The sequence below is a fragment of the Argopecten irradians genome, chromosome 6, assembly GCF_041381155.1.
Source record: "Argopecten irradians isolate NY chromosome 6, Ai_NY, whole genome shotgun sequence".
Taxonomy (NCBI): Eukaryota; Metazoa; Mollusca; class Bivalvia; order Pectinida; family Pectinidae; genus Argopecten; species Argopecten irradians.
The window spans coordinates 34,582,985-34,704,880 of NC_091139.1; the positions used below are offsets into that span (position 1 = coordinate 34,582,985).

At 35.7% G+C, this 121,896-nt stretch overlaps 4 protein-coding genes across 6 annotated transcripts; all 4 read left to right on the forward strand.

Annotated features, from left to right (window-relative positions):
- The first annotated feature begins 62,910 nt into the window (after positions 1-62,910).
- Positions 62,911-66,503, forward strand: LOC138326346 (acid-sensing ion channel 3-like). Its single transcript, XM_069272465.1, has 6 exons — positions 62,911-63,049; positions 63,905-64,101; positions 64,393-64,450; positions 65,087-65,175; positions 65,843-65,918; positions 66,064-66,503. The coding sequence occupies exons 2-6, from the start codon at positions 63,938-63,940 to the stop codon at positions 66,358-66,360; spliced, it is 684 nt and encodes a 227-aa protein (XP_069128566.1). The 5' UTR covers positions 62,911-63,049; positions 63,905-63,937; the 3' UTR covers positions 66,361-66,503.
- A 6,317-nt stretch (positions 66,504-72,820) lies between these two features.
- On the forward strand, positions 72,821-93,503 carry LOC138326347 (amiloride-sensitive sodium channel subunit alpha-like). Its single transcript, XM_069272466.1, has 13 exons — positions 72,821-72,957; positions 79,027-79,383; positions 80,246-80,448; positions 81,209-81,289; positions 81,977-82,068; positions 82,330-82,493; positions 83,378-83,467; positions 83,965-84,085; positions 84,300-84,375; positions 89,253-89,310; positions 90,827-90,912; positions 91,688-91,763; positions 92,862-93,503. The coding sequence occupies exons 1-12, from the start codon at positions 72,898-72,900 to the stop codon at positions 91,707-91,709; spliced, it is 1,410 nt and encodes a 469-aa protein (XP_069128567.1). The 5' UTR covers positions 72,821-72,897; the 3' UTR covers positions 91,710-91,763; positions 92,862-93,503.
- Positions 93,504-97,290: 3,787 nt separating this feature from the next.
- LOC138325712 (uncharacterized) lies at positions 97,291-105,130 on the forward strand. 3 transcript variants are annotated; one of them, XM_069271548.1, is made up of 3 exons: positions 97,297-97,430; positions 98,401-98,598; positions 99,264-105,130. In XM_069271548.1, exon 3 carries the CDS (start codon positions 99,283-99,285, stop codon positions 101,566-101,568), a length of 2,286 nt encoding a protein of 761 aa, XP_069127649.1. In that variant the 5' UTR covers positions 97,297-97,430; positions 98,401-98,598; positions 99,264-99,282; the 3' UTR covers positions 101,569-105,130. The 3 variants fall into 3 exon arrangements, with proteins under 3 accessions (XP_069127651.1, XP_069127649.1, XP_069127648.1); XM_069271550.1 differs by lacking the exon at positions 98,401-98,598 and having other exon boundaries at positions 97,291-97,430; XM_069271547.1 differs by having other exon boundaries at positions 98,401-105,130.
- A 693-nt stretch (positions 105,131-105,823) lies between these two features.
- LOC138325713 (amiloride-sensitive sodium channel subunit beta-like) lies at positions 105,824-121,567 on the forward strand. Its single transcript, XM_069271551.1, is given in 13 exon segments — positions 105,824-106,664; positions 108,820-109,192; positions 110,536-110,723; positions 111,256-111,336; positions 112,385-112,476; positions 112,935-113,098; positions 113,320-113,350; positions 113,353-113,409; positions 117,948-118,023; positions 118,400-118,457; positions 118,722-118,801; positions 120,727-120,802; positions 121,096-121,567. Coding segments are annotated over 12 exon segments (1,653 nt in total). The 5' UTR covers positions 105,824-106,664; positions 108,820-108,826; the 3' UTR covers positions 121,480-121,567.
- The last annotated feature ends 329 nt before the right edge of the window (positions 121,568-121,896 follow it).

Sequence of the window (121,896 nt, forward strand, 5' to 3'; positions counted from 1 at the left end):
ATATAATGCATTTAAACAGATAACTCATGGTAAAAGTGAATATCCATCTCTATACTACCATGTCGAATAAATCTAGAAATAATAATTTGAAATAAAGAGAGTATATCTTCCTTTATTTAAGTATACAATACTAAATCTTACACTTCAACCATATTCCATCATATTATCAATGAAATAAGTATTTCATACTAACTTTATACACACGAATGGTTGTTAATATTTTCTTATCTAAGAAATATGTTACTGTCAATATCGAGTCTAACGAACTCTGACAAGTATTCAGCCGTCATGCCCTTCAGAGCACGCGCATCGGTACTAAAACTAATCCAAACTTAGATGTTCCTAGAAATGTTTTGTGTAGGAAAGTCTACGTTGTATCAATCTCCCGAACAGAAAATCATACAGCTATGCGCTCCAGCGCTCTTGTTCTAAAATCCATTTATCATATAGAAGAAAAATCAAATAAATGAATTGAAAACGCTCTATGGCGGTCTTCTGGAAACTATCAAATGGCTATTAATCAAATGTACAATTAGTGCAATAGACTTGAGTTTGCGTCAGAGGAGTCTATGGAATAACCACGAATAAATGGTTTCTGGTCCAGACGAGGGAGCCAATTGGCTAGAGTGTTTGGTCAGCGCTCACAAGGTGTGGTTACTGTTGGCTGTAAATCGCCACTAACAGACACCGCTATAGAACATGACAGGGCAATTTTATCGTTGATCATCATCTTTTTGTCACACCCAGTTGCGTCTTTTATCTTAAAACGGAAGAATAATGGTTGCCTGCAAAGAAGATTATCAGTTTTGCAACATCTGTAGTTCCTCCAGCTCTCCTGATAATTTTACCATTCGTACAGCACACAAATGCATATTTTTGCGCGAGCTAACGTGTTATTTTCTTTTTCCATGCCATGTTATTAGCAATAGCCTCTTCGGAAATTCAAATGTCAAAAGAGATATTCTAGAGTTATGATTAGTTGCCTTTCAAGATAACAGTTCCTTTAAATTTGTTTAAAAATTCTTGTTAAAATGCAGCCACTTTCCATTATATCAGAAATATTCTCCTTCTTTTGGTACTTATGTAAGATATTATATTCGATATATAGACGTTGTTTATATATGTAATTTAGTGATATATTATCGTCAGCTCAGCTTGGCTGATCATCAGTCTCACAAGTAATTGGAAACTGTTGAAAGACCATGGGGATGGCTTAGTGTATACCCTATATTTCATTTTTTTATTAATGATACCATGACAGTAGCAATACACATATCTTATCTGGACATAATTGAACTGGGAAAGGCGGAGAATTTCATATCCCAGAGTAATATTGGAATGATATATTGGACAAGTGGCGATCTTTGTAAGTACATGCATAATGTCGTTGCAATTCCAAGTTTACGATAAGGAATTTTATGACTTGTTTCTAAAGCAATATCCTGCATCCTGTACATAAAACTTAGTATCGTATAGGTACAACTTGGTATCATGTAGGTAATACTTAGTATCTTATATAACTCTTTTATTGTACATTTGTATGTACAAGATGTACGTACAGGGTAATTATTATCTTGTACAAACTGATACGCTCTTGTAAATTTGTACGTACAAGGTAATATCTTTTGCATACAACTTCAAGAGTTGACTTTATTTCCGGCATAAAGTTTAGAAAATGAGAACATCATTGAATTATATGATTTTTGAGGGAAAAGTATATAACAATAAAATCGCCATTGAACGGTATGCTGTGAGCATGTCATGAACGACATCACCACAGGAAGTTACTATATTACGAGTACATATACAAAATGATTTCGATGGAGAAAGAAAGACTTGAAGACTCCAATGATGTTTTAACAGATATGCAATGACATGATACTTTAACTTCTTGATCAATGACAATGTCTTTATAGATTGATATGTTGATTACTCATAGAGACATATGAAAAGTACATACGACTGACAATGATTAAGCACGTTTTAATTAATGCCTTATAAGCCTGCTTGAAATCAAACATCTGTATTTGTGTTACAATCTGAAACTGGTATAAATCACTAAGAATACTGCAAATTCTCGGTCGTATGGAAATTGATTAATGTATTGCTATTTGACAAATACGATGCTTGATAGTGGTTATTATGGTGGGCTATTTCAATCTGAAATCGACAACACATTACAATCAAAGCGAGCGAAATGTTAAGCGAGCACGTTCTGTAAGATAATGATGTAATTACATCACACGTGGCCGGATCTCTAACAGATAAGAATACATGTTACATAACGAATCATTATGTCTAAAAAAGTAAGCTGTTTATCACATAATTTCGTTCCGTTCCAGGTCTGTAACAATTTTTCAGATTTGGATACTGTGGATTTTTGACGATAATAATAATTGTCTCTAGCTAGAATTCCAATACTTGATCGTCCACATATTATCTATAGCAAAGTAATATGCAAGTTATCTATCTATTTGCTCAGTATAGATTTGCTTAAGTTGATTATTGGCTTATCTATGAAAACAGCATTGTCGGAATATTGAATTCATCTTATGCGTGTATGGAATAAACATTGCCGAGTCATCTTTATAAACTGATTTGTTTATCACAATTTGATTCGAAATTGGACTATATTTGACTATATAACTACGTTTGTTTGAAAGTAGAAATAAGTAAATTTTAGAAACGCAATTATTGTTGGAATAAGAAGATATAAATTTCTCGATATCAATATAAAATTTCATCTTGCTATGCAAACGTATTGTGTACCCATTGATAGGAGGACGAGTCACACTAGAGGCCAATGTAATCAAAAAAGAAAGAAATACCAATGGTGGCAATTACGATTGCAAAGTTTGTGACTTCCATCGGATAGTTAGGCCTATTTAACGTTAAAAACGTGAGTAAATCATTTATAGTTGTAAGTAGTTTTTGGCTTTAAAGTAATGCTCACTAGCTGTATTTCACAAAATGTATTGCAAGGCCAGATGATTGTTTCCGACGTGGCCGATGGACCAAGCTGTAATACACTGACACATGTGAAAGTGATACCACCAAACTAAAATGGAAATACAGCCTAACCTGCTACAGGATATGTATGATTAAACCTTTTCAACATAATTGGATGTTTAAATCTTACATAACATATTAAAGCAATGTCCCGCGAAATCGCGAAAAGCATCGGCTATACGATACTGAATCACTGTTGGTATGTCTCTCAAATATTGGACAATTATCGTAATCGTATACACTTGGGTAACCAGGAAACAAAAATCATTTGCATAGTAGATATACAATCGAAATTAGAACAACACGTTTCGGAAAAGTAAGCTTTCTCTCTCTTATTGATGATCGTTTCCAAAATAACTTGTCGATAACTTTCGGGTTCATTCACTATACCAAATATAAAGAATTACTAAAAGGAAAAATTGAACGCAAACTAGGTACTGATTAAGTCTAAGTTTAGGTAGCAAAGGCCTAGATTCACAATGAAGTTACCATGTCGACCGTAAAACTCGGCTAAAGTATTCGCATATATGCGGCTCCGGTACCGCTGTGTCAGTCTATCTCAGTTAGTATCAGTGAATAAATAATCTCAGATGTTAAGCAGAATAAAATTTTAAATAAATTGTTTGTAGAATGTTACAAATGATGTTATGACAATGCAAAGTAGTTTTGGCAATATATGGATGATGCTAAGAGATTATTTGTTTTAGTAAACGTCAATATTTTCATTTCATTCCATTGATATTTTAACAGGAAAACATCAGATTCAATAAAACGACATTTTGCGTTTCTTGTCGTTTTTTACCTTCATTGTTTCAACTTCGTTTTTATTGCAGAACCCTTTAATGTTTGTTTTTGTTGTTTTGAAACCTGATCGACAAAGTCAAGACATGTGTACAATCAGCTGAGAAATATAAACATCACTTCGATTGATTCTGTATCTTGCCTTATAAAGATGGTTAGAAAGGAAATTGAATGGCAAATCCTTATCGACGCAAACAGACTGATAATTCAGTGTAAACAAGCCAGTTACTGGCTCTTTTACGATATTTAAGGGCTAGCGGCATGATAGCACTGTCTTCAATGTTCATTTAATTGGTAGACTGTATCGATACGGGAAATATAGCCGAGGGATTTAAATTAAAAATATTGATCAATGGTAACGAAGCTGTACTTAAGGCTAACTAACACATGTGTCAGTCTCAATATATCTCTAACAATCATTGTTTGATATACAATGCAACCCGACCCTCGGGCTCTCTGAACGGTGAAGAACATAGCACACGTCAACACAGGGGATCGAGTACAATTATAATGTACATCACAAAAACACTTTACAGTTGACATCACTACAATATTAGATAATGTTTAAAACCACAAAATAGTTTTGAATTCATAGAAACATTAAAGCACTATGTAAACTTTGCATTTTTAATTTATTTCTTTCATTCTACCAAATATCTCTATTTCTAGTCTATCCACCATTACATTTCGCATTACATATCTCATTAAGAAATTTTTGTTAGATAGCTTTAACCTCAGTGACTGCTACATATTTCCGTGTCATTTCATCGGGTTATCGTAAGACTTGGATACCAGATCCTATCACCATGAAACGGGTTTACTCTTAAGTTTTTCCTTAGCCAATCACACATTGTGAAAAACAGAGGATTATTGTTTATAGTCGAATATTTGTTAAAAGGCAATACTTTCCTAAAAGAGTAAAACATAGCGTTTTAACTCTGTGATACAAGTGTATGCATGAAATATCATACAATAATATAATACAAGCATTGATACATGTGAATACAAAGTATCAATTACATTTCATGTCACATACGACAATTAATGGAGACCGGGGAGCAGGTGTTTTAATTGTTTCTATTAAGTACGTATGTTTGATATATACGATATTAATTTTTATCATTTTTCAGTGTGTGAACAGTCATATGTTTCACATGGAATACAAATCTGAAATCATGACAGGGTAAACCACAACCTAACAAGGTAAGCAAGAAAGTCAATCGCATAAAACTACTGATTTCCAAACCAATCTAGTTAGACAATCGCGTGAAAAAAATACTAATTACAAACTCTAGATAGACGATCGCACGCAAAACTACCAATTACTACTTCTAATTAGACTATCGCGCGGAAGACTATATATATTTCCAAGTCTAGCTGCTAGGCAATCGCATTCAAAGCTACCAATTACCAACTACCAAGGTAATCGCATGATAAATTACCGATTTCTAAATTTAGCAAAGTGATTACTTAAAAAATAACCCGATGTTAAAGTTTTAGGATTATTCAAAATCTTTCAGCTTTCAGATCGAGGTAATTTATTTTGGAAAACAAAACTATTTTAGGTTTTTAAACTACATTGGTCGTGATCTTGGAAAACGTCTGCTGATATTGAAAAATGGGAATGGCACTACTATATCAATAAAAGTATTTACAATAAATCAAAATCCATTTCACCGTCAAATTGGTCTTCAGACGGTTAGGATGTTAATCCATTGCACATCTTTGGTGTCTATCTGCCTTAATTCTGTCCAAATATAGACCAGCTGATGATAGCCACGTTCCCGGCAAGAGCACGTGTTGCGCGGTGTGACATACATCTGCCCATGTCAACCCTATACAGGGTCAATCATTATATGTGATCGGTTCGAGGTCTTTATAAGGACCAGACCAACAACTTGACCCATACATAATTAAGTCTATGTATCAATCTTACGGAAACGTCAGATCAAACTCGTTACTATTCAGCCTAGCAGAATGTTCAATATATTTTCATTAAAAAGACTAGTCCAAAACGCCTCTCTATAACTAGATTCGATTTTCTGTCCACCGTTGTTGAGACAATAGTACAGGCGTACACAATATTATGTATGATCGCATGACTCAATCGAGAGGAAAATATATGAGGCCAAGTTAATTACAAAATGTTGCAACGAATTATACTTCTTTACTCGAGTAAAGTCTTAACCAACAGAACATATTTCGTTTAAAGCGTCGTATCAAAGGTGATAGATATTTGCAAAAGATGGCCGTAATTTGGTTATGTGGTCTGATTAGTTTTCCGATCCTTTTGTGGGACACTTTTTAAGTACGCCTTAGGACAAAAGGGAAAATAATTGTTATATTCGCATGAGAATTTCCCATGATTAGTTTATACAGAGCTCTACAGCAGATTAAAGAGTCATTTTTTGCCTACAAAGATTAACATCATATAGTTAAAAGGCGTTAAATAGCTGTTTTATCTTCCATTTAAAACGCATTTGTTTTAATGTACATTGTGTACCTTTTGATACAGAGGTTAAACGGTGACTGTAAGGTACATAGATTTATATTCATATCGATTTGTTGGTGCATTCGTTACAAGCTATAAAGAGTAATGTCACTTTTAATCCCCTACTAAATCATGGAAGGCAACCATTTGCCAGTGAAGTCAGATATATCTGCCGAATTGGTGATTCACGTGATACTGTTACGTTTGCCCATACCACGTAAAACAGCAAAATGTACATGTTCACGCCATATAACCAAGTGATGTTGACAATATTTTCTATTTTTGTTCCCCGCGTCTCATTATAGCACCAAATCTGTATCTCTTCCACACGTCCCTGAAACAATAACACAAACTATGGCAGTGCAACTCGCCAAACAGTTGTGTGGTTAATACGACAGACTTACAAACAGTTATTGCCATCAAGAGCTCTTTCTAGTTGAGTAAATCAAATATGTTCCTCGAGAACAATACATATGCCATTTTGAGATCGGAAGTAAAACCTCATTTTTGCATGCTATTGTAATCAATTCAACAAGCAATAGTGACATCATGAACACCGCTAGAGCAGATTCAATTTCCTCACTGAACATTTTAATCAAAAGTAACTATTCAGCAATGTAGCGGAATTATATGATTCCCCGATTCTATTCGATTTATACTCGGTGTCGGAAATGCCAATATTCTCTAAATGTCTAATTCCCTATCTAAACCTATTTCAATTCATTGCACAGTATTATGCAGCTTGACTTTAAGACGATGTAATGATGCTGATGGCGTGATGCGAACCTCTTCCATGACATTTACCGATCAGGCGATGAACAGTGCTTAGGCGCAATATTACGAGATGAATTGTTTTAGCGTTGTGTTGAAATAAGACTCATTTATAAAGGTCAATGCAAATTCTTTTTCTAACTGACGTTTTGAATTTCAGGGGAATTATCATTCTGTATATTTGACATGATTTAGAACACATATGATATGCTAGGGTTTTCATTTTTGCAAGAATAATTATGATATCAGTTATCTGTACACGAGGCCCAAACAGGCTATGGTATTACGTGCAACAGAGCAATGCGATAAGGCATAACAGGGCTGGGTTCTCCAACGTCAATAAAAAGACTTTAAACATGTCTAAGCATGATATCTGCACTAATCCACGTCCTTTAAACTTCAGCATGCGAGATCAGTTTCAAAGAAAATTAGTCAAATTAATGCGTTCATATATCATGTTTGTCCAAGAGTTTGGGTAAAGGAGATTCGAGATTAAGCTCATGCACGGTTGCATGAATGTTGATTTTTATGAATTACCAAGTGTAATGATGTAATCTATCCATAATGCTATAGTATCCAACAGGTTTTTTTATAAAGCTCGTTTTAGTTTTATTTCTTGAGTTCAGGTATTAGTGTTTCAATGCGAGGACCTGGTAATGACTGCTGTTTTATTATCACCTCAGAAAGTAAGACAAGATTAGTTGATCAACATCAATTTTAGTCTACAAGATTCTCATTATATAACAGGTGTTTAACTCATAAAGTCAGAGTGTTTTCATTGACATATACGTTATGTCGGATTTACGTAGTTATCCCAATACAAATTATAAATAAATAATAATGTCTGCCCGCAAATATCTATACCAGTGCATAAATAAGCATTTTAAGATATTTACGTCAGTCTTCGTTTCACGTTTCAATTATTATTAAACTTGATTTCAGTTGAATATCACACTCTGGTTCCTTGGCCATCCACTAATACCTAAACATACCATACCGATGGTTGGCACAGTCTCCACTAAAACGATCTGATGATATTTTGTTTCTAGACATATTGCAGCGACACTACCTTCATCGAGCAATACAAGCTAGAATCTGGATTAGACACAAACCAAATAAGTCATTCCACAGAACAAGATCATGCCGCATTTACCCGATGTCAAAGGTTACACAACGTTCTCACAGCATTATAGGTTTTTGACACTTTATATTACAACGTCGTGCTTGAGTCTACGCTCAGAACACTGTGACTAAATGATGGATTTGTTTTTGTAATAAGCATTAACACGATGCGAGGAAGTGTCGACATATATCCACCAGGGAAGTAAAATGTCAAGGCACCAAGAATATCATTAATAACAGAATACCGAAGATCAAGCCATCAACACAAGACCAAACTAGCACCCATCTTCTTCAATTATACTCAGCGTTCGGTCTTTTTGAACCTCAATATATTCAGAGTCCCTGAGCGTTAGACATAGTCTCGCGGTATTTGTTATCGTGACCGCATTCACCAAAGACCTGAGGTACATTAACGACCAAAGGTCAGTGCTACTTACACGGAAACATCTTAGTTTTTTTATAGTTTATTTTCAAATAGATAAGAAGAAAAGGCATTACATAGAAGGACACTGAGGTGCTGACCATCAGTATTTTAAAGGGGACAATGTTCGTCTGAATTGGTGTTGTATCAGACAAAACAAGTAAAATGAGAGTTGCGATGGTAACACCAAGAAATCACATGCACATTTTTCAAATTAATTAAAAAAAATAAGCAAAAAGTGTTGCGTTAAAATTTTTGGCTAAAGAATAAAGATGTTACAATTAATTGAGTAATGTTGAAATCATGATCAATTGCCATAAGTGACCAATGAATGCTAGGATTCTCTTAAATATAACATGTATTTGTATATGTATGTATGCTGTACCAGCATTTAAAACATAGTTGTGATGTCATCTATTGTTGTTTCTGTACTTTAACTCCAGGATTATGGGATCATTACATGTAACTGTCCTATATGTTACCTTTTACTGTCTTATATGTGACTCTAATATAAGACAGTCACTTATAAGTCAGTAAAAGGTAACTTTTGGGCTAGTTACACAATGACTGCGGGTGAGTATATTTCTCCGGGCATAATCCCATAATTATGTTAACACATAACACACAACCTGCCGGAATATTCCATAATCTTTAAACCCAAATTACGAATAAAATCACACACAACTAATATGAAGAGAATTTAATCCTCTATTGATGCAGAATTAAACACATGCACAGAATTTTTGTATATATCCCATATCGAATTTTCCTTCTTATTATGAATTCACAATTGAACACTTATCTACAGCATTAATTCCAATTTCCGCTATCTACACTCTAGTTTTGCACTTATTTTGAATTTGTTTCAACAATATTTCAGAATTTCACCTAAATCCCATTGGCTTGTTGAATGAAATTGCACATGGTATAAATAAATCCAAGATTGTCCCTAGAGAGGTCGAAATTTTAAATCCTCTGAATTCAATGTAATTTCTGGGGGCACCGACTGTTTTGAACTAGCCTAATCACTATTATATGCGATCATTATAGCAAGACGGTTTCAAATAAACGCATAAATTGCAAGTCTAGTTTCATATATGTCATTTCTTGACCACATCAGACATTGGACAGAAATGTCCTTTTAGCAATAAAAGTCACTGAAGTCACCTTATTATATCGCTTAAATTAATATAAGAAAGTAATATCCCTCCATCACTGTCGGTGGACATGGTTAAAGTGAATTTACAGATAGTTGTCCACCCAAAAGCATGCTTTATGCATTCCGTTCATGAATGCTATTCATCACATATAACACAGGCAAAGGTAATTCTATGTTGCCATTGTCTATATTGGATTTGTCATGGTTGAATGCACATTGGTAGAGTTACCTGAGCTCATAGACAAAGACAAAAAACTGGCTTATATTAGAAATAAAAGTGTACTTTATTAACACAAAGACTTGCTATGTTTTAAGTTAGAGATAAGCCTCAAACTGTACAATATGTTGGAGAGAACAGATCTCGGCTCTGACGGGCCTCGATACAGTTCTTTCTCCAACATATTGTACAGTTTCGGCTTATCTCCATATAATATAGTATTGAGGTATATTCCGACTGACCTAATGAGTACCCCTTTATTTCTAACTCTAGCAATATCAAATAATACGTTTATTTCTCATTTTGATATGCTTTCAAATCCTTTGAGGTTTCTTTCCTCAGATTTAAGATGAAGTGAAACATATATTTATTGAAGCTAGAAGTGGATTGATCTGGGTGCCTTGATGAATATGCTGCAAGATGAATTGTGACAATGACATATATAGATGGATTATTTCCACAACATTGATTTTTTTATCTCGAATTTTGCTAAGACCCTTATATGGATATGGTATTGTACAAGAGACAACTTGACAACATGTCAGGTACTGTATGCCGGCAGGATAGTACAGTATAAGGTTATAGGAAACGACAAGGGGTAATGTCACGTGACATGTCTGACCTTGAACTGTTAATTTATAAATGCACATGCGTACGAGAACAATTACCTGATCAACCCTGATCTTCCTGGCATACTTATATCGCACATTTCGTGATCAACTCATTGTAGGCTCACAATCTGGCCACATCATCTCATGTTCTATTTCTTTTCATACATTTACCTTGTCAATCCATATTTCCGTTTCCCATTGTCTGATACCGGATTGTCCTTATCGACTGGAATTCAATTTTGTTGCTAATCCTACTGTAACAGATATTTAATCAATTAAGATTTCTTATTATATCTAAAATCCTATAATTACATACCTAACGTGGGGTTTTTTCCTCTCTTTAATACAGCAAATACTTTATCAACCCGATCTCTGCGCTCAGTCGTATTATATAACAACACGATCAAACTATCTCTTTAACTCTCCCCTCTAATCGTGCATTTATCTTGCACACTTCGCTCTTCTCTTCTTCCAACTTTTCTTGCTAATATAACAACATTGGATTTATCTGATCCACCTCAATCATTGCTCCTCAATTTCACACCACAATGACTTGATCCTGTCCGTTTCCTTTCACCATCTCTACCTTCCTACCTTTACTTTGTCCGGTCACTGTGTCACCCTCTTGTCCTACAACAGTCTGATCCACTTTATCTATCACTGATCCTTTATTTACCTGATCATCAATTGAGAGGAGCTACAATAACAGTTTAACTAAGATCAAGCCCTGATAACATCGTTTCTTTTACAAAATTCACGGTCACTGCCTACCAGTCATGCTAATTTCATATCAATCCTGACGTGTAATAGGAACAACTTTAGAATTAGTTCTTTCTGACAGATGGTGACACCAAAAATACTAACAGACGTGTGGAAAAAATCCTTAAGCGATTACTTCTGCCTCGAATAGAATGTAAACCGTTTTCTAACCGATCCAACCCATAAACAACACAGAAATATGAAGCATCATTCCGTTATAAAAATCCTTTTAATAGATGTATGTACATTATTTAGGTCAGTAACATATAATTATGTCATATCGATTGCCGAGAAATATTATATGTACTTTGTTATTGAAGTTTCATGGGTGTCGGGTGCTAGGATATGCTTTTAAGTTTATTCATATCTTCTAATTAAAATCCTGATATTCAAGATAGTCCGTATACATATCATACCAGTATATCATTTAATCACGGTAAAGTCAGTGTAAAACATATCCCTTGTAGAAAGGGCGTTAGAATCTTAAAAGGCGACTAAATTAAGAATATTACCGTTTTGTCGTTTTCCAATTGACTTTCTCCTCTTTGTGAGAAATGCGCTTGGTTTTCTCCTCTAGTCGAAGCCCACCAGGGTTTAAATGGTGAATAGCTGACACTAGTGGTGTTCTCAACTAATTACTTAACCCTACCAACGTATGCTCAGACGTATAGTGTGAGCAACGTTGAATTATCTCAGTTTTATGTTCTTTTTATACTTTTGGTAAACTGTATTTATAACAAAGATTAACGAAAATTACTGTTGATTTCTTAACAGTTATCAAAACATTACCAGATTTCTGCTCTAGTGAAAGTGTCTCATGTGTGGACGTGTCCCTATACGTTTTAAAATTCACATACAGTTAAATTTGCCTTAGTGACCACTTGTATGCGAAACATTATGTTGAAATGACATTTGGAACACCAGGTCGTGACATTCGTTACCTCTAGTGATTTATATTATGTAGAACCGTGCTAGGATCACGCCCGCACATTTACTCTAAAACTCCATCTTACTTAATGCTTTGGGGATTTTTCAGATCTCACTTTCTTATTCTCGGCAGTTTAGTAGAAGAAATAAAAGGCGAGGCTTGTAAAGGGTACCAGCCACTGCCTCGAATTGGTGCCAATTTGATGGACCACTAGTTTGGCGTTGCTAAGTAACGCACTGTGACGTTGATAGTGATACACAGACATGACAACGTTTTGCAGTGTGGAGCTAATAACGGAAAAAATACAGGCAGTGCCATTTAACGCTAGCGTGTTACTTACATAATGTACCTAAGGGGTGTCTGACAACCATTTTGTTTTACTCTGTAGAACGAGAGATTTATTTATTCCGAGTACTCAGAAATGGAAAAGCAGCCTCAGAAAGTCAATATTTATGTTCAATTTAAATGAAAAGTTATAGCGATTGGTTGAATTTAATCAATTTTCTTAACAATCCGACTGAAACGTAAAAGAAAAATACTAAGCTTTCAATTTTCATTTGAATGCAGAACAGTGTTAGCGCTGACTGGAACTACAGTAGTCGTAATATTGTATTTAATGTTTTGAACACTAACCCAGTTTCCTTTCAGTATTTATCCATTTGTTTATTACACACGATTTTCTGTAATTTTTCAGATACTTTCAAATACAAACAGCTTCCACAACACAAATTAAAACATCAGGAGTCTATTTCAAAATATTGTGAAAGATATCTTTCTTTATATATGAATATAAAGTACACATCACTTTTATAATGAGGAAAGCATTCTATGAAACAGGTGAATATCGATTAACTTAGAATTGATAATGCATGAAAATATGCTGCTTGCCCAAGATTCGCAATTTCAAAGATACAGGTTGAATCAAAACTGATTGTATATGGTGCTATATACTACAAGAATATATGTGTGGCATTTCTACTAACAGCCGATTATACTTCAGGAGACTGGGAAACGCAGGAGTACTAGGAGAACAACACAAACCTACGTTCAGTACATGACAACTGGGACTCGAATTCAAAACCCAGAGATAAAGGTTGTTGATTTTGTGCCGGATCACCTAAACCAACAGCTCAGATTTATATTAAAACAAAAACATTGACATACTTTACAATGAACTTAATGCATGTAAATACAAATGTACTGTGGCAATCAAAACGGTTCAACTCATGAAACACATATTAAGAAGGTTGATAACCACTAAATGTATAAACAAAAAGGGGTTATCGCCTACCCTGGGACTGTTCTAAAGCGGTGATTTTTGGCGATGCCATGGCCGAAACCAACAATATGATGTTGTGCATTTTTTAAATCTTAATAATAGTACTTTAATTTTGTTTTATATATCCCGGTTAAATCTGTTAAAGGGTGTGTTTCTTAATATTATTAATTTTCACACTATTCAACTATTTTCACACCAGTGTTAATGCAGCTAATTTATTGTGTGCACTGTCACATCAGATTCAAGAAATTTGGAGTCAACATTTCAGTTCATCTAGATTGAATTTCGATGATCAAATATATTTGTTAGATAATCATTTACCTGCCGGTCGTCATTGACAGATGTACAAATTTTTGTTTGAGTACTTAATATAATTACGGAAAACAGAACAGAAGGAGATAAGTGTAATGCATATCCGTGTAGCTTACTTGTTCTACTTCAATAAGACAATGCACTTTTGAAACAACATATCTAACCTTTTTATGCTGGTAAATAATAAACTACATAGCGCTTTTGCATGTTTGTAGAATGTTATTGTCACAGTAATTTCTGCTTGAAGAAGTATATGGTTGAAAAATCAATTTTATGCGACAAATAAAACCAAAAGATAAAATACATTCACAATTTCAAATGATGAAAACAAAAAAAGTAAATCAACACTCTTGTGCCCGAAATGAATGATGAGTACCATATGTGGGAATGGTACTATTTATCTAGTTCAGCCGTCAGCACAGATAAACGACCCTGACCTACTTACGAAGTCGTTATCTTAAAATCATGCCAAAATAGAAGTTCCAGTGCCAAACGTGAAACGTGCACAATTCAAACGGTATCAAGACAGTGCAGAGTCAGAAATAGGGAATGTGTATTCGTAGCAGAGGCTACAAAACTATACATTTTTAAAGGTCAAACGGGGAAAAGGTTTATAACAAAAACAAACGTATGTAGAGGCAAACTTAAAAAAAAAAAAAAAAAAAAAAAAAAAAAAAAAAAACAAGAAGAAATGCTTGAGGTAAAAGAGGTAAAAGAGGTGGCAGGATTTGAAAAGAATATTAATCTATCATAATATGTATTCGATCCGATTTGAATAGAACAGTTTTCGCAAGAAACAGTAAGAGTCAATGTGCATCTACATTTTGTACTGTATAAGGAAACACCTATAGTACAAAAGGTTGTTGGCGAAAGAACATATATGCACATAGCGACATATATTTATGAGGAAGGTAAAGGGAAGTGCATATACATAAAAGTAAACAAGGGATTTTGGTACATGTATGGAAGAAGATAAGTGAAAGATCGATGATAGATAAGGAATGGAAGCGTGTTTAGGAAAATGGGGAAAGGGAGAGTGCAGAAGGATGAAATTCAAGAATCAAGAAATAGATGACTAAAATAAGAAATGAAAATGAAAAATCAATCAAAATGAATAAAATACTTGCGTTAGATGATCTTGATGATGTAGGCGTAATCTGTTTAATAAATAAAGGCCAAATATATTAAAGCAATGGTAACCCTGAAAAATAAAATTGCAAAATGAGAAAAACGATTATAAGCATTCCATTTAAAATACTCTAAATCATAAGATTATGTAGCCAACATTCGATTGACATATATTAAGTTACAACATCAATGAACTTAAATTATATAAAGCTAATAGAAAAAGTACAAAATGTACCTGAAATTAATTTTAAGATATATGCTTATAAATTACTTATAACCTGTAAAGGATTGTGTGAGGCTCAATGCTACTATTTAAACACAACGACTGCTTTATTGACTCAATGTGTAAATATTCAAAGATATGAAATATAAGATCGGATTTTTTCATTCATACACTAAAATTATTTATGATGTAACTAAACTTCCTTTGCAGGTAGGATATGCTATTTTCTTAAAATCAAGAACGCACTTAGCAAATACAGTATTTCAAACCATTTTTAGTGTCTATAGGGGTCTTTGGATTTGACACAAGTTAAAGTAGGTATCAGCATTCATTAAATCACCGAGATCATTTTTGACAATTTACACTTGAATGTGTACCTAGGGTATTTTCTTTCGTCTGTCATATCGTTATATGGTTTTAAGTGATTTCTTCATTATTTCTTTGATCATGCATAAGTAGAATTGATAGTTAAGTTAATCCGACGGTTTCTGCTGTACTATGTGAACCAGAATCACATAAAACAAATTGGTACCAATACGTTCCAATGATAGAGATACAAAATGTGTACTTCTTCAGTTTCCCATTAGGAATATAGATCGTAGTGTCCTTTTATGAAGTACACTTCCCATTCATCCAATTTCTTTATTACATCAGACACACTATATACACTGACCAATTACAACGAAGTCGTAACGATCAAAGTTGACGTCATGCGTGACAAACTATTCGACGACGTTCCTCTGTAAGGCGAGCCGATACAGTTTTACTTTATTGCGCTCAGTAAAATTGTATCACGTGATTTATATCTGCCAATCAAACTACATTGATTAACAATTTACTGTCAAGACGGAAATAGAATCGTTAGCAATTAAAGGATATTACATTTGTATACCCTTCTACGATACCAGAGTAATTAAAATCCTACTCATCACGTGATCGTAATATTATTTGTACTAGACGTACTTTTGTAAACTACCAATCCCCATCATGTTGGCAGCTTATACACAACGTTATACCTCATCCAGTCTGAAAACCAATACACCAGGACTGGCCAATCATTCCAACAAATAATTGACGTCAATTTACTATTTTATTGGGCTACAGAAATAATGCATTTTTTATTATATTTTGTAGACACCAAGGTACAATCATGACATCTGGATGGTCGTTCCAAAAGCAAATTTCATAGAAAGTTACGCATCGAATCCAGTATATTTTATAAGTGTGGTTCATAGTTAATGCGACAGTGACGGGTTGAAAAGAAGGGCAGTAACTCTGACTTATCCAAATGGGCTCAAGATATACGTGTGATTGAAGACTGATATTTAAGCAGACATATTTGTTTCATATACCTAAGGATATTTCCATTTCAACATTAATATCAATTACATCAATATCAGCAATAATTCCGGCTATGTCAGATGCTGTAAAATCCATTTTATTTTTACTATTTCTTACCTTTTATAAATCATTTTTGTTTGCAACGGGTAAGATACATCAGGTTTACATTAAACATTGAGAAAACAATCGTAAAAACCATAACAAGAGGTATCTAATTGATAATTTAGTATTATTGCTTTGTTTATTGGCCCATTTAAGTGTTAAATTATATCTCTAACGCTTGTTAACTCGCTTGTATCATATTCCGTCTATATTTGAATTGTATTCCTTAACATTCATAATGAACATGCTATATTAAGGGCCACGTGCAAGACTATATTTAACGGTCCATTGGGAGATATCGTTAACTCACCGACTCATCAAATCTTTTTACGTCATCAGCCATGCATTAAACATCAAAGGGAAGTAGCTTTACTCGGACGTGTATATAGCTCAGGGCATTACTCCATCAATTATTACTCAAAAGTAATTATACTCACCTTTATGAATACGAAAACAAACAACACATGCTTGACAATCTTCCTCGTTTATCAATAGTTTTTTTCTGTTTTTTAACAAGAATGATTCAATTAAGTGCAACCAATAGTGGTTTTGTTTGGTTTGTTCAGTGTTACGTCCTATTAACAACCAGGGTCAGGTAAGGACGTGCAAGATTTGATGATGGAGAAAAACCGGAGTACCAAGGATGAAACCACGGACCAGGACAGCTTAACCACTTGGTCACCGTGGCCCCGACTTATACTGGGATATCAAAATTAACTGATTACACGAAAACAGTCTGTGCCCAGTTTCATAAACATACTTCAAATTTAGAAGATTTGTAACTTTAAATTCCTTAGGTAGGCATAACAGAAGTTTTAATTAGTGTTAATTCAGTTAAGATGTTGCCTTAATTTTGGGAATGTTTAACTATGGGAAGTTCTGATATTGAGAGACAAAATATATAGTTTATAACCAAAAAACAAATTCAATTCTTTATTCTATAGCCATTAATTTTGTTTGAATTTGACTGACTAACTCGTACATCAAGACGTATTTTTTAGAATATCGATATTTCTGTTGTAAGGATGTTATGAAATATGTGTTATATGGAAGTCTTTATTGATAAATGGGTATGTTTTGTGTTGTTTTTCTTTATCATGGTAGTTCTATTTATACTAATAATACGGCCATTGACCCATCTTCCTAATATGATAATTGTTATTTATAAGAGATAGATGATGGCTTGAAATTAATAATTAATGAATTTATTTGAATGCTTTCTGATGATGTAGGTCTGTCGTTTGCTTTTATAGTATTATATTGCAGCTACTATCTCAGAATCTAATCGCTAATGGTCGATCCCAATACCTGTTTTATAGAGAACTTCAGTGAGCAGACTCATCTAATAATCTTATTCGTTGTGTGTGATTTATTTAGTTGACCACAAGATGGAAGGTATTTAGAGGCAATTTTCAGTTCATATGATAGACAGTTCATTCTCAATACCGGATAAAATGTCGATCGTTTGTTCTCCTATGATTAATGGTATATTGATATCAACTATTACACATTGATTTGAATAATTGTAAGATTGATAAATTACAGTAAAATGTTGTCTTTTATACAATGACTAATTTACACCATAGCAATGCTTGCAAAGAAAAATTAATATAAAGAAATAATGTATCATTTCAAAATAAATGAAAAAAGAAACCCCATTATATTTAAAAAAGGAGCTACATAAGCACTGGTAAAAGATTAACTTTTCAAGCAGTTGTTAATTTCATGACGGATGAGCCAGGTAGCACATTTGCATTGACAAGTTTTATTTTCGAATAAAGAAACAACAAACACCTGCATTTTTCCTTTCCAAACAATTTTTGAGACATAATTTTGTATGTCCTCAATGTAAACATATGCTGCAGAAAAAAAAAATCAAAAATTGTGACTGTTTCATCAAATGAAAACATAGAGGGTCAATAAAAATGGTTATCGAACTTGAACTGCCATATGGGGTTGTTAGTTTTCTAAACACGAGTGGTCTGATCCTGTCCATATTTGGCCTCCTCTGGCTTCACTGTCAATATCGAAACTGATGAACCTTTCTAAATCCATATTTCTATATTGGTATTAAGCACGTCGTGTATCGTCAGTGTTATCGCCTAGTTTGCAGCTGCGGCCGACAAACACCCGGAGACACACAGCTAGCGGATCACATCCGTGATATGGTCATCATACTGATGGAAGCAAGTGTTTACCGAGTCTTATAATAATACGTTTTAGTTTCTCTTTTATTTGCTCAGCAAAAAGCCCCAGAGCAGTATAGGTTAGGTCATGTTAAGTAGAATTTACAACAACCGGGAAATAAGTGAAATACTTTGAAAGGTGTTTCATATATTGAATTTGACATCAGAAATATAGATATTACATTACGTATATAAGTTACGTGTATGTGTCACTTGGTACCTAATTACATATGTAACGCAATATGATGTGCACGAGTACATTGAGTAAATTTTGTTTCCTTTATATATTATTTAATGCGAGCGTTATAATTTTCATGTGTACATTTTATTAAGTATACTAATTGAAAACTTACCAGGTACATCATAAAATCTAAGTGTAATATTATTATGTACGTGTGTAAGTATTGTCATCTGAATATTTACGATATTTAAGTGTTGTTATTTTCAGATGCACATTTCATAAATATTTATTATCTTCATATTAACAATATATACGTATTGTATTCTGCAGACTATATAAATGATGTGATAAGCATGTGCTGATTGTATTTACGTGTCCGTGTAATAATAAGGGACGATTAGGCTATTTGCGGACAACTACAGAGTGATTAAATGTCCCCACAAATATAAACGACGTGAGTGAAGTCCTATAGCTGTTGATTAGTTATAAGTCCCACTTTCAAGTACCATCACAACAATTACGTCAAGCTATGACGTCACAATAACCGGAAGGTGGGACTAAACGCAGTAATCATACTACACAAACGTCGCTTTGTGTATTTTGAATTAGAATAAAAGATCAACGGTGTTAAGGATTTTTGAGCAAATCTACACAGAATAGATCTAAATATTTTTGGTTTTTGATTTTTCGTCTAAATAACAATTAAATTTAATGTATTTGCAACTATAACATACACAATTAACTGACTGTGTTTAATTATAATGGTAGTTCCGAAAATTTATTATGATAGTTCAGATCAATGCCGGATCCGCCATGCTTTTACACAAATGGGTTTGCTTTTGTTAATGATATTATAAAGAATTTAATTTGCATCTGAAGTGCACTAATCACACACATCTCTGCTACTGACAAGTTACAGGATTCTTCTTCTCTCTTTGCACTGTCGTAATTGTACTTCGCACAGCTTCCTGCAGATGACAGACTGTGCCACAGTGCAAATCAGCGTCATCTACTGGTGATACAAACACGTATAACAATGCATAATAACACCTATCTTTTGTTATCGGGCCCTAAACTTTCCATCAATGTGTTTTGTGAAAACCAAATAAGGAAAACACACTGTTAAAATGCTCGGCCTACACAATCACTTGCGGTAATCAGTCGATCGCCGGAAGCAGTATTGAAGAGCTCTGCTTTGATAACGGTGCTGACATTTCAGGTCTAATAAATAGTCCTTTCTATGTTGTACGTAATCGGCATTTGTAGCAGCAAGAAAAGCAAAACACTTCAGTATAACAGGGTTTTAACAAATGGTCGATTTATTTATTGAATGATTAACGACTTTTATCGCTACACAAAAGTTACAGTTACATATGACTCGGAAATATTTAGAATAACTGTTTGCCTTTAGAGTTAATAGCAATGTCTTCGGTCTTTGTCATTTTAATAGTATCATATTAAACCAAATATTGGTATTGCTGTCTACACCCGTGATTTACAATTGTAGAACATGATGTGATTGAAAATATAAAAATCAATTTTCCGTATCTTTACGGTGATAATTGTTTTATGAACATATTTATGTACGGATACCGTTCCGTGATGTTTAACGACAAACAAATCGCGTGTCTGGCATTACACATATAACCTACGTGTATTGACATCGGACTCCGGGTCAGACACGCCACCTAATTACCACTCTCTACGGGACACAGATCTTTGGCTTGTTGTAATTAGTGCTTCTTTAGCGCCACCAGAAAAAATCCTAAAGCCTTTAATGCTTCATTCATTATTTAGTATTTTGTCAGGTTTTACTCGCAGTTGTTTCTAGGCGAAATCTGTGTTCACAGCATTAACACAGTACCGGGAACAATGCTCCATTAAAAATAAAATCACTATTAGAATGGCGAAGGGTTTGCATTCAATCTGTTGTCATTCCAAATAATGTTTTAATGGAACTTGATATATACATTTTGAGGACAAGGATCTGTTAGAATAAAAAAAATATTTAAAAAAAAATGCCTTGCATGCATTGTCTAATGCACCTTTTATTGATTGTCTGCTTTATTTATTCCGATTTGCTGTTAACACCATAGGACATGTTGTTTCCTTTTGGTGACAAACCTTTTTGCATAGTGCACAAATTATTACTATCATATTACAACAAATATAAGGGTCATTAATCAGCTTTCTTCATAACTGATATATAATGATATCCATGTTTTCCTTTGTCATCTGAAATAATTTGACCCCAAAAATATATTGATAAACTAGGACGACATACATGTTTATCTTATTGGTTTTGAAATCAATCTATTGAAAAAAAGTGTCCTGAATAAGAGCCATATCATTCTTCCTAATCGTCTTTATCCTTTCTATCTTCCTCACCTCCGGACTCGTGAAGTAAGTTCTGAGTTCTGTTCCCTGGCCGAGACACAACATATTCTTATCAAATGTACTACCTGCTTCTGCGTGGCGTGCAGCATACATGGAATGGAGCGACTGATTTGCGTGTTTTCAGTATGATGTGATCGGGTTGTGCTGCTCGGCATCTATGACAGTATACATGAGTGAGAAAACAGTATCAAATACTTGAAACCATCATTTTTCGGCCTGCGAACACCGTAATGTATATCAACCTCGCTCACGAACAATAACTTTCAAGATACTATGTTCAGATAGAACTCTCGAAATGTAGTTTTCAGTGATACAAAATAAAGTTGATTTGCAGTAGGCAAAAGGCCCATTATTACATTTCACAATCTGAATATACCACAGTCTCCAAAAATACACACGCGTTCACCTCTCATCGCATACAAAGATGGCAATTCTTAAATACCATTAGCTATATAATAATGTTTTGTTTTGAATTATAAATAAACAAAATACAAAGAAACTTTGAAAATGCATAAATTTATAACAAGAAAACCTAAAACGGTTTTCCGATTAATTGAACTTCCATTACCAAGTAATATACGTACAGTACAAACGAAACATGATAGGTCTACTTAGCAATAAGGTAGAGTATATGGTAGTCTTCCCTGAAAAGGATAAGACAATTGACAGAAATTCGTGTTAATGATTAGTTTGCTCTATGTTGATGTTCAACCTATGAAACAAAATAAATTTCACAACACTTCTTTCTTAATTGTCTAAACTATCCAATAGCTAAGACAAGACCTTACAAGTTATATTTACTGTTTGCAATTTAAAAAAAAGCTTGATCTCGTCCTAGAACTGGCGATCAATATAACAATTTGTTTATGTATCTAATTGTGTTATTAATTCCTAGATATTGCAACATCTGGTAGAATACGTGCTGGGAAGGGAAGACACACGCCACAGTCACCTTGTTTTAACCTTAGACCTGTCGTGTAACAGTTGGTACTACCAATACGTATAAAATGGATAAAACAAAACCACATAGCAATAACGTGTTTATACTTCCACTGCTGGTGCAGTCTTTGAGACACATTTGAGCATGGTTCATGTGCTTTAGATGCTGGGATGTGTTCTATTATTTAAACAGGCGGTCTGCGACAGACTTAGCGTGAACAGGCTATTCACGCTTTGATAGAACTTGCCGTAACACCTTCTATGGATATAAACATAATGTGGACTAACAGGCATTTATCTCAATATGTGTTAGTTTTGCATTGTAAATTATTCATGATGTAGAACTTACACTTTGAATTATTCATTGACACTTGTCATTGGAGCATAACATGAAACCATGACAATAGGTAAATCGTCAGGGCTGTACAGATAAAAAGGTAATAAAACGTACATAGATTTATAAAACAAAACTATGAGCCTTCACATTACACTGACATATACAACATACGCTCATACTTTTACGGATATTTCTAACTGTATTCTTAATATCATATTTTACGCGATCTACGTGAGTTGCACACACACGCGTACGCACGCGTGAGCACATACACAAAATATATTAACAAATATGAGAATATTAAGACAACATAAAATTCCGAGTTTACAACTTTACAAATTTACTTTATGAATTGATACAAAATGTAAAATATTATATTTTCTTAACGCTTAAGCATGAACATATTATGAATTCATCACTGATGTTTAATCTGTGATGGTAGGTTTCTACTGTAATGGTATGCGTGAGCAGGTAGAGGGGGCGTACCATCCCTCCACTACTCATCCTGCATAACATTGACCTTATGACATTCAATTCAGGCGAATACCTTACACACGTAATACATTATATAGCATTGTTTAATAAGAGGAGGAAATGCAATGCATTAATATACTGCAAATAACAAGCGTTTAAAATTCACACTGTAACACATCAAACATCTACAAATCCCAATGGACTTTACTAACTTACTTATAAACGTTTTCAAATGCATTTTATATTTTCTAATTTTCCGCTCGATTTAGCTGCATTTTTTAGTGAATTCAATAACGAGAGAGAACAGCATAAAGAAAAATAGTTTTGGATTCAATGTTAACCACGCTCTACGGCGTTATTAAAAAATTAAAATAATTAATTCCTTACCTTAGAATCGGTATGAATATCGTTTTTTATGTACCCCAGAACTGGGATCCCTAGGGGTTCCGTCAGAAGCGTCAATGCGTTGACAGTCTCCTTAGATCCCACCACAATAAAAGCTATAGTATTATTAGTTTCTAAAACCGAACATGTGCCCTTCAAACTATCGTACAGGTTGTTCATGGAGGGGATGGATACACCTTGTAAGGTCCCTCCGTCCGTTAGTTCCTGGTGGTCCTTCAACGCGTTGTAAAATATTTCACTAAAATGTTTGAAGTCTGGTTCCTCGAATACTGCTCCAATACTCACATTGTGGTGCATTATGGACGCGCCAGGAAATGTAACAAATAGGCTCAGAAGTCCATGTAGAATTAAGTAAATCTTCATTTTAACTTATCCATTGGTCGAAATACGGCACATTCTGCGAAAAAAAAATCAAAAAATCTCATTTCTCTGATAGGAACTCAATTTTTCATCAGAACGAAACTCATACAAACATCTGTGATGCATAACAAAGTTTGTACATACCTTATCATATTAATCCGGTATCTAGCCCATCTTTATGTAAAACTTTCCTTCTTGTTTCAATTATTTCCTTTTTAACGCATTGGTTTAAAATTACTTGAGTATACATTCGGCCGCTCCTTGTCGAGGACACCATCCTTTGAATAACAATGTATCAACCGTATCACTTTGCTGCTAAAACTGATTAATGGAAGTGAGCACATTTTTCGGTCCTCTCTCAGACACCTTTATGTTTAGAGATAAGAACTCACTACACATCTGCTGTAGGCGACGCTGCGGTGACAAACGCGCACTTCTCGTTCAGTCACAGTATATTCCATCATGGTCAGAGACGACAAGTCCGTTTTCGTATGTCATCATTTGGCGGTAATGCCATTTTCTTTCAGTTTCACATTGTTCCTATGGGAGTAGGTAATATTTGTGATCCTTTGATAAAGTTACATCCAAGAATTGAACTAGCATTGTGTGATGGATTGGCTCTCCCTACTATGCCTGAGCCTTTCGTGAGAGTGGAGCGATGGAAAATCAATTGTATGATAGCTAGGCTAGGATCCGTATTCGTCAAATCAAAGTCTTCATGCATCTAATGAAGTGTCTTCAATATAACACCTAAAACAGGGTCACAAAACTAAAATCATAATTGATAATCTCCTTACTGGACGCATTTTGCTGTTTCTTTAATAACGCCGTGTAAGTATTAAAAATGTTTGCATAGAATGTATCTGCAGCACGGTGTGTAAACAGCTGACAAATTAAAGACATTTTCAATGGGTATAGTTGTTTGATCGACATACGCATTAGCGCGTTAGTGAGGTAACATCTACCCGTCAGTTCGTCTATAGATCCCGTCAATGTGACGGCGGGATAGTGGGGCCAATACATTCCAACGTTGCAATAGACATGTTGGCCTTTTAATTTGCAGAATAGGAAGAGTGATTCAAAAGAGGCTAAGAGGTTGATTTCCGTCATAAGGAAACATTAGCGCATCAGCAATCGAGCTATAGATTTAAAACATCAGTACTGCAGTTACAACAAAGACCATAGGACAGGAGATCGAGTCGGGTTATACCAACAAAACAAGGCACGTTGTGGATAACTGATATATAAGATGATAATCAATGCAGTAACCTTACATAGTAATCCTACATCAAGGAATTATTATCGCAGTGTGTTGGTTTTTTTTATTAAAGGTTCGAACCGATAAGCAAACTGGATATTATTGAATATTCAATACCTTTTATAACAAAATATTTCAATATAGAGTATCCTCAAAAGATAAGAAGACTCCGTGAAAATATTAGCAGGTAGGAAAGTTGATTATGGGATCCTCTAATATGTCAAAAGGAATACACAATATATGTGCATGCACATGTAAGTACCAAACGTCAATTGGAAAGTATATAAACAAATGAACATTTTTGTGTAATACCCAATGTTTACACCTCTATCGTCTGTACAATAACAACATAAATTGTCTGTAATGTCAAATCTTAATCATTCCTAAAATAGCATCACAGGCAGTCCCATTACTTTTAAAATACCTATAACTACAATGTAATGTTCAGAGTAGAAATAGATAGATTCTAGTATGGAAATAATTACCAATGTTGCATCACAGGCAGTCCCATTACATTTAAAATACCTATAACTACAATGTAATGTTCAGAGTAGAAATAGATAGATTCTAGTATGGAAATAATTACCAATGTTGCAGAAGGGGAAGAATATATATAGTCTATCTAAAATTTGTTTTAAAGATTCTCCAAAATGCCCTGCTTTGAAGACAATGATAAAATAAGGAGGCATTTCCTTTTGTTCTCTATCGGAGAACATGCGTGTCCCCGACACGTACATCTCAATATGTCGTTCTTGTCAAAAACGTATTGATGCATTAACGTATTTACATTTTCATTAATACGCCAAAATTTGCAGTCATTTCTACAAATGTCCTTTGTTTTGTGATCGATGAAGTGACGACAGACAAATCAGAGTGTTTATAAAAGTTACTTGGTTTTATAATGTAATTGTTTGATACTGTCATTTTTCATTTTCCTTAAGCAGATAAGTGATATTTCTACAGTTTTCGTCTTTTAAATTCAGTGTCAGCGAAAAAACTTTATTATTCTTTTCAAAATAAAAAAAAAATCTATTATTCTATTCAAAATATCATTATCTTATACTATTTAAAATATATTATAACTTTACCTTCATCCTTTCTGAAAAGTATTTGATACTGAGATATATATTTGTCATACAAATAAATAATGTGGTATTTAACCTTACGTTCCGTCCACTTCTACGCGGCTAATGACATAACTTAATTATCTTTTTACAGATCTGAGTATGTGTATCTGAACTAGAAATGACAATAGGGGCCTGGCCCTCATCCCACATACAGCGTGAGAGATGCTTCCCTATGAAAAACAGTAGGTGCGATATATATATATATATATATCTAAACAAGAACATTGTAGAATGTACATCGGCAGTAATCGCGAAAATCAGACTAAAATTAGCGTTAACGTGTTAACCATAAACAATACAGTGTATGATAAACATGCATGTGATAATAATGCTACATGTTATCATTCATGCGTATCTATCGTAAAGCATGTCGGTGGAGTGAAACCAGTGCTGTTGCATATTGTTTGACGTTTCCAATAGCAAGTAAAGCGAAACAGTAAAAATCCACTTAATTTGTAAACATTATGTCGCCTGATAAATATAATTGATGTCTGAGAACATATCTTGTTGACAATAATGTGTGTAAAAGCAATAACCAGCGCGTGCCATGCGTCATGTCTGTATTATAACGTGAAAATGGAAGAGAAAATTTGTCATTATAGTCGGTATATCTTTTTTTTTGAAGCGTTGAAGGCGAACGTACGACTTAGTAGTGTGTTAGCCTGCGTTAACTACGTGGCAGTGGTGGTTGTTGGAATCTGTGTATTACTATCACCTTGGTCGTGAGTGTGACTGCTACAACACATATTGTGTCACCAAATTCCATTAAACACAAACTGAATATATGTGTGTAATTACAGTTTTCCTTTACATTTGATCCAATATTGCTACTATATCAAGCATGATAATGGTTTTGATTGACATGCATTTTTTAAATCCTTTGATTTTTATGTTTACAGCGAATCGTAATTAGCAAGGAGCAATCCTGACATGGTAGTGCTGTGATTTCCATAACGCAATCTCGATCCATTCCCTCCTGAACATATCTAAAACCTAAAGTGGCCGGTACACACGTACTTTGTGGTTTAATCCTCAACACATGCACCACAAGGTAAAGAATGCAGAGAGGTATTATTGTATCCACATTGCATAATATTATTGTTGTATTCTGTACTTCATAATAATATGAGGCATTTCTAATTTCGATTCATCTTTTTCACTTACAAACTACTGTTCTAATAAATAATGTTCTGTTCGAACTTTTAATGCCACCACGGTTTTGTATCACGATCTTGTATAAGAATTAGTATCAGAGTTTACATTTATTTTGTTTCGATATATCTAATTGCAGAAACGTACAATACTACTTTTCTCACAGGACATAAAAGTATATAATGTATAATCATTGACACCAAAATTACAATACGCAGTGATAAAGCACTTATACATTTGTTAGGAAAACATCAACAATTCAGCTGACCTAATGACTGATTGATGCAACATATTCAGAGTGTTACTAAGAGATGACATAATAGCCAGAATCCCACTCAACTTAAAACATTCTTTGCTTCTGACTATTATATTCAACATCTGGACGAATTATTTAAGCCGTCAAAATAGTGAGGTTTTTTTTACATTTTCACTCACGATTGCTAGTTAACGCCATGTTACATCGAAAATAAATTCCCTTCAGTTAATAAATTTGCAGTAATTAATTGAAAGCTGAAATCGAAAAACTGAAATTGCACAGTAGTGTGTTTTCCTACAGGTAAATAATGTAAACGAAGTAAGTGCCACCTGATGTAACATGTAACAACCACTCATTGTCATAAGAATGAATTAAACCTCTATCGATATTTTTTTATGAAAATCGTTCATCCGTGACCTTTATACGTGTAATGAGTGTCGTGCACATGTCAGCGTTACTTTCCGCAGGCCTTCAGTGTTGGAATCAATAACCGTCATAAGTTTTACTTACAGTTTTATCTCGGCCTACTGTCACACCAAGCGCATAGCCTCCAAGACATCCACTATATTATCGCTTATCAATAATGCACAGGGAATGACGCCTGTCAGCTTAGTGTACCTCATGTTCTTACTGTGGAAAGTAGTGAGTTTAGATGGTTCTGGTGTATTGTTATGATGTATACGGTAATGTTGTGATCATGTGTATGTGGAAACATATTTAAATGTGCCTAATTTTGATCTAGATATGGTTGTAGTAGTGAGTGGTTTATATATGGTTGCGTTTTGATTTACATTGTGATATTGTTCGTTATAATACAGTAGATGTTTATAATGTATAAGGTAAAGTACAATGTAACGTACATTGTGAAAGTGCTTGTCTTATGCAGGAAATTCTCATCATGAGTTTAATGATGGAAAATATCATTTTATGCATCTATTTGTGATGAACATTTTAATGCATATGGTGATATTTTTTGTATTTATTTGAAGCAAAGTATGTAGTTATAACGGAAATCATGATACATGTGGTGGAATTGTATATGGTAGTAATGGTGGTGGTTGTCGCAGTTCAAATTTGCCATGGTATTCTGTATTTGCATATTACAGAGTTATCTGCCCTTGCGGATAGGTATCGATTGTTACGTCATGTGTTTACGAGTGTAACGTCATCCTTTTTGGAAAAAACGACGTGAATTGCGCTCACAAAATAATGACGTAACAATCGATACCTACTCGCAAGGAAGCTAACTTTGTAAAATGCAAAGACGGATTTATTTACGAAGATTTTGATGTACAACGACTATATTTTAGGATAGCGGGTGTGTCTGATATCACATAGTGTTCATGTCAGCGCTGGGTTGCTTCTATTACACTGTCTTACATTCTTGTATGTTCTCATACCGACTTGGATTCCGCCACGTCCCTACTTCAATTTCCAAAACAACTATATTTCAACCCATGCATTCAGATATAGAGACTAAAATGTAAATAAATTTTCTTTTGTAGAAAAGTTGTCATTATTATATCCGTAGTAATTAGATAAATCAGATTTGAAACTGCAAATACCTATGTCGATAAAGTGATGTTTGATGTTAATAAACTGCGTTCACTAAATCAGTTAGAACTTCGCACAAATTAGAAAGCATGCTACCAAAGGGGATATTGTACAGGAACAAGGTTTGCTGGAAATACATTTCGATTTTATTCATTTTGATGCAGTATGCGAACGATGTGATATGACATAATGTCGGTTCTCATCAAAGAAGCTGTAAAATGAAAACAGCGTGTATTTGTTTTGAGCTATGTGTGGTCTTGAGTTTTGATTTGTTAGTGCAAAAATACTAAATTATACAACTCCATTGAATAGAGTTAGTAACTTCCGTTCTCATTTTTTTATACGATGGCTATGTTTGATTATGTTTTATTGTGTTATTTAATGGTTTCCTTAGATTTTCTCATTGATTTCATCAAATGCAAATCAAAAGGATTACCGCTCAAATTGTGTAGCGCATGACGCAGATTACTACATTTGTATCTGGTATGCTGTCTCTTTTTCATTACACATTGTTTGCCTCAGAACCTCGTTCATGTATTTCGGTTTACTCCATTCAACATTGCATTATATTATTCTCCTTAATCATTAGCCATGACGCATACAGATGAACAACAATTGTAGGTGAACTTATAAGTGTTGAACCCATTTATATCATCTTTGCAAAATTCCTAATTAAGATATACTGTCAAACTATATCACAGGAACTTAGTCAATGCGATAACGAACATGATATACAACTTAATTTTTTTTTTTTTTTTTTTTTTTGAGGGGGGGGAGACTTTATAGCTCTTTTTAAAGCATCAGTTGCTGTACATTCATATGATAAACAGCTCATAGTATGTCCTCGGTCATAACGAAAGGGCAATTATTATAAAAAAAATACATGCATTTCCCTTGTTATCTAATGGTCGACGTAGTGAATCGCAATGATTGTGTAAAGTCCAATTTCGTTTGCTTAGTAATGGACTTTTTATACAAACGGTACATTGGTCCGAGACTAATTAAGGACATTCCAAACCATAAGATACTTATGTAACGTCAACTGACCACGGCATTGTCCCACTCGGACAAGATAATCCAGACACGTTCTTCATAAAATAACTATATAGATAGGCTAAGTATTGTGGACATTTACATAGGGATTGGATTTCGTTTTTATGTTAACCATGCTTGTATGGAGCAATTCCTCTAAGAATATATTCTATGGGGCGCGTTAGCGCCCCATATTGAATATATTCTTAGAGAAATTGCTCCATACAAGCATGGTTAACATAAAAACGAAATCCAATCCCTATATTTACACTCACACGACTTTTTTATTTATATTTTATGCAATAAAATCGTCATTTGAAAGTGACGTAATTATTCAATAAAAGTCGGTCAAAAGTGGGAGGAGCTTACTCAATTGAACAGCGAATGATGACGCTTCACGTAAGGTAGAATTATTCATCCGCGACGACAAAAAAGTTCAATATTTTAGTGTAAAATAAACATGACAAACAAAGTAAATTTCAGAGATAATTTTATTTAATCAGATCAGAACGTTAAATATATATTCAATTTTGCTAAAAGTTAATATATAGCGTAATAACATAAAGAATTTGTACACGGCAACATGTGTGAACTCGGTGACCGTTATTGTGCAGCGAGGCGAAGCTGACGCACGCTTACACACTTTAGTTTGTCGAAGTTGTGAAAACACCGATTTTCAAGTAGCTCAATGTGTTTGAGATGTCGTCTGACTTGACGATATTACATCCTTGGGAGCCATGTGATTATATGATCTACGCTTAGATCCATATCGCCATCGATAGATGAAACGAATTCACTTGTGTTCGATGGATACAATGTATTTGTGGTGACGCGGAACTGTCAAAACGTGGATTATTAGCGGTGCATGTTTTATAATACACATGATTAAATACTCAAAGAACAAAGACAAGAGGATATGTTTATAACTGACCTCTATCAGAGGGTCTCACATCCGTCCACCCCAAAGGCTCGATCGTAGGACGAACATAGGCACAGAGGTAATGTTTACATTTGACACCCATCATTTTAAACAAAAATGAAAGCACGTCGCCCCGGTCGGGATATTTTTCCGTTTCTTTATACAATTGTTAATTTAAAAATTGTTTGAATCATATATAAATATAAAACATGTATATATTGTTTACATTTTTCCAAAATTCTATGAAAAACAACAATATACACGTAATGTTTCGTCAAAATGTAAACAAAGCCATGTGTTTCTTTTAAAAAAAGTAGTCCTTTTACGTTGCACAGAACATTTCCTTACGCAAGTTCAAAGTTCAATGTTACCATGCAGTTATGGTAAACAAAATCGGCTAGTATTAGCGTATAGTGACAAAGCCTAGCAAGTGTAAATATATCTTAATGGATAGTCAAAGAGTCTTGATTGTCCTCTATGTCTTGTTTTCTGTTTTACACATTGGGCCGTCGGGATGCAGAACTAAGATGTTTGTTTCGTAGGTCAATGATTATTCTCTAAAAATACTGACACAACATCACCTTAAAACACTGTGTGCCCTATACATGGAATATCGTATGAGGTAAGACACGTTTGAAGAATTAAACCTTGTAAGCAAACGATGGGTTTATTTGATCTTGCCCTTAAAGATTTATACTGCTAAATGGTCATTTTGATCACATGCTTCTCAGATCAGTTACATTAGTTATATTTGTCAACATTCAGCTATTTTATAAGCAGGATATTTCCATGGGATTGACTGTGTTATTATGTTGGCAATTTCCACACTCACCAATAAAAAATACATTTAAATAAGAAAAATTGGGCGGCATCACGTCGTTAAAGAACGTTTACGAAAATGTTCATAATTATTCATTCTGTTTATTGGTTGGTTGACTTGGCTTAAAGTTTGATAGCCAGCTGATGCCAGTAAATGGCGGCCTACAATATATGTGATATGTTGAGTATAATGTATGCTGCGGGAACTGTGGTAGATTCATGTCTCATTGTAATAGTTGAACTCTTTTCACGCTTCCCACTTATAGTATTCGATAATGCACAATGAAGAGGACATTTGATGTAACATTTATAGAGATGAAAAATGCCTTTCAGAATCTTTTCACCTTAGAAACGTTTCTGTGTGATATCGACATCATTTAGATGTGTAACGTACGTTGTTGGGTATATAACTTTGAAAGTAGGTTGGAGTAATGCTTACATCAGCTCATTTTTACGCAGTTGTTAAGCAGAACCATGAGACATGCTGATGTTGTATAATCAAACAATTAAGAAACATCCAATAACCTTTCAAACTTAAATTCATGCTTAGAAATAATGATATTTTCTCACTTTTTCATAGTGGCAGTCTGATAGGATAATTCCCAAGAGAGAAGTATACAAGGAATTGTTTTAGTGCACAAAGTTAAAATTCAGTTTTCAGGTTATAAAGGCAATTTGATTAAAATTTGCATGCAGTTCATATTAAGTCACAAAGTTAAAATTCAGTTATCTGGTCGTAAAAGCCAGTGCAAAATAAATTAAGTTACCAGTGGTATTAATCATTCTGAAGAAACTACTACTATCAATTATTACATATCACTTCCGAATCTGTTATATTCTTATTTAACGATTTTTTTTCAGAATAATTCTTTATTTTATGAGTCAGTAGTTCTAAACACAAAATAGGTTCTGATCTTACAGAACCGATTGTTATTTTCACGAAGATGTTCCATCTTTTTTGCTATTCACAACCGCAGTCGCGGGAAAAAAAGTAACACCCGTATAGATAGAAGAGCATATAAACATACTATATCATCGTTTAAAGAATATTGCAAAAATGTTCATAATTACTCGGTGGGTTGTTGGTTGGTTGGGCGAAATGTCAAATTGACAGTTTATGGCTTTAAAGAACGGTCTCATCTGTATGCAATGTATGTTCTGGGAGGCTGCAGTATATACGTGTTGTGTCTCCTTGTGACAGTGGAACTCTTGTCATTGTTATAGTGTCTCACAGCAGCATGTCTCGCCGAAACCATCATACATGAATGATAAATTGTATAACTATACTTCCGCTCCCTTCTCACTTTTAGTGTTCCGCGATAGTGTCAGACTAAATTTATATTATGAATTATACATGTGATGTAAGTTATAAAAAATGCCCTTCAGATTTTTTTTCACATAAGGAAAGGTAATATGGAATTACGTCATTTATTTAAAGGTATAACGTGCGTTATCTCGGAGAATGATACAGATATATAGCACATATGAATGCTGTATATATACGTAATGAAGAAGAATTGAACGAGCACACCCACCAGGTCACACACTTACTACCAAGTCACCCTACTCCTTTTAGATGAGAGATTAACAGGAAGTACAACTCTCATAGACTAACATGTGTGTCTAGTATAGTTTACAGAACCCATGTGCCTTCTTCACAAGTACCAAGGGAGGCATTAGGAAGACGGGAACTCATTCAGGAGGAATAGAAAAGATATATCAAAATCCAGGTGCTTGTTGAGATCATGGAATCGTAGGTGTATAGATAGTTCACATGATTACATTTTACCCACAGAACTTACCAAGATAATCATAAAACAAAAGCTTTAATTGATTTTACAATTGATTCAGCAATGACACGCTTCATTGGAATGGATAATCAGTTTGTTTATTAAAAAGCGTTTATTGAGACGTATGCAACTGTTACCAACTGCAAACTCAATCTTTTAGCGATATAATTTTACATATACTTTCTATTTTCTATTTTTTAAGAAAACTATTTGAAAAAAGAAAAAAATGCAATGCGATCGAGGAACTGATTAGGCACATGAATGCAAATTTTGTAAAACTTTCATTAACAAAGATAAAATTAAATTTTGATCATGTGATAATTGTTTGAGAATTATTTTATGGACACTGTATGAAATTTTGGACGTCATTGTAGAGCTTTTGTTCGTGAAATTCCGGAACTTAACACAGTTTCTTGCAAAATGTAGACCAGCTTGTACACAACCAGAATTTATGGTCATTAATTTTTCAACAACGCATGCAGTTTTGAAGACCGAAAAAGATCACGAATGATATTCATCTCAATAATACTTCTAGCAAACAAATTCGGACGACAATTAATATCTTCATTATACAAAAGGGCTTATCGTCTGACTAAGATGCCATTACAAAATACATTAATGCAAGATATTTACCATCCCTGATCCTTCTTTCATATCCCTACGAGCGATTTACTTCATGGTAATATGAAAACATTTAAAGTCAATATATACGGTACCAATGGGACAAAATCATTGCTATGCTCAGTCAACCATGACACGAAACAGGTCGATTCTCATGTCAGACAGAGAGAAAAAGATTACCAGGAGAAAATTATGATTACTGTATTGCAAAACACTCCTTTGCGAAGGATCAACGTTGATCATATCATTGTATGTTTCCAATGACATGCTCTATGGCTGACAGTGATTTCGGTACATTCATTAAGCAATGGTTTGCCTGATGAGTGCTTTGAGGGTATTCAGTTAGTATTGCGACGTTATTAAGCAATGAGAAGTATGATGTTTTGTAGGATGTTATTGAAACAAATGCCTCAGTCAACAGCAATTTCATTATGGTTTTGAGTTTTTAAGTTTTGTTAATGTATTGATGCCAAATATCGAATTTAAGACATACTTCAATACATTAAACCTTATCCTTTTTCATGGGTAGGAATCGATTGTGACGTCATTGTGTTGTGATAGGAACTCAAGTCATTTTTTTCCTGTATAGCAGTATGACGATACAATCACAAACGCATGACGTCACAATCATTATACATACCTTCCTATTTGAACGGTAATATACAAATGCATAATATAAAACAACTGTACGTATTTTAATATTCAAATCGAGTTAAAAATAAAACAAAATCCTCGAATCAATTTTTTATCATAAAAACAAAATCAACAACAGATAACTTAATATCCTGATTAGCGCATCTATTGGCTAGGACTGTGAACCCATGTGGTCAAGATGCTACCTAATGAAGGTAGAAAAAATATTATTTACCAGGAAGTAAAGATTCCCTCCAAGTGCAAAGTCTGAAGCGTCCTAAGTGACCATGACTTTGCATAGAATAATTGATATACACAAACCAAAAATAAATCACAGAAACCACCTTGCTAGCAAGAATCACTCCTTTGTGTTATATTTCTTCAGCATAACAATCAGTTTTATGTATAATGCTACAAATTCTAGAATTAGATGGAGTCACAACAACAATGTTAAAAAGAATTAGCAGGTTACATCTACGAAATTCAAATAAGTCATACTAGAAATTACATAAATTGAATGAAGTTAACAAACATATTCATGAAAAACAATAATCTAACATTAATGTTAATCACAGTGATATAAGGTAATCCGTACGAAAGTCAAGAAAACAAAATAATTAGCAATAATTTTTCACTTGGCTAAAACCACTTGCACCAAGAACAAATTGTTTTCACTTCAACGACGTGTCAAATCGATTAAGACACCTAAACCTCATATATCGACCGCGGTGGCCAAGTGTGGCTGCTCAAAGCATGTCCTGTCCTGTTGTTCAGCTGCGACGAAGGTGAAATATGTGTCGCTATTCTTACCGAGCTCTCTCCTTCACCGACCAAGAATAGAGAAATACGGATAACCATAAGTCATGGCCAAAGCACATCCTAACAGTCTATTTTAGAATTGTAATGGAATGCCCTCTTTCTAAACACTGGTAGTTGCCTGTAGGCTGCAAGGGCCATCTTCACCAGTTTCGTATGTTGAGTGACTTATTTTACATTTCACTCGGACCGCCAGCTTGTTTGACATTTAATGACAAACTCAATTACGTGTTGTTACCCAGCAACAAGAAAGAACGGTTACACTAGAAGGACGCAAAATTACAAAGGCCAACACTAGCTCTAATTAATCGTTAGTCTGTAACCCTGAGCGTGCCATTAATTACAGACGAAAAACTCGTGCATATGGATTTCTGTTGAATTTTAGGAGAATCCGGAAACAAAAGTGACTGTAGCTGCCAACAAAAGGAAATGTTTAATTACTAGTTACCGAAGTAAAAATACCATTCTATATCAAATTAATGTAATTCTTTTTAACTACGTTACGTCATCACATTTCAAATAATCATACCAGTCGGAGAATATCATATTTGGTCAGTCATTCTTTCTATAAACCTAGTTAACGACTATTCTTAGGAAATCTCGAAAACGCGTATACCTATGACTTACAATCAATTATATAATTATAACGAACCTCGTCTTGCTTTAGGCTAGTTACGTTTCGTTCTTTATCCCCTCCCCCTGTCATTGCTTTACACAGTACAAAAACACAGACAAAATGTCATAAGACCAATTTGACCAGAATAACAGCTTGACATTAACATCACCTGAAATCATCTGATGTTGACCTACAAAAATCTTCATGTGAAATTCAGGTCCAATTGCAGGTTACATTTGTATAATTTAACAGATATCGATGTTTATGTTCATATTCTGTATTTGGTGTATTGAACTATATATAATAGAGTGCTAACGAATTCACGAGCTGATCGGAAACCTTATGATTATATCTTCGTACAGTCTGACATCCAGGGTCCTATCATCTGACGATGATGTCAGTTTCTGACGAACAAGATTACTCTATCAAATACATATTTAATGTTAACTATTATTACAGAATCGCCATTGGCGTTGGTCAGTTTGTCCTTCATTTGACATTCCGTAGAACCACTGCATAATTTGTCTCTTTACCAGATCAATACAGCCATACGTGTATTATCCACTGTGCCACATCCTGATTGGCATATAGAGTTTGATAAGTTCGTTAAGAAATATTATCATTACATATCGTGATTGTCGATTGAGGAGATAATACTGGTAATTATGACATTTATCTGATGGAGGTGTGGTATTAGATCACCAAGCTAATTACTCTGGGTAGTTATACCGCCTACACCGGGTCTACAGGCTAATAAACTCCACGACCTGTGTCTGTATTATAGTGTAGGAAGACATAGACAGATTGTGAATGTGGACATACTGTTTGTGGCATGATTCCTTTTCAATTATTGGTCTATAGCTTGATTATTCGTATGCCAATATTTGCAATCGTTGATATGATCGAGTGTTTTAACGAATTTAGTTGTTACGAAATGACTTGAATTTTATCATGCGATACATTCCGATTTTACAGTACTTATTCACTTGCTCAGAAAATCTGCAAATGTTATACAAAACATATATATGCGTATTTGTGTTTTTTCTAATACTAGTACTCGAAACTGGTCACAAGTTCTATCGATAAAACAATGACATGAACATTTCTTATCACGGAAAGAGATTGTGCTTTCCGGTTATGTCATTCCATCTCAAATGGATTTATTGCCTATGTTTCCATATATGATTGTAATTCCTTTCAGTAGTCAGGACACATATATCTTGTCATATATAGTTTACATATCACCTACCTGTCTGTGTGTAATACACTTAAACAATACAATACTACTATTATCTTGCTATAAATAGAAAAATGTTTTTTTACCACATCATTGTTTTATCACATTGTATAAACGTGCTGGGTGATGAATAAATAGTTTGACACACCACAGGCACTGTAAACCAACTAGTTTTGGTTGCGAATTAATATCGTGTTTTCATCCTTAACCACTTTCTTCTGGCGATTTAATTTTGCGATTCAGACTGGTATGGTTTTTCATTACTTGACATTGAAACATTTTAGAGGTGAATTATATTCCTGTGAAAGTTTATCGCACGCAAAAAATGATGATTTGCTGTGTTTTAGCTGCAATATAATCGGGATACAGCCTACCAGATAAGATATAATTACAGATTGTAACAAAAGAAAGGGCAAACTGTAATGTAAACTAATTATATCTGGTTGGTCACTTAGAACGATTTCCCATTACTACTTGTATGATGTGACCATTTGTAAGCACCATCAATACTCAAATGACATCATACTATTTCCACTTGCAGTTTTTTACGGTGTCGGAATTCCTGACATATTTCACTCTGCAAAATTCGATGAAACTAAATGAATTAGTTATATAATTTATCATACTAGGACATTAAGAATATGATGTGTAGATTTAATGCAGCGGGTCGATCTTAACTTTCAAGCTCGGTTTCTCGGTCGTGTAGTGCTACCCCATTGCACCATACTAAACAGACCGAATTAGATACTGTAGACCTCTTTTATCTCGCGGGATACCATTTCTGGCGTAATTTCGGGAGAGCTCAAACACTCCAATTTAAATGTGTCGTGAACTATTGCTAGAACGTTACTGCAAAATATGAATATACGTAACTCACTTTGATCCCGAGTTTAAGAACATACGAATACGTTAATATCAACGAAGACGTGGAATAAAGTAAACGCGAAATAACATCGGTGTGCAGTATCTTCCTTCATCACTTGATAACTACAAAGGGTTAACCAATAGTCCTACAAGCATTGAAGCAAACCATCACATAAAATGACAGTTATTTCGTGGCCAGGGGCAGAACACCAAATAGTTCTTTCCTATTCATTAATGATTGAAAATCATGACGATGAATCAGAGAAATACTATTTACACACACCAACCACACGCAGAGTTCATTGACATCTTCCATGATACACCGACATCAGGACATTATATTTTATGTTTTAAATGCATTGTTGATATATTTTTCGCCCATTAACTGTGTATCTGCTGGACGTTACAGTAATATCGATAAAGCATTAAACTCTTTTAGAAGAGCTGTGTGCTTTGAGCGCCTAGATTATGTTACTGATATGTTATTCATGGCTACAAGGAAAGGTATGTGTATTTGTGGAACAATGCGATAGATATCACATCAAACACGAGTACACTCGCATTAAATATTTAAATTCTCTGGTGAAAACACGTTCTGTACGGTATCCTGAATCCGCCACAGTGAATCCATTGCAAACCAAAGACTGAAGGTTAGACTTAAAACCACAGGGATACGCGCTCTGTCGGAATGAATAGGTAAACAAAATATCAATATCCGTTGATTACCGAAATTCAATATTGACGATCAGGGTAACATTATAGTTTGATATCAAAGACGTGATCGATCACTATATCTGTTTGTATCGTAATTAGTAGGTAGTTGGTCCATCAGTGTTGTGTGTGATCGTGATTAGCACTTGAACTACAAATGTGCATTGTAACCTTAACATGATACGACTACATTTTAGCCCTCTACGCTCGTAGACTTTAGAAATGTGTCTAGCACAGCTAGCATCACCGCCAAGGCCGTGAGCTCATCACTTCGTATCTTCACTTCAGAGGTTTCAGTCCCGACAACAATTCGTTTCAACCTGGAGCAAAGCGATGTTTTGAAATTTTCCAAAATGTGAACACATTGCAAGCATGTTGTTAAAACTGATACATTTTGACCCATTTGATAGTCATTTTCAAAATGATTGCTGCTTACACTTTGTTTGGTTTTAAAAAAAATTCACTGGAATTAGGTTTTCCATTCGCTACAGAAGGGGAAGCGTTACATACATGGGTTTTAAACATGTAATATTTTGTGATCTCGAGGGTATGATATCCCTAGCCTTCATATCCACGTATGAAAGATTATTTCTACTCTAATACCTCAACATATTATTGCAGTTTTACTGCTATTGTTTTCCGCCATTTTGAAATAAATTCGAAAAAACGCGACTGCAAGTCAAATCCCCATACATGAAATTGCATGATATTTTCAACGCAAATCCCGTGGTTTGAATCTTTTAAAGTAAATCCAGCTTAATTTCTAAAAGAAATTGTTAAAATTGTACCTAGAAATAGTAATGTTGTTGACGCTGTGACGTCACGAGGCTTTATTGCTTGGGTAGCCGTGCAATACAACTTCAGGCGACACGGGTGTATGACCTAGACCACACAGTATTACACGTGTAGGTATAAGAGAAATACTAATCTAGGCCTGATCTGGGGTCGAGGCAGCATCTCGTGATCTAATGCTTTTTGGAGACAATGCTGAAATGACTTGCTAGGTTTCGTCGTCGCTGTGAATCTTCACTGGTCCATACAAATGTTATCAAACAATAACAACGGTTTTTGTCATTAGGCTGTGTGTGACCATCAGGAATCTAATAATATATTGTGTATGGATTCAATTGGAAAAACATCTTTATCTATGCATTATGTTATTGTAAAATAGGTCTACTCCCGGTTTTGTAAAACATAATAGAACATTAAAGAATAACTATAACTTACATTGTATTATCGTTTTGCTACACACTGCAGAAACTACATGGGTAACAAGGTTCTAGTTGGTAAATACAATAACATGCCTGTTTAGAATTGTTCTTCGGTGACGAAGAGGCCAAGTGGTTCAGATATCCTGACATATTACCACAATCCCTCAACATCTGGGTGGCGAGTTCGGAGCAGTTGAGCAGTTGCCAGTTACTGACTGCTTGTCTGTGGTTTTTTCTCCGGGTTTTCCGGTTTTCCTCCACCAACAAACCTGACATGTCCTCAATGACCCTTGCTATTAATGGGACATAAAACTAAACAAACAAAAGTTTCATTACAATTGAATACAATTGACCATGCTCATGATATCTAGAACTTGATTGGAAAATATCAGATTTATGTGACCCTACTAGGGCTACGTTGGTACATGATACGCCGTTCGACTTTGTTATAATACCCTATAGGTGACCCTAGCATTTACTCTCTCTAGTGAGACAAAAGACTGTATATAAGTACAGATATATGCGGATTGCAGACATATAGATCTATCTCACAGATAAGTAGGCCGGATCAACCCCCTCCTCAGAGGATTCGTTGGAAATGAGACAATCCATTTCGGTAGAGAATCCATTTAGATTGTTTCGTCTTTATACTAGGATCGTTCTGTTTGTTTTGATGACTGTGTCGTGTTTTTATACTGTGCAGTATATATATGTTTCCTCGATGTATACATCTTTTTGTGCATGCAATGTTAAAATGTACCTATGGCTATGATATTTGTGTTCGATGATATTCGTGAAAAATAGTGTGTTTCAATATAAACATATGGAACATTCTTTAATTAGAAAACTCTTATTATGGAGTTGCTTGCAGGTAATGACATGTAATCAATATATATCGTATTTAGCATATTGTAGATTATACTGCAAGACATATCATCCAGGATGCAGAATGCTACATTTCACCACATCACGTCATTGCCATATTTGTTCAGTTTTAATTATTGAATATTAGATAACTGGCGCCTCTTATCCCATTTGATTTACACAACGATTCTTAGAGACATGGTAAAAAGGGTTACCATTTACAAACATGCGGTATTTTGTGAAACTTAATATACAATGATTCAGTTGTTTTATGTTATTTCTTTATAGATTTATATTGAATCCATATACATTACATGTATCTTCGTCTACATTTTGAAAATCATCTACTTATTCCCATGATACTACATTTTTGATAGAAAAATAAAGATTAAAAATAATAATAATAAAAATATAGACACATGAAATAGAATATTTGTATTCCCCTGCTTTCACGGCTATAAAGATCATTAAAATTAACCATTTCTATGAAATATGAGTTTAGGTTTATAAGTTTCTTTAATGACTTGTTGTTGTTTCTATGAAGGTGTGAAAAAACAAATGATCATAGAATAAAATGTTAAATGTCATTTTAAACTAAAAACATTTTGACGATACATCGTAGTTGCAATATTGCAGGCAAGGTCACTATGAAGTGGATGGTATTAATATAGAAAATACTTTATAATAGACGAAAAGCAGTAAGAATGTAATTAAAAATTCTGTCATACCTACGGGTGTAATACTGACCGGTCTAGGGTAATACACTCATGCCGCCTGAGACTGTTTTGCATGGCTACCCATGTAATAAATCCTCATGACGTCACGACGTCAGCAAAATTTCTATTTCCTCGGTAAAATTTTAACATTTTTATCACAAACCCGACTTTACTATAAAAGATGCAAACAACGGAATTTTTGTTGAAAATATCACGTAATTTTTCATGTATGAAAAATTGACGTTCAGCCTTGGATTTCTTCGAATTTATTTCAAAATGGCGGGATATTTTAGTTGTAAAATTGTAATAAAACGTCGAGGTATGAAAATAAATACTCTTTCATAAGTGGATATAAAGGATAGGGATATTCTACCCTCGGGATCACAAAATATTGCAAAACCCTCAGCAAGCCTCGGGTTTTACTGCATTTTATGACCCTCGGGTAGAATATCCCTATCCTTCTTATCCACATATGAAAGAGTTCTATAATATTACACACATCGCAATGCAATAACGACCTGGCGCTGCAAGAGACCGAGCCTGAATTATAGCCAGTATGCAGGTCAAATGTTTATCAGGTCAAACGTATTGATGTAATTTCTGCCAGAGGAAAACGTAAATGGAAAAAGGGGAAAAAAGATAAAAACCTGTTTAAAGTTAAAGCAAGCAAGGTGATAATGTCATCATTGGACGAATATGGACACAATTTTAGATTTACATTTGGAATGACTAGTTATGTTTTATTCATAATATGGTGCTAGTAGTTAGGCCCAATTGTGTAAAATACTTCATTGTTACGCTTGATCATAAGTAATTTATTTCCATATATTCGTATTCATGTTGATTTCGACGAATTGAAGTAACCATGGTGAAAAATGGAACGAATTGCAAGAAAGAAAAGCTGTAAGGCTTAAACTGTTGTGAATTGACAACGAACTATCACTCATACCAATTAGTAACAAGCGAAAAATCGCGAATCGTTCTCCCCATGAGAGTAAACAACCGTGCAATAGGACAACGACTTATGAAATATTCTAACAAAGTTAAATGATCAGATTGTAAGGAACAACACAGCATTATACCATAACAACCGTTTCCGTTTGCTTTGTTTGACATCATCCACACACAAATAAGGCATTTAATCGTAAGACATCATATATGGGCTCTGAGCTGACATCGTTCATCAACACCCGCCTGACAAAAACCCGGATGCAAAATCCGCTATCTTATTGTCCGCGATGACCGTGTTCCTAGTTCTGATGTTCTACATAGACAAAACACAAGTTAATGTCGACAAGGTAAGAACGAAACCCCTCCAGGTTATGTGCTAGGGCCCATTTGGACCAATTAAACTGTCACCGTAGTGTGGAATAATTGGATTTCGACACACTGCCTAGCTCTGGAACACAGCCGTAAATCTCAGAGTTTGTACCGCCTCCCTAGGTGAGGTCTATCCTCTTCCTGACTCGGTGACAAACGCGTCGCTAAAAATCGATTATTTTCGGTCTATATTTAAAAACAAATTAGGCAAAATTAACTTTATCCGTATTCAAAATGCATGAATGCTGGTGAAATGAGACTTTATTGAAACCATATACAAAATTTCAAATAGTGCTATATATGTAACTAACATATTTCATCAAATTGACACACAATCTTATAAGCAGATATCATAGCGTTCTATTATGGGTGCATGTTGGTCTAAATTGTAAAATAACAATAGTATCTACTCTGGCATAGAGCTTCAATATGTGATTGGCCTTGGTGTGCTGATCGGATATCATCGCAGTATATTTCATTGAGTTAGCACTATAACTTAAGTATTTGCCCTGCTATCGCAATAAGACACTGAATAAATGCACCAGTCTCTGAGAACACACATGCATACACAGAAGGCAGATCCTGAATTGTAATTGCATAACTCATCGTATGCCGCTAACTTCTTTGAACAAAATAAAATCAGGCAAACCTAAGCCAATGCAAATTAATAAAAAATACTTCATGTGTATAAAACGCATGGAAATGAGTTCCTCTTCGCAGTGATAGTAAATGCTAATATTTGAAAGCGAATTGTGCTATTGAGGAACAGAGACATCAGATGTACGTCTATTTTGTACAATGCCGTTTGAGGATACTGGTTCAGAGAACACCTGCAGGGATAGGGATAGTCTCGAACGTCTTCTGCAAAAACGAAAGCCCGTGTTAGTCTTAAGAGAATACTAAAAATTGGCTGTCTGCAGAGGCATGGAATTACTTCTACGGCGTGTTTGTAAATGAAGATACAGAGCAAAGAACGATTAATATGATACAAAATCATATGGTTTTAGGTTTAAGCTTCCCTTTCTCTTATTTTGTGTTTAGTCTATTATTAGTGTCTGGCGAGCAAAATAAACAGTAGCAAATACACATTGAATATTTCATCTTGTGTTCTGGCCAAGATATTTTAGAATGAATTTCAAGATGATTCCGTTGCAAAATGAACGCAATTTTATTCGTTAAGTAAATCCTTAAATAATTATTACAACATCTCGCCATCTTATTTACATATTCTTTTTTTTTTTAATTTATTATTGGTATTCGTTTTTTTTCTGTTTCTTTTCATCCGTGTATATACAACTAAAATATGATTGAGTGTAAAATCTATCTCCGTATTCAAACCCCGAGTCCTATAATGATAAACTGTATTTCCTAGGTAACCTAATATCCTTGGCATTAGACATAACACTCCCTCGAGACTACATTGCTGAAAACAGTGACGTCATACAGTAACAGTTTTCAGGCGTCAGCGAAATCATGCAACAAGAAAAATTCAATTAAAAGAACTCAGAATGCTGCATTTATTTCATCCTTAATAAGAATGTGATGAGTGAAATAAAGCACTAAGTCTGTAGAATGCTTTGCTTTCCAATATGATCTGTTTGCTCTTTGTAAATGCGACATGTGTAACAAAACGTGTACATTGTCTCACTTTGGCTAGAGGCAGTGGAAGAACGGGAGCAAGCAGGCGTGGAAACACAGCACTGATTCGATAAAAAGGAGACATTAGCTGAATTATCGGCAGGCTTCGGAACAGAAATAGGTACCATGATGACGTCAGCGCTTGTATACTTTAACCCTCAGCCAATCAATAGGTTTTCTCAGATTGTCACGTCATCATGTTGTCGTGGTACAACCATATCACCTCGCATGCCCCACAGCTTACCTTGTTCAGTAGCTTATAATTTCGAATCGCTCGAGTGTTTTGTAGTGTAGATTGTTTACAATCAGAGGCAATGCAAAAGGTCTGAGCACTGATGCTAGGACACCTGCTATCACACAGACCACTGGTCAGTGTCTGGAGTGACCATACTATTGATTAGCCTTGCATTATTTACCACCCAATACCCGTGCCTTACATATAGGCGTACAGTTATAGTAAATGTTTAAGATCCATCCCAGTATCACAGATTTATGTTTAATTTTCAATCAAGTTTCCGGAGAAAACTAGTATGTGTTGGCACAAAATGATGTTGTTTCTTGCAAATACAATTCTAAAGGTTTTTTTTTTCAAAAAAAAAAAAATGTCTAAAGTAAAGAGTGGTGCACTTTATCAGCTAGAATGTCCATGTTGTGTAATATGTTTTTATTAAAATTAAATTAACACAAATACAATAAGTTAATTCCCAAAGTGTTACTATAGTTAAAAGTGTATCCTTATCAATGTTGACATACATACAATTGTTGCATAGCGATATTGCATAATGCATTATGCAATATGCTCCTTGGATAAAGAATTGAAGTTTTCACGGCATTTCTGAAACGGAATCTAGAATCCATATATATTGAGCAAAACCTGGTTAAACGTCCAATAAACAGCCAGAGTCATTTAACGGCGTACCAGTTTTGTTGGTAGAGGAAAGCTGGAGTTCACAGAAAAACCACCAGCGGTCAGTACCTGGCAACTGTCCTAGCCAGCCCTACATTGGACTCCATGTTAGAGGGCTTGTGGTATTATGTCGGGACATCTTAATTACTCGGCCACCGCGACCCCAAAACAGAAACATGAACCTAAAAGTATAAAATATTTTTATCATACGCAAGCCATCCATCACAAAGTTTTGCATAGCATTTATGTTTAAATCGAATCCCTGGTCCTACTTTACAAATATAAATGCAATACATCGATTTTATTCAACGCATAATGTGTTTACCTTTACTTCGTACGGGATACTTTTTTATTTCATCATTTTCTTTATCAATTATCTACTATGCTAAACAAGACATACTCACAGTTGCATTACCTTTGATATTCTACACCAGGACGAATCTGTAGGATAATGCGCTAGACAGAGAATTGGCTGTAATTTTAAGCAAATAATAAATTGACTAGACAGTAATTTACAATGATAGATCAAACACGAACAAGACGAAATGAAAGCTTGTATCTTGGGACTTTGAAATACCACCATTTCCTATTTCAATACAGCGAGTCACGTAATGCGTCCTGTCCATGTTGGATATTGTCAATGTATCTGCTGAACGACAATGAGACAAAAACAAACCCATTTTGTCATATGACATGACCGTAATGACCTCTAGATTTTATATAAGGCTGCAGAAACATAAAGAGTCATAATTAGCGAAGTATCTTTGCCTGATTTAAAAGTAATCAAATACTGACAAATTATCAAATACATATTCAGAACCGAAACACATTATAAGGCAAAGTCATATAAACACTAATCATAACAACAATAACAACAACATCAAAAAAATAAAAAAAATAAAAAAAAAATAAAAACCTCATGGATTTCGGAAGAGAAAGTGTAAAATAAACACCAAAGTTTTCAAACCGCAATCCTGAAATACGAGTCATGTGATTGCAGTAATTGCATGGGATGTACATGGCCATAGCCTTTATTCAAAATATTCACAACATTGACCCTGGATTTTTCAAACATTTTTGTAATATCATATAAACAAGGGCGGTTCGGTATTTCGAAAAATTGTACCAGCTTGTCTTAGTATGCTTAATGTAAATTATATCATTCGTGATTAAAATAAGTTTCAGTTTCAAAAACTTAGTGATTCAGAAAACAGGATATGGCATTGCCTGTATCACATTAACGCTAGCCTAAATGAAAATGTTTGCAGTTACACTCGGAGGAAAAGCTGCTGAAAATAATGTTTCTGCAAATTCTTAGACTGATGCATATCTCTATCGTAGGTTTTCTCCATATCACCATATGGGACATATCTGCATTTCTATAGCGGTTTGCTTCAATGAAATATCAAGCTATCGAGAGTTCATCTTCACAGGAAAACAACCATAATATACTATAGCCTTCCACAACATTCGCCACATACAACGACAGGAAAATCATCCATGATTTCGTAGGTATAATTTTATCTAATGTCCTACCAACAGCTCAATCATGTTAAGGGCATACTCCTCTGTGTATTGTGAGTAAGTATGTGTGTGACAATTCATTGGTGCTTTGAGTAAACATTAATTTGGACCCATCCCCCCATTGTGTCTTCTTGTACGACGCTTGTCATGTTAACTCGCTCTAACCTACTACCTATGGTCATTTGTGCGCCTTATTTGGTTACATCATACTGGAATTAGGCAAACTAGTCATGTGCTGCAGCCTTCCAAATTTTACTGCCATTCACACAGACACAGTCTATACAGGAGGGGCTGTCCTTAAATTACATTAATTAGCTGTTAATAGGACGTAACCAACTCAACGAACCAATCAAAACGGGCACAGCTCCCTATGTGGCGGGCACTGACTAGGATAATAAAATGCTACATTTTATAGAATGAGGTGGATCTCACACAGACTGCAAGGCCCAAATATTCCTTACATGAGTGATAAGTCAACTACGAGGTCCAACCTGAGTCGATGGCCGGGCCTCGATTTCTCAAAACGAAAAAACAGTTATAGTTATATAAGGCGAAAAAAAAAGTTTTGACTTCAGTCTGCAATTTTCTTTAGAGAAATTGGAGCCTGAAGTTTGTTATGGAGAAGAAAAATTTTCAAGGAGAAAGTAAATGATTATATCCAAAACATAGTCGTCTTTTGCATTCATAATTCATGTGACCAAGGACGTCTTAAAATTATCATAACTGTTGATAGGGCATTAAACGAGGTTCTGTGAAGTCAAAGAATATGATTATCTGTTTTCTAACCAAGAAAAACTGTAAAATTACATGCATAGTAATATAAATAGAAATTAGTAGTCAGAAGGCAGTTGGAATTATGCAGCTGACAATCCAGTCACTATATCTCTTCACTATACTATAGGTGTATCAGCAAACGTCAGATACAAGTCCACATTGCTTTAAAATGTAACCTTTTGTTTTCATAAAAGCTTTAATCTATTTTTGTTTCTGTTCCAAAATTTCTCTGTACATTTCATCGATTTTACAAATATTTTGTGCAATCCTCCCTCTGAATAAAATGCATGACAGTCTAGAATAGGGTCATTTTGAGTAATCAAAATCATCTATGAAAATGTATCCGAAGAAAAATAATCTTGGAGCACTATATATCCTAATCGTGCTTTCGAAACCGAGGCTGATATTATGGTTACTTAAGATTCTCATATGGACTCGAGCGAAATCAACAAAGTCGATGTACCGTTATCCAATTCATCGGAAGACATATAGATGCCTGGCCATCAGGCTATAGTTTATGGAGCCTATTGACAGGTCATTTTCACAGTGACAAGGCGAGTGTACGTGTCCAGAATACATGTGGTCATTGATGACGTTAAATGTACTATGATAATGGGGTAAGCGACATCTTCACCAATACACTAACTCGGTAAATGTGATCAAGAATGACAGCCAGGGCTTTCCGTAGTAGTCATAGGGAGATGTCTTGTGATTAGGCCTGGGTCTCGGAGTAGGGGGAGATGTGTAGTGATTAGGACTGGGTCCCGGGGTAGGGGGAGATGTGTAGTGATTAGGACTGGGTCTCGGGGTAGGGGGAGATGTCTAGTGATTAGGACTGGGTCTCGGGGTAGGGGGAGATGTCTAGTGATTAGGACTGGGTCTCGGGGTAGGGGGAGATGTCTAGTGATTAGGACTGGGTCTCGGGGTAGGGGGAGATTGCCTAGTGATTAGCTGGGTCGGGGTGTAGGGGGAGTGTCTTGTGATTAGGCTGGGTCTCGGGGTAGGGGAGATGTGTAGTGATAAGGACTGGGTCTCGGGGTAGGGGGAGATGTGTAGTGATTAGGACTAGGTCTCGGGGTAGGGGAGAGATGTCTAGTGATTAGGACTAGGTCTCGGGGTAGGGGGAGATGTCTAGTGTTTAGGACTAGGTCTCAGGGTAGGGGGAGATGTCTAGTGTTTAGGACTGGGTCTCGGTGTAGGGGAGATGTCTAGTGATTAGGACTGGGTGTCGGGGTAGTAGTCTCGGAGTAGGGGGAGATGTCTAGTGATTAGGACTGGGTGTCGGGGTAGGGGGAGATGTCTAGTGATTAGGACTGGGTCTCGGGGTAGGGGGAGATGTCTAGTGATTAGGACTGGGTCTCGGGGTAGGGGGAGATGTCTAGTGATTAGGACTGGGTGTCGGGGTAGGGGGAGATGTCTAGTGATTAGGACTGGGTGTCGGGGTAGGGGAAGATGTTTAGTGTTTAGGACTGGGTATCGGTGTAGGGGGAGATGTCTAGTGTTTAGGACTAGGTCTCAGGGTAGGGGGAGATGTCTAGTGTTTAGGACTGGGTCTCGGTGTAGGGGAGATGTCTAGTGTTTAGGACTGGGTGTCGGGGTTGTGGTGGGGGGGTAGTAGTCTGGAGTAGGGAGAGATGTGTAGTGATTAGGACTGGGTCTCGGGGTAGGGGGAGATGTGTAGTGATTAGGACTGGGTCTCGGGTAGGGGGAGATGTCTAGTGATTAGGACTGGGTTCGGGGTAGGGGGATGTCTAGTGATTAGGACTGGGTCTCGGGGTAGGGGGAGTAGATGTCTCGGTAGTGTGTTAGTGTTAGGGACTGGGTCTCGTGTAGGTATGGGTGGTAGGGGGAGATGTCTAGTGATTAGGACTGGGTCTCGGGGTAGGGGGAGATGTCTAGTGATTAGGACTGGGTCTCAGGGTAGGGGGAGATGTGTAGTGATTAGGACTGGGTGTCGGGGAAGGGGGAGGTGTCTTGTGATTAGGAACTGGGTGTCGGGGTAGGGGGAGTGTCTTGTGATTAGTTAACTGGGTCTCGGGGTAGGGGGAGATGTCTAGTGATTAGGACTGGGTATCTGGGGTTCGGGGTAGGGGGAGATGTCTAGTGTTTAGGACTAGGTCTCAGGGTAGGGGGAGATGTCTAGTGATTAGGACTGGGTCTCGGGGTAGGGGGAGATGTCTAGTGATTAGGACTGGGTCTCGGTATAGGGGGAGATGTTTAGTGTTTAGGACTGGGTGTCGGGGGGTAGTAGTCTCGGAGTAGGGGGAGATGTGTAGTGATTAGGACTGGGTCTCGGGGTAGGGGGATGTCTAGTGATTAGGACTGGGTCTCGGGGTAGGGGTAGATGTCTAGTGATTAGGACTGGGTCTCGGGGTAGGGGGAGATGTCTAGTGTTTAGGACTAGGTCTCAGGGTAGGGGGAGATGTCTAGTGTTTAGGACTGGGTCTCGGTGTAGGGGGAGATGTTTAGTGTTTAGGACTGGGTGTCGGGGTAGTAGTCTCGGAGAAGGGGGAGATGTGTAGTGATTAGGACTGGGGTGTCGTGGGTTGGGGGGGGAGATGTCTAGTGATTAGGGACAGGGTCTCGAGATAGGGGGAGATGTCTAGTGATTAGGACTGGGTCTCGGGTTAGGGGGAGATGTCTAGTGATTAGGACTGGGTCTCGGGGGTAGGGGGAGATGTCTTGTGATTAGGACTGGGTGTCGGGGTAGGGGAAGATGTTTAGTGTTTAGGACTGGGTAACGGTGTAGGGGGAGATGTCTAGTGTTTAGGACTAGGTCTCAGGGTAGGGGGAGATGTCTAGTGATTAGGACTGGGTCTCAGGGTAGGGGGAGATGTGTAGTGATTAGGACTGGGTGTCGGGGTAGGGGGAGATGTCTTGTGATTAGGACTGGGTGTCAAGGTTGGGGAAGATGTTTAGTGTTTAGGACTCGGGGTAGGGGAGATGTCTAGTGGTAACGGTGGGAGGGGAGATGTCTAGGGTAGGGGGAGATGTCTAGTGATTAGGACTGGGTCTCAGGGTAGGGGGAGATGTCTAGTGATTAGGACGGGTCTCGGGTAGGGGGGAGATGTGTAGTGATTAGGACTGGGTGTCGGGGTAGGGGGAGATGTCTTGTGATTAGGACTGGGTGTCGGGGTAGGGGGAGATGTTTAGTGTTTAGGACTGGGTATCGGGGTAGGGGGAGATGTCTAGTGTTTAGGACTGGGTCTCGGGTAGGGGGAGATGTCTAGTGTTTAGGACTGGGTCTCGGTGTAGGGGAGATGTCTAGTGTTTAGGACTGGGTGTCGGGGTGGGTGGTAGTAGTCTTGGAGTAGGGGGAGATGTGTAGTGATTAGGACTGGGCGTCGGGGTAGGGGAGATGTGTAGTGATTAGGACTGGGTCTCGGGGTAGGGGGAGATGTCTAGTGATTAGGACTGAGTCTCGGGGTAGGGGGAGATGTCTAGTGATAAGGACTGGGTCTCGGGGTAGGGGGAGATGTCTAGTGATTAGGACTGGGTCTCGGGGTAGGGGGAGATGTCTAGTGATTAGGACTGGGTCTCGGGGTAGGGGGAGATGTGTAGTGATTAGGACTGGGTGTCGGGGAAGGGGGAGGTGTCTTGTGATTAGAACTGGGTGTCGGGTAGGGGGAGTTGTCTTGTGATTAGAACTGGGTCTCGGGGTAGTGGGAGATGTCTAGTGATTAGGACTGGGTATCGGGGTAGGGGGAGATGTCTAGTGTTTAGGACTAGGTCTCAGGGTAGGGGGAGATGTCTAGTGATTAGGTCTGGGTCTCGGGGTAGGGGGAGATGTCTAGTGATTAGGACTGGGTCTCGGTATAGGGGAGATGTGTTTAGTGTTTAGGACTGGGTGTCGGTGATTAGTGGGTCTCGGGGTAGGGGAGATGTCTAGTGATTAGGACTGGGTGTCCGGTAGTAGGGGGAGATGTGTAGTGATTAGGACTGGGTCTCGGGGTAGGGGGATGTCTAGTGATTAGGACTGGGTCTCGGGGTAGGGGGAGATGTCTAGTGATTAGGACTAGGTCTCGGGGTAGGGGGAGATGTCTAGTGATTAGGACTGGGTCTCGGGGTAGGGGGAGATGTCTAGTGTTTAGGACTGGGTCTCAGGGTAGGGGAGATGTCTAGTGATTAGGACTGGGTCTCGGGGTAGGGGGAGATGTCTTAGTGATTGACTGGTCTGGGTGTGGGGACTGGGTGTCTGTGTTAGACTAGTCTCGGGGTAGGGGGAGATGTGTAGTGATTAGGACTGGGTCTCGGGGTAGGGGGAGATGTCTACTGATTAGGACTGGGTTCGGGTAGGGGTCTAGTGTTAGGATGGTCGGGGGGGAGATGTCTAGTGATTAGGACTGGGTCTCGGGTTAGGGGGAGATGTCTAGTGATTAGGACTGGGTCTCGGGTAGGGGAGTTTTAGTGTTGACTGGGGTGGGGTTCTCGGGTAGGGGAGATGTTAGTGATTAGGACTGGTCTCGGGGTAGGGGATGTCTGTGATAGGATAGGTTCGGTAGGGGGAGATGTCTAGTGTTAGGATCTGGTAGAGATGTCTAGTGTTAGGACTGGGTCTCGGGGTAGGGGGAGATGTCTAGTGTTTAGGACTGGGTCTCGGGGTAGGGGGAGTGTTAGTATTAGGACTGGGTATCGGGGTGGGGGAGGATGTCTAGTGATTAGGACTGGGTCTCAGGGTAGGGGGAGATGTCTAGTGATTAGGACTGGGTCTAGGGTAGGGGGAGATGTTAGTGATTAGGACTGGGTGTCGGGGTAGGGGGAGATGTCTTGTGATTAGGACTGGGTGTCGGGTAGGGGGAGATGTTGTGATTGGGGAAGATGTTTAGTGTTTAGGACTGGGTATCGGTGTAGGGGGAGATGTCTAGTGTTTAGGACTAGGTCTCAGGGTAGGGGGAGATGTCTAGTGTTTAGGACTGGGTCTCGGTGTAAGGGAGATGTCTAGTGTTTAGGACTGGGTGTCGGGGTAGTAGTCTTGGAGTAGGGGGAGATGTGTAGTGATTAGGACTGGGTGTCGGGGTAGGGGGAGATGTGTAGTGATTAGGACTGGGTCTCGGGGTAGGGGGAGATGTCTAGTGATTAGGACTGAGTCTCGAGGTAGGGGGAGATGTCTAGTGATAAGGACTGGGTCTCGGGGTAGGGGGAGATGTCTAGTGATTAGGACTCGGTCTCTGGGTAAGGGAAGATGTCTAGTGATTAGGACTGGGTCTCAGGGTAGGGGGAGATGTGTAGTGATTAGGACTGGGTGTCGGGGAAGGGGGAGGTGTCTTGGGATTAGAACAGGGTGTCGGGATAGGGGGAGGTGTCTTGTGATTAGGACTGGGTCTCGGGGTAGGGGGAGATGTCTAGTGATTAGGACTGGGTATCGGGGGGTAGGGGGAGATGTCTAGTGATTAGGACTGGGTCTCGGGGTAGGGGGAGATGTCTAGTGATTAGGACTGGGTCTCGGGGTAGGGGGAGATGTCTTGTGATTAGGACTGGGTCTCGGTATAGGGGAGATGTTTAGTGTTTAGGACTGGGTGTCGGGGGTAGTAGTCTCGGAGTAGGGGGAGATGTGTAGTGATTAGGACTGGGTCTCGGGGTAGGGGGAGATGTCTAGTGATTAGGACTGGGTCTCGGGATAGGGGGAGATGTCTTGTGATTAGGTCTGGTCACGGGGTAGGGGGGAGATATCTAGTGTTTAGGACTGGGTCTCGGGGTATAGGGAGATATCTTGTGATAAGGACTGGGTATCGGGGTAGGGGAGATGTCTAGTGATTAGGACTGGGTGTCGGGGTAGTAGTCTCGGAGTAGAGGGAGATGTCTAGTGATTAGGACTGGGTGTCGGGGTAGTAGTCTCGGGGTAGGGGGAGATGTCTAGTGATTAGGACTGGGTGTCGGGGTAGTAGTCTCGGAGTAGGGGGAGATGTCTAGTGATTAGGACTGGGTGTCGTCGGGGTAGTAGTGTCGGGGTAGGGGGAGATGTCTAGTGTTTAGGACTGGGTGTCGGGGGTGGGGAGATGTCTAGTGTTTAGGACTGGGTACCGGGGTAGGTAGGTGGCCAGTTTCAGTTGAGTTTGAATATATTGATTAATGACAAAAAGTAAACAAGTTATTTATGTGGTGCGTCCTGTTGAGCGGGATTTTATTCGTATTGATAACAAGATTATCTATTTATGTTTATTCGGACTGCACATAAATGAAACAAAAAGCTTGTATTAATTACCTAAGTTAATGAACGGTTGACTGTTTTCTTTATATGGTAATGAAAAGGTTTTACTTTATACAGTCTAAATAGAAGTTTTGACTTTTCGTCTTGTTAAGAACTAATGCTATTTATGGACCTCTCCTGTAGGCAATGAGATTCATGTTTACTAAAATGAGAAATTCTTTTTACAAAAAATGGCAAATACTCATATTCCTGTAATTGCTTATCGTCTGTTGCTTGTAGCCCAACTTTCATTCGTAGGTACCAAACGTGATTTCCATTTCAAACTTTTCATGGAGACTAACGTTCAGGGGATTTATAAATTGGAACAAAAATCTTCTTATTAAATTGAGGCAGATTTAAATTTCGGGGATATTCACGAATATACTTTGATTGTAAAAATCATGAAAGTAAATCGAGCACGAAAGTAAGTAAGGTGACAATAAGTAGTTTATGAACATAACATGGGGCGTTTTTAAAGCCGACATTCGTTGGAAGTTCACGATGATCACTCACTACCAAAACCAGCAATTGGTATTTCTGGTGACCCTAAGGAACGCTCAAGAGAGAGGTTGACTAAGGTGAAACTAAGGTGAGACTGAGGTGAAACTAAGGTGAGACTAAGGTGAGACTAAGGTGAGACTAAGGTGAGACTGAGGTGAGACTAAGGTGAGACTAAGGTGAGACTAAGAACAGTTGGAAGTTTAATTGCCGAACAACGTGTGCTTGCTTGTCCAATCACCAGCCTAACTAGATCGCGTAGTTATATTGTACCAAACAGCAAAGACATTAGTTCAAGGAGAGGATATAACACTTTGTACTCGAATCACCTTAATTATGGTCAAGTGCCCTATATTCGTCAGGGACCTGTTTTCCTCATGTTTACAATTTTGCATATATCTCATGAACTATCACGTGATTTCATAAAGAGTGTCGTCTGCCAAAGCAGATTTGATCAAGGAAGATTTGTCATGCTTAAAAAAGATTGTGTGCTGTAACCAAGTGATTTTATAAAAACGATGTAGCAATATACCCTAAAATGAAGGTATTTTCTAAAGTCCATTTTAAATGAAACTTTAAAACCCTACCGTCAGCGTTTGACTGTCCATGTGCACTGATCAGCAGTATGTCAACAAAGTACTGGAAATCACGTGTCTGATCATGTGATTCATAGCCCAGATTTTGGGTTATTACAAATTATTTTTGCGATTCAACTTACCTGAAATTTTTGGTGCGGTACTGTTGAAAACATAACGTTATTCTATGTAAACAGAGGTGTTCGCCACTTTCCATGACCAAGAGGTTTAAAGACTTAAAATCGATGTAACAACAAGAAATTATCAGCTTAAACACGATCTCACAATCTCACAAGCGCCTGCTGCTCAACATCTATTTGGAATTACCTCAATCGTAATAAGCCAAACAGCTCCCCTCCCCTGACGAAAATAGGTCCCTATTGTGTCGGCCATCACCCAGCGACTGGCGGGTAGAAATTTTTCGTATCGCGATAGATAAATAACGAATTGATAGACAACTTGTTGTACAAGTAAGACAAAATATTATATATTGTGTTGATAAAATTGGTGCATTCTATTTCTTGCTGGTTTGTTGATATACGAAAGATTTGATTATCCTGACGAATATTGGTCCTTCAAGTGTCTAAACATTCGCCTAACTTACTCACAATTGCGTTTGGACGACTTACTTATTGCTTGATTTACTTTAATTGTGACACATTTAAGAGTAGGATAAGAGTATTTTTTAAATTTTCTCCAATCGCTTGTCCTGAATTCTTATCCGAAGACCTGAAATGGCCAGCGGTATTTGGTGACATTTTCTTATCAAGACCGAAAACAAATGGCTAGAAATTGCTGAATGTGTACATAAATGCGCATGATGATATTAGTCTAGCCGTTTCTCATTTATTCAAAGTATGGATTAACACAAAGACCAACAGACACATCCCTATAAATAATCATGCATGTTTCTATAAATAATCCTATGTGATCGCTACGTCCTGACATACCGAGAGTTCTGTTGGTAGATTTTATTTAATACGTAAGACAGCTTTTGTTGGATATGTTGCGCAGGAATGACGAATTGGACTATCTGTAGACGATTGTTCCGTCTGTCATAGCGAATTACAGACAAATGATATACGAATCTAACTACATGGACATATCGACTATTGGAAATTATAAATATGTTTGGTATCCCATTTATTGTCTTGTTATTTGATTATTGTAAAAAAAAACAACAAAAAAACCCCAAGACATTCTCGCTTTTCTGTATATTTTGTATAGATTGCTTAAGACTGGTTGCTGTTTTCAATTGTCGCTGCGCTCGACTAGAGGACCATTTGTCAAATACTGAAATATTTTTACGTGTTACTAGTACATGTTTTAATTTACGTCATATTTTAAAGCAGCCAGGATCAAGGAGGTGGGGTAACCACTTAAATATGATTTACCATTTACCTTTTTACGGATGACACAAAAATCTTTAGAATAAATAAAAATGAAGACGACAAAAGTATGAATTCATAAAGATGATTTAGAAACCATCGGAATTGGGAGCGCTAAAGGATTACTGAAAATGCACCCAGAAAATGTAAATATATTATAGTCGGTCAAAACAAAAAGAAAGAGAATGAACAGAAGCAGCTTAACATCTACTTTAGAAGGAGTTACAAATTACAGAAAAACGAAAAATATACTGGAGTAATTATTGACCTAGAATTTGAAAACCATATCAGCGAAAAAAGTAAACAAAGCAAACAGAATTTTGGACTTTTAAGGAGATCATTTAACTTCACTGTACGACAAGGAATCTTGCAAGTTTTTGAAACTTTGGAAAGTTGTTGGGTGTAGACAGGGCGGTCGAGGTCATATCAGAATGCTTTTCCTACAACATTACAAGACCAACAGAAGAGGAAATAACTTTGCAATAAGAACGGTCAAATGGTGAATAGCCTAAAAGAGGACATTATATATGGGCCAAATATATATACCTTTAAAAATAGACTGGATAAATTCTTGTGTAAGCATGATATCATATATAACTATAGGGCAACTATATCATAGCCAGAAAATTTGAATCTGGTGAAACGGAACATAATGTGTTCCTTTATCGGAACTAACTTCGCTATGCTATGCTATTAGTACCTGGCAACAGCTCCCCTTGATATTTAAGCTCAATCCAGGTGTGGACGCCTAGGGCCTAAATAGTATACACTGATCTTTAATTGTTCGATACATTCTTTAAAAACATGTCAGTCGGCAAATTTTGTTTCGTGCATGAAGGGAGACAACTCGCACCTACATCAAAAGAAATCGTATAGTATACGTTTGAGTTAGTGCTTTTTATTCAAGTTCACTTTAAAATTCAGTAAAAGTCTCAATGTTTCAGGGTTCACTCTGGAGTGAGATTGATTAACTTACTCTATGTACGTTTAAAGTGTTGTAATTTTCTGTGTTACACTGATTAATCCGGTTTTTTGTGGTGCTACATTATTTCATTGATTGGATTAAAATAATGCGATTTAAAGCGTTGGCGAAATTAATTTTCGCTCATTACGAGTACCACAGTGGTTTGTGCGTGCTGAATGATCAGTTCTTTTGGCTTGATCTTTGACCTATGCTAATCCTATGGGATTGATAGAGAATTATACATGCATGGTGGGTTTTACGTCTCCTAAACCAACTACGATTTATTTACTACAACACTAGTACAAGTATAAAAGTGAAAAGTCAGTGAACAGTTGTCCAAGATTAATATCTGCGTATTGCTAAATTTATATATTTGATATCAAAACCTACCGAAGATGCCTTCGCAAAATTCATCATCCGTAGCCGAAGAAAGGAAACAGAACGGATTCATCCGAGTTATAGCTCGTTTTGCAGAAAGGACTTCTATGAATGGACCTTCCTATATATTATCGGCAAAGCTAGTATTCGCTAAAATGATGTGGACGATCCTATTTATGCTAGCGTTAGGGGCAATATCCTTTCATTTTTACCATCTCTGCGCTCACTATCTAACCTGGCCTAAACGGACGGCGGTGGAACTTGGTTTTAATAATTTCCAAATGCCTGCTATTACGTTTTGCAATGTAAATCCGGCGAGGAAATCAGCTATTATCGGCCTTAATGATAACCATCCACTTAAATCATTTGTCGCTGCTATTGACCCTGCAGGACTTGATCCAACATCTTATAACGGGATCGTAAACACGAATGCTCAGGTAAGCAATGTTTAATAGCTATCGTTGGAAACCCAAGTACGCAAATGTGCAATCGAAATACACAATTAAGGAAAATTTGTTTAAAACAAGAAATAATGCAATAAAAAGGATAGAAAACAGAATTCACAAGAAAGCCGAAAATGTGCACAGCACATCAAATAACTGAAACAGATCATATATGTCCCACTCTTTGGATAGAAAAGTGTTATAAAAACATTGTTTTTATACTTGGGGAATATATTATGCAATGAAATGGTGGTGTTAAAGGGAATAAAACGGTTGCAAACGGAATGAAGTACCGGTAGTCCTTACTGCAACCTTTCGATTTGACCATTTTTTTTTCAACTTTCCTTTGCCAATACTATCAGACTATACTCTACTTTTACTATTGATATACGTTTGCAAGCGTTTATCTCCGATAACAAGTATTTAGGAAGGCATTTCAAGTCAGTCTTAATTCCGCTTGCAAAAGTTGATCTCAGCGATTTTGTTTTTTGAAACTTAATTCACAAAATATATTAGTTTGGTTTAGATCGATTAATTACTCACGTCCTACTAACAGCCAGACCAGAGTCAGTTGATGAAAGCTTTAGATGGTGGATGACAGTTGAAGAACTCCGAAATAAATTTGCCTCGGAAGAATGTTGGTACACAGTGTATACAGACGTACATTACGCAGTAAATAATGGAGTTTTTTCAAAATAAACGTATCGTCGTTATATTACCATCCAATTCGTCGTTTATTCCAGATAGTTTTTGCCCATATTTTTTGTACAGGCTGTTAACCGTTGGGTGTGATGTAGCAATCAGTGATAAATATACAGTGTAACGACATATACATCACAGTACGATTTCATAGAGTTTATACTACCAAACTAAAGCTCATCTAGCCATACACCTTTCTATCATTCACATTGGTGCATTGACAATGCGTACAATGTAGTTCTTACGTAGTCTGTGTATTGCTATGGTGAGGGCTGATGGATCGGAGATATTCTACTCTATCATCGATCCATTATTACTTCGTGAAGTAAAACAAGAATAACATCAATTATGAGAGTCTATATTTTTCTTTTTTTTCAAAATTAATAAAGTACTTCATCAGTAACTTGCTTTGACTCCATCACAGTGATATATATATGCTACTGTAATGTGTTAAAGAAGGTACTCAGCCTACATGAAGGCGTTTTTGAAATAAAATTATAAAACGTAATGTTATCGAACGCTACAACAGTTCTCTCGCTTTGAACAATGAGTATTTGATATATATGAGTATTTTATATTTAATGACAACTTCTGGTTGTGATTTGTATTTCAGACACAAGGAAAACGAAAGAAGCGTTACGCCGACTCCTTTCAGCTTAATCTTACAACTGACGGAATTAAACCCAAGGACTTCGTGACTGCGTTAGAGAGGGAGTTTCAACGACTTTATATGCTAGAGAGTCGGTGAGATTTGTTTTCAAAATGCTATATCGATTCAAATTACATACTGTATTGGTTTTATCATTGAACTTTACCTTCCTCAATTTACCCAGAATAATGAGGGTTTTAACAGATTTTGTGACAAACTCACGTTATTTGAAGTTACCAATGTCATATAAGTAACTTAGTTTTCAAAGATGATTACTGCTTTTATCGAAAGGTAGCCTTACTCAGGTATTATTCCATTCATTTTCAGTCATTTCTTTCTGTAACAAATTAATATTTCCAAAATTGTGGGATATTGTATGTGTGGTATGCTATAGGTCGACCAGGTATGGAAAAATCATATGTGGCAGATATGGATATTATACCCTCAGTATGAAACAATAACATGTTAATGTGATTGTTCAGTTATTTTATTTTCATTGTGTTTACAGAGATACCCGCATTGCTTTAGGACACACTGTTAACGACATGCTGATATCGTGTTCATTTAATGGAGACTCGTGCTTTCATACGTAAGTATCGACATATAGCATGGTGGATTTGTCGGTAGTGGTTCACAGCTCACAACTGGAAATCCCAGTTACACATTGTACACAACTTCATTATAAAATTTGAAAAAAAAATCACCAGGTACGAGTTACATAATGAAGTTTCTTTTCAATGATAGAGTAGTAGTCGAACTACAATTGTACCTGAAATTTAATTTAAGCGAGTGTTACACTTATTCATTGTATTTACAAATTGCTAGACGAATATCATATTTAATAAGTTGTTGTTTTCGTTCTTAACCATACATATACTAGACTCAGACTCATAATAGAGTCATAAGTAACATCCTTAAGTGATACATATGCAGTATAGGAAATTATTTTTTTTTCGTACATTATAAATTTTCTTTTATAATTGAAAAAAAAATAATCAGGATTTTTTCCATGACTATCCACATAATTCATCCACGAGTTGACAATAATTGCCGATATTACATGCTCATTTTACTGTTGCGACTAAAAACAAATCTTTCTCGGCTAGATTGTTGATAATTTAAAAAATGTTATTTATATATTTCATGTTTTCTTCCACAATGGCAAATATAATATGTACCTCAAACGTAATGTGGTTCATGTATTAAATCATTTGCTATCGTAAATCTGACTCTAAATCATCCAAGATTTTGTAGAGAGCGACGCCAAATTTCAAAGCAACACGATCAAACACATTCGATTATTTTGATGCACATCAAAGAAACAATCTATTTGTCTCACATTTTGCCTTCAGTTTTACTATGAGATAATCCAGGGGTGGATAGAGAAACAGCGACAGTAACCCCTGATTAATAGTTAAAACTGGCCCGGAAAAAAAATGCAATAAGTTCATACATTCATTGGACATCATAAACGTACTGCTCAGACAGTATGAAATGCTAATCATTTATTTTTGTTTTGTAGAAATTTTACCTTATTTGCTACGCCTGAATACGGCAACTGTTACACTTTGGAATCTAATGAATTTGTCATTAAGGATTCGGGACCTGTCCATAGTGAGTTATCTGTCCTCTATTCAATATAACTAGTTAATTGTACATGTTATGTAATATATGTCAGACTCTTTACCTCACTGTCCCGTATATGCAATGTCATGCCAAGGGCGATACGAGAATTTCATGTATTTTGAATTCCGTGCAATCCATAACTGTTAGTAATAAATCGAACATGGAATACCGTACAACACACAAGATGTTTTTGTTCATGTCATTGCTCTATTGGTATTGGAAACTTTGATTCGATTCAAGCATATCTAATTATCTTCTTCAGCAGTTTGGGCATCATAGACGTAGGCTGATTCTATAGCCACAATTCATTTAATGATTATAGCCTACCAAATAATTGTTAGGCGAATTTTAAATTAAGCCTATTACCTCTTGCTCAATTTTTAATTGTATATGCAATGACAATATGATAAGTAATTTCCAAAGGTTTACAGTTAGTCCTTGATGTACAAACTCAGGAATATATATCGGGACTTACTCAGGGACACGGACTCAGACTAGATATACATCCCCCGGGAACTTTCCCGGACCCAGCTGACAGAGGATTTTACGTCGCCACAGCGTTTGAAACAGACATCGGTTTAAAATTGGTAAGCAAACATTAAAGCAAGCTCGCTGTTTCAAAAAATGTTTTGCCATTAGTAACCGACATGTATCGTCTCGACTGTTAACGGGGTTACAAATCCATATCTTAGTCCATCCATTGTCACTATGTTTTATTTGGCTTCAAATAATTGCAATAATATCTTTAATCTATATTTGAAACAATGAATAATTTAAAATGTGTTTCATCACATAACCCATCAATATATTATTATTAATAATAGTGTAACTTAAAGATGGTACACCGTTGAAGAATAGTATTTTCCTTATCATAAACAGGAGCAGACGAACTAGTATTCTTCAGTCGCGAAAATTATTTACTTTATACCATTAGCCATTTTCCTACTCAAGGTTACAACAATTCAAAGTACAATTGTGTAATTCATTGCATCCCAAAAAGTCTATGGTACTCTGCTCTATATAGAATTAAGTACTGATTTGATGTAAACATATTTTATAGTAATATTTTATACACATTTGGATTCGTTTTCCTTACAAGTACTTAGTACGCATCCACCTAAAGCAAAATAAATTACATTGTATGTATTTTTGTGTTGAGCACATATATACACGAGTTGCTATGATGGTAAGTATCGTTTATGCTCTGTTAATCTGCGGTAAGCATCTTTATCCATTTCAGACTGAAATCAATCGCATAGGGAATCCATACGGCAAATGCAACCCAGGTACTTCGTTTGAACAAAAATATAAACGAAAATATACAAGAAAGGTAGGTTTCCAACAAATTTATCTGATTTTCGATGTTTTTAATGTCTTGCTATTCATTGTTAGGTAAATTACATTATTTATTATCTTGTTTATATAAGCCTTTGTAGAACTAATCTCATGTTTGGAATGCGGTATTAACTTTTTTCGTTATTCATTTTTCTCATACAAAAATTGTTTCAACAAAGTTTTATTTCCACTTGACTTTGTAAAGATTATGCACATTTCTGGGTAAGTTGTCAGGATAATGAAATTTTATTTGAATGTGTTCTTAACATTCTTCCCATTACTGCAGAAATTTGATAAATACTTGATCATGATCCTATAAATTCTAGAAATACACCACTATTATAACGTGCAAGGGTTTATGAATAAGTCTACAAAAATAAGCAATATACATGTATATGAGCATTGGTTTTAGTATCATTTCATATTCTACGACAAGTGCCAACTTTAAGACAGTAATAATACTGAACACATGGGGTGTCGTGACACCAACACGACATGGCCCAGTTTCATGAACATTCCTTAACTTTAAGGAATTCCTTAACTTAAATTTTCCTAAACAGAAGCATTACAAAAGTTGAGGGAGAATTCTTGTTAAGATAAGGAGCCTTCCTTTAATTCTGTAAATGTTTTCTTATGGAGAATTTCAAGTTAAGGGATTCCTTAAATAAGGAATGTTCGTGAAACTGGGCCATGGTTAAATTACGATTTACCGTGGATTGGTCCTATCTTCCGACGGTCGTGACGTCACAAAATCACGTCAACATATGATGTCACAATCATCGAAAGGTGAATCGCACTTCACCCACGTCGTTTTGGTGTCTTGAAATCGATGTATTGTGTCTTTTTGCAGACGTGTAAGCATATATGCGAACAAGAAAGGATAATGACAGACTGTGGATGTTATGATGTGTTTGGTGCGGAGTTGTTTCATATAGCTGGTACAAATAGTAGGGTCTGTTCCACTAGCACAGAGATAGCATGTATGAACTCTGTCATCAGGAGACTCCACGATAAATCTATTCAATGTGGATGTGATAATCCCTGCTCGTATGTATTCATGCCAAAACTAATGGTTATGGTGAAAACAAAAGAAAGAACATATCTGTTCTATATTATTTAAACTAGTTTAAGAAAAAATATGTTAGTTTCAGCAATCAATAAAGGAAAATGTTTTTTTTCTGTGTTATTTATTACATTTTAATAAAGGGAATGATAGGTATTCGCAAAAAAACCAAAAAAAAAAACCATCGTATTTTCTGACAGATGTATGAAAGATAACACCGGACAAAATAGCATGGAACTTGTTGTAGCATATAATATCTTAATACTATATTATAGGGAGACCAGTTATAGTCGGGAAATCAGTATCCGTCAGTGGCCTACACGGCAATATGTGGTAAGTAATAAAAAACTCTTTCATATGTGGATATGAATGATAGGGATATTCTACCCGAGGGTCACAAAATGTAGTAAAATTCGAAGAAATCTACATCTTTTATAGTAAAACCAGTCAAGTTAATTTGTGAAATGTTTAAAATTTTACCGAGAAAATGGAAATTTTGTTGACGCCGTGACTTCACGAGGCTTTATTGCATGGGTAGCCATTTGGGTAGGCATGAGTGTATTGCCCTAGACCAGCCAGTATTACATCCGTAGGTATGAAAGAAAGTAATATATTGTAATACAGTGATAACGTCGATAATAGATCATGTAATTGCAACTATCCATTTGAAGTGATAAACAATGACGTTTCATTTCAATTTCAATTTCCATATGAAATGTCAACACATCATGGGGTTATGAAGGTAAGGGGAGGTAACTCTTTGATGAGAAAATATGTTATCATTTTTCTTATTTACTGTTACTCTTTAAATCATTTTAATGTGCTTACCAAATTAAAAGTGACATGATTCTAAATATACCTGATATTTGGTTATAGGAATGTCTCGAAAAAATAATTAGCTACGTATATGATAATTTGTTTTACCAATATCATAACAAAATATTTGAACTTCGATTTCTCATTTGTTAGACGGTGTTAGTGCAGGATATTTGCGAGGATCCAGATAAAATAGCGGTATGTCAACATTTAGTGAACATTATGGATAAAGCTGAACTCAGGTAAGACAATATCTAAGTTTTATTATGATTGTATTTTTTATTGTCATGATTGATGTGCGGTTTTAGTTCTCTACAATAAATAATGCTTCAAAAATGTTTAATAAACCCGGTAGGACACCCCTGAATAAAGTGTCTCATCATGACAGCTATTTTTTTCTTGATGACAACGATTCTCTTTCCGAATCGCAGTCTGTTTTCGGCGAATGATACTGAGAATAAGTGGTATCAAAACGCAAACAACGCTTGAATTAAACTATTATGAATTTTGTAGGAGTATAAGGTGTGTAGTCTGAGCTCACATTCAATAAAAGTTCAAGACGACAAAATAATACATTTAATTAAGACCGAATCGCCAAATGAGGTATTGGAACTATTATAGTAACAATACATGTCCATTAATGACTCACTTGTATAGCATACAAAAGTCAGTAAATGAAACCATGCAAATATTCACTACGAAATCACGGAAGTTACGCAATAATAAAAAAAGTTACTAATTAATAATTATGAGTTGCGTAAAAATGGTATTTGAACTTAAAACAAGACATTGGAAGCCGAATGGCTATAAACTCCGATATCTTATAAAGGTTCATTGAAATCGGGGAAATATGATCCAAAAAAATAACTTGTTGTAATTAAACTTAACATTTTGTTTTATATTTGACAGGGAAAATTTTCTAAAACTTGTAATCTATTTTGAGGAACTTAATTACGAAGTAGTTACAGAAGCTCCCAAAATAACGGTAGGTATTCATGAAATTAAATCATGTATGTACATTGTACCAAATAACATCGTATAATATTTGATTCCCAGCATTATATATTCTGTTATTTATAAACATTAAGGTAACAAGATACGCTATGATTTCATTTTCACTCTGTTTGTAGGTTGTAGAATTTGCGTCTGACATTGGAGGAGCCATGGGGTTATGGATAGGACTATCACTTTTGAGTATTTTTGAAATTGTCCAGCTTTTTATAGAGATCTTTAAGTGGGGTTTTAATAGGTGTTGTCGACAAACTGAGGAGTATTTCGAAGAAAATCCTGCACATGAACAGTATCTAAACAGGCATCCTTATGTAACTAGTGATGGTATTGACAGGAGACTGTACGTCCCTAGGAGTATGTACTTACCGGGAGGAAACCGCCATGTGTACTACCCTTCAAACAAATATGCATATTAAGATGTAACAAAGATGGAGCGCTGGTGCTACAAAACGAATGGAAATTAATTATAAACAGGTGAATAAACAAATGGAGGAATTTTATATAGCCTCATATTATTTTTTCAATAAAATTGTCAGCTTTACACAATGTATATAACATAGAGCTCATGTCTTTGTTTATTTTTGTTTTATTTATAGTACAATATAACGTTTTGCTACTGATAGACTAAATCTCCTAATCACGACATTGGTTGTCTTAGGATTATTTGCAATTTCCAAAAGATTATGAAAAATGCAAAAGGTGGATTACAAAATTTGTATGTTTTCCTGAGATCTTTCGTGAGGCGTAGAAGTGGATTTATTTTATAATTTATATAATAAGCGATATTTCTTATCTCGGTCATTCAACATTAAAACCCCTTGTCTGAGAAAATACTAAAAAGGATCGTTTTTCAAATTTCGTTAAATAGTTCCACACACGGTACAAATATGGGCACATTGCATTTTAGGGCAACTAGTCCAACAGGAGCTGTTTGAGAACAACAAAGCTACTGTAGTCTCTGGTAGTCTAAAGACTAAGTAAAGTTTTTCAAATTGGTCTTTTAAAATTCAAAATCAAAATCATGTGTCCGCTCCTCCCCACAATGTAAAAAGACTATGTAAGGTATTACTGATACATGAAGTAGAATTTCACAACATATACCAACGCCTTAAATCTGTTGATGATTTTGGCCCGTTAGGTTCGGAGATATCGACTGGATGCCACCCGATTTGAAGACATGGGACACTATGTTCGCCCAGTGTACTCAACAACATACCATGGTTTTTTCAGGATTCTTTCAATTTTTTCTCATGGTCTTGTTCTAAAAGCGTGTCCATGTGTCTTAACTTGAACTTCCGATTCAAGGAACGTTTCGGTCTTCTACAGTTACCACGTTTAGATATGTTATCGGAACTTTATACCTTTAGGGGTGCAACATCTCTTTTTCAAAAGAATCTTGATAGTTTATTGATTCTTGGAAGTTACAATTAAAGAACTCATTGCCTGTAACTGGTCGTGGTTGATGTAAACTGGGAACTTACAAAAAACTTAAAGAGTTAGTTTGGCACTGAAGTTTATGTAACTAAAGTTATGTCTACAAGAGCACGTGGTGCCCCAGCCAAGTTCCATGTGGAGTGACCCTATATCTGAATAGAAACTGGTCGTTATGAACACGTAGATTTAAATTCCAGAACATGTTTTATCTGTCATGATCAAATAGAAGATGAGTTCCTTGTTTTATTAAATTGTCCGTTATACCAGGATGTTAGAATTGACCATTTCTTAAAAGCTAGTAGGACAAATTCTGATTTGCTAACACTTTGTGACACAGAAACATATGTTTTATTCTCCAAAATAGCGATATGTGTTGTTATAGTGCCAAAACCTGCAAACAAGAATGAGATAAATGCCGACATTTATCTTTATAATAACTGATTTGTATTATTTTAAGGTTTTTATGCTCATATATATATATTGTATGTGTGTATATATTACAGTCTCTCATAATTCTGGTAGAATGGCCTCTTCATCGGAAAGAAACTTTGTTGTATTTATTATGTAATAATGTTTTTATTGAGGGTGAGACTTAAATAAAATATTTGAACTTTGAACTTAAAACGAGGTTTCTTGGAATTCTTGCGTTGTCTCCCTGAAAACGTTTATCTACGCAAATACAATTCCATATCTCTGTATAAGATAATCAATAAACATTATTATAGCCCATCCATGTCTTAGTGCCAATGATTGGCCAATACAGTATCATGTGATTAAAGTAAACCAATCATCATGTCATCTGTAATCGCGCTGCATTGATTGAAATTCTGTTATGCCACCCCCGAATCGTTATGTCGCCCTCGTTATGTCACCCTCGCGTGAGCTTCAACCGGGTAGTCTTTAGATGTAACGTACTACTGTTGATGTTTCTAGAGAGGTGCCGGGTAAGAGACGTGGTGGCTTCAGGACGAATCGTTTGCTCTGGTTTACGTAACATTTATAACAGATTAACACCTGATTAAAGGTAAAGCAGCATTAATTGAATGTTGTGTAGTATTTCTTAACTTCATCTCTGTTTCTTGTGTATAATTTGTACGCAGAATGTCTGACAGGACGTGTCTATGGTAATGGTATATTTTCCGTTACGTTAGGTCTAAAGCTTACAATTAACAGAGTTACTTCCTGCTCGACATTCTCAACATTTTTAATGATACACAGAAAATTGGAATCTGCATTGCTATTACCCACCATGTCCCCTTCGTATCCAAAGTTTGAACATATCGGGAAAATATGTATGTACATGTACAGAAATACCTAACGTGTTACTCTGGATACTCCTGAAAGCTCAACAAGCGCGGGGAATCATAGTAGAACTCCAAAACGATAGTGTAACAACATATACTGTGGGATTTGAGTGTTTTGTTACATTTCTCACGTTATATTTTCACAAATAGTACATGTGTCCTGCCATCAAGCATTTTTATGCAAACACCGATGTTAATCTGGTATGGGCGATTAAAACAGAATATTTTAATATTTTCAATAAGTCCAATTTGGATAGAAACAGACATATTCGTATATTAAAATAATTGATTCCCCCGTGATGGAGCGACATGACGATTTGCTCATCTTCGAGTCGTCATGTGACCCTCGGGCTACGCCCTCAGGTGACAAAACAACTCTCGGGTGGTCAAATCGTCATGTCGCTCCATCACGGGGGCATCAATTGTCAACCCTCCGTATGACCGAACACTGTCGAAAATCCCAGGAAACGTAGTCACTCGGACGAACATCTTACCAAGAATAAACAACCGAAAACGTAAATAAACCCTACAAACGACTATGAACAAAATGGAAACGGAAAATGTCATTCAAAATCAAAGTAATAAAAAACATTACTCCTTATATTCGCTTCCCAATGATTTCCTAAGTAGTGAACTGTATCAGGAAGACGTTTCGGCAGCTCAACAAAAAATAGAAAGTGACATAAATCAACTTAGTGACGTCAAAAAAGCTTGTATAGACTTTAGGGAGTTTATCATTTCCCAAATGGATAAACACATGGAAAGTAAAGTGATTAAACATGTATCATACAAACACTCTAAGAAATCATTATACAAACCATACTGGAACATCCAACTAGAGTAGCAGTGCAACTCAGCGCGGGAAAAAACGTGAATGGTTAAAGTGTAAAGGAAACACTGCTAAGAGGAGAAAGCATAAAGCTAACTTTATAACTGAACGAAAAAAAAATGATAGACTGAATAAAAAAACAAAACGTCGTTATCAACTCGAGGAGCAGTCAAAACTTCACAATATTTATTCTGAGGAAAAAAACCCCACGTGAACTATGGAAGGAAATCGGTAAATTTTATATCGCAAATGACCGTTCTTCCAGTATCCCTATGACAATAAGAAGACCGGATCGTAGTAACATATATGATGTAAATAGTGTGCTAAACCATTCACAGTCGACTTATGAATCACTATATATAATGGTGCCGAAAGTAGTGAGTCATTTGACGACGTTCACCCGGAAACAATACGGAGAAGTCTAAGGGACGGTACCGTCGGCCCGTGTCAGCCCCCTGACATTTCCACACTCAGTGTATAACGCGGGACGAAGTCAAAACGGCCATATACAGGGTAAAACTAAGAAAATCTCCCGGATTCGACAATATACCTGCCGATGTTCTCAGAAATGATGGCTGTATTGATATCCTTCATAGAAATTTTACAAATGGTTTTTAAAAACGGAGAGATACCACGTGACTGGTCGGCCGGAATAATCCATCCTATTCCAAAGTCTAATACCAAAGATCCGATAGACCCTCTCAGCTACCGTGGGATTTAACTTCTGTCGATTCCTTGTAAAATGTTCTCAGACATTCTTGGCCAACACCTGAACAAATGATTGGAAATTCATGACATACTAGCAAATGAACAAAATGGTTTTCGACGGAAAAGAAACTGTTTAGACCATATATATTCACTTAAAATATCGTAAGTCATAGGAAATTGAAGAAAAATTCCACATTTGTATGCTTTGTAGACCTGCGCAAAGCCTTCGACACCGTCAATCGGGATTGTTTATGGTATAATCTCTATACAATCGGCATCGAGGGAGCATTCATGAATGTCGTCAAATCGTTATATAATGACGTCAGATGTGCAGTACGCTTGAACAATTACGTCACAGATTGGTTCAACGTCACAAGTGGCGTAAAACACGGATGTAACATATCGCCTACCCTATTTTCGTGAACGACCTGGCGAGCGACATTAATGTTCAAGAGTGTGGTGTTGAATATAACAATAATATGATATCGCTCCTGATGTACGAGGATGACATCGCGCTGCTAGCAGCTAACGAAATTTCACTTCAACGCGTGCTTCAATGCATAAATTCATGGTGCTTAAATTAAGTGGCACTCTCCATCAATCAAGAAAAAAACGAAAATAATCCACTTTCTAAATCCTTAAAGCCAGCGTTCGTCTTTTAATTTTCGTTGTGGTGACCTTGATATAGGATATTTGGATCGCTACCGATATTTAGGAGCTGGTTTACGGAATATCTGAATTTGGCCGCATCTGTGCGTGAGTTAGCAAAATCTGCTAACAGAGCCCTTAGTGCGTTGATAACTAAGACAAAATGTGCTAGAGGGATGTCACTAAAAGTTTTCAAACAACTTTACACGTCACTTGTGGAACCTGTCCTTTTCTATTGTGCTGGAATTTGGGGTCATAATAAATACAGCTTTATACAAACTGTTCAAAATCGAGCATGTAGATTTTCCCGTGGAACCAGTAAAAACGGCTCCAATAACGCAGCTAGATGTGATCTTGGACTTATGAAGTGAACCAAAAAGTCAAAATATGCAGACTATGGCTTAATTTAAAACACTTGAATGAAAATAGAACTTTCCATAACTGGTCCTTATCGGTCAATAGAAATTGGGAAAACAGAGTGGTCAAACTATTGAGTGATAATAACTTAGAACAACTACTTACGAATGTTCCTATAATGTCTTCTAAAGAATGTATAAAATTGGTTAAACATGAATTCTCTCATACTGATAATGTTAACTTAAAAAAAGAGTTGTTTAATGACAAAAATTGTTAAAATGGTAATAAACTTAGAACATACATTGTACCGATTGTATAAAACCAGTAATTAAACCTAAACCCAAGCATATGCTTCCAATATCATGGATTTTAGACAAAGACATGTGTTAGCTAAATTTCGTAGTTTTAATTTAAAGCTGAAAATAGAAACAGGTCGGTATTCTCGTCTCGTTTAAAGTACTTTTAGAAAACAGACTTTGCTCATTATGTAACTTAAACTGTGTGGAAGATGAATTTCATTTTTTAATAGTAAGTGATTTTTATTTAGATTTACGATAAAAAATCTTCTTACTTTGGCTGAATCAATTTTTCCAGATTTAAGCCTTTTAGATAATCATTATAAACTATTTTTTTAATGAATGAATGCATATTAAGGTCCAGAAAAAATATAATTTAGAATGGGTTCCTTTTATTACAGTCACATATGTCATATACGTGCAGTACTTAAATAATCTATATCTGAAAATTCAATCGTATTATGTTTAACAGTGGTGGGTACATGTTGAATATGATTTTTATCGTTTTTATGATCTAGACCTCTAAAACGTTTAAAAATGGTCCTAGGGCACTCTGGTGGGTCCATGATTGTGTGTACTGCTCGTATAATATATAGTACCATGTTGAATATGATTTTTATCGTTTTTTGATCTAGACCTCTAAAACGTTTAAAAATGGTCTTAGGGCACTCTGGTGGGTCCATGATTGTGTGTACTGCTCGTATAATATATAGTACCATGTTGAATATGATTTTTATCGTTTTGATCTGGACTCTAAAACGTCTAAAAATGTCTTAGGACATGGTCCTAGTGCACTCTCGTGGGTCCATGAATATGATTTGTTGTTTTTACTGACCTCTAAAACGTTAAAATGGTCTTATACTCTGACCCTGGTGTGTACTGCTCGTATATAGTATATGACCTGGCTACAGGGCGTTAATTAACCAAACAAACAAATAAACACTGATTCCGGTTTCAGTCCAATCCCGCTATACCCCTATCTATCTCTGAAGGATGACAATAGGATCTGACAGTGGTGAGATAATACCAACAAAAGAAAACATTCTATTGATTAGATAATCGGCCCATATGGTGATATTTGGCTGTCCTCAGAGATCGAATGTAGAAAATTATACATGTACAGTATTATGTAAATGTTTTGACCAAAGGTTCACTTACCTCGGGCAATTACAATAGAACACCGGTATAGATGCCGGCTAGCAGTTAGGCTCTAATTGGTTGATGGGGACCGTGATTTGTGTTCAGGACAATGAGTGACGGTAGTTTTAGGCGTGAATAGGTCTACCGTAAAACGATCCACCACTGATATCGCTCAAGACAGCTAGATATCAATACAAAGCAAGCTAACCGTAGATCTGAGAAAGTAGCTACAAAGATATGGACACGTTTAGATTGCCTGCGACTAGTACCCGGCCACTATATCGATATACGTGTAAGGTGAGTAATACGTAAAGTGTAGAGGCTGCTGCCATTATAGATAATTGAGAATGTTAGTGTTATTCATGTTTTAAAGCCACTATTAAGAAGAAAACGAAAAAAAACCACTCGGAAGAGACGTACATGTTGTACAATTCATGAATATGAATAGTAACTGATATATTCAAACATTGAAGTCACTATTTTTTAATTTCATCGGGGTATGGAAGAAATTTTGTTTGTAAATTGTGTGAATCCGCGTAGCGGATTCTCACAAAAGTTTGCAAACAAAATTTATTTCATAACCCGATGAAATAAAAAAAAATTGTGACTTCAAAGCTTATGATTAATTTCCCAGGCTACTGTATAAAATGAAATACGTTTACACGTACGATTCCATTGATTTTTTCCAAGGGATTATTTTTTTTTCAAAATCAATACGCAACGTCAATGTTTCTATTATAACGTCACGATAACGTCGGGATTTCCGCGCACTTCTCGGATTTTTTTTCATCGTGGAATGAAAAAAATGAATATGCCAATCAGAAAGACAGTAACAAAGAGAAAATTAATTAGATGTATCTGGATAGTAACTGGTATATGTATATGAATAGTAAGTGATATATGTATATGAATAGTACCTGGTATATGAATAGTAACTGATATATGTATATAATAGTAACTGATATTGGAATGTAATAATATTGTTACACAACACGTTAGGGTGGCCGACGTATCACCACAATTCTTCCACCTCTGGGTCGCGAGTTCGAATCCCATGTGTGACAGTCGCCAGCTACTGACCGCTGATCGGCGGTTTTTCTGCGGGTACCCCTTTTTCCTCCACCATTAAACCTTGTACGACCTTACATGCCGGTTTATACATGTTAATATTGCTGTGTTCCCTAACCCATGGAATATATAAGCATATTAATACACACTTGCATCAGATTTATCTGTTAAGTACATGGTCACCGATGACCGACCCAGTCCAATCCCACCACAAAGATATTTTATAAGCATTCATGGACATTTATATTTGGGTTTAAAGGAGTCCTTATACATTATTATTTACTATAGATTTTACTCTATACCTGTACCTCAAACTGTCAATAAATTCCTTTGAATTATATTTGGATTGGACTGAAATTATTGTCAATTTTAAACTCTATGCGATATATTTGCAGAATGATTTGGATAGGCAATGATATTTAACAGATAAGCTATCCTACTTTTCAGTTGCATCTGTACTGTGGCAAATACATTCTAACAACAAAGTGCCATGATTCACTATTGTAGAAGCAGTTTACGTACTATATATGTTAATTGGCCTTCGACATATTTGAGTTCTGAGACACTTAGCCTGTTGTTTGGTTACCCTATTTAGTTATCGTACAAACAATTTTCTCACCTATCCGAGTCATAATATCACACAATATCTAAAAATACATGACCATTCACAGGCTTTTGGCTCTATATGTGTAGGTACACTAATAAAACGAAACAAATATATATAACTAAATCGGCCATATAGCATTACCCCATTTTCAGCCAAAGTATGCTTATTAAACTATATAAGATATGGTATAGGGAATTCTCTCAATCGACTGACAGATACTTTATCTTTAATTTGGTATATGATACAACATATATCATTCTGTATACATGTCACTACGGATCTTGAAACATCGGAAAATAGCCAGATTCCAACACCAGGAATGACAATTGAACCCAAAATCGCAGGAACCCATCTTTGAATTAGCACTGTATACTATCAACCATCTTTCTTCATTGCATTACTTTTTAGGTCACCTGAGACGAAGTCTCAAGTGACCTATTCTAATCTCCTTTTGTCCGTCGTCGTGCGTCGTCCGTCGTATGTCCGTAAACAATTTTCATTTTCGACTTCTTCTCAAAAACCGGTCCCCAACCTCCTGGGGGCTGTGGGATGGGCCAAATGGGGTAAAATTGACTATAATTTCAAAAATTTTCTTCTCCACTCACAGATTTGATGGAATCAAATACTCTTCATAGATAGAAAGGTCTAAAGGTCTTTTACAAAAATTGTGAATTATATGACCCTGGGGTCTCAGGTTTCCCCTTGGGGAGGGGGTTAAGTTTACTATAGTTTATATAGAGAAAACACATTTTTGAGCATTATTTGGTCATTTGAAAAAGGAAATGAGTCAAATGTTGTCAGAATTATCCCTATGAAATGGCTTTTGAACCCTGTTAACAAATTTCCCATGCTTGACTCCCAGGGGCCTTAGGGGTGGGGCCAAATGGGGTCCAATAATCTAAAACTTCAAAAATCTTCTTCTGAAATTCTGGAACTGATATAATCAAATACTCTTCATAGATGGAAAGGTCTTAAGGTCCTTTACAAAAATTGTGAATTATATGACCCTGGGGTCTCATGTTTCCCCCTGGGGAGGGGGTCAAGTTTACTATAGTTTATATAGGAAAAATACATTTATTAATGTTACTTGCTTACTTTTCATAGGAAATTAGTCAAACTGGGTTAGAATTATTAGCCTGAGATAGCATTTTATCGTCATATCAATATTGGTCCTGGCCGACTCCCAGGGGCCTTTGGGGCGGGGCCAAAAAAGATGAAATAGGCTAAAACTTCAAAAATCTTCTACTGTATTCACAGATATGATGGAACCAAATACTCTTCATAGATTAAAAAGTGAAAGTGAAAAGTGAAAATCACTGACACTGACTGACTTCTAGTTTGGTTTTGTTGTTTAACGTTGGCAAAGCGAATTGGAATTTTAAGCATAAGGTTTGGTAACATAATACACTAACTATCAAAATGAAAAACAAAAAATAAATATTCTAATTTGAACCAATTTTGCAATGCTCTTTCTGTAGCAGCACTCAGGTGACCGTCAAGGCCTCTTGGGCCTCTTGTTTTATATTTTTCCCTGTCTTATACTTAGTTATACATATTAATCAAAGAAGGGCTGAAGTTGGTTGCGAGTTCCTAGTTCCTAGTTCCGTTTAATAAACGGAAATAGGAACCAGACCCGAGTTCCGTTTAACTTAAACGGAACTAGGAACCAGACCCGAGTTCCGTTTAAGCTTATACGGAACTAGGAACCAGACCCGAGTTCCGTTTAACAAACATACTGGCCAACGAGCGGAGTTCCGTTTATTAGGATTCCTATCTCTAACTGCATGTTCAATTACCTATTATATACAGGAATCGAACTTAGAGCTTCCATGAATAATAATGCACAGAATTAATCTCATTAACACAAATTCCCTTAAACGGATCTGACACCTAGACTCCAGTTCCGTTTAACATAAACGGAACTAGGAACCAGACCCGAGTTCCGTTTAAGCTTATACGGAACTAGGAACCAGACCCGAGTTCCGTTTAACAAACATACTGGCCAACGAGCGGAGTTCCGTTTATTAGGATTTCTACCTCTTATAAGATAATAAATTACATATGTTATTAAGGAATCTAGCTCTGAGCTTCAGGAACGATACAACTTATATAATTTATCTCTATAACACAGATTTCCTTAAACGGATTTGATACCTAGACCTCAGTTCCGTATAAGCTTAAAGCGGAACTCGGCTGGTTCCTAGTTCCGTTTAAGTTAAACGGAACTGAGGTCTAGGTATCAGATCCGTTTAAGGAAATCTGTGTTATAGATATTAATTCTGTGCTGTTTTATGATGTAAGCTTTAAGTTCGATTCCCGTATATGATATGTAATTGAACATGCAATTAGAGGTAGAAATCCTAATAAACGGAACTCCGGCTCGTTGACCAGTATTTTTGTTAAACGGAACTCAGGTCTGGTTCCTAGTTCCGTATAAGCTTAAACGAAACTCGGGTCTGGTTCCTAGTTCCGTTTATGTTAAACGGAACTGGAGTCTAGGTGTCAGATCCGTTTAAGGAAATTTGTGTTAATGAGATATTAATTCTGTGCTGTATTATTCATGGAAGCTCTAAGTTCGATTCCTGTATATAATAGGTAATTGAACATGCAGTTAGAGATAGGAATCCTAATAAACGGAACTCCGCTCGTTGGCCAGTATGTTTGTTAAACGGAACTCGGGTCTGGTTCCTAGTTCCGTATAAGCTTAAACGGAACTCGGGTCTGGTTCCTAGTTCCGTTTAAGTTAAACGGAACTCAGGTCTGGTTCCTAGTTCCGTTTAAGTTAAACGGAACTCGGGTCTGGTTCCTATTTCCGTTTATTAAACGGAACTAGGAACTAGGAACTCGCAACCAACTTCAGCCCTCCTTAATCAAAATGAATGATAATTGATTAAACCGGAGCACATGCCTAGCCTGTTGTCTAATCCATTTGTTGATAACTGTTTTCTTTGTTGAATTGAATATAGTCGATAATATGTTTATTGACAATAAAATATTTTGAAATGAAAAAAACCCTATCTATTATGCTCCAAAGAATCACACCCAATTAATACCATCCAGGTGATTATGAATTCATTGATAGTAAAATTTTATAGACGTTCGTTTTATTTGTAAACAGCACGAACCACGGCAGTGGTATGTCTCTCTGTGAAGTAACCTATTAAGTTTGAAGATGTTTACAAAGGAACGCGGTATTTACTGAGCATCACTAAAGTTAAATTTATTATTTAAACCATAATCACAACAAATAAATCTTGTATCTTGTGGTAGCAAATATGAATCTCGTCACTATCTCATCACTATATACAGTGCATTGCGGAAAACGGGAAATATGTTAACGGCCAATTTTAAATACATTAATTACTTAAATGCACTTAACAATGAAATGATATGTTTTATTCCACTACTTTATTGAAAACCCAGCTGTAATTGCGTACTAATCGTGTTAAGTGTCCTTGCCATATCGTAACTTTTAAACAATCTAAAATGCAATCTCACTGGAAAACACTCAAGAAACCGACCAAAACACCAAACCTGTCATATATACCTACAACGGGCAAAGTAGTCGTTCCACTCAGTATAAAATGAACGTTACACAGGAACAGAAACTATCGATATATGAGGATTGAGGACATTTGACTTACGTGCTGGTTATGTAACACTTGAGAAATCACTATGACTAGATAGAGTCAAAACGTATCTACCATTTATTTTCTTAACGCCCTGTTTGAAAAAAGCCTCTTGCTAACTTAATATCTTAACCAGTGAATTCTGGTGAACAAATTATATATTTATGTTTCTATAATATTCATGCTTAAATACCTTAAAGGGACATGAACCTTAAATAAATTGTTCTGTATGCTTAGATGTGGTTTTCAGATGTTTATTGAATATTTTATTACAATGATTGGTTATTATTGATGGTTAAACGTGGGGAATACCTACCTCAAAAAAGATAAGAATAGACCGTCATATTCTATTTTTGGAACACAAAACGAAAGCTGGCCGAAAGCGACGTTATAATGAACAACAAGCTTGCTGACATGACAAGGAATATTTGTTTTCCACATTTTAAGGTTATTGTCTAATTTACGAGGGTTGACAAATGAAGTTTAAGCCATATTTGTTATAAAACAATTTGTATTTAGCGTAAGAATTATAAGTCAAAAGTCAAACGAGACTTTTCATTCGACAGGGCATCGGGAAGGGAGGTTCCTGACTTATTGCACATATGTACATCACGCAAGTATAAAGTGGGGAGTTGCTCCCGTCTCTTGCATTTCAGCCATCCATTTATATTTACTTACTTTCCAAATCGCGCACGTAACTGACTCTTGACGTACACTGTTTTCTATCAGAATTCGTTTGTGTTCGCTTCACCCACGGTTTTACCCACGATTTTGTTTACATTTGTGCAGTGCATTGTGGGAGGTCACTAAAGTTCAACACTACTATACTTTCGTTACAAAATTCGACCGGGCCGGTTCAAAATACAGAAATATGGAATTTTCACTATGATTATTTTATTTGACACATTTGCACAATAACTGATATATATTACTTAGTAAGGTATCTGACACGTCTTAAATATGTATTTTACTCAAATTTACATGGTTTATTTAGGTTCATGTCCCTTTAACCAATAAATTCTGATAAACTAATTACGTGTGTATGTTTCTATAACATTCAAGGGGGAGGAGAAGGAGGATGAAAAGAAACCAAAGACGCTGAAGAAGGTGTTATGGCGCTTTGCCGAGAATACTTCAATATCTGGTCTGCCGCATCTCTATAATGCCAAAAGGACAGTAGGCAAAATGTTCTGGGGATTCCTGGTGATAGCAGGCTTCCTGTCCATGTTTGTACATCTGTACTTCCTGTTCTCTGAGTTCCTGTCGTGGCCTAAGAAGACCACGATTTCTCTAGGATTCAGCAACCTACAGCTCCCGGCCATCACACTTTGTAACGTCAACGCCATACGTAGGTCCAGATTAGGCTACGCAGCTGATAAACTCGTGGCGTTTACCAATAAAATAGACCCTACCAATTTGGTAAGTGAAGCACTTTAATGAACACAAAAGTAATCGTGTAAAAACTTGTTTTATTGTAAAGTAAACAAACACCATGTATTTACCAAGGAATGGCCGCTTTCTGGCAGTTCTCACCAAAACCGAAACTTTGCCTGGTTATTGCTGTCAACTGGAATACAATACCATAATACCAAACAAAGTGTCTTTTCCAATAAAAGAATATGCTTGTTTCAAGCAAACAAGAACTATATATTTATAACTATACCTGGTTAATGTTGCTGAAGTCTATACCCTGTTGCCAAAGCTATATCTCTTTTCTTCATAAATCATTTGTAGTTGTCGTTGTAAATGTTGTTAATGCGTGTTGCTTTTATTTCCAAATAGCTAAAGCGTTAATTATTATTACTATTCGTATTCCAACTACCGATGTTCTCTCTGGTTTAGGTGTATCCGTGTTGATACATCTGTGTCCCAGTAACAAAAGATTGAATTATTATTGCTATTTGTGTTGTATTCTAACAATAAATATTCTCCATTTTTGGGACCCAATAGCCAAAGATTGAATCATATATTATTGCTGTTTGTGTTGTATTCTAATAACAAATGATCTCCTTTGTTGGGACCCAGTAGCCAAAAATTGAATTATTATTGCTATTTGTGCTGTATGCTAAATACAAATGTCCTTTCTTCTTTACATTTATAGCTGTATCCGTGTTGTTATATTTGTGTCCGAATATGTACATAGGTTGAATTATGATTGCTATATTGGTGCTCTATTCTAATTTCGAATGTCATCTCTAGGTTATTTGTATCCATGAGTTATATTTGTGCCCCAATAGTTAAAACATGATTGTTCTTGTTGTTTGTGCTGTGCTTACCACAGGTTAGTGATCCACACCCTGACGATGTTGACCTGGAGTATTACGACTACGACTACGGCGTGGAGTCGTCGGGGGACGGTGAATATGACTACTACAATTATGTCGACTACAATGACTTAACTGCAAAGGAACATGGCTTCTTTGAGAGGGATAAAATATCAGAAATATCCACAAATTTTCGTGGTTTATACATGAATGAATCCAGGTAAAAGGTTAAACTAAACTGTACAAACTGTACAAATATCTCTTCTTCACCAATTTTTGGCCTCTTGGCAATCGTATATAAATATAAAAAAAAAATCACACGTGATCTAGACTTAAAGTGAATAGTCGGGCAAAGAAAACCAGTCTAAATGCCTTCATTGACCTTCCAAAAGTTCTCACATATTAATACGACGGCCAAGTTCTGCTTAGTTTCCCAGTTCTGACCATTAAAGTAAAGAAAAGTTGAAAGCATTGAAAGCGAGGCTGCGTGGAAATGTAACCACGGACATAGCGAGCCGGGAGGACGTTTTAGAATTTTCATACTTTAAATCAATTTCTTCGCACGCAGATTTTGACGAGAGATTTTATTTTTCCATTTCATAAGAAATTATACTGGATACACTCACACCATTTTTACCGACTTTAGCCATCCTTGCCCGACTGTTCACTTTACGTTTTGCGCAAAAGTGTAATTCAGGTACTATGAAGTTTAAATATATTCACATTTCATTTTCTTATCTCCAATGAAAAGCATATAATTACTGCAACTTCCTGAAGGACATGAAAACAAAATAACAAATTATCTGTCTCCAAGCAGCATGTTCTTTATTAGCCCGTCTGTTTCTATTCAAATACAAAAATGGGTAGAAAAATGTAACCCATGCTACTATATATACGATAAGATAGATAAGTAACATTATTACAGATACACGAACAAGTACTAACATTCAAAATAAACAAAGATGATGTTTTAATTGCAGAACTAACCGCGTAATAATGGGACATGACTTTAACAAGACTCTCAACAACTGTGCCTTTAACGGCTTCAAGTGTTACGCCGAGTAAGTACTACAAGAATAAACATTTTTATGTTTTGAATTCCGTTAAAGCTTTTTGTAGTGACGGAGTTGATACTTCCAAAACATTAACAGGTTTGGTCCTAAGCATCAACGATAAATTCAGAAAGTAAAACGGGTCGATTCTGAATGAAGTACAACCGTTAGGGTTACTGCTATCTTGACATTAGGGTGAAATTGGGAGTATTATAAGTCTTAATCTGAAATATCTAAATAATTTGCTCGAAGGCGTATGATCCTTAACCTGTTATATAAGTATTTTTTGTTATACAAGTTTTTTCATAAATCAGATGTACGGCAAAATTATAAAAAAATGGTGATTTGTGATTTTCATGGTTTGCATAATGACAGCTTTCGACCCTTTAATAGACAACGGTGTAGTTAATACAGCTTTGCAATATACTATTTGACACATACGCATTGTTTAACAACCATTTGTAGCATATTTAGATGCATGCATTTGGCAATAGTAAAACAATATACAACTACTGCAATGAACGGACATTTAACTAAAGAAAAGCAAAGCAAAACACACAGAAATTAAACGTGTATTCCCCCTTTTAACTTTCCTCAATGTTGTTTGGACGTGTGCAAGAGAAAATCTAAGCTTGGTATTTTTTTGCAGCGTGCTGTCGTCATGGATTATAATGTGATAGTTTTTATTGCTTTCAGAAATTTTACGTTGTACCAAACTCCGAAATACGGAAACTGTTATACATTGGATTTAAACAGTTTTGTGGTGAGGAAACCAGGGCCTAGTGCAGGTAAACAATTATAAGGTTCTCGGTATACATTGTATTACATCTGTGTTATCTTTTTCCTTTTTTTCAGATCTTGCATATATTCTTTGAAAAAAGTAAACTTTTAGTCCCCTCTGAGATAAAGACTTCCAAAGAGATTTCAACCACCAGTTCACTCCATTTCAATTTTTGGCAATACTGATCATGATATATCTATATAAGTTATATAAGTAAACTACGACCTACTAAGGTCAGAATATCCCTGAATATTTTTCATGTTATCAGGATTATATCTGACGTTGTACTTGGAGACTTTTGAGTATATACCCGGAGTAACAGATGGCTATGGTATACGGGTAAATATACACGCTCCTAACACAGTACCATTCCCGGAGGAAACAGGGTCCTTTCTCCCTGGTGGCCAAGAGAGCAGCATTGCTCTTAAACAGGTAAATGCATTATGTAATCCAAATACTAGTGTTTTCTGGATATAGATATGTGTTCATTACCGTGTTGCATTTGAAAATATTCAATTATGCTTGTTAAGAGCATTTTCACTGGGTTTAAATATCATTTTATCAGCCAATAAAGGATAAAATGACGTCGCCGTTAGCAACGTCGTTTCTTATTGCCTGAGATGACCGCGTAATGATTTCATAGACAAAAAAATCCCAAATTGAATATTGAAGATGTTATCTTCAGTAAATTGAATTACATGTATGAGGATTAATTTGAGTAGACTTTTTCATATTATTGAAATATAACACAAAAATCTGAGTGTACTAAAGTTCACTGAGATTTTTGTATTATATCTCCAGAACATAACAAAAATCTATTCAAGTTAATCCTTGAATAGGCACCGCTATTACTGTAAACAACTTCATTTTCGTAAGAAACAATTTTTTATGGAATATCGCGAGGGAGTTTGAAAGGGAATTTAAGTGTTTCTCAAATAACTTTATAAAACATATAAACATACGATTGTCAGTAAAAATACTTGATCGCGAATTGATGTATCCGCAATTATATTAAAAGCAACAAAGAAACGTAATATTATGAATAAAATGGCTTACAGATTATTCATATCTGCATACATATAAAACTGTGTGAAACTATTCGGTATCAATACAGTGCTTAAATCTGGCTTCCATTTGCCAACATTGATGAATTCTTGCAATCACTACAATAGCTATATATAAACAATATAAAGAAATAAGGAATTCACACAATCATATGTTAGCACAGTATTTCTAGAGTACTGTTAAAATGTGTTGCTTACAGTGTATCTATTATATTGGCTTTACACTGCGTTTATTTGTTTGTTTCATGGAAGACAAAGATCTCTCGGATCGGCTACCCTTACGGAACTTGTGCACCTGATGATGAATTCATAGCTTTATACAATCGTACATATAACAGACAGGTATTACGTCAATGTAGACCCGGGGTTTTATAGACATTTTTTTAAAGAGTCCATAGAGTATTTGGTATAATATGATTGCTACCAATCCATTTAAAATGCAATAGAATAAATATAAAATTATATATGATATCCTTTACTTATATTGCATCTTTTGTAATTTTTAACTAAGTATCTTATATTCTAAATGCTAATCACATGACAAACTTATGAGTACTGGGAAATGAAATGAACTGTTGAAATGATTGCAAATAATGTAGTTCCAATTATAAGGTTTTTCGTTATGCACCTAAACACGTCATTTTCTTACCCTCGGTTAATTTTTCCCATCCCAAATGTGGGCGAAGGGATAGATGACCTTTATAACTATGACTCATCGCTATCAGATTGGAGAACCTATTAAAAAGACATATGACTAGTAGGTAATATTCCGCGACTGTCACGTGTTAAGATGATCATGACAACTTTCACTTGCGTTTATCCCTAATTGATCTTTTCAGTCGTGCCTGTACCTGTGTAAAACCACTCTGACGCTCCAGCATTGTGGCTGCTTCGACCCATTGAACGCGGAGGTACTTATAAGTACCTCAAGTTCTAAGAAGGAATGTGCCTCGCAAGCAGGTAACAATTAAAACACAAACATCAAATTCATTTTTAATGCTTGATATTTATATTATATATAGTATTTTTAATATTTATATGTATACGTCTAAACGGGAATTTCAGCGCATTTCGCGCGGCAAGTGCTAAATCACGGTGACAGGTATAGTCTAATTTAGTTTCTCGACAAACGGAAAATAACGCAGTAAACGCACTACTGAATTTTTATTTGCAGAATTAAAATGTATGATAAAAATCGCTATACAGCTCAGTAAAAAGACCATCTCCTGTGACTGCCCGGATCCTTGCTCGTAAGTATATCGTACTGTACATCACTTTGATTACATAAGGTTTTATTTCAGACATTTTCGCGAGGACAAAATCTCGCTAACGAGATCTAATTGTACCAAGGATAAAAAAAAGCGCCACAAGAGCGCTTAAACTCGAATGGGACTCATTCATGATACCCGAAAAGGTTTTGTTCGGGACTAGTATCCCCAGTGGTGATACCCGATAACGTTTTGTTCGGGACTAGTATCCCCAGTGGTGATACCCGATAACGTTTTGTTCGGGACTAGTATCCCCAGTGGTGATACCCGATAACGTTTTGTTCGGGACTAGTATCCCCAGTGGTGATACCCGATAACGTTTTGTTCGGGACTAGTATCCCCAGTGATGATACCCGATAACGTTTTGTTCGGGACTAGTATCCCCAGTGGTGATACCCGATAACGTTTTGTTCGGGACTAGTATCCCCAGTGGTGATACCCGATAACGTTTTGTTCGGGACTAGTATCCCCAGTGGTGATACCCGATAACGTTTTGTTCGGGACTAGTATCCCCAGTGGTGATACCCGATAACGTTTTGTTCGGGACTAGTATCCCCAGTGGTGATACCCGATAACGTTTTGTTCGGGACTAGTATCCCCAGTGGTGATACCCGATAACGTTTTGTTCGGGACTAGTATCCCCAGTGGTGATACCAGATAACGTTTTGTTCGGGACTGGTATCCCCAGTGGTGATACCCGATAACGTTTTGTTCGGGACTAGTATCCCCAGTGGTGATACCCGATAACGTTTTGTTCGGGACTAGTATCCCCAGTGGTGATACCCGATAACGTTTTGTTCGGGACTAGTATCCCCAGTGGTGATACCCGATAACGTTTTGTTCGGGACTGGTATCCCCAGTGGTGATACCCGATAACGTTTTATCCCCAGTGGTGATACCCGATAACGTTTTGTTCGGGACTACTTTCCCCAGTGGTGATACTATCCCCAGTGGTGATACCATTGTGTACCGTCATTACGTCACCAATAGAAACAATAGTCTTGCACCAGGTGTCACGTGGTAGGTAAATAAGTCCCATCCACATGTTTCTCAAATACATATGTAAATCATCTATATATATGATTTCACGATTATCAAGAAAATACCATGTTCGGGATTCATGAATTTGCGAATATGTCGAAATATGTGTTTATGTGAAACTAAAACTGGGCACAGTAGATATTTGTTGGCTATTGGCTTTCTTTTGAAAGTATGCATTTATGTGTAAGTAATACAAATTTAATCATACAAAAATTTAAAATGAACTATAAAATGTATATTTATGAATATATGATTTTTTTCTCTGGTATATTATAGTACCAGATGAAATTTATTCTTGCATAATTGGCATTTTATAACATTAGGTCACTGTGACCTATTTTTGACAGTAAAGTAACATTTTCCATTCGCCTGAGTACCTGTAAACACAAAAAATGCATATCGGTTATGGCCAACTGAGGGCCCAAATTGAAACTCCTCCTTTCAAGTTTTAGTGTACTGATGAGATTTTTTAACCGAGAAGGTTTTATCATTCTGTATACATTTTGCTGTTCTATGTAAGACTGTTCGTTGGTTGGTTGACTGATTTGGCTTTACTCCATATTAACAGCTAAGGCCATTAAAGGATGACCTGTACTGTATGTAATGCATTGCCTGTGTGGATGTCTATGTTTTAGAAGGCTGTGTATATTATTGTTGTGTATTTGTGTGATAGTGGAATTATTGACCGTTTTATAGTGCTATCTGCATGAAACATATGTTATACATAGATACATAGACTTATTCTGACTATGTACAGGATTTTTTTATAATCCTATAATAGTCAGCTCTTAGACATTTACGGATTTATTTTTTCAGTGTATAAATACTTTTGTGGCTGATTTTTCCAATTGAATCGAGTTCATATTCAAATTGCTTAACTGTCCTAGACTGAACAACGTTTGATGGGAGATTGTTCCAAGTATTCACGACTCTCTGGGTAAACGAGTGTTTTCTCACGCACAGCCTTGAATGTTCTTTTTACACTTTCCAATCATGTCCGCGGGTACTTGATCCCTGGTTGATTGAAAACAAATCTGCGACTTTTTTATCGTCTTTTCCAGAATTTTTTTTTTACATTTCAATCATATCCCCACGTGACCGCCTGTATGCTAACGTTGGAAGTTGGGGTTTACGCAAACGTTCTGTATATGTAAAAGTTGAGAGACCTGGCACTTGCTTTGTTGCTCAACGTTGAACGTTTTCTATTGTAGTTACATGCTTTTCCAAATACGCACACCACGCTTGAACAGCATATTTAATATGAGGCCTAACTAATGCCGTGTATAAAAGTTTAAAACTGTTCTGGTCCATATTTTCCTTTGTCCTCCGCAACACTCCCATGCTTGAATTTGCTTTGTTGACCTTTTCACATACATGTTTGTCAAAGGTAAGTTTATCATCTATGTTGACACCAATATCCTTCTCCGAGTCAACAAATTTTAAAAATTGAGCATTTTCCTTCAGTCTGTATCCATATTTAGTTGTATTTGAATATCCCAATCCCATCATTTTACATTTGTCTGGGTGTAAGTAGAGTTTCCAAATATCTGACCATTGTCTGAATGAATATATATCATGTTGTAATATTTTGCAATCCTCTTCATTTTTTATTGATCTAAATGCTTTCGTATCATCCGCATACAGATAGGTGTCTGTCCCGGTACTTGTTACATCGGGCATATCATTTATATAGAGAACAAAGAGAAGTGGTCCCAACACAGATCCTTGTGGTATCCCGCTTAATACCGGATTCCACTCCGACGTTTTTCCATTCACTACAACTCTTTGTTTTCTTCCAAACAGAAAGGCTTGGATCCAGGTTGAAAACTGACCACCGATGCCATATTTTGCGAGTTTATGTACTAGTCGGCCATGAGGTACTTTTTCGAAAGCCTTCATAAAGTCACAGTATATAATATCCACGCATGCTCCTTTATCCAGAATATCTGTCCATTTATCCATGACATTGATAAGTTGAAGAACCGTGGATCTACTGTCTATAAAACCAAACTGAGCGTTACTAAATAACTTCTTTCTTTTCACGTGACTCATTATTTTATCCCTTATTATTGATTCTAATAATTTACAAACAACACTGGTCAGGCTTACTGGTCTGTAGTTTGAAGCCTTCTTCCGATCTCCTTTCTTAGATATTGCTGTTATATTAGCGCATTTCTAGTCCGCAGGTAATTTTCCAGTGTCGATTGATGTTTGAAATATTAATGATAGAGGATGGCATATAATATCACGTGTCTCTTTAAGAACTCTAGGATGGATCATATCCGGTTCAGGTGATTTTGAAAATTTCAACTTCATTAGCTTCTTCTGCACGACTTCTGGCGAAATATTTAATTGAGTGATCGGTTCCGCATTAATCTTTTCAATATCAGGTAATGATTTATCATTGTCTTGGGTAAACACTATCTGGAAAAAAAATAGCTAGTACATTTGCTTTTTCACCATCTGTTGTAGTGATATCCTCTTTGTTGTTATTTTTGTACAGATTTGAAATATTGGATTTAGTTGTTATCTTAGATTTTGCGTATCTCTAGAACTTTTTATGATTGTCCTTTACTTGTTGTGCTATTTGTTTCTCACGTAATTTTACCGCATTCATTGTGAGTGACGTTACTTGATTCCTTACTTTACAATATTCTGCGTAGACTTCTTGATCACGAGTGGACATATATCTGTTCTATAATCTGGCCTTATATTTGATTTTGGACAATGTCTTTTCATTTAGACAACTTTTGAGGTTACTTAATTTGCGCGATGGTTTTATTTGTTGTACTGGAACTGTGTTCCTGATTGAGTTTTCAAGTATCTCTTTAAATTTTGACCACAGCTGTTCCACATCATCTTTACAATCCAAAAAACTATTTTGCCAGTCTATGTTAAGTTTTCCAGACAGTTTGCCTTTTCATATACATATCGCGTTTTTATATCATTACGGTTTCAACGAATTTGAATTGTTTTGAAGCTTCACCACACCTAGTATTACAGACTGACCAATCAATTCCTGGTTATACACTGTTATACGTGTTTAACATATAGGTTCCAACTAAAGTGACTAAAGCTGGTGTTTTTTCAAAATTTGAAAATTAACTAACTCGAGTTTGATGAACATGCTAAACAACAGTCATGGGTTGGGTAAATTGTTTATCCCATACCTTTAACGTTATAATTATACCGTGGTGACCATTTTCTCCTCTATATTGAATGAAACTTACCACCATACAATATGTAATGATATATTTCCGCCATGAAATATAGCGCCTAAGAAAAGTGACAATATTTTGTTGTTTAATACCTTGAATAAGCAACTACCTGTTATACAGTAAACACAATGCTTTTTAAAAGAAAATGCGCTATGAAAAGTAGTCCGAATTTGAAAGCCAATGGGAATCAATTGAGATATTAATGTTGACAATTCAGAGGCGTCGTAGGTGTTTACACACGTTAACACCAGAGTGTGTAAACATAAATGATAACCTACTGCTATTGAATTTATCACATTTTTTTATTGTAAAACATTCATAGTTGTGTGAGAAATACGATGTATCACATATTGAAAAATATTGAGTATGTCAAAATATCGATATCATTAATTGTGTAGTTTTGAGTCATAAATGGTTCATTTGGTTAACAAAATGGATTCGTTTTCTGTTCTTCCCATATGAAATTTATAATGAAATCACGGTATTCGTCATGAACGACATACAATTTGCATAATGATAACATATAAGTTAAGTAGCAAATTAAATATTCATACATTTATTATATTGTTGATACATTTTGAAGATGACTTTTGTTTACAGAGAGAACTCGTATTCACAACACCAGACGTCTCGACAATGGCCCACGAATGAGTATGCTGTAAGTTTTACGATACAGGAGCTTCAATGATAATTAACCCCTTAACATATCCCTATATCCCCGTTAGCATTTCTTAATTGTTATGGATGTATACCTGTATTTTCTCCTGCACAGCCTAACCTTACGATATATGATACAAAGTAGGCCACTGTCATTTATTTATGACGTCATACATACTTATACTCTAATATACTTTGCCATTCTTAGTATTTAACGGAAATTTTAAAATCTTATCTTTAGATCATATCACCGGTTATTTTTGCGGGGATGCTATTTTCTCGCTTTCTTCCGAACAACACTATGATTGCTAACATTGATAAACGAAATATTTAAAAAAAAATGTTGAAACATATATACTCTTATTGCCAATTCGCGAAAATCAGAATCCACTATAATATGATTTTCTCCTCTAGTTAAAATCGCGAAAATTTTGACCTGCGTAAATAACTGGTTACACGGTATCTAAATCAACTTTTTATTCCATTCACCATGTGAATATGAGAAGTATTGGTTGTAATATTTTCTAAGCTTTCATATAGACCAGTGTATATTATACAGGAAATTGAATGTAAATAAGGGTGGTATTTACCCTGTTAGTAAGTGTTGACAAGCTACTGCTGTTAGAGTACTTGCTAACTGATTGTGACCTTCCCTTCACCCTCAAGAGCCTATAGAAACCATTCAACTGTAACCACTAGGAGTAAGTAGAGTAAGTGTTCCCACTGTGAATGACCTACTACTGCTAGTGTGGTGATGATTGACCGTGTTTACTTACAAGTTAAATGTACTATGATGACGGACATATTATCAAAGTATTTTTTAGTTGTTCAACTACATACGATATATCATACTTGAGTATTGTCGGTCATTTCGAAATGGCCTGAACTGTCATTGACTGGCTTGTGAAAGGAGATATTTTTGTTGGAAAATATATATCAAGACACCTGCAATACAATATAAATAGTAACAGTCGTTTCATTAACGGCGTTATCCTTACTTCCATTCCACCACAAACAGTTTTATTAATGTACACATGAAACGGTATCATTCTCCGTTGATGTTACCAAATCAATATGAATCAAAGATAGTCGGAGAAAGTAGTCTGACATCTAGTTCCGGTATATCCGTCGATTATATATATAAAATAAACAAAACTAGTGAAAAGTTTGTAACGGGTGCATAGAAACTTCACCAAATTTAAAAACTGGAATTGACGAACCCAAAGCCATTCAGTTTTTTACATATAGACAAAAATATTATTTATTGACACAAAACGTTCTGGAACGACATCTTTGTAAACCAGTCGATATACATGTAGTTAATGTTAAATATTAGCTAATGATTTCTCTTCTGTTTAATTAAGATTTATCTTCTGTTTAATTCTAGGCAGTTTACATTATGCCTATCCATTTATTGTAGCATGATGTCCACAACAGTATTCTGATCTTAAATTATTATACCCAGTAGTAGTAAACGGTCAAATATTTAAAATAATTTATAAAATTATAATTTCCAGATTCTTCTGAAGAAGTCAGTGTGCGACCGTTTCCCAAACGATGAAGACTGTGAGAAACTGCACAATATGTCAGAAGAAAACCTCAGGTTTGTGAATAAGTGTGTCTACTTCCGTCAGTTATAACGGTAATTTCCGTAGTATATTCGCTTAAAATACAATTAGTTGCATGGTTTGTTGTAATGACATTATACGGAAAAGGTATTGGGTCTAAAAGTAACTTATATCGGGCGTCATTTTAAGCAATGGAACTACCAGATTCTTGGCTGTAGCGGTATAGGTCTTGGTATTGACCTTCATTGTCATTAGACTATGAACAAATTATAATCTATTAATTTTGTGCCTTTGACGGATTTTGGAATTCGATACATATAGTTATATGTAGCTTTTCCGATTCATTGTATTTAACATGTGTGATTTATTGCATTATGTATAATTGCGGTATTTACATGTTATACGCCTTTCTAACCACCAACATTTCTGGCGTATTTTCTTTTACAAACATTCAACATTGAAACTTTCGATTAAGGTTAGTTTGTGGTAAACAAAAAACTACAAAGATTAGTCCGTTGTATGTATACGTATACTAATACGCAGTTGAATACATTATGCAATTACATTTCCTGTTGTTGTTTTTGGTGGGTTTCTTTTTTTTTCTCCAAAAATTTCCTTTCCTCTTGGACTTAAAAAACTGAATTTTGGCGTATTTACAATAAGATTCTTATATTTGAAATAATTGTGGCCTTGAACACCTTTTGAAACTAGAATCTCGAGAAAATACCTCCAGAAACGAACAAACTGTTAAAAGTTTTGTAAAGAATGGCAATACATCAAATAATTATTATTTCTGCATTGTCTTTTCAGAAGAAACTTTTTAAAGCTGTAAGTGTATTATGAAAACCTAAACTTTCAATCGATTGAAGAGGAGCCAGATATCGCAGTAAGTTTAGCATGATCAAATATCGGTATAGTCATACGGTTGAGAGTGTATCTCTTAGGTTTAGTTAGTTTGGTATATGAACATATGTTAACGTTTTATTTGTGTCTTCATTAAGGATCTCGTTGTTTACAAACATTTATCACATAATCCGTCTGATATCCAGTGATTTCGCCCGTGTAATATTTTTGCGTATGTCACTAGTGTAATAAGACCTAGAGCGATTTTCATTGGCTAGATATTCATTGTGACGTCAGACAGAAACAATAAAATGACGTAAGGAAAAATGGCGTGGCGTCAGGATTACGAAGACGGCGGGACAAAATGGCGGCATCTGCTGGATTTTCGGAATATATTTTGACGTGAAATTCATTGTTATGTCGGTATTTGTAGTTAGGTGATAAAAAGTTAAATTTGTCTTCATTTCATATGAGATTTTATGAATCTCGTCTCGAAGTTGTAATTTTTGCTCGCCAAGGCCCAATAAAAACTTCTTAGACTCGTTCCATAAAACCTCATATAAAATGAACACTCATGTAAGATCCTATATATATATATCAAGCATTGACATTAATAAAACTGATCTTTTAGTTTGTGTATTGAATAATGCCTCGCTTATATAGTAATACGAAAGTTTGAATCATTAATGTATGTGATATATACATATAACAAGGCTATAAAGAATGTCAGAATAATTTGTGACTTTGATAACGTTTGGAGAGAAGGGTAACTTGGTCATTGTTATATACCTCATCAGAAGAATAAGTAGATTCCACAGAAGATGTACCATATTGTACCTTCCGCTACAATTTCGGCCTTGTAGTATTGTCATATGCTGAAATAGGCTTTCTCAAATAATCAATGCGTTAGACATTTTTCAATCATTTTGAGTTAATGAAAATGTTGCATTAAGTAGTTCTTGTTTGCTTAATACAACCTTATCTTCCTTGCGGTCAGGTATCGATTATGATGTCATTGTTTTTTATCAGTCATTTTCTCTGAAAAGTATTACGCTCTCCAACAGATAACATCCCAGTCAATTCCTAAATGAACGAGTATTTTTATCTTTTAGAAATTTGTCATGTGCATTTTTTGTTTCAGAATGCCCAGTTTGCCTCTGACTTCGGTGGTGCTATAGGCCTGTGGATTGGTCTATCCGTCCTCAGTATGTTTGAGATTGTGTATTTATGTGGACTGATTGGAGGATATTTCCTCGACAAATTCTCTGGTCGAAAGTCACCAAATGATAAGAAAAGACCGTGTAGAAAGGGACCATACCAGAGTTGGGAGAATTCACTCAGTTTTGATTCGACACCTTGCTCAAGTCCCTATAATGATTATCAATATATGACACCAGCATCTCATGGCAACTTTTCTGAACCATACCCTTACAGTGACTCATCAAAATTTAGCTCGCGTAGACGAGTATTTCGCTACGCGTCGGATGATAGTTTTTACCACAGAAATCCACGCCGATTTTTCGAAGAGAATCACGTGAAACATTTTTCACATCGTAACCAATGATGATATTTACAATTCGGACAATGTAATGATTGTTAATCAATACTACAGAGAGGATTAATTAGTCTTATTGAATTGTTTTGTATAATGCCATATAAATTACGTAGCAGAATCGTAGATGACAAACATTGTGTAATTATGTGCGATTATTCTCTTATAAATAAAAGGTTGATGAACTGTCATAACTGTGCATGGCAGTATTCCAGACTTGAATCTACCAAACTACATACATGTATTTTGGTGTGTATAGACTAATGCACTGGCATGTTCTTACGTATCTTCAGAATTGCTCGTATGTCTTTCAGATCAAGTTTTCCGACTGTGTACTTGGCCTTGATCCCCACTATTTATGACTCTCCTTTGCATTGAAGGCGACGTTATATATCGCATGATAATCAGGACTTATTCACTTACCGCGTGATACGTCTGTGCAGTAATTGTAATTGTTCAACCAGTAGTTATGTAACGTAACTCTCTGTAAGGTTGCCACTGAAATAACATTATTGCGGGGTATCGTCGTTTGGTGTAATTCATCACCAATAGCCCCGTACAAACGTTATCGGGTATGACATGTTCGTGAATTAATCCCATTGTGTCCTCGCTTGGTTCTTGGTTCTTCTAACGTATATCAAATAGGACTTTTTACTGAACAAATTTCCACTAACCATTCATGACCTATGAAGAAACAAAATGGCTCTCTAATATGGCGAATAAGTTTCCTTTCTTTGATGTTTAAACGTCATCCATGCAATAATTTAGAAACCATTAAAGCTATAGGAATATGCAGCTTTTAACATCATCTAATATACAGGCTTATAGAGTTTTAGCAATAAGCACGAGTACGAATCGGTAAACGTATCGGTCAGGGAGAAACTATTTACTCGAATTATATCCAAACAATATGAGTAAATGAAACCAATGCTTGATAATGTGATATAATAAAGACTTCAATAAATCAATTTACAAGATACTACCACAGGGACCTGACACAATTATCAGGGGCGTAGGAAGCGGGGGGGGGGGGGGGGGGGGCAACTGCCCCCCCCCCCCCGTTCCCCAGGACGGGGGGCAAACATGTCTTTTTGCCCCCCATTTTCGCCGACTGAAATTTTCTAAAAAAAGCTTATTTGAAAGAAAAAAGTGTCCTCCTGCACATTTTTCGTACTTCATTCTAGAAATTTTATGTCAAACCTTAAATTGTAAAAATTCAATACACACAAACTAGACTAAAAATGTCCATCAAGGGATTCTATGTACTATTTAAAAAATGTTCTTAAAAGATCAATTTGTTTATATGTCTTAGCGAGACAATTAATTCATTTTTTTTCTGTTACACAACAATGTACCGATGGTGTGAAGCCGGTATATTCAGATCGAGTAGGGTTCCATAATGTTATGACGACACAATTATCATTTCTAAATGCAGGTAGCTTTAAATCGAAAAATTACCATGTTAAGAACGCTTTATAATCATTAAACTTTATCGTAAAACTCATCTCAGCCATTCTAAATCGTACTTTTTTTCCCGGGGGAGACCCCCCGGACCTCTCATATTATGTTAGGGGGAGACCCCCCGGACCTCTCATATTATGTTAGGTTCCTGAGGCTACTTCCTACCTTCAGTGTGACCAACTACCAATCGTGAGTGCATGCAAAATAAGACATCAACGGGTTCACGTTATAAATTGAGTATGTCACACGCAATTTGGAACCGCGCGGATGAATTTATGATGGTCTGAATCAGAAACTATAGGTGTTTTCAGTACCGATCGTACGTTCCAGGAACATGTATCAAAATAGGTTTGAGCACATCTACATGTACGTGATTAAATAGTCCTAAATAAATACAAATGTAGAAAAAGTTACATTGTTTATGTCACTACCGTATCTCTTGGAGCATTGCTTCCGTGTGTATATTAAATATACAGTGTTGTACAATGTACAGATGACGTCACAATGTTTACATCTTGTGTCAGCATCACAGTGTTGTTCACTACAACATGTACATCAAATTTGTATTTTAGTTGTATGTAAATGAATAAGATATGTCAGAAAAACAACAGTTTGTTTTGGACAAGTTTTACCGAAACATGTAGCTCGATCAGGGTAGTCCCGGGACTGACAAGTCCTGTTTGTTAGACTGGGACTGACAAGTCCTGTTTGTTAGACTATCTACGGTGATCGCCTTTAGAAGACTATGCCCTACACTAATTGTAAGTTTGGGTGCCTCGACATATGAATGTACGATAATCCATATATGTAGGATTTATTGAAATGATACATTCCTGGAGCTGTAGGGTAACGTACACGGTACAGGTGCGGGCCTACCTGTGTTTGATACATGTTCTTTTGCCGATGTCCAATTCATTTGAAAATATCCAAAATCCGAAAATAATGACATGTAAACATTATAAAATCTGTGAATTCAAGTCATGTATTACGTGAACCTGATCAAAATAGAACTCAAGAGATCACTTAGTTGAAAAAAACTATTCGTCATGTTCACCCCCTTGACGTAGGCGGTTTGAATCGGACGCCGCGTCACAAATTCTACGTTAAATTTCCTGTCACGTTATAAATTGTGTAAGAGTGGGTAATCACACTTTGCAAACGGCTGAAATTAAATTGATTTGCACTGAATAAAATGACTTATAGTTTAATACCGGGAAAACCCCCCAGATATATGCTTCATCATGTGGAACTCATTTTATTTGTATGTTCATTGATAAATTGGAGGGAATGCCCACCACTTCGAGTGACTGTTCCAAATGCTTGTCAGAGCCAAACGATATAATTTTATTTTAATCTTATAAATGTCATAAATATGGAAAATATTGAGCTATTAAAATAATAGTTAATACTGTAATTATAAGGATTAAAGTATCTTTCTGGTGAATTTATCGAAGGATAAAGTTGAGCAGGGTATCTAATAGGGCTTCGCGGTCCATTCAAAATTACGACACTCTACTCAACTTTATCCTTCGATAAATCCACCAGACAGATAATTTAATCCTTAAATATTGTGGATATTATAAAGAGAGAAACACAAACGTCAATTGTTATTTCGTTTTAAACACTTCAAAGCCCGAAAGGGAATGGGGAAAAATTTAAAAGTGAAACAAGAGGTCAATGGCCTCAAACCTCCCCGAACAGGCCAATTTTTCTGTCCAGTAACATACAGTTTTCTAAAACAACATTGTGTGTCCACAATTAACATTATTTCACATGCAAGATTATGTTTATGAAATGCATGACGCACTTATCACTGTATAGAGAACAATTACCTCACACGTGGAATCACAGCATATACTCTAGTATAGTTAAAAGAGAAATAACAACCATCACTAAATGGTTATTATTCATGCTGTCCATTTGAATTAATTTACCTGCAACTGGTTTAATGACAATGTTGCATATCTATTTTAATAATAAATAATTATATTTATACATTAATTTTAAACAATTAAGCATAAGCTGAATGAATAACTACGCTTGTATTACATATGTCTACAGGCCTAGATATCGAAAGTAAAATGGCGAATACCAAGTGCTGATGCCAATATTATATGAAGTGTGTGTGCCACAATTCACGCAAGTCTGGGTAGGTGTGTAAAAGCTATCTTCATTATACAGTGAGATGATTTTATATTCAAAATACTTTCATTAATCGGGTACCCCAAGTTTGATTCTGATTCTGAATTCAGATTTACACATTTGGAAACATGTGATTATTACTCATATTATTTGACAGAACCAAATTTTGTTCGTTCCCAATTAGAATCTATTTTTACTATCAAATATTGAGTCCTGCTTTCTATTATAACCTGAAAATGTCCAACAAAAGACAAAACGTTACAGGTAATTCTTAGTGCAATATATCCACGTGTATATAAAGGTGCCCTCAGTCAAACTGAACTACTTGGTCTATTATTGATAAAAAGACTTATTGTGCAGTGTACTTTATGCATATGTTATGACACGTGACGTCAATAATTAAGGTGAAGGCCGCTATAGTGTCTATTAGGATCCGACGCCATAATGGCAAGGTTAGTACAACAATTCCCAGTAATCGGTGATGATAGTTAAGGAGCGACTTTCTGATCTAGTGGAATCGTAAAAGATAAATCTTGTAAAGCCTTCTATATATGGGTAAGTTATATTTTAGATAACAAATTTTCTGACCCATATATTTCTTATTATCAGGAATTTAACATTTTGTGTTTTGGCAAAGGTCACTGTTTCTGCTTACCGCTCAACAGTGACAGACCTTAAATGTACTGATGTATGTTATCTAAATTCAAACTTTCTAACACATGTAGATAAAAAACTAGCTAAATACTATAAAATGTTGAAATGTAATAATGATTTTGTAAGGGTGTTTTTTTAAAGTGTGCACAGTTTTATATATAATTATATTCTCTCAAAAGTGATTCGTCACAGAAAAAGTGATATTTTAGCCAGTTTATCTAAACCTCTGGACATACAACGAAAGGCATTCAAACCTCCGGAATGGACCACAAAACACGTGAATAGTTTCACCCAATTTTATACTAGTATCGGGGAAAAATGCCAGTCACACTGTGGGTGGAGGAGTTTAATAGTAAACAGTGATAATCTCACAGAGAGCCGAACTTACCAAATCGTAAAAACAATATTAAATATACAGTTATCAACTGAAAATCTTAATTCGTATGTCAAAATGTGTTGCAATGTGCGAATTGTATCTTAATAACTAAGTGATCTTTATGGCTTTTACAATACTGTTTTAATTGCAGTCACAAAGACCCGGATATCACTAAATATAAATAGTTGAACCAGTAATTGTCATTCCATATATTCAAAATATCAATTTATGTTGTACTGAACTTCAACAGCAGAGAATGTTTTTAAAAGGCTACTAAGACTTAACATTGCTATTGCAGTTCATGCAATTAATAATGCATGTTAGAGGTGACATCCTCCGGATTTTCTTCCTCTCACCCACTTTTCAAAGGACTGCATATAGCTGTGATACAGTGAACATTTTATAAAGATATCAAAATGTAGTGTTGCTTTGACTTTCGATGGTTATGTGATGTTAAGTAACTTTAAAAGAGATTTTAAATCTTTATATCCGCAGGTGTATGTTACCAAATATTTGGTACAACGGTGTGACTAAACCAATTCAGTAGATCACTTAAAGTCAACATAATTGGCTCAACACCATCTTTCATCTCGTCAATCGAAGCAATTTCTCAGAGTTCTAATTGGCTGTCATTACATATTGCTAAAACATTTGGGTGAGGAATGTAATCCGGACGCTTGCATGCAGTTCACTGTAAGCAAAACATATATTTGTTTTTTGAAAGTTTGATGTGTAAAATCCCCCTCTTCGCTCGCTCCACCACCCCAATCCCATCCCATTCACAACATTATTTGCCTAGTTTATAATATGCAAATGTATTGCCTAATGGAATATCATATGACGGATGATGTTTTCCTCATTATATTCAGGCGCCAAATGGACTTTATTTTTGAATAATTGGTATTTTACAAAGTTCGTTGTGACGTATGTGATGTTTTGACATACATATGTTAGCAATGCATAACAATTTATGAAAAATCATGGACCAAAATAAAAAATTGACTCTGCTGTTTAACACGACATATTTTCAAATGGCAGAAAAAATCCTCAAACAGCAGTCTAAATTTTGACACATTTTTCATTCATAACATCTATGTTTTGAAAAAATACAAAAACTCTTTCATCAAGTTTAATATGTACGAAACTTTGACCCTAGTGAAACTTCACTTAGGACTATACTTGCTACAAAAATCAATGTTATTGGTTCTGACCAAGGTACATTTATATCATGATATTCTGGTAACACCTGATTCTGAACCAATCAGTTTTTAAATGAATTACAATTATTATATTCCATGTTATTGTTACATAAACAAACGCCTATTTTGATTACGGTTATTATTTCGCCTTGCTTTCAGAAGCTGATCCTCAGTTAGAATGGCAGAGTCCCAAGATGTCCCGTCTGGAGATGATAGTTCGCTCGGCCGTCTACTACAATGTCCGATATGTTTAGGACAATTCCGACAACCGAAGTCTCTTCCCTGTCTACATTCCCTCTGTGAGGAATGTCTCGGTACCTACATCACACAGCATCTGTCCGGAGATACGGCGACTGGGACGACATTCCCCTGTCCAGTATGTAGGAGGGAAACATCGCCTCACAATCTTGATGTGGGAAAAGAGATGTGGGCCCAGCAGTTCCCCACCAACAACCACGTGAAGAAGTTAATTGATCTTCAGTCCACAACAAGGACTCAGAATCCGTTATGCGGGCCGTGTCAGACTACCATTAATGTTCAGAAGAAAGCAGATGTGTGGTGTAGCGTTACCAATACATTCTTTTGTGAATCATGTAAATCAAATTTCCATGACATTATCCACAAAGGCTGTGATATCGTAGATGTTAGCGAGATGAGCGTCACCTTGGCCCAGAATATATCCTCACACATGGTGTGTCAAACACACAAAGAGAGGATGAACTGTTTCTGTGAGGATCACAAGTTTATAGGATGTAACATGTGTATCATCACAGAACATCGACGATGTGACTCGGTAACAACTACAAAGGAGTATTTCGATAAACAGAAAAGCAACTCCAACATACAAAGTATGGACAAGTCACTTGGTGATGCGGCCGATGGTATGGACTTCATGGTGAAATCTTTCAACGACAAAGAACAAGACATGCAGCGATGTAAACAAGTCGAATTGAACAGCCTTATCATATTACGAGACAAACTAAACGCGTATCTCGATAAAAGACAGATGGAATTAACTCAAGAACTGAATTCATCCTACAAAAGAGAATCAGGAAAGATTGAGTTGTCGAAACAGAGATGTAATCGGGTGAAGACGGCAATGTTGGGTACAAAGGAAGCCTTACAAATGGCGGTCAAGCGCGAGGATGACGTGGATACCATCAGACTGCTCAACAGAGGTCAGATAGAGGTGGGGGCCTGTAAAGATCTACTTGAAGATTTCTCAAGATCTCTCACAACTGTACATATCAAACACGATATCGGCAGTGACCTTCATATCCTCAATGAAAAATCACATTTATCCTTGGGTAAAATTGTCATAGAAAGGAAACCACAAAACTTACCTAAATGTATACGCTTCGTGAAGACATTATCAAGCTGCTCTGCAAAGAAACTAAGATCAATAAGTATCGATAACATTTGCGAGGCGGTCCACGTATCCACGAAACAGATGGCACATGGCTATCGCAGGGCTTATCGGGAATTAGAATATAACAGCCACGGTGCTCAAAAAGTTGTACTATTATCCAATGTATTGGTAGTATGCTTCACTGATCGGCCAAATATCTGGCTTTTAACTGTCGAAGGACATTGTTTGAGTCAGCTAGAAACCCAGGGCGTTCCACAAGACATGTGTGTTGTGGATGCGACCACCGTAGCTGTATCTTTATGTAATAATATACAACTCGTTAGTGTGCAGAACAATCAGTTGACGTCATTGCACGCTATACAGACAAAAACGCGTTGCTATGGCATTGCGTACGTGAATGGCAATTTCATGGTCAGCACCCCATCAGTCATTGCCATAGTGGGCAGAAACGGTAAAGATCGCGAAATACAAGCGTTAGAACAAAAATGGTATTGCATGTCATACGATTCATTATATCAGCAAGCTTTTGCGTGCCTGACATATCCACGGGATGATCTGAACCAGGATAAATGCGTGCAAAACAGGCCGACAACAAGTTTTTATCCAAAAGAAGTATTCACGAATTCCCTGCCGAAATCCCATCATGTTATGCCATCATATACATGTAAATATAATAGCAACGTCAGTCAGTGTCCTACAATTGCACGAAACACAACAATACACAATTCAAGAAAAAATACACCAAACATGCCAAGGGCACTCATCAGAAACACTCCAGCAGTTGTCAGTCTCATCAGTAACACCCAGAAAATATCGTCTGTTTGTCAGACGATATTGAAAGATTTTCTTGGGATTGGAATTGTTCAAAATGCGTCTGGAGTGGCTGTAGATCGCGAAGGCAACGTATACGTATGTGGTCAAGCGTCCAACAACGTGGTCCAGGTTTCGCCAGATGGGTCAAAGGTCAGAGAGCTTCTGACGTCAGAGGATGGTATAAACAATCCAACTGACATATCGTTGTATGGGGACATATTCGTGGTGACTGGTCAAACACTGCACAAAGAAAACAAGATTCAAGTGTTTCAACTTTGCTAAAAAATATTTGTCATTATTCAGTTTTTGTTTTTCATTTTCCCAACATCATAGTAATAGGTAAACGTCTCAGAGCATATAAGCAAATGTGACTAATACAAGTTATGGTCTTTCTCATATGGTTAGTATTCATCCAAAGAAGATTTCGAGCTCTCGGGTTTTTTTGTTTATTTATTGTGTTTTTTTTATTGTTTTTTTTTATTTGTTTTTTTTGTTCAAAAATCAATATAGAACATCATCAAATAAAATGACATTGGCTTAATTTACTTCTATAATTCAACAGAGTATTATTGCATTGTTAAACTATGCTTGTGTTGGCCAAGTATTCCTTGTAGACAAAAAAAAATCCCGACGCTAAAAATAAGTCGGTGTCTAAGAAATCTGGATGAAAACGTAATTAGGAAAGAAGGAAAATGCAAATAACTAGTAAACCGTTAGCCTCCTATCATGAAGATAGTGAGTAAACTGAACGTGATATATTCTAAGCTCTTTTATATAATCAAGTTTGTATAAAAAATGTAATCCTGATGAAGATTAATATTCGCCAAAATATACGTGTTGATGCCTTCTCCTCCGCCTCGTCTATATAGTTAGTTACTCTGTTCGTGTTTGATAGTAAATCTACTAGAAAACGAAGATTTAGGATGGGAATGGTTTTTAAAAGAGATGGTAAAAATGAGCAGAATTTTCAGAATGTTAAAATTATTCTTATCTAAAATGCCCATGTGAAATGTAATGATTTATTAGATGTTGGTTTATACGTTCGTTTTTATATTGTCGTATTAACATATATTATATTAATATGATGTATATACATGTAATGTAAAAATATCAGAAGAAGTCATGTGTTTCAAGAAGATAATTGAATGAGATGTGATGATTTTAACACAAAATATGATACGATAATCGTAATGTGAAAACAGTATTCGTTTTGCGAAAATATCTATATGATAATAAAATAAGTGACAAAAATATAATGTTACTGCAGATATATGTTAAAATTTAGTATGAGTAAATAATATAATTTTTCGAAACATCAAGACATATAGTAAGAGAAGTAAGATCGATAGTTTAATGTACACTTCGAATGTTATGTGAATGTGATTTGTTAATGTGGTGAGGATATTTTGGAGTGAGAATGAAAATAGACAAAGTTAATTTCATGGTATATACTGTAAACCAACTAAAATTCGCGGCTACTGGATTTCGCGAATTCTGTTTCAAAGCATTTTCGCGGAAATAAAGTTTGGAAAATTAAAAATTGAATGGAAATAGCTTTGAATTAAATTATGCAAGATATTAATTCGCGAAGATAAAGTTTCACGAATCTACGTTGATCGCGAAATTCGTGAAAATAGATAACTCGAGAAAGAAAGTTGATTTACAGTGGCAGAAAGTTTATCTGATAAATATTGAGTAATTTAGTTTATAAAGAATTATTCATAGTAGTTATGCGAAATGTCTCTCTACACTTAGATAGGTGTCAGTGTTGTTAAATATGTTTTTAATGTTTTTATTAAGGTTCATATTATTATACTTTTTCCGTTTTTGTGTGGTGTCTCTAATAAAGCCTAGCTGAAGATTTTCATTTGAATGCATATTTTTTAGGGATATAAAACTATAAAGTTTCTACTGTGTCATAACATTAAAAACAATTCATGCAGTTGCGACATCAGCAATTCTGAAATGAGAGCTACATTCCCATTCAAAAAATATATAACGTTTAGTATCATATCACACGGTATCGAAAATTGATCCGTCTCAGGGTCAAAGTTATCTTGAATGTGTTAGGCAGGTCGGCACTCAGCGAACCTCGTTCTGATAACCCCGAAACTTACAACCAGGCTCATATATGTGTGGGTATTCAAACACTGTAATGTAATGATTTAATTTTGATTTGATACTTGGGATTCTATAGAAAAGCATCCCTTAATGGACAATGGTTTCTTTAACAATGTTTACCTTCTTATTTCTCTCATACCTACGGGTGTAATACTGGCTGGTCTCGGGCAATACACTCGTGTTTGTCGTCTGAGGCTGTATTGAACAATAAAGCCTCATGACGTCACAGCGTCAACAAAATTACTCTTGGTAAAAATTCTAACATTTTTTTCAGAAACGAGATTGGGTTTACTTTAAAAGATACAAACAACGGTATTTGCGTTGAAATAACACGCCATTTTCATGTACGGAAAATTTACTTGCCTCCACGGTTTTAATTTATTTCAAAAAGGCGGAAAAACATAGCAGAAATTAACATTTTGTGACCCTCGGGTAGAATATCCCTATCCTTCAGAACCACATATGAAAGAGTCTTCTAATCTTTTCTGTGAAAGGCGATCATCGACAAAGTACCAAAATCAAGCAAAGAAATCAGAAGTAAAAAGTACATAACCTACATTAAAACACACAGTTGATATTTATTTGATCGAAATGTTTTTGCCTGAGTACAAAACTTTAAAAAAAAAATACTTTTGCATATCGACATATTTAAAAGACACGCCTGCTGTACATCGTTTGGATAAGAAGTTAAGAGATAATAAGCCGACTTCCTTAGCAAATAAGTATAATTGTATCTTTTCTTTATTATTTACATATTTTGTTTTATCGTTTTGTAGGGTCCAGACATATGCATTTCAACGTAAAATAAATATCAATGTTATGTTTTTATGAAGAAAATCAGCTCAAACGATTATTTTGAGTACCTGCTATACTGCAACGTGTATAATGATATCAATATATACATTGCAGGTGATATGCAAGAAGTACACTACATGTATATGTTTTATTCAAACGTACATTATTGTTGTAGCTTGCAATGTTTTACATATTGTATGCATCACAATAAATTGTTAGCTGTTAGTAAAATACATACAGTAGTTGGTTATGACACAGGCTCTAACAATGATCAAGATTACTTTTTTGTTCACTGCGCCAGAATAGTGATTAATAGTGAAAAATATCCCTATACATAAACCTTCAGGTTAGGTATCGCACCATTCCCACCACCATAGCCAGCTGCTATTAGTTGAAACTAAGAAACAAATGTAAAACAGTTGCAAAGGGGACTACAACCGTAGGTTAGTGGATTTACCCCTAGCTTCCATCTATTTCAAAAGTTGTCTCATCTTAATACTGTTAAGAAATCATAAAAACTAAAGTTTTGATGATTAAGCTGTGAAAATCGTTCAAAGCCACTGACAAACATAGATAGTACTTTACCAGTATTTGCAACAACACAGATTTGCACTCCAATATATCTATATATAATATTTGTTGCTCAGATAAAAACATTTCAAAAGTTACATCATAATTACAATGTAATTGTATCACTGTAAAATGTGAAATGGAATAGTAGCAAAATGTTGGTAACTCTAGGTGATGAATAACATATTAAAAGCTCCTCTTAAATCGGGAGTATGATAATGAGGTTGGATGCAGAGGCTTCCCCACACAGTCTGTGTAGACAATGCTATCTGCATTAGGGTTGTCGGGCAGGACCAGAAGGATAGCAGTGCAGAGGAAGGCTAATTATAAGGCAGCAGAACGATCTTCATACCGGGTGTGGAAGAAGAATGACACCAGTAGCTGCCACCACCGACGCGCAGTTACTGATCATCACTGTGGATCCCCCATCCTGAGAGTGTACCGAGTATGGGGTCGAAACACGCAATGAGGGATGGCCTCGGCTTAGGACGTGAGCGGTGCTGCAGCATACCATCACAGCTGTATTTAGGTTTGTTCGTTTGTTTGTTCGATTTATTAACGTCCTATTAACAGCTATGGTCATGTAAGGACGGCCTCCCATGTATGCGGTGTGTTGCGTGTATAACGTGCGAGGTGAGTGTACTGGGAGACTGCGGTATGTTCGTGTTGTGTCTTCTTGTATAGTGGAACTGTTGCCCTTTTTATAGTGCTATATCACTGAAGCATGCCGCCGAAGACACCAAGCAACACACCCCATCCGGTCACATTATACTGACAACGGGCGAACCAGTCGTCCCACTCCCTGTATGCTGAACGCTAAGCAGGAGCAGAAACTACCACTTTTATAGACTTTGGTGTGTCTCGGCCAGGGGACAGAACCCAGAGCCTTCCTCACAGGGGCGAACGCTCAACTCAAGGCCAAAAGTGAGGCGGTGCCAAGGGAGGCATTAGGAAAGATAAAGTCAGTTAGGAAGAAGAGAAAAGATCAGATCCTAAATTTAGTCGCCTTTTACGATCATGCAATAGGGGCAGCAGGTACAATTCTAACGCCCTACCTGCAGGGCCTCCGGCAAAGATGACGTTAAGGAAATACCGACTGTAATGAAAAAACCCCAGAATATCCGCAAATTAATCACGTACATTCGGCAAGTACTTTGCACCCCTCCTTTAATGCGACATCTCATCTGTCAACCGGTTTATCTTCTTCAAATTACTCCATCCAATGCTATAATGTTATCTTCCCTTCATGGCAGATCACAAATGAGAATAACTTAATGTATAACTTAAACCAATTATACCTTAATTTGCTATTTATCAATATTTTGTTTTTGCTATAATTGATTGGAATAGTGAACCATACACCATGGAAATCTACAAAGTCATACAGTGTATATCCCATAGGCGTGACTAGATTAAGTAAGACAGATATCAAAAGTATTTCTTTTCATTGAATAATGTGTATACTCCAATGGGTATGTATGTGCGCTAAATACGTACATGTGTGCCGTCTACAGGTTTCGCCTCACGGATGTTTAAAGGTGAGTTAATGGAAATGTATATAAATAGTACGCCCATTCGTACCAAATCGACCGTGACCAGGTCAGTCCTTTACAAACATAGATGTAACTTAACTGTAACGTTTGAGTAAGATTATATTGTTTTCGTACCAAGTCGTGACTTTTGGATGTGTTACATCATTTTATACACATCACTGAGATAACCTATTTTTCGATCGAGAACTGCCGCTGGCGCACGACTTGCGATGAGCTGCTGGTGTTACCACGTCCCTGAATGGCTATCCATACCCGTTTGTGGTCAGTGAGTGTAATACCTACCAAACTAGTGTGCGTGATTTCAACCGGGATTAAGGAACTTTAAAACCAGTACAACAGGTATGTTTGGATTTCACTTGTATTAAATTAACTCAGGTGTGATTGTTCTCCTGTATCAAATACAGTATGCTATTAATGTTTATAAGCTAATGATTTGTAATTGTATTCAATCATTGTTATGTGTTAATTTTCCATAATCTTTGTTAATATAGTTGCCCTCTCTTTTCCTGATGTAAAGCCCCAGTTATTGAACCCCATCGGTCCAAAACTGACGGCTATTCAAGGATTTATCTCAGACTTGAATAACATTCTTGCACGTATGAAACGGGTTCAATGCATGGCTGTTGAGTCGGTTTCCTATTATGGGAGGTATTTTTCAATATTAGGTTCGAATACTGTTGTAATTGTGATTGAATATCAGTAAATGAATTAAGGTTTTTGTATTATACATTAATTATGGGTTAGAATGCAAGACTCTTTGTTATGTGTGATGAGAAATTGTACTGAATTGGATTCAAGATATTTTGTGAAACATTTGCTATATGAACATTGAAAGTGAAGAAAGTTGGAAAGCTTCCATTTAATCTAGCAATGATCTAAATAATGCCAGTTTCCTTTGAGATATAGATTTAGAGATGTTACTTTTTTAGGATATGTACGATGTTTACTTATCCTTGATTAGAAAAGAACGGCATATGGTCATTTTATCAAAGAATGTTATTCCGTATATTTGTCTGACTTCCTAAACTTTAAAGAAAATCAGAATGATACGATACTTTTGTTTGACACTGATATGGTATTCCGTTTTTTAGTATCTCTATTGTGAAATCTTAATATGTGAAATTCATATATATATTTTGATTCGAGCTTTTGAAGTACAGGTATCATCAATATAAATCTAAATGCGACTATATATGTAAAGGTTGAGACATAAAACACTAAACCTGCGATTTGTTTTTGGGTTTTTTTCTGGGTTTTTTTCCCAATTCATAAATATAATGTTCTGAAACAGTACTATACGGGTTCATGTCAGTGTGGGAATATAAGGGGTTATCAGTTTGGATTAAATCATACACGGTGGATTTAGTTCTAGTGCCTTCAAATTTATTTTTCACACTATTTCAGAAAACAATATCGACTACATGAAGTCGAACACTACTGTTCATTTTATTACGTATAGTACAATTACGAAATATTATACGGATAGAGAGTTCTGAAATGTATAAACAAACTTTGGTCAATCACGACTAAAATTACCGTATGTATATATAGCGTTGTGGTATCCAAAAGACTTCATAAGCATGTTTCTTGTCCAGTTTGAAGTGATATATATATTGACATAGAAAGGGGTCTGAATTGCTACCGCTTTATTTAGTAACAGCGATCACGTTTCCGTTAGTATTTCAATGAATGTAAAAGAGAAAATATAACTGCATGATCGCTCTCTTTTACTCGGATATAAAATTCAAACAGCTTACCTTAGAGTTTTAATCTGATCTCATGACTGCTTGTTCACCTGAATCGGTCAACCACGGAGCGTGAACAGCAGGTCGTAGTTTAAGTATACATACATGTATACTTAATGTCATGGTTCTACAAAGTGGAAATTAAATTGAGCTGAAATGTGTCAATGTGTCGATATCTAGGATAGTGTTATTGATGTCTCAAGTTATTGTGTATTATTGTGTATTATACATATATATTAAATGCATTTGAAGAAAAAATGAGGTGTAAGTTACTAAGTTAAGTCGTATATGACTTGGTGAGGACCTTAGATCGTGACTTCGAAGCCTGCATACTGCATGTACCAAAAGTAGTTATTCAAAACAAAACATCAAAGTCAACTCTACTATCTATTACGATAGACTGGTGACATATAGACTAACCCAATAGTCTACAGAATTTCAAAAACATCCTTACAGTTTTGCTTGATAATGTTTCTCTCTGTTACATGTCTGATTCTAGAAGTTTCTAACCTGAGTGAGATAATCTAGTATTAGAAAAAATCTTATCAATAATATGGGGTCTGGTGGCCAGTCTGATTTTACGACTGCTACATTATTTCATTAAATGAAAACTATTGTAAAATATATAATAATAAAACATGTCATATGCATGTTTATGGTTTTAGATTATCATTTTTCACAAGCTACGGCATCAGCTATTGCGTTAAAAAGAGATTACATACAAATTATGATTGCTTTGTGTATTTTAGAAAAAAAATGGCAGACAATGAAGAACAACAAGAGGTCAAAAAGAAGACGATGAAGCGTGTCTTCTCGAGATTTTCCGAGAAGACCACCATGCATGCCGCTCCCTACATCAACAGTGCCACCTTTACCACCGCCAAAGTGATCTGGACGTTCTTGTTGATAGCTGGCATTGCCGCCATGACGCTTCATCTTTACTACCTCATCAATACTTTCTTGCAGTGGCCAAAGAAAACGACGTTAACCCTTGGCTTCAACAACCTTGAGCTTCCCGCAGTCACCATTTGTAACGTCAATCCAATCCGTAATTCACAACTGCATTTAACTAGTGCAAAGCTGCAAGGCCTTGTAGACGCTGTGGATCCAGTCAACTTCTATGTAAGTAGAATTGAATTCGCCAAACGTTCGGCTAAGAATAGAAAAACCTATGACATCATTGATGGTATTCAGCATTCAAGCGAAAATTGATAATCTTCCTTTCATTTGTAAATGAAATACCTCATTTGTCTACTTTAAATTCTTAATCATGCACCGTACCGATCTCCCAGGTCCATACATATTTAATATAGCAATTATTGTATATATTGAAACGTTGTGTAGGTTCAATCAAAGCCAACTGTGTGGTTTGAATAGGCCACGGTTCAGGTTTATGACAGTCAACTACGGCCATACCGTGGACACTATATGTAATCATCCATCTTTAACCAATATATAAATATAATCTTATTTCAATGATAACCGGAAAATTGAATATTTATATACCCACGCATAAGAAGTACTGCGTGTTCACAAAGTTTGTACTCTAAATAATAACAGTATCATTTGTTATTTATTTTTGAAAACAATTAACTTCATTTAAGGACTGCCTTCAATGAATACAACGCATGTCTTGTGCATGGTATGCATGCTTTGGGAGACTGCTTCATGTTTATGTGTCGTCTTGTTAACTCGTTCGGTCTAAGGTGATTTATCACTGAATGATACACTGCGTAAGGGGCAACGAACACTTCCCATTCATTAGTTAACATTATCCTGACATTAGTTACCCCACTCCATATGTGCATAAACTGACAGTGGTAAAGACTATGGTGCAGTGATATATCTACATAATTCCATCCAAAACCATATCTTCATGCTCTTTTTTTGATACATGTACCTTACTATTACACATTCTCATTTTGCCAAGCAGACTACAATTACTCAAATGCTGAACATAACCTGTGTTATAAGAGAATAAATACAGCATAGATTTGGTGTATTAATAAATATATGCCACCAATAAATACCAAACAGTAACTACATGCAAGATCTCGACAAACCATTTCCTGGACAAAACACAAATATCGATGTCCGATCAAACTTAGCAATACTGATTGTCTTCACTCCTTCAACACTAAACCAAAACTAAAAGTAAAGCTGAAAATCCATGATCGCTGAAAAAAGATTGTGCTGCTTTCTCCTTTTATTCAAAAATGGTGGTCCTGTTTACTGATACTCTCGTTAAATGAACTAGATTTGGAATTTAATTAATAAAAAAAACCTCTTCAGAAGTCTGGATTATAACTGAGAAACTCATTAAATGAATGTGACGTTGTGTTGTTGTCTTTTAACATTGATTTAAAGAGACTCACCTTCAACTTGGCTGTTCAGACTAGACTGGAGCTGGAATCCAAAATGTATGTAATTTATAACTTGTAACAGTTTAGTACGTATATTTACAGAGGAGAAGAAAGAAGCGATTTGTGGATTCCTTAGACGCAAAGAACCTGAGCCAATATGATGATGATGAATATGATGAATACTACGACAATTTGGAAGACCAGTTTGATTACGACGACTTTGAAGGACCTGCAGATATGGTGGCGGAAATACAGAGCAGTTTTACTGATCTTTTCACGAACGAGGAAATGTGAGCAAATATTATACAATGTTACAAACTTCTAAAATAATAATAATAATGGCATTACAGTATTCAGTATTCTTTTTTTTCAAAACACAATAGATCAACATTATATGTAGTTATCATTATTCACATTACAGATGATTTTTAAAAAAAATCCAGATCTGGGCGTGTTTTTATAAGAAGTCATATTCCGTATCGATAACAATACAGTTGTGTAACGTGGTATTCATAATAATACGTATCATATATTTGTGATCGATAACCAGTGGGATATTAATATTTTACGATGAGTCCCGAAAGATATATTTACGGAACGTGTTTCTCATCTTCTTTTCAAGTATTCGAAAGCGTTTTCATCATTGAATTATACCAATCTACCGACGAATATGTTTACTGTTTTATATAAATATGTCAGTAATTAATATCGTAAGTTCTAAAGACATTTTTAGAACTTAGCAAATATAGAGTATTATAAATGATATCGCGAATGTATAATTTAGAATGTAACATACTAATTACAACGATCGCCTTTAACCAGTGCTGTACGGGAGGAAGTCGGCCATGACATATACAAGATGTTGATGCGCTGTGCCTTTGGCCAGTTCTCCTGCTCCGCAGAGTAAGTTCTAAAATAATAATATTTTAGATAATAGATAAATCCTAGTGTATGAACCTCCTAACTCGATGGCGTATTGAAGTGACGTGTGATTGAATAAATAGACTAAGTGTTAAAATTGACCGATACTAACTAAATACTAATTGATTTAACAACTATTAAACATTATATGATTTGCATTATGTATGAGTACAAATCATATAATTATTTTGAAATACAATGATTGAATAAATAGACTTAGTGCTAAAACTGACCGATACTAATTGATTTAACAACTATTAAACAGTATATGGTTTGCATTATGTATGAGTACAAATCATGTAATTATTTTGAAATACAATGATTGAATAAATAGACTTAGTGCTAAAACTGACCGATACTAATTGATTTAACAACTATTAAACAGTATATGGTTTGCATTATGTATGAGTACAAATCATGTAATTATTTTGAAATACAATGATTGAATAAATAGACTTAGTGTTAAAATTGACCGATACTAATTGATTTAACAACTATTAAACAGTATATGGTTTGCATTATGTATGAGTACAAATCATGTAATTATTTTGAAATACAATGATTGAATAAATAGACTTAGTGCTAAAACTGACCGATACTAATTGATTTAACAACTATTAAACAGTATATGGTTTGCATTATGTATGAGTACAAATCATGTGATTATTTTGAAATACAATGATTGAATAAATAGACTTAGTGCTAAAACTGACCGATACTAACTAAATACTAAGTGATTTATCAACTATTAAATAGTATATGATTTACATTATGTGTGAGTACAAATCATGTAATTATTTTGAAATACAATTGTTTAAAAGGAGGAATTATGCTAGGAGTTTATTCTACAAAATGCGCAATTTTTTTAAAGAAATTAAAATTAATGTAATGAAATTTTGATTTCGGAATGCAATTTAACAATATATGTACTCGTAGTTTTACGATCAAAAATTGCTATCAACAATTATAAATGCATTGTATTCTGATGAATAGTTGACATCATCTTTTCTATTTTTTATTATTATTTCAGAAACTTCACAATACTTCCAACACAGCATTATGGTAACTGCTACACGTTAGAAGGCCAGAAAATGATTGTGAAAGAGTCTGGTCCAGAATTCGGTAGGAGTTTTTACTATTAAAACATTACAGAACGAAAGAAGAGGTATTTATTTGAGCACCTGCTGGTCATGACTGATACTTTGTATTCACCGTGGCCACCAGATGACACCTCAAGCTCCTTTACGATATTATTCATAGGATTTCCTCTTGGCAAAACATTTGGAGTTCAGTATTGGAGTTAAGTACACTGAATAAAAATGTTGGCCATCATTGGATAGAGTCAGATTGTCTAGGACAAATGTGCATGTATCTTGTATAAGAAAGCGTGCTGTATTTCAATATGAAATGAAATAAAGTATTAGTCGATGTTTGGTATTATTTTGTTTGGTGAAATATTCTTAGTTATAACAGTTAATTACGTGACAACTATACACATGTATGATTTATACCCATAATCAAGATTGACTGATTGTCCTAAAGATTATTCTCAAGTTGCTTAATGTTTTCCTTCACGCCAGGTCTGACTTTAAATTTGTATATGGAGAACCATGAATACCTGGCAGGTATAACGGATGGGTACGGCGCACGAGTACACATTCACCCCAAAAACACCTTCGCTTTTCCTCACCAATCAGGCTTCTTTGTGCAGACAGGACATGAAACGGCCATCGCCCTGAAACAGGTACACCGCTCTATATCAGCCCATAGTGTCTTCGACTGTAACGTAACTTTTTAAGCTACAAACTCATCACACGCTAAAATACCCATTAGTTAGATAGATATAGTATGTTTTGCAAATATCCGTAACTAGCCCTAATTCGCTTATGAACATCCAGCATTGGACTTTCCATATTCCAAATTATCAGCTATGACTTGTAACAAAAGAATAATTCTTTCAATCAGACACAAATAGAGCGGATAGCCAAACCATACGGCAATTGTGCATCCAGCCAGGAATTCCAAGAGCTTTATGGAAAAGTATATACAAGACAGGTAGGCCATTTTTGTATCATATGATATGGATTCCGTACTGGGTATAATAATGGGTGACTTACTTTCAGAAGAAAAGTTCAAATTACAATTGAATCGTACTAATATGATGGTAGGACAATAGATATTCAACAATAACTGTCGACGATGCATATTGTTCTAGACATGGTTACTTAATGGGCCCACACATATAAACACATCCAGATATACTTATTGCAATAATGAAATTATTGTTACAATCACGAATATATCTCCACATGATATAAACTGAATTTTCCAAGTAGCCACATTTAATTTCCTTTTCATAAATTATCGTGCAAATCTTTGCAGTGTAAAATGGCATGCCCATATAATACAAATATATTGAGTTGCACTGCGCTTAGAAGCGAATATATTTAAATATTTACAGTCAGTGGTGAATTGATAGTATAAACCTCGTTGATTTCTACCAAAGGCTACTCAACTTTATTTCTCGATAGATTGAGTAGGCCTATGTCACGCGCAATTTGGAGCCGCGCGGATGAATTTATGATGGTCAAAATCAGAAACTTTTGGTGTTTTCAGTACCGAACGTACGTTCGATGAACATGTAGGTATCAAAATAGGTTTCAACACATATACATGTACGTGTGTAAATACAAATGTAGAAAAGTTACATTGTTTATGTTACTACCGTACCTCTTTTAGCAATGCTTCCCATGGGTATGATAAATAAACAATGTTGTACAATGTACAGTTTTGCACATTCCGATGACGTCGCAATGTTTACATGTTGTGTGTCGGTGAGTTTGTGTCGGTGAGTCTGTGTTGTTCGCTACAACATGTAGATCTACGTCCTATTTGTATTTTTAACATCTTTGGTTGTACGCAAATGGATAAGATATATCAGGACAACATCAGTCTTTAGTTGGATAAGTTTAACCAAAACGACCTAGCACGATAATGCATTTTTGTTTACCTCGCGGGACAGACAAGTCCTGTACGTTATCTACTGTGAATCGGCGATAGTAGGCCCTCCTTACTTATACCTACACAATGTACGTTTGGGTGTTTCGAAATATCAATGAAACGGAATCCTACAATTGTAACTTTACAATACTTGTAATAGATATCTCTAATATTTATTGAAGTGTTTGAAACAACATTATAAATATAAGCTAACATTTAGAGAGCGGTAAACGTTTATAGTAGTGGGCCTACCTGTGTTGTGTTTGTACATGTTCCTCGAAACGACGTTCCGATACATTTGAAAATCTCCAAAATCCGGAAATAATGTCATGAAACTATGTAAACATCCATGTATTCAAGTAATTTTAAACGTGAACTCATTAAGTAGAACTCAAGTGATCACAAAATCGAAGAAACTCTCTGTTTGTCACACCTCCTTGACACAGGCGGTTTGAATCGGACGCCGCGTCACAACTACGTTAAATATCCTGCCACGTTATGAATTGTGTAAGCGTGTGTAATAATACGAAGTAAAAGATTAAAACCAAACTGCTTTGCACCATGGTGTTTTTTACAACAGATGAATATAACGATTTATAGTTTCATACCGGAAAACACCAGATATATGCTTCATCAGACGGAACTCATTTTATTTGTATGTTCATTGATAAATTGGCGGAATTTCCGCCACTTCGAGTGGCTGTTCCAAATGCCCGTCGGAACTAAACGATATAATCCAATTTTAGTCTTATAAATGCCATAAACACTATCAAGTGTAAATTTTGAGCTATGAAAATAATAGTTAAGACTGTAAATATAAGGATTAAAGTCTCTTTCTGGTGGTTCTATCGAAGGATAAAGTTGAGTAGGGTATCGATATTTGTTTCATGGACCGCTTCGCGGTCCATTCCAAATATCGATACCCTACACAACTTTATCCTTCGATAGAACCACCAGAAAGAGACTTTAATCCTTAAGTAAGCGATATCGCCTTATACCATATAAGGGTATACTAATAATACAGTAATTGTTTGTGTTCCAGTCTTGTACTTATTTGTGTAGACCGACACAGATCATTAACCGTTGTAATTGTTATGACGACTACGACGCTGATCTGTTCTACAAAAGTTCAAGGAGGATGTGCTCAAGCAGGAAAGGTGAATATCAAATCTCGCGTGGTATCAAAGGGTATCTGTGTCACGCATCATGACTAAATATCAAATCTCGCGTGGTATCAAAGGGTATCTGTGTCACGCATCATGACTAAATATCAAATCTCGCGTGGTATCAAAGGGTATCTGTGTCACGCATCATGACTAAATATCAAATCTCGCGTGGTATCAAAGGGTATCTGTGTCACGCATCATGACTAAATATCAAATCTCGCGTGGTATCAAAGGGTATCTGTGTCACGCATCATGACTAAATATCAAATCTCGCGTGGTATCAAAGGGTATCTGTGTCACGCATCATGACTAAATATCAAATCTCGCGTGGTATCAAAGGGTATCTGTGTCACGCATCATGACTAAATATCAAATCTCGCGTGGTATCAAAAGGTATCTGTGTCACGCATCATGACTAAATATCAAATCTCGCGTGGTATCAAAGGGTATCTGTGTCACGCATCATGACTAAATATCAAATCTCGCGTGGTACCAAAGGGTATCTGTGTCACGCATCATGACTAAATATCAAATCTCGCGTGGTATCAAAGGGTATCTGTGTCACGCATCATGACTAAATATCAAATCTCGCGTGGTATCAAAAGGTATCTGTGTCATGCATCATGACTAAATATCAAATCTCGCGTGGTATCAAAGGGTATCTGTGTCACGCATCATGACTAAATACCAAATCTCGCGTGGTATCAAAGGGTATCTGTGTCACACATCATGACTAAATATCAAATCTCGCGTGGTATCAAAGGGTATCTATGTCATGCATCATGACTAAATATCAAACTCGCGTGGTATCAAAGGGTATCTGTGTCACGCATCATGACTAAATATCAAATCTCGCGTGGTATCAAAAGGTATCTGTGTCATGCATCATGACTAAATATCAAATCTCGCGTGGTATCAAAGGGTATCTGTGTCACGCATCATGACTAAATATCAAATCTCGCGTGGTATCAAAGGGTATCTGTGTCACACATCATGACTAAATATCAAATCTCGCGTGGTATCAAAGGGTATCTGTGTCATGCATCATGACTAAATATCAAATCTCGCGTGGTATCAAAGGGTATCTGTGTCACACATCATGACTAAATATCAAATCTCGCGTGGTATCAAAGGGTATCTGTGTCATGCATCATGACTAAATATCAATTCTCGCGTGGTATCAAAGGGTATCTATGTCACACATCATGACTAAATATCAAATCTCGCGTGGTATCAAAGGGTATCTATGTCATGCATCATGACTAAATATCAAATCTCGCGTGGTATCAAAGGGTATCTGTGTCACGCATCATGACTAAATATCAAATCTCGCGTGGTATCAAAGGGTATCTGTGTCACGCATCATGACTAAATATCAAATCTCGCGTGGTATCAAAGGGTATCTGTGTCACACATCATGACTAAATATCAAATCTCGCGTGGTATCAAAGGGTATCTGTGTCATGCATCATGACTAAATATCAAATCTCGCGTGGTATCAAAGGGTATCTGTGTTGCATCATGACTAAATATCAAATCTCGCGTGGTATCAAAGGTTCTGTGTATCATTGTCAGCATCATGACTAAATATCAAATCTCGCGTGGTATCAAAGGGTATCTGTGTCACGCATCATGACTAAATATCAAATCTCGCGTGGTATCAAAGGGTATCTGTGTCATCACATCATGACTAAATATCAAATCTCGCGTGGTATCAAAGGGTATCTGTGTCATGCATCATGACTAAATATCAAATCTCGCGTGGTATCAAAGGGTATCTGTGTCATGCATCATGACTAAATATCAAATCTCGCGTGGTATCAAAGGGTATCTATGTCACGCATCATGACTAAATATCAAATCTCGCGTGGTATCAAAGGGTATCTATGTCACGCATCATGACTAAATATCAAATCTCGCGTGGTATCAAAGGGTATCTATGTCACGCATCATGACTAAATATCAATTCTCGCGTGGTATCAAAGGGTATCTGTGTCATGCATCATGACTAAATATCAAATCTCGCGTGGTATCAAAGGGTATCTGTGTCACACATCATGACTAAATATCAAATCTCGCGTGGTATCAAAAGGTATCTGTGTCATGCATCATGACTAAATAATATAAACAACAAATAAACTTTATAATAAAACCTGTTTACCTGAACAATTTGACATCCTCATATCATATGTATTCTATACAATAAACGTATTTATGTCCCAATATCACATTTTTTTCAACAGCGCAATGAAATATATGTCCGCAGTGATAAATGCGCACTATCGCAATAATTACTACATGTACATTACGTCATACAAATATCCAATAGACGCAATCGCGTAGTTTAGATTGTTTGCGTGAAAAGAGATAAATATAAATTCACAGCAAAAATATATAGGTAGTATACGAGGTTTATTCTGTTTTCAGATTATGAATGTGTGCACAAAGTTACACATGAATATTACAACAAACTGATTGAGTGCACTTGTAACGATCCGTGTGTGTAAGTAGTATCATATATGATGGTCGCGTGAACAAATACTTTGGCAATTTAAAATATTCAAAATTACTTTTTACATAATGTGTCCACAATAGAAGTGAGTCAGTGATTTAGATGGCAGATTATCATTTTAAAGCATTCAGTTCACGAGACAATTCTTTTAAAATATTTACAGTGCAGTCGATTATTAAATTTATATTCAAATAATTTGTGGAAATTTCTATAAACGACTTTGGTTTTAGTTACGATGAAAAGCAAGTTTTTTCGTGAGTTTGTCACATCACCTTGATATATTTCTATTTCAACCACCTTAATCATTACAAATATGAATAATAAATATTATCATTATAAGTATTTCATATTATTGTTGTTGTTTCAGCGAAACTGATTATGATTTGGACATCAGTATACGACAATGGCCCACTGATAAGTATGGGGTATGTATACTTAATTTTTTATAAAATTGATATTAACGTCATCAAATGAACGAAATTGTCGTAAGTTACATCATAATTTTGTAACTAAAGCTTCACTACCACTGAAGTCCTTTTAGACTATCCTTTCGTAACAATGTTTTTTAATCGCGTAAGATATGAAAATAACTTAAATACTGTATGGATCATAACGACTGTGTTTTCGTAGTAAGGCTTTCAATATTTTAACCTTTTTAATTAAGATGTGTGATCCTTTGTTTCTTACAGCTTCTATTAAAAGAAGCGATATGTGAAGACCATGTGGATGACTGTGACATTCTGAGCAATTATACAACGGAAAACTTGGCGTAAGTCAAATATATGTTCACTTCATCAAAATCAGGAATTCCTGGAAAATACAAAGACGTGTATGCAGTGTTTCTGAATATACAGCAATTCCATTATCTTTATACATGTATATGATGGGAAACATGTGCGATGATCCTGTTGTAAAATCAGGTATTTTTTGTAGTCATTAAGCCCAGATTTGACTCACATTGGTGTGGAAGATGTCTTCAGAGAACGCTTATTCCCATGGCGTTTATGGTTCTATTCCCTTTATACTGCTTCTGTTTTCCGGAGTCAACACTTCTATGCACAGTGGTACCATATTAATATCGCAAATAAACGTAAAAAGAAATAAGTATTGCAAAAGGAATACTTTCTGAAAACATCGACAAAAATTTTGTAACAGATTTTTTTTTTTTTTTTTTTTTTTTGTTTGTATTTATTTTATTTTTCCAAATTTTGATCAGACAGTTATATATATATATATAACATATAACAAGATACCACTTTCATTCCTTACACATATTATGCATGTAATTTGTTTTACAATGAGACATATATAAACAAAAATGAAAATTGAAGGTTTAAATTAATTATATTGCCAAAAAAGGAGAAGGCATTACATGAGTAATTCCCTCCACTAATTAATAGTTTAACTCCCATACACATTTATAGACTAAGTTACACGCACAGACTCATACCATGACTTATAGATTACATACATACACACCCATTTTCATACAACCATACAAACTTACACATAAGACACCTGCACGTGACAATAACAAACAAACATCGAAGAAGAAAGAGTTGAAGAAATAGAGAAAGAGAAGTTTGTGAAATAGGGAATTCGGGAAAGGTGTGTTCAAAAAACGGGAGGGGGAGGGTACAAAAAAGGGGAAGAGGTGGGAAATGTGGGGGAGTGCTAGGAGCGGAAGTGAGGCTGGGTTAGCGAGAGCAATAATTTAAAGATTATAAGATAGTTATTATACCAATTATTATAAGAAATTATTTTGCATTGATAAAAAATAAATAAATATATATTGATAACTTTAATCAGCTAGCTGTACCAGAGTCATCCATTTTTTCCATTCATTTTTAAAAATCTGCAGCTCTTGTTCACCTTGGCTATTAGTTATATAGTTCTGAATATTATAGTTTTCCTTGATTTCCGTGATTGCTACATATGGATTTAATCTTTTATTGAGACATCAACACTTATATGTATAGTATTTAATCAAAATGAGAATTACATTGTCTATTTTATATGAAATGTGATTGAGATTTTGCGAAATTAAACCAAAAAGGATTTTTTCTTTATTAAAGGAAAATGGAATAATAAGTGCGTCGAAGAGTGTTTCCAAACTTTGTGAAAAATTCTGCACTTCTTGACATTCCCACATAATGTGAATTATTGTTTCTTGTTCAAGATTACAGAGAGGACAGAGAGACGAGACAGAGAGACAATATATGATGTATTAATCTATATTGAAACCACTGAAGCTTAGAATTTCTCGTTACTGTAAAGGGAATTTTATAAATATCGACCCATGATTTAACTGAACTAAGTCTTCGCATTTTCTCCTCCCTGCAGGAGTAATATTATTTTTTTGTCATTATATTGTACAGATCCTTTAAACCTTTTACATTCCTCATGAAATATTCTATATTAGTAGGAATAGCAGGATATTCTATCTGACATTTTTCTTAGTCAGCTTCATTAAGATATTTTCTGATAGCAGATAATAAACCCTGATATTCTAAAAAAATAGTATTAAGCTGCTGATAAAGCGTAAAGTTTGTATGAATTCATCATTATATTCAAGTTTATTATGTTTCTTTGATTTTTACCTTATGATTTTATTTCAAGTTTATTATGTTTATGTGTTTACAATTTTCTGTCCAGTTTACAAATTTCACTTAATATCATAACTTTAAATTCCAGGAAGAATTTCATAAAGCTCGTGGTATACTATAAACAGCTTAACTACCAAACTTTGAAGGAGGAGGCAGATATTGAGGTATTTTTATGTTTCTACATATGTTCTATTAATAAAATTTTGGGCATGATACCAAAACATGAAATTCTTTTTATACACAATCATAGTCATTTGTTGTAGTCCACATCAGAGGTTTTTTTTCTTTATGCTTGTGTTTGCCTTTCGTTTTTTTTTTCATTTTTTTTTTTTCACTTTTTTTGTGATAATGATATATTTCGTCTCAAGTATATGAATAAAGCAATTAAACTATCAATGTTTCAGACAATATAAGCTGGCTTTAAAATCGTTCAAAGTTATCAAATGCTGCTTTTCAGAACTCCCAGTTTGCGTCAGATGTTGGTGGAGCTATAGGACTATGGATAGGTTTATCTATTCTTAGTATATTTGAGATTATCCAGTTAGTTGTAGAACTGATAGGGTACTGTATATACCGCAATGAATTAAAGGAGGAGACAAGGAAGGGACAGCAACGTGTCCCACCAAAACGACACGAAAATGGCGTCAGTCGGTACGGCGATAGGCCCGTGTACTACGTCAACAGAGCTAGTCCTAATCCCCATGACGACCGCGACAGTTATCAAACCCCGCCTTCCTGGCAGACATCTAAAGAGTTACCGGAAGTTAGACTTTACAAGGGCAGATCTCCATTTGGAACTTCCTCGACTTATAATTCTCCATACGACAGACCAGCATATTAACAGGTGTTTTCTCAAACCGAGTATTCAGCATTTATCTGTATGCATTTATGAATAAGGATGATATAGTTACCAAATAAGATTTTGAATGATTCTTCTCTGAATCTCTGAATTTATACTTTATTCGCTCGGCTATCGAAGAGAGTGTTCTTACATATTGAATTATTCCGATGTATACGTTACTTAGCGTTATTAAGTTGTTTTTACAATATAGCAACTGACAATCACTGATGTAGAATTACAATTGTTGTTTGATGCATGGGTTATCAAAAAGTAAAAAAAAAAGGAAAGAAAAAGAAAGATGGATTTTAATGAATACAACAGGCCCGATCAATAGGCCAAAGTTATTGGACATTAATTCATTGTTGTAAGATATTTGGCACTGATGTTGGTTTCTGTATTGCATTGCAACTGTGCGTT

Excerpts from the sequence above, each read along its gene's own strand:
- LOC138326346 (XM_069272465.1), top strand. The coding sequence starts at position 63,938 with ATGACAGACTGTGGATGTTATGATGTGTTTGGTGCGGAGTTGTTTCAT. Across the intron at positions 64,102-64,392 it reads GGATGTGATAATCCCTGCTC|GGAGACCAGTTATAGTCGGG; the intron begins GTATGTATTCAT and ends ACTATATTATAG. Across the intron at positions 65,176-65,842 it reads ATGGATAAAGCTGAACTCAG|GGAAAATTTTCTAAAACTTG; the intron begins GTAAGACAATAT and ends TATATTTGACAG.
- LOC138326347 (XM_069272466.1), top strand. The coding sequence starts at position 72,898 with ATGGACACGTTTAGATTGCCTGCGACTAGTACCCGGCCACTATATCGA. Across the intron at positions 82,069-82,329 it reads GAAACCAGGGCCTAGTGCAG|GATTATATCTGACGTTGTAC; the intron begins GTAAACAATTAT and ends TCATGTTATCAG. Across the intron at positions 82,494-83,377 it reads GCAGCATTGCTCTTAAACAG|ACAAAGATCTCTCGGATCGG; the intron begins GTAAATGCATTA and ends GTTTCATGGAAG.
- LOC138325712 (XM_069271550.1), top strand. The coding sequence starts at position 99,283 with ATGGCAGAGTCCCAAGATGTCCCGTCTGGAGATGATAGTTCGCTCGGC.